We start from the raw sequence: 137,274 nt of genomic DNA, 5'->3' as shown, positions 1-137,274 counted from the left end.
AAAAAAGAAAAAAAAAAGAGGTTGAAAGAGAGCATCGAACCCCCGGAGCTGCAGTTACAGATGAAGGTGAGCTGCTGTGTGGATGCTGGGAGCTGAACCTGCGTCCTCAGGAATAGCAGCCAGGTTCTAAGCTGCAGAGCCGTCTCTCCAGCCCCGTCTCCCCTCTCTTATGCCTTGCCTGTCCCTGTTTTCGCTCTTCAGTAGCCAAGATGCAAGCTCACGGTGTGTGGTTATGAAGTCTCTCTGGAGAAAACGTGGTCAGAGTCTCTGCCATTCACGGTTTTTAATTCTTATTCCATAGCGAGCGTTTCTTTGTTTTTGTCTATGTAGCCCTGGCTGTCCTGGAACTCTTTGTAGACCAGGCTAGCCTTGAACTCACAGAGATCTGCCTGCCTCTGCCTCCAGAGTGCTAGGATTAAAGGCGTGAGCCACTGCACCCACTTTATACAGTGGGCGTGTTCTCTTGCTTTATACATTCTAGCTACGAGTCTCTCATGCTCTGTATGATTGCACTGACTTTCTCCTCTTCCTTGGATTGTATTTTTGCTTTCTGTTATTTGAAAAGCAACCCTAGTTATTCTGCTTAGTTTCTTTCTCTTTCTCTCCAACGGTGTCTCATGCATCGCAGGCTGGCCCTAAACCCACTAAGTAGTCCAGGATGACTCCAATCCCCTGATCCTCCTGCTTCTGCGTTTCAAGTGCTGGATTCCGTGGACACCCAGAGCCCAGCTCTTTTTCCCTCTCATTGCTTGTGTTTTTAGATTCATATGTAAGAACATATCTGATTCTGTTTGTTATAATGTAACCACTGAGCTATCTCTCCAGCCCCTCTCTCATCTTTGAAAGGCTTTGTCCTGCTTCCTTAGTGGTCCTGGTCCGGTAACCTTCCCTTCACAGATGCTCCTCAGCCATCTTCTTTGCCTGTGCTGGAACTCTTGACTTGAAGTGAGCAAGAAACAAAATCACATCCACAGGGGGCAGGAACTCTTCCTTTCCCTTCCTCTATCTCCCTAGTGTTCCCTCCTCCTCCTCTTCCTCCTCTTCCTCCTCTTATTCCTCTTTCTCCTCCTCCTCTTCCTCCTCTTCTTCCTCCTTCTCCTCCTCCTCCTCCTCTCCCTCCTCCTCCTCCTCCTTCTTTTTTGCTTTGTAAAAATATGCAACACTTCACGAATTTGCATGTCATCCTTTCGCAGGGGTCATGCTAATCTTCTCTGTATCGTTCCAATTTTAGTATTTGTGCTGCCGAAGCGAGCACTTCCCGTCTTCTTCTCTGCCTCAGCATGTACATAAAGTGAGAAAATACTTGGCCGTTTGTTGAAAGGAATGAAGTTAAACCACGTGCTACAACATGGACGAGTCTTGAAAACATCACAGGAAGTGACGTAGAGCAGCTACATAGCCAAGGCTTGTTTGATGGTGGTTTATGTGTGCTGCCTAGAGCAGGGAAGCGCATAGGTACAGAAAGTAGGGTGGACAGTGACAGCTGAGGAAGGGGCAGGGAGCTATCACTTTGTGTAAAGCTGCTGTTGTAGAACTTGTGGTGTGGTTACACAGCATTGTGGACATGGTATACTTATGTGAGCAGTACAATAAGATACTAAAAATGGCCACAGTGGTGCTAAGAGGTCGTGTGTGCTTAGATGCCTGAGGCCCTGGGGCTCAACACCCAGTATGGAAAAAAAAAGTTCAAGTCGTCTGATGGAGGGCTGGAGAGATGGCTCAGCAGTGAAAGGTACTGGCTGCTCTTCCAGAGGACCCAGGTTCAGTTCCCAGCACTCACAGGCTGGCTCATGACCATGTGTACCTCCAGTCCCAGGGCATCTGACACCTTCTTCTGGCCTCATTAGGTATGGCAAGCTCGTGGTACGCACATATACATATAGGCAAAACGTTTATGCACATACAATTTAAATTTAGGGGAGTGCCTTCCTGGCACTCGGGAGGCAGAGGCAGGCAGATCACCGAGTTCGAGGTTAGCCTGGTCTACAGAGCAAGTTCCAAGCAAGAAACCCTATTTCAGAACTGCAACACACACACACACACACACACACACACACACACACACACACACACACCCCAATTTAAATTTAAAAATTACAAAAAAAATCAGTATGTATATTTTACCACAATTAGCAGATGTAGATGTAGCTAGCTGGTAGAGTGTCTGGCATGAATGATCTGCAGACTGCATAAACGAGACATGGCATGCACCTGGCGTCTCAGCACTTTTGGGGGCAGGGGCAGCATTATCAGAGTTCAAGGCCAGCCTTTGCTACGATATACTCAGGCCAACCTGAGGCACACAAACTCCTTACCGTCACCTCCAAAAAAAATATGGGACTTTAACTTGGTTGCTTAGGCAAGTACTAGGCTGTAGGTTGGGTCCCCAGCACTCCTCCCCAAATAAATTAGGTTAGGCTATTCCTATTATACAGAACTTACAGAGTCCTTCCCAAAAAAAGCGGGGTTGGGGGAGCAGAGGGAGTTGAGGGTTTTCAGGAAATTGTGGTTTGCCATTAGAGTACCCCAGAGAAGAGTTGGCACACTGTAGACGCTCAATAAAAATAGATGTGCTGAGAGAACGGTAGAAAAAGGAGATTTGGAATTTAACACCACGATTCCTTATTGTATGGGAAATCCATCTTAAAGCTGGAAGCTGTACACTGGGGGACTCCCAGTACTTGGGAGCTAGGGACAGGAGACTGTGGTGTTCAAGGCTATCCTGAGACACTTGTGACCCTGCCTCAACCCCACCCCAGACCAAAAGAAAAACAAAGAGATCATCAGGTCACGGTGGGAAGCTCTGTTTCTGTCTTGTTTCTTTGAGACAGGGTCTTGACTATAGCCCATGCTTGTCTTTGAACTTCCTCTGTAGACAAGGCTGAGGCAGGATAGAAAGGGGGTCGTGAGGAAGGGGCCCTTCAGTTGGAATCCAACCAAATCCTCTCACTAGCGAGGAAACAAGAATTCTAGCACAATTACCAATGACTGAAGGCCTTGCACCCTCTCCAGCTCTAACCCAATTTTCTAGGAACCAGAAACCATTTCCCCTTCCTTTCTCTCTTTTGTTAAGTGAGGCCATCAGGTGGTCTTGAAGATACTCTGGACAGGGTTATAATCTGATAGTATGAGGCCAGGACTCACTCTGATTGCACAAAAGGTTTGCAGGATATGGTTTCTTACCAGAAATCCCCATTTACAGAAAAGGATGTGTAAAACGCCTTTTTTAAAAAATTTAATTAAAGGTTTATTTATTAGGTATGCAGTGTTCTGCCTGCATATAGGCCTGTACGCCAGAAGAGGGCGCCAAGATCACATCGCAGATGGTTGTGAGCTACTATATGGTTGCTGGGATTTGCTGGGATTTGAACTCAGGACCTCTGGAATAGCAGTCAGTGCTCTTAACCACTGAGCCATCTCTCCAGCCCACCTTTTTTCTTTTCTTTCTTTTTTTTTTTTTTTTTTGGAGCTGGGGACCGAATCCAGGGCCTTGCACTTGCTAGGCAAGCGCTCTACCACTGAGCTAAATCCCCAACCCCCAGCCCACCTTTTTGTTCTTTAAAAATATATATATAACAAAACAAAATCCCAAACATTTGATTTTATCAGTGAAGACTCAGCAGTCACAGTGGGGTGTAAGCCTTAAAGCTCAGAGAGGCAGAGAAAGCACCCTACTGATCTTCCCACTCCACTGATGTCCCAGAAGGAAAAAGCTCCTTCTCTTTCTCCACACTGTCTTTTTTCCCCCCCCACAGGTACTTATTATCACTTTTATTTATAACAAATTATTCCCGATTCTTCTGGCTCAAAAGTTCTTTGAGACAATTCCATCAGCCTTAGCCAATCGGAGAATAGAATCATCTGACTCGCCCATCCTGCGAATGGCCCCGCAGATGCCGTAGGTTTTAAACTGACCATTAAATCGGCCTGTACTCCTGTCAACCTCGGCCACATTCATCTGGATGGACGCGTGGTCCTTGGCAGCAATGATGCGGTTGCTCGCGGAGCATTTCCGCGGCACGTACAGGTCCACAAACTCGCCGGCGTCGTTCTGCATACCGAGGCCGTCCCTGCTCACGGGTCTACGGAGAACACAGAAAGGAAGTGGCTCGTTCTTCCACAGCACTAATGGGCAGGAGGGGCGGTTCGTCAGGCTCTCCACACTGTCTTAAAGAATCTTCGACTCCTTTCTACTTCCTGTGTTTTCTTATGTTCACTTCCTGTCAACTGATGCTTGCTCTGCCTCTTGACCTATGATTGACTTTATTTAACCCTGTTTACAGGGAGCTCTTGGTTAAAGGTGTGTGCTAGGGCTGAACCACACTACAAGAAGCAGTTTTTTCCAATTCACAATTTTGGGGTTCACAGTGTAATCATATATCCTCCAAACCTTTTGTGTAATCACAGTGAGTCCTGGCTTCATCCTATCAGATTATAATCCTGTCGGGAGCATCTTTAAGAACTCCTGATAGTCTCACTTACCAACACAGAGAGAGAAATAAGGGGGAAATTATTTGGAGAGATGGCTCAGCAGTTAAGAGCACTTGCTGTCCTTTAAAAACAACTAGATTTACTTACTTTGTTATGTGTTTTGTCTACATGAATTTATGTGCACAATATGCAAGTCACCAAGTGAGCACTGGGAATTGAATCTATGTCCTCTGCAAGAGCTACAAGTGTCCTAGCTGCTGAGCCATCCCTCTGGTCCCCAAACTTGCTGCTTTTGGGGCCCATATTCAATTCCCGGAACCCACATGGTTACTCACAGTCACCCATAAATCTAGTTGTAGGGGATCTGATGCCCATTATTCTGGCCTCCCAGGAACACAGGAGGTAGGTACACAGACATGCATGCAAGAGAACACCGGTACAGATAAAACAAGTTTTTAAAAAGAGAAAGAATTAATCTTTTAAGATATAACTTGAGAGATAGTAAAATGAAATATATGGCTAATTCTAAAACAGTTACTTTTGACTCTCCCTCGGGGGGCAGTGCATTCCCTTGGGTATGTCTGTCTGTCTTTCTTCCTTTCTTTCTTTCTTTTCTTTTCTTTTCTTTTTTTTTTTTTTTTTTTTTTTTTGTAGTTACTCTTTATTGCCAAGAGTCGACACTGCCCGGGACTCAGGGACATAAGTTAAAGCAACTGTGGCATCTGAAAGGTATTGCCGCGCTGGGGAGAGGACCAAACTGCAGAAGGAACAGATCCCTGGAAAGGGATGTGAGGAGGTGGTAATGTCCACGGAGAACATCTCTTTCCTTCCTTAGACCATAGAAATGTCTAATCCCTTCTTGTGTCCAAAGAGACAAAGTGAGGTCTGGGTCTTAGCTACCTAGGGCTAAGTGAAGGGCTAAAGGTAGAGGGAGTTCCTAGCATAATCACAAGGAAACAAAGGTTTAAACCCCAGAACCAAGCTTCCAAGAGTCGTTTTTAGTCACAGGATGACAGGGGGAGGCCGGCTGTTGGTGATCTTTTCTAAGGGTTCTCCATTGCTGGCTCTTCGGATAGCTTCCATGAGATCTTTCTCATAAGGAAAACCCCCATTCTCCAGCTTGGAGAACACCAGCTGCCCATTGATCTCAATCTCGAAGGCCCCTGCACACACACACACCCCCCACCAAGTCACGACTCAGTCTCAATGCCCGGATGCTCCTCCTTTACAACACTCGCCAGCTCCAGGTAGGTTGCCTCAAAGCCACAGGGTTTACACCAGGATGTGTACTCCACTACCTGCTTCCACCTCCCCAGGAGGGGGCACTACGGACACCTGCCCCGGCTCCCCACTTATTGCTGCCCGCTCTGCTGCAGGGCTGCTTCCGGGTATGACATGTCTTACTTTCTACAGCTAATATTTAAGCCCACATCCATGCCCTGTGTGGGGCTCACTTTTCTCAGTGCCTCTCTTTCTCCAAATCCTTGTCCTTAAGTCTGTGTTAGGGTGGTGGTTGTTGTTGTTTGAGACAGGGTTTCTCTGTGTAGTCCTGGCTGTCCTGGAACTTGCTCTGAAGATCAGGCTGTCCTTGAACACAGAGATCCATCTGCTTCTGCCTCCTGAGTGCTGGGATTAAAGGCATGCACCACCACTGCCTAGCATATTAAAATACCTTTAATGCAACTTCCAACTTGGCTTTGTTATTCTGGCCAATCCTGGTTATTCTCAATATGGAAGCCACGAATCCTGGTTTAGGTTGAGCTGAGGTCCCTAAAAGATTAGGGGAGGGCTGGAGAGATGGCTCACTGGTTAAGAGCACCGACTGCTCTTCCAAAGGTACTGAGTTCAAATCCCAGCAACCACATGGTGGCTCACAACCATCTGTAATGGGATCTGATGCCCTCTTCTGGTGTGTCTGAAGACAGAGACAGTGTGCTTAAATATAATAAGTAAATAAAATATTAAAAAAAAGATTAGGGGAACTTGTAGGGCTGCTGAGGGTGATGGTACAGAGTTTCACCTTTGTCTCCTCATTGCTAAAAAAAATGATGCTTAGAACTTGTAGCCATCCTCCTGCTTCTGCCCCATCACACTGGGTTTGCAGGCATGCTCTACACATCCAGCTGGGACTTTTTTTTCCTCTTTTTTTAGGGTTCACAGACTTTATTGGTTCAACAATGAACAGCAAAGAAAGCGTTAACTATCACTCTGGGGGTGTCATGTAGACGTGAAAGCCACCCTTTGTTTTCTTTTTTTTTTCTTTTTTTTTTTTTTTTTCTCGGAGCTGGGGATCGAATCCAGGGCCTTGCGCTTGCTAGGCAAGCACTGAAAGCCACCCTTTGAAAGCGGGACTTCTTTTTAAATGACTCATTTTACTAAATTTCAATTCGTAGACTCTAAAATGCAACTCTCACCTCAGGGAAAATTGAGAGTGTTTGTTTTGGGGTCATAGGAGTGACGGTGGCCCAGAACCCAGATTCGGGTTACCAGAATACATGTTCCAGGTGTGATAACAATTTCATAAAAATCTTTTTTTTTTCTTTTTTTTCGGAGCTGGGGACCGAACCCAGGGCCTTGCGGTTGCTAGGCAAGCGCTCTACCACTGAGCCAAATCCCCAACCCCTTTCATGAAAATCTTATGTGACTATCTTAGTCAGTGATGTGTTACTGTAAACAGACAGCATGACCACAGCAACTTTTATAAAAGAGAGCTTTTATATGTGCTTACTTATGGATTCAGTGGTTTAGTCCATTATCATCATGGCAGGGAGCATGGCATCATAGGGGGCAGACAGGCTGGAGAAGCAGTTGAAAGTTCTACATCTGGATCTGCAGGCAGCAGGAAGAGAGCCACTGGGACTGGCTTTGACTTTTGAAACCTCAAAGCTCACCCCCAATAACACTTCCTCCAACAAAGCCACACCCACCCCAACAAGGCCCACCCACTCCAGCAAGGCCACACCCACTTCAACAAAGGCCACACCCACTCCAACAAGACCACATCTACTCCAACAAGGCCGCACCTCCTAGGTCCTCTTAAGTAGTGCTACAGTTATAAACCGAGGCACTTTTCAAACCATTGGTGGAGACATCAGGCAGGTGAGTCACAGCAAAGCCGGGAAGTGTCATTTATGGCCCTTAAATGCTATCTGATGACATTCTAAGCCTTTTCATTGGTGAAAGCTGGCGTTTGGACATTCCAAAGGCTTTACCTAATAGTCACAAGTATCTTAGGTCACATACAGAGGTGGGCTCTTTAGAGGGTCAAGAAAGCTCAAAATCAATTCGGCTCCCAAGCTGCGATATTGTAGCTTTTCACAAGCGATCAACCTCTTAGAAGGATTAGGAAGTGTGTCCTTGTTGGAAGAGCTGTGATAGTGGGAAGTGGTCTTTGAGTTTTCCAAAAGCCTATGCCAGGTCTGAGTCACTGTTGTCGTTTCCCCTTTCCCCTCCCCCACTCCACCCGCTGTGTGCTGTGGCCCTTCCACCCCGACCAGGATCATGATGTAAAGCTCTCAGCTGCATCTCCAGTATCACGCCTGACTGCTGCCATGCTCTCCCGCATGATAATGAACTAACCCTCTGAAACTGTAAGCAAGCCCCCAATTAAAAGATTTATAAGTGTTGCTGTGGTCATAGTGTCTCTTCACAGCAATAGAAGAGCGAGTAAGACACCCAGGAACTTTAGTTCACAACTTCAATTTGTACTCCTGTCGAGCTAAGCCACTGGGGCCTTGGGCACATAGTAGGTTATAAAAAGTTGTGGAGCGAGATTTCTCCAGAAGCCTCTGAGAACCTTCTGGGGTTAGCAGGGAGGAGGACATTCCGTTGAGGAGGGCTGGGGGAGGGAAAGGCTGCAGGGCTTCTCTCATATCAACCAGCCTGGTCTAGGGTATAGAGTTTGAACCATAACCAGGTTCCGGATTAGGCCCTGATCTGCACCTCAAGCTTCTCAGGCCCTGCAACACCAGGGATCAATCGCTTCACGTTCTGATCTGAGGCGCCCGGCAGAGGGCACTCGGGAGCGATCGGGGCCCGGAGCCTCTGATCTAGACAGGACCTGGTCATAGCGTCGCGTCACTTCCGGTCCTGAAGGGGCGGGGAAGAAGCCGGAAGTCCCGAGAGCTCCGGCGGTAGAGATGGAGGAGAGCGAGTACGAGTCTGTTCTCTGTGTCAAGCCAGAGGTCCATGTCTACCGCATCCCGCCGCGGGCCACCAACCGTGGTTACAGGTGACCGTTTCTGGCTTAACCTCCCCCCCCGCGTCCGGGCATGCGCTGCGGGAGTGTCGGGTTTAGGGGCGGAAAGGATGGATGGAGCCCTGTAGCTACTTCCTATCCGGGCTAGATTTAGGAGGGGTCGCTGGCCGTGAGCCGTCAGCAGGACACGGGCAACCTCATAGCCAGGCTCTGGGGACCCGAGAGGGCAGCGGGTTCCCTCGGCGGGATCTACGGGTCGTGTTACAGCGCTAACCGACAGTTCTGACGGGATCCCAGAAAACCCTGTCACCCGCGGAAATCTACACCGGGAGGGTACGGGAGGGAACCCGGCTCCATCTGGAGGACCCGTCCCACGAAGCTCAGGGACCCTGTACCTATCTCCGGCTCTCTTGACCCCAGTTTCGCCCCGATCACAACATACTGCCGCTGGGAGGACCCCGCCGCCCTCGTCTTGAGTAAGCGTCACCTGAGGCAAATAAACACAAATGCCTGTAAACACTAGGAGTGCCTCTGGAAGGGAACCCAGGACTCTATTCTAGGAGAGGAGATCCAAAGTTGGATACCTTCCCTAACCGAACAAGATGAAAAACACAGGATATGCCCTGTGCCCCACCGTGGGGTGTTGCTTCTTAGGAAGGGTGGCTCTTGAAGGCGACGTATGGCTGAGTTGTTTGGAAACAGTAGGTAGTCCGTACCACAGGTGTGTTGGAGGGCCAACTTCATTTGCCCTTTGCGCTGGGTAACACAGACTCAGCAAATTTTCCGGTATCTTATCGAACCCTTACTGTGTCGGTGCAGTAATTTTTAAAATGATATTAAAATAACAAGTATGGAGGTCAGCAAGCTGCAACTGCCTGTGCTTTTTTTGTGTGTGTGGGTATGATATGGGTGCAGGTGCGTGTGCCCACGTATGTGCATTCAGAAGCCACAGGAGGACCAGCAAGTGTCTTGCTTTCTCAACGTCCGTTATTCCCTTGAGGTAGCTCCTAACTGAACCTGGAGTTGGCTGTTTCTTCTAGACCAGGCATTCAGCAAGCCCAGTGATCCTGCTTTCTCTGTCCTGCCCCACACAGTCCTATGTGGTACCTAGAGCCAGACCTGGCTTTTAGGCTCCAGAGAGCCAAACTCAGGTCCTCAAACTTGCTCAGCACATGCTTGTCCCCACCGAGCCACCTCCCCAGCTGTCTCCCTTTCTGTTATTAAACCGGAGACTTGCTGTCTCCCCCTATCTGTTGGGTCTTCGTTCTGTACACTGGGGTTAGCTTCTCTTAGTCCTCCAGAGGGTGCGGTCACCAAGTATCCAGCCAGGCTGATACAGAAGAAACCGCCAGCCCTGCACTTAACCTTTAGGACTCCTTAGCCCGAATCTAAAGCCCGCGTCGCCAGTAAGAGGAACAGAAACTGAGCCTGCTGTCTTGTTAACTGAGGTCTTACATCCGTGTGGACCCGCCACAGCTGCTGGCTAGAGTTCTAGAGAGCTGACAGCTGCTTAAGAACTTCCCAGAAAAGCCTTCTGGAAGTACCCATGGCGCTTGCTGTTCAGGGGTTTTTTCTTTGCCGTTGCTGCAACTAAACTGGGGACACTATTGCCTTTTAAAGGAGCCGAAGAAGCCATTGATGAGGGTCCTTGATTTCTCCTACCCGGAACACATTCCAGAATATTCGTCCTAGCCACTCTTTTCTCCCCTGTAAACACATGCTCTTTTAACCTCTTTCTACTGAAGATCATGTCCCTCTGTTCGTCCTCCGTGGTCTCAGGGTCCCAGCTGGTCGGTCTGGCCAGCTTGGCATCACAGTGGCTGACAGAAACAATAGGCCTCTAGCTGCTTTCTCCATGGAAAGGAAGCTGGAAAGGAAATCCCATTTGGGTGAAGGTCTGTGGTCTTCAGAATAGGGACCAGCAAGCAACAGCTGCCTGCAGTTTTGAATGACCACAAGCTAAGAGTAATGTTTTTTTTTTTTTTTTTTTACAACTTTAAATGACTGGAGATTTTGAGGACTATTTCATGATGTAAAAATTATGAGCTTCATTGGGGTTGGGGATTTAGCTCAGTGGTAGAGCGCTTGCCTAGCAAGTGCAAGTCCCTGGGTTCGGTCCTCAGCTCCAAAAAAAACAAACAAAAAAACAAAAAAAAAAAATTATGAGCTTCAGACTTTGTGTAGTTACTGAGGTACAGCCAAGCTCAGAAGATACTTGTCAAGAATTTATTTTTTATTTTTAAATTTATTTTTTGTATGGGCATGGATGCTTTGTCTGCCCAAACCACATTTGTGCCTGAGGAGATGAGAGGGAGCCTGTAGGACTCAAGTTACAGACCCTTGTTAGCTGCTGTGTGGATGCTGGGAATTGAAATTGGGTCATCAGAATAAGCCAGTGTTCTTAACTACTGAGCCATCTTTCCAGCCCCTGTAATAAGGATTTTTTTTTAGAGTTTATTTATTTATTTATTGTGTTTATCCGTATGGGCACATTCCTGTCACATCTATGGAGGTCAGAAGGCAATATGGGGGCATTGGATCTCCCATCTACCATGTGGGCCCCGTGATGGCATACACCTTTAATCCCAGCACTCGGGAAGCAGTGGCAGGTGGATCTCTGTGAGTTTAAAGTCAGTCTGGTCTACAGAGGGAGTTCCATGCTAACCTGGGCTACACCCTGAAACCCCCGTTTCAGAAAAGAACTGTTTTAATTATGTTTGTCCGTGTGTATCTGTGCACGTGTGTTGCCATGTGAAGGGCCGTCAGTGGGCAGTTTGTGGGAGTTGGTTCTCTGCTGCCCTGTGAAGTGTCAGGGGTCAAAAGCAGGTTGTCAGGCTTGGCAGTGGTCCTTTTTCCTGCTGAGCCATCTCACTAGCCCCTGTATGTGACACAACATCTACGTGTATACTTTTTTTTTTTTTTGCCGTGTCCCTGCTACGTCATCAGCGTAGTCCAGTTGCCCAGCAGAGGCTGTGTGACCTGGATGATGTTAGCTACCATCCTTGCTTTTACAGAAAGGTTTGCCAGCGTGTCCTTGAGCAAGGAGCCCTTCCCATTCTCTTTCCCGGCATGGAGCGGGAGGCTCAGTGTCTTTTGTCCTTGTAGGGCCTCAGAATGGCAACTGGACCAGCCATCCTGGAGTGGCCGGCTGCGGATCACTGCGAAAGGGAAGGTGGCCTACATCAAGCTGGAGGACAGGACCTCTGGTAAAGTCACAGCACCTCAGTTAGGCTAAGGTGCCTCAGCTTCCCCCTGCAGAAGAGAGAGACCGCTGAGAGCCACGGCAGAAGGCAGAACCGTGGCTGCAAGATAATGGGTTCATCTAAGTGTTGAAGGGCTAAACTGGGTGGGCTAAGCTGCTAAGAAGCTGCCGGCTCCAAGGCCATCCATTTTCATTCAGGTCATCGCTGGTGACCCAGCTACTTCTAAGACATGGGACTTAGCCAGTGCCTTGTGGTCATGCTTTTAATCCCAGAACATGGGAAGAGCCTTTCTCAGACAACAGAACAAGGGTATGTTGGATCGCTGAGGGCACTATTAGAGCGCCTCTGAGTGTGACCAGCATAAAAGCCCCTGGATCTGTGGGAACCCAGAATTCACAGGGTGATACTACACAAGGGTGCCTTTTCTTCCTTTTTCAGACAGTTTGATTAAGCTAGGCTGACCTGGAACTGCATAGCCAAAGCTCACCTTGAATCTCTGATTCTTCTGCTCTACCTAGCATGTACATTGATGATAGGTGTGCCCTCCTCCCAATGCCTTCTGGGAAACAAAGCCATGCATGCTTAGTGAGCACATAACCAACTGAGCTGCCTCAGCTCCAGCACAAGGGTGCAGCTTGAGCCTCTCATCTTCTCCGTCTAACTAAACTGAGCTAGTGAGTTTTAGACTCTCTGGTGGGACCGTGGCTGCTCTGCTTTCTCCAGGGCCTGCTGGCTCCTCTTACAACCCTCCTCTGTGACAGGCCTTTCTGAGGTGCGACACATCTGTGATGGGCCAATCACCCGCAGGCGTGGAGCTGTGTGGTAGATAAAGCTGCTGAGCTGGGTGGTGGCAGCCCTAGCCTAGCGTTACTGTGTGGGCACAGAGGTCCGGCACAGGTAGAAGTTTTAATCTTTAAGATAAGCAAAGGCTGGGCATGGCTTTAATCCCACCCGGAGGCAAAAGCAGGCAGATCTCTCTGGTCTAGGTAAGCAAGTTCTGGGACAGTCAGGGGTGCGTAGTGAGAACTTATACCCATCACATAATAATAATAATAATAATAATAATAATAATAATAATGCCCCAGACATGGGGGATATTTTAAAGTAGTCTGATTGGAAAGACTTGTCAATTAAGTAAAAACTGTTGACACTGTGGGCGTATGGCCTGTAAGCCTCTGTCATGGCTCTGCTCTTCCTTGTTTCATGCTGGCATTGTCCCTTGACAAGAGTAGATTTGATCAGATCCTGGAGAAGGCTTTGCCCGTCTGTCCAGCTCTCCTGGCATGGCTTGTAACAGGAAAGCCCTGGTAGCCCATAGCAGCAGGCTGGAGGGGGTGCCCCGGGCTCACCGCCCTCCCCCTGTACTTACAGGGGAGCTCTTTGCGCAGGCCCCAGTGGACCAGTTTCCCGGCACCGCTGTGGAGAGTGTGACAGACTCCAGCAGGTACTTCGTTATCCGAATTGAAGATGGAAACGGTACGCTTGGGTCTGCAGGGCTCTTGTGAGCAGAACCATTGCCTCCAGAAACGTGAGACTGACGGATGTCACCCCCACCCCCTAGGGCGACGTGCTTTTATTGGGATTGGCTTTGGGGACCGAGGGGACGCCTTTGACTTCAACGTGGCATTGCAGGACCATTTCAAGTGAGTGCTTCTTGGGGACATGTGTCATCATCTCCGCCTCCTCCCTTCTTCCCTAGGTGAACTGCTCTTCCTGGTTAAGATGTCCAGAGATGCTCTCTCTGCTAGCAGTCACTCAGTCCTCCTCCGGGTGGCCTTCTCTGCTCTGCTGTCCCCCAAGGCTGTGTGCTGCCTATGTCATCTGGCCTAGCCTTTTCAGTGTCCCTTCTTTTCCTCAGCAGCCCCTGAGCTGCCAGAGTCCTTGTCAGGCTCCTGTGGCTCTAAGGGTCTGCTCCTTTATAATGTCACAAGTGGGACTAACATTTCCAGGTCATCTTTTTTTTTTTTTTTTTTTTTGGTTCTTTTTTTTCGGAGCTGGGGACCGAACCCAGGGCCTTGCGCTTCCTAGGCAAGCGCTCTACCACTGAGCTAAATCCCCAACCCCATTTCCAGGTCATCTTGCAGATGCTTTTGTGTCCTTTGTGAAAGGACTGAGCATCCTCAGGGCTCTGCTTCTGCTGGTAGGTGGACAGTGCCTGGCCATTCATGTGGTCACCCCTGTCCCATTGGCTGCCAGTAGCATTGTAGGAAGGTAGTAAGCACTGTGCGGCCCTTGCTTTTAGGCACCTGTCCTGACTCAGCACATAGGAGTGTCCAGGTAGGAGCCAGAGGTGTGGACCACGCCAGGGGCTGCTCGCCCACCTGGGCCCATGTGCGAATGAGCTTATCTGGTTCTCAGTGTTTAGAACTTAGGATCTAAAGCAGTAGACCTCAACCTTCCTACTGCTGGGACCTTTTACTACAGTTCCTCATGCTGTGCTGACCCCCAGCCATAAAATTATTTTGTTGTTACTTCATAACTAATTTTGCTGCTGTTATCACAATGTAAATGTTTGTGTTTTCTGATGGTTTTAGACGACCACTCAGAAGGTCCCCCAGGTTGAGAACCTCTGGTCTAAACCATCATGCTGATGGGGGAGCTGATATCTATGCAGATGCTTTACAGTGCCAAAACGGGGGCCCAAACCGCTGGTTGGGAAGTTGGGCCTCAGCACAGGCTCCCTGGGGTGCTGGTGTAGCCGGTGAGTGCAGGGCAGTGCAGGCCAGTGCAGGGCAGTGCAGGGCAGTGCGGGGCTGCTGCTGTCCTGCCTCACCACTCTTCCCTGCTCCTCCCAGGTGGGTGAAGCAGCAGTGCGAGTTTGCAAAACAAGCTCAGAACCCAGATGAAGGCCCCAAGTTGGACCTGGGCTTCAAGGAGGGCCAGACCATCAAGATCAACATCGCAGTGAGTGCCGCCTTCATGAGGCTCTGTGGGTCACGGATTTATAATGTGGGCCATAGGTTGTAACTCTTTTTTTTTTTTTTTTGGAGCTCGGGACCGAACCCAGGGCCTTGTGCTTGCTAGGCAAGCGCTCTACCACTGAGCTAAATCCCCAACCCCCAGGTTGTAACTCTTGAAGCCACCCAGCCCAAATTTTCCCAATCCCCAAACCCTTCCTAGCTCAAGTCCATCCATGTAGCCAGAATTGATCCAGTAGCCTGATCTCATGGCAGGCTCGCCCCAGGGCACCAGGTCTCTGCTTCCATGGCACTCTGAGTGGAGTGGACCATACATAGATGTGATTGACCAGAACATGCCCTGGTACTACGGCCTCTGGGGGTGGGGGTTGGGGGGCACATGGCCCATGATGCAGGAAACCAAGGAAGACTTTCTGGAAGCAGTGATCTGAGGGCGGGCCTGAGGGAGCAGAGGGGCCACTTAGTACCAGCACTGGTGTTTCCACCCTGGTTGGAGTGGGTCGGGAGAATCTGTGCTTTTCTCAAGCGATTTTGGCCTCATGCCTGAGTAAGGAAGGTTGGGAGCACTCTCGGGTAGAAGGCAACAAGGAGGATGCTGGGAGTCTGGGGCAGCTTTTGCTGGTGCTTTTGTCCTGGCTTCTCAAGTCTTTTCCTGTGTGGCTATGCATAGAGCCTCCCCTGCCAGCTCTGTCAAATAGAAGCAGATTAGGGTGACTGGGTACCGGACGTGCTCTTTTCTTGGCTGCTGGAGAGGAGGGGGCAGTGGAGTTGGGAGGCATTTGGGGGAAGCACGGACCAAATGGATCTGTATGGAGAAAGTGTGTGACTCTGAAATAATGCTTTTCCTCTTTACTTACCATTTCTTTCTCTCTCCTGCTTCATGCTGGTGATGCTTTGGGACCTTGAAGTTGGCCAGCTGGCCCTTGAGAGAAAATGCAAGTCCAATCCAGTGGACTGGTGGCACTGTGATTCTTTCTCTTGCTTGGAAGAAACTAACATTTACTGAGCGTCAGCTGTGGGCCAGGTAGTGTTTCTCAGGTGACCTCCTATGACTGCAGCATTTCTTTCCCTTTGTAAGAGATGAGAGAGTGAGGCACAGGCAGGAGGGGACTTGGCCAGGAGGAGAACTGGAAATAACTGGCCCAACCGGGTGCATGTGGAGGATGCTGGGACTTCCACCCCTGCTGCTTCTGTGGTTACAAGCAGGGACTGCTGTGTCCATCAGTGTGGCTTATGCTGGTTTCTGGCTTGCTGCTTCGTTAGGTTGTACTGAGGTGTTGTATACAGAAAAGCACCAGGAGGGTAAATGCACAACAACACAGTGAAGTTTTCAAATCCCAGCGTAAGGGCTGGGAAGATGATGACTGTCAGTAAAATGCTTGCCTTGCGAGTGTAAGAACCTGGATACAAGTCCCCAGACTGACATAAGCATGCCGGTGTCAGCAGCACGTCTTATAATCCCAGCCCTAGGGGACAGACAGGAGGGTTCCGGTGCTCATGGTCAGCCATCCTCACTACCTGCTGAGGTCCAGGTCAGTGAGAGAAGCAGACTCAAAGAGGTGGGCGATGTTTTTATAAATGACACTTAGGTGACCTGTGGCCAACACACTCACATGCACCCTCATCCCCATGTATGAACACATACACATCCTACAGGCCGTGAAAGCATGAGGTTTTCCTAGGTCAGGAAGTAGAAGACTGATCCCTTTGGGAACGCCTTTCCTGCCCTGACTCCAGTGCCCTGGATTGGGTCTGTGCCTCGTTTCTGTGAGTTGTGGGAGACTAACTCACTTTGACACACGATCCCCTTATTCACATCGTGCCGTAAGAGTTACCCATGTTGCTTCCTGTGGTTGTTCACCCTCTGTGATGGCCCCTGCCATTATGCCTGTGCTCCCGGTTCATCTGTTTCACTGAGGATGGATGTTGGGGGTACTCCCTCTTGCGTCAGCTCCAGACACTGCTGCTGTGAATGGCCAAGCACATGTCTTTGTTGCTCACAGGATGGGGCTGCAGAATCCTGTGCTGCGCTGCACTGCGGATGTCCTTGGATGCTTTGGCAGAGCCCTCTGAGAGCTTCCCTTGCCTCACATGCATGATGCTCTGTCTACCCTGTCCTTGTCAGCACTCCCAGTCGGGTTGTGTGTGTGGGATGGAATGGAGTAGGGCTGCAATCTGGTGGCTACCTTCCTGGTGAGAAGTGAGATTAGGCGCTGGCTCTAACGCTGACCGTCTTGGTGCTAGATGGGAAATGGGGCGGCCTGGCTCTAGCCCATGCTGCTGCTGTTTGGGACCGTCATTTACTGTGCAGATGTTGGGGACTGGAGGTCCCCATGGGTTTCCAGTGCAGCTGACTCTGGCATGGTGGCTGACTTTCATTTTTCTCTTCCGTTTAGAACATGAGAAAGAAGGAAGGAGCAGCTGGGGCCCCAAGAACCAGGCCTGCCAGCGCAGGAGGGCTGAGCCTGCTGCCCCCTCCTCCAGGGGGCAAGATGTCTACACTCATCCCTCCCTCTGGAGAGCAGTTTTCTGGGGGCTCTCTGGTTCAGCCAGTTTCTGGTTCAGGTGAGTGCTGCAGTGACTGTCCAACCATACCTGGCAGCTTTGCTTCCGGTAGTGGTGTGGCTTCCTTCTCACACTTGCTTTGTACCTGCGTGTGACCAGATGGTGGCAGCAGAGAGCCTTGCACTCACTTGAGGTTCTTCTATCCCTTGGCCTTTCTCCTTTCCCTTCAGGGCACTTGTCCTGGTATGCAGTGACCATAAGGTCATCAGCATGTGGTGCCTGGGCCTCAGTGTGTTCTCAGTGGTCTCTGCTCACAGGTACACAGGCCAAAGGAATGGGCCCCTGATCATCCCTGTTTCAGGAACCCTCCAGAGGAGCTCAGACTGAAGGAAGGCCAGTGGCAGGGTTGGTAGCATTCTAGGGAGAAAGAAAAGTGTGAGCGAGGCTCACATTTTGGAAAGTCCTGTTCTTAGGTGGAAGCAGCTGTCAGCGTGCCATTGCGAGCTGTAGAAGCGAGGCAGGAGACCCAGTGTGGGCTCTTGGTCCACCACCAGGTGCTGGGAGGCTGAGAGGCCGCTTCCTGTGGGCTGGACTGATGGCCTCTTTCCACCCCCTCACCAGTCTGGGAGTGTCCGCAGTGGTTTTCCACAGCACCATCAGCAGGTTTGGGATGGATGCATCTAGGCAGGAAGCCTTCCTGTGCTCCTGGTTCTCAGAGTCTCTGACATTGGTGCCTCTCTCTGGAAATCAGGCTTCCAACCTCAATCCTGTGAGGTTGATCAAGAGAGCGCCAGAGTTGAAATTAGCCTCTGCTGGGGATTAGGAAATGGTTCTTCCAGCATTATGTTCAGAGCATGCTTGCTAGTTCACTGGCTTAGGCATCGTTAGGGACAGGAGCTTAGGTCTTTGTTTGTGTGTGTCTCAGCTTTCCCTGGTTCCTGGTCCTGCCTGAGTGCATGTGGAGGTTAGGCCCCGAAGACACCACAGGACTTAGAATGGACGGAGTAACATCCTGATAAACAGATGGGACATGCATTTGACTCCTTCATAGGCCATAACAAAGCTGAAACCCCAAATGTAGCACCGTCCCGTCAGGACCGTTTGCGCAGGTGGAGCCCTTGCTCTCTGCGGCTTCCGTCCCAGTGCTCGTGGCCTGCAGTGAGCATGCTCACAGGCTCACTGTGCAGTAGTCCTGTCAACTGCAGGAGAGAGAGGAGAAAAGCAAACTCAGACGACCCGCACAGCACACAGCTAATCCTGGCCTGACCTCCCTAGGGCTGTGCTGAGCTTCAAATGAGATAATGCACACTCAGCCCTCAGCAAACTCTCAAGTGCCCCATCAGGGAGCTTGGTTTTACCTGGTTTTCCAGCCTAGAGCAGAGGAAAAATGGCAGTGTGGCCAAGGGCAGCATGGGAAGGTACCAGGAAGCCAAAATTAGGCCCACCCCTATGGAGAGAGGTTCAAGGTCGGCTTCTGTGTGGCCTCAGTTGGAAGGCTGTCCTTGTAGTATGTGGCCTATAGCTCTAACCAGTTGGTCCACACAGTTCTGCAGCCTTCTAGAAGGAGCTCTGGGTTTGGGGGGGTGGGCATTCTTCACTCCAAAAGCCAGGGCAGGACACAAGGATGACTCACTCCCCCTGGCACCCTTCCCACCACCTTGTATGTGTCTCCTGTTTTCTCTCTAGGGGCCACCAAGAGCCTATGAAAAAGTTGGTGGCAACATGACCCTCTCTGGAGCTGTTTGCTCCTATAACATGTCTCTTTGTGTCACAGCTGCCTGGGGTCCTAAGATTGGCCATGTTTAATGAGTAGACCACCAGAAAGACGTCTCTGACTCTCTTTCTTTTCTCCCTCTCACTGGACTTGGGGACATCACTAGGAGGTGCCACAGAACTCTGGCCACAATCTAAGCCTGCTGCCGCTGCCACTGCTGATATCTGGGGCGACTTCACCAAGTCCACAGGGTGAGAAGGAGAGCTTTCTGAGCTGGGTGGGGCCAGAGCTGTTTCCCTGAGACCCCTGGAATTGCTGGCTGGACCTGCTCTGGTTAGACATTTCCATAGCAGCCATAGGGCAAAGCCCTGCCTTAGGTGGCATTGCCTTCCGCCTCTAAAGGCTTTTCCCTGTTCTGCACTGCCTAAGACCTCCAGCCCCAAACTTGTCCAGTTCTCACCAAGTGTTGTCCTGGGTCAAGAATCAAGACTCAGATTTTAGGCCAGGACCATCTTCGTGGAACCTTTGAGGCAAGACATCTTCTGAGCTTTAAGGCTGTCCTTGGGGTCAGTGTGGGAAGATGCCAGGTTCCTGTTATCGGTATATGGGAGGCTCTGGAGCTGTCAGCACAGGTCTGTTTTCTGTAAAGAAAAGACAGCTGAATTCCACACACAGGCCATCTGAGGACTGCCTGCTCAGAGCTCCTGCCCCAAAAGATGCCCACTCTGTCTGCTCTGCAACAGCTGGATACTGCCACCCTCCCTGTCTTTTTCACAGGTCCCCCTCCAGCCAGTCTCAGCCAGGCACTGGCTGGGTCCAGTTTTGACCTACGTAACCTTTTCCTCAGCCGACTTCTGGGAAGGAGCTGCGTCACCCTGGCCCACGGAAGGAGGCAGATAGTCCTTCCTGGCTGGCCCCAGGCTCCTTGCCTGGCTGTCTTGACAGCCTGAGCATAAGAAGCAGTAAGTTGGCACTGTGCCACACTGTTGCTGGGGCTCGAGTGCTGCTCAGGCAGAAAACAGGAGCAAACACTCCAGGGCCCCCAAGCTCATCACCCTCCCCACTGGAGACAACCAGACCTGCCTTCTTCCATCCAGTGATCCTTATTAAACACAGCCCCCAAAGCCCAGAATGGATTGAATTTATGGCCTGGGTTCAGCTCTGCCTCTCGGGTTGGCAGGTGTCCCAGCTTTGCTGTTGGGCAGGGACTTCTGCACTCCGTCCACAGTAGCCTTTGTCAGGTACCTCCCAGAGGAGGCCTTCCTGATTGCTAGCAAGTCTTTGAGCTGCAGCTCGAATGGGCCGTCGGGGGACCCTGGAAGGATTAAGCAGCTTTTTTGAAAATGTTAATACATTACTCTGCTAATATGCTGACCTGCACTAATGTACCCTTGTGAGGACCCTCCGGGGCGAGGCCTCTGACACACCCTTCTCCCTGCCCTGAGCCCTGGAGGCAGCAGTGGGAGGGCAGCCTGCATACCTGGTTTTATGACTTTCAACCTCAGGTGAGGCAGGCTCTGGAAGCCAACTGCACAGTGTTGTGGGAAGTTGAAGCATTACAGACTGGGCCAGGCTGCCTGTCCTCTGGTTCTGCTCTGGGCTCACAGGTTCATGGTGTAGCTGGCCCACTTGTCTTTCCCGGATGGCTTCTGGAGGAACATACCTGTAGATGCTTCCTTCCTTTCCTTCAGAGACTGTGACAGAGAGAGTTTGTCAGCCAGAAGTGGCCACCAGGAGTAGTGGTTTATAAGAAATTACTGTCTCTTCAGTGAACTTCCTAGTTTCTTTATAGACTTAACCTTCCCTTCAGTTAAAAGGTTTCTTTTATGAAGGGTCAAGACTGCTGACCTTGTGGGACCAGAGTTCTAAAGATGGAAAAAAAAATAAATGTTTTTACTTCTGTACTACATCTCAGATGGCTATGTTTTTGGCAGCATGGCTGCTCAGCTCTTGGACATCCCGTCACCTAGAGGAGAACCTGAACCTTCCACTCTAAGAATAGCACGTCTCTCACTGTGTCTATAGAAGTGACTAGTGGAGAGTGAGTGTGTACAGAACCTCAGTACACAGAGCTATGGAGAACCGTGTCTCCGCAGACCTATCACACAGGCCCAAGTGTGAAAGGTACAGAGGCCAGGCAGAAAAACATTTTAAAATGTTGATGCCTGAAGGTTCTAGACAAGAGGCAGCTTTATGGTCACAGTGTCTGCTTACCAGCACAGGGGGGAAAGGAGCAGGGTTGCAGGATCCTGCCCACTGAGAACACGAGGGCTGGGCCCGTCTGAGCGAGTGCCCTCTGTGTGCACGGAGGGTGAGAACTGGAATTTGCAGACCTTCCCATAGGGTCCCTGTAACTAAAGTCCGCCAGGTGTGGCAGTGCCCACCTGCAGTTCAGCATCAGGAAGTGGAGGTGGGAAGATGGTGAACTCCAGACCAGCCCGCACCACATCACGAGACTGGGTATCAGGAGCGCTGCGGAGCTGGAGAGATGGCTCAGCCTTTAAGAGGGTGCACGGCTCTTGCAAAGGTACCCAGCCAGCAGGTCACAGCTGCCTTTAACTCCAACTCCCACGGATCCAGTGCCTCCGGCCTCCCTGAGCACCTGCACCTGTGCACACCGACACAGAACATGTCCATGTATTTCTGTATGTGTGGGTATTGGCCTGAATATATAGGCTTGTACACCCCATGTGCCTGGTCACCATGGAGGAGGACACAGAGAGCATCAGATCCCACAAGACTAGAATTACAGTTGGGAGCCATCAAGTGGGTGACAGAAACTGAACCAGGGTCCTCTGAAAAAGCTACTAATGCTCAACCACCGAGCCATCGCTCCAACCCCACTTAATTTTTAAAACTATTCTGAGGTCAGTGCTCGGCTTCTGGAACCAGGCCTGGGTTCTGGATCTAGGATGTCTCCTTGTTGGAGGTATGGCCACTGCACTTTTTTTTTCTGTGTCAGGTGTTTTCCTCAGTTTGCCCTCCATTTTATTTTATAATTTTGTTTTTGCCTGTGAGCAGCACATGTGCCTTGTACCCACAGAGGCCAGCAGAGGGCGTCAGAGCCTTTTTGAGACCTCACTTGGCTGAGCAAAGAGCACCAGCTACCTCCCAGCTTTGTCTGGAAGTACAGTTCTCTAGAGTTGGGTGACCTGAGCTGCTGACCATGGTGATGAAGCAGCTTGAGGTGAGGCGGGGATGAAGTCAATTAGGAATGTTGTCGATGCCCACACCGACACGGCACTGAGAACCGGGCGTAAGCCTGCAGGATTAAAAAACACACTCGGGTTATTCGTATTAAGAAAGAGGGCTGGAGAGATGGCTCAGTGGTTAAGAGCTCCCGACTGCTCTTCCAGAGGTCATGAGTTCAATTCCCAGCAACCACATGGTGGCTCACAACCATCTATAAAGAGATCTGATGCCCTCTTCTGGTGTATCTGAAGACAGCTACAGTGTACTTATATATAGTAAATGAATAAATCTTTAAAAAAAAAAAAAAAAAAGAAAGAATACCCATTTTGTAGCTTTATTTACTGAATATATACCCCAAGTTGACCAGGTGGAAAAGTCTGGGAAGCACCGTGGGCTTCAGTAACAAAAGACTGAATACATGCCCCAAATTTACTAGGTAGAAATCCAGGAAGACCAGCCTAAATCCCAGGAACAAAAGACTGGGAAAAAACAAAAGGCAGGAACGAATTGACCATCAATCACCCTGGTGTGTCTACCCGGGCCTGGCTGTTTCTTTGTTAGGAACAAAAGGCTTCCACGTGTATTCCCCCCACCCCCCGGGCTCAGCAGGGGTCAAACCCTGCAAGGGACCCAGAAGGGTCTGACAAGGGGGGTGAAACACTGCAGGGGACTCAGGAGGCTGTGACAGAATGTAACCTGAGGAGCACTACCTTGAGGGATTTGGTGGAGTAGAGAGCAGTTTGGTGTTCATTATTACCAAATGGAATCCCTACTTCGAACCAATAGAACACCGAGGTCATTGTTATGTGATTTTATTTCGTGATATTGAAGCATCCCATGTGGGACTGGTGGCAGAACCCTGGAAGGGATCCCTGAGTTTGAGGCCAACCTGATCTACATAGCTCCAGGACAGCCAGAGCTACACACACACACACACACACACACACACACACACACACACACACACATTTGGCAACCTCTTGCTGAGAAATTTTAAATTCTTTTGTTGAACTTGAAGAAGCATGTCTTAGAGTGGCAGGAACTGGCCAGTGACAGTCAGGGAGAAACCAAGTATGGTCCAGTAGCATCCTGTAAGACTCTGGGTGTCAACAGCCACAAAACTTGGTCCTTCCCAGTTAAAACTTTGGAGAGAGGGGGTTGGGGATTTAGCTCAGTGGTAGAGAGCCTTGCCTAGAAAGCGCAAGGCCCTGGGTTTGGTCCCCAGCTCCAAAAAAAAGAAAAAAGAAAAAAAAAAAAAAAAAAAAAAACTTTGGAGAGAGGCCCCAGGCCTGGCCAACCCTGTAACCTTACAGAGGGTCCAGAAAGCTGGGCCTGCATTGACCTGTCAAAGTGAAACTGAGCTTTTGTCTCTGACCTGGGGTTCTAGCTGCTGCTCTACAAAAGAGGCGGGCAGAAGAGGGGTGTGGTTCACTTGGGAGAGTGCTCTCCTAGCATCTGTCATGCATAAATTCCTGAGTTTGATCCTTAGCACATACAACTGCCACAACGGCCCAGCCAGTCATCCTAGCATCTGGGAGGCAGAGGCAGGAAGATCAGAAACTCAAGGCATTTTCAGCTCTGTAAGGAGTTGGGAACTAGCCTAGGCTACATGAGACACTTAAGCAATAACAGGTGAGATACCCACTTTTAATCCCAGCACTTGGAAGGCAGAGAGACAGGAGGACCACTTAAGTTTGAGGCCATTCTGAGTTACACAGGGATTCTAGGTCAGCCAGTGCTACAATAGACCTTGTTGTAACTTTAATTTTTCCAATCCTATTTTAATGATGGTTCTTAAACACTTTTTTAAAAAAGATTTATGGGGTTGGGGATTTAGCTCAGTGGTAGAGCGCTTGCCTAGCAAGCGCAAGGCCCTGGGTTCGGTCCCCAGCTCCGAAAAAAAAGAGAAAAGAATAAAAAAGATTTATTTATTTATTTTATGTATGTGAGTACATTGTAGCTGTCTTCAGACACACCAGAAGAGGGCATCGGATCAGATTACAGATGGTTCTAAGCCACCATGTGGTTGCCGGGAATTGAACTCAGGACCTCTGGAAGAGCAGTCAATGCTCTTAACCGCTGAGCCATCTCTCCAGCCCGGTCCTTAAACACTTTAACCTCTTTTGTAGCCCACCACCCACCAGAAGTAGTGAAAAAGAAAGGATTTATGGAAAGTGGACCTGTTTAGAAAGGTTATTTAGAGCATCTCCAATCTGTGTTGTCTGGAAATCAGTTCAGTTCACAGGTCAGCAGGCAGTGGCAGCTTGATCCAGTCATAAACACCTCACCGATACACCAGCAGTCCAGTTTGGTAGAGTCAGATCAGCAAACAGGAATCAGCAGCAGTGGCCCTACCTAGCAGAGACAGCCAGCTCCCAGCCTTAGAACCTGAGGGTGAGTAGGAGAAGTTCTCAGCTGTGTTCTCAGGGAAGTAAAGATCAGCGAAGACAAGAAACCCACAAGTGTTGCACAGCTAGCTGTACCAGCAAGCCAAGCTCTGTCACTCTGTGGAGTCCTATTTATACCCTCCAAACATCATGTGTCCTCCACGTGCCTTGCCTCAGACTGGCATCTAATTAGCCAGAGTCCGAGGAAGCAGCAAGAAACTGCAGCACATCACCAGAAGTTTTTTGTGTCTCTATGGAGTCTGCAGTTCGACTATGAAGTGTAAGTCAGAACAATACATGGGTGTTGTTAGCAGAGAATCCATCACGTGCCCTTTCACATGCTGTCCTGTGTCTGCTTCAGCGAAACGTTCCTTCACTGACTTTCCAAAGAACCCTTAAGTTTCCACTTCGCCTCAAGAACAACAGCAGAAAGTTTGCCCTTCTATCCTTACAAGAAACCTAGGCCTGCCTCAAAGGCCAGAATCCTTTCTGTGTCCAGCTTCTGGTGGCCCCAATGGTTTGTGACCGTACAATGCTATTCTCTGCCTCTCTTTTTCGTGGTTTTCTCTGCGTCTCTGCATACCCTCTTGTTGATATGCCCACCATTGGATTTAGTCACCCTTACAAGTCTGAGATGCCACCTTGAAATCTTTGATTAAATTGCAGTTGCAAAAGGACCCTATTTCTTTTCTTTTCTTTTTTCTTTTTTCTTTTTTTCCGGAGCTGGGGACCGAACCCAGGGCCTTGCGCTTGCTAGGCAAGCGCTCTACCACTGAGCTAAATCCCCAACCCCATGGACCCTATTTCTAAACAAGTTCACCTATGCAAGTACTGGGGATTCGGACTGGAATATACATTTTGAGGAGGACAGGGTTCAATATTTTATGTCTGGTGACTACAGTGTCTGCTGAGAGGTTAACTAAATAAGTGTATAACCAGTAGTTTACCAGATCCCTGGGGAGAATGGGTAAAAGTGTTCTATGTATCGATCACTAAACTGTATCAAGGGCAGGCAGCTAGGAAAAAGTGTATGGTCCTGGATGGAGCTCAGTACGGAGTGCCAGGCTAGCCTGTGCAAAGGCGTGGGCGAGCCCCGGCACTGACAAAACCCACAGCACATACATAATATATGGAAAATAGGTCCATTTTTCTCTAAAGAGACCTAGGAAACCATACTTCACAGGTTGCCTTCAGGGTTACAAGTGGTTAGAGACAGAGGTAGCTAGACATAAGCTGAGCAAGGTGAGGCAGAGGCTAGGTTGAGGTCAACCTGGGCTACATAATTCCAGGCTAGCCTGGACTACAGTGTGAGACCTTGTCTCAAATGTAAAACAAACAAACAAACAAAAAAAACCCCACTTTATTTCAATTTTGAAGCCAGTATATATGTCATCTTTTCAGCAAAATAAGCTCTGCACTTTGGAGACAGACTGACACACCGGTACCTAATGATAAAGCAGTTACTATTTTTAAAAAACACTTTAAAAAGATCTGTGTGTGCCTCTGTGTGCATGGTCGTAGGCCAGAAGAATCAGGAGTTCGCAGTGTGTGCTGGCAGCAGGCTTGTGTGGGTGCTGAGATTCAAACCCCCGTACTCATGACTGTACAGCAGGGGCTCCTAATCCTTGAGCCATCTCCAGCTCAAGTTAGCATGTTAGAGTCATCTTTTTTCTGTGTGACAGGGTCTCATGTAGCCCAGGTTGGCCTCAAACTCACTAATGTGGCCAAGGATGACTTTAAGCTTTGGGTCCCACCTCTGGGCTCCTAGGTGCTGGGATTTGGTTGCGCTCAACTGGGCCCAGTTTTTTGAAACGCTGGCTTGTCTTCCTATATAAATTTTCTTTAGTTTTTTGTTTGTTTTGTTTTTTTTGAGACCTGGTCTTTTCTACATAGCCCTTGATGTTATTCCATGTAGAAGAATCAGACAGACGAGCTTGCAGGATGATAACAATCGGGGTACCACCATCTTTAAAAAATTAGATTTTATTATTTTATGGTCTGTGTTTTGCCTGCAGGTATGTGGGGGCTGGGAATCAATCTAGGTCCTCTGCACTAAGTGCTCTTAACCCCTTAAGGCAACTCCTTAAGGGAGGGACCTCTTGTCTGCACCACCATTTTACAAGTGAACAAATCAAGGGCAGAGTGGTCAGCAGTAGGGCTCCACCATCAGGAAAGCAGTCTTCCTTGGGTTAGATTTTAAAGCCTCGAGCAGTGCTTCTGTGACTGAGGGCGGGCAGGAGATAGCCACCACCTGGGTCGCTCCTGTCTTTGGCCAGAACGCAGAGGCTTAGCGCCCATAAGGCAGTAAGCCACTGCAGCTGGAACGCTTCCTGCCCTAGGGAAGGGTCAGATGATCCCACTCTTGGGCGGTCCAGAGCAATAAAGGCGGGCATCAGGAAGAAGGAGCAAAAGGAGCACAACCCGCCAGACTTCCTCGCGCCTTGCCGGAGAGCCTTCCTGTGCTCCGCCCGGCTCGCTCCGCCTTGGCCCCGCCCCTGGTTGAGCCACACCCCATGACCACGTCCACGCCCCTTAGTGCCTTCTTCCACCCCGCGGGCGCTTTGCTTGGCCGCGGACACGCCCCTTCAAGGAGCCACGCCCCTGGTTGCGCCACGCCCCTTTGGTGGAGGGTTTCCCCCCTTCCTTTTCACCGTGAAGCGCATGCTCCGTTTTAGCCGCCTTTCTCCACAGGAGACGCTCACTCCGCCTCGGTCCCGCCCTCGCCCGTTGGAGCGGTCTCCTTAGCCTCCGCCTCCAACCCCGCGCTGCCGAGGCCTTTCTCTTTGGTCGAGCCCTCCCTCCATTCTAACTCCACCTTCTACGTCGCCACGCCTTTGACACCGCCCCCTGAGCGCACGCCCCCGCCCCCGGGCAGTGCAATCTCGGTCTTGGCGGCGGACCGTGAAGGTAGGAGGCCGCGGCGCGCGTGCGCGGGGCGGGGACAGGGCGGGTGCGCGAAGGCAAGGAGGCGTTCTGGAGTGGTGTGGGTGTCCTGGGGGTTCCTAGAGCCCCGACGATCCCCTTCGGATTTGGTTTGGCTAGGTCTAGGCGGGAAGGGGACGCACCAGCGGTATGTTCCCATTGGAGTCTCCTCGTCTGGGGTCCGGGGCCTGCGGCCCAGCATCCTCTCACAGGGGTTCCCTGGCTCCCCTGCACGTAGCTCTTGGGGAGGACGATCACTGGCAGACGCGAGCCACTGCCGGTGGCCTCCTGATTGCTAGGCCGGGCCCTGTGTCCCTCGGTGGGATGCTCTTCCCCTTCCTTTTAGCGGATCTTGGGGGGAAATGCTCTCCATAGTTCAAACCAGCAAACTCCAGTTCAGCGCGATCACTGATCACTAATCCTTCCAGAATGGCGAGGCCACTGGAGCCTATGCAGAGATTTGCGCCTCCACCTAGGGGTTTTCAGGATGAGTTCAGCCAGCTGCTCTGGAACAGGCATTTGGAGAGCCCTCCCAGGCTTTTGGCAAACCCAAGTCAGAAGGGATGTACGTTCCCCCAACCCTGATCTGCACAGCCCCCTGCGTACTGGACTTGTCCTGAAACTTGGGACTCTGAGGTGTTGTCTACTTCAGATTTTCTACTTCCCTGTTGAGTTCACAAGTAGCTCTAAGTCCTGCAGGTTGAGTGGACCTTCTGAGCATAGGCACCCCTAACCCTTCTTGGGAGCACTAGCTGCTCTGGATCCCTGGCTGTGTGGCGTGGCTGAGATTTATGCAACCCACAGTCAAGGGGATTATTTTTTCTGCCTCTCGTTTAATTTCCTGTTCAGGTTAAGTATCCCAGAAGTTCTTCATTTAAAACAAATTTTAGATTTGGGGGAATCAAATCAAAACAAAATGCACCCTCGAATCTTACTTCACTCAGTCACACAGCCTACGATAGCTTTACACATCTTTGGTGTACTGTGGACTGTCACAGAAAGTTAAATATGGGACACTTGTGGCATTGACTTGGAAGTGTTAGGTTTTCAGATTAGAGATGGTCGGCCTGTATTGTGCCTCTCCTTGGTGTTCATTCGTTCATTCATTCATTCATTCATTCATTCAGCAACTGTGTGTAGAGCTGCAGGCCCTAGGCACCACAAAGGTGGTAATGCACAAAGATGACTTGCTTCCAGCTCTCCATAGAGATAGTGATGTAAGCAAGGACCACTTAAACTGGGAGGTCCAAGAAGGTGGTGTTTTGAGCCAGCTCCGATCTCCAGGTAGCTCTTACTTCATCTTGTACAAGAGGAAGAGAGAGAAAGAGAGAGAGGGTCTTAGGCATCGAGGATGACAGGGGCAAAGGTGTGTGGTGGGAACATGGCTGGGGGGCCAGTGTGACGGAGGAAGAGAAGGAATTGAGGTGGGACAGGTAGGCGGGGGCCAGGCTCAGGCTGGGACAGGGGGGGAGCTTTGAGCAGAGATGGACGGGATCTCACTGTGTGGAGCGGAATAGGTTGGGAGACCATAGAGGAAACAGGAGACATCTGGGGGTGGGGGGACATTAGGCACCAGGATGTGCCTGGCAGGCAGCAAGGACTGCATATTTTCAGTTGTTGCTGTTACTGTTTAAAACTTTGGAATAGAGGGGTTGGGGATGTAGCTTGCCTGATACACACAAAGCCCCGAGTTCAAGTCCCAGCACTGAAAGAACCGGGTATAGTGGTATACACCTATTATCCCAGCCCTCAGATGGTGGAGGTAGGATGGGGTCCTGGGATACTTAAGACCCTGTCTTGAAAAACCAAAGTAAAAACAAAACTAACTCTGAGACCAGGCTGACCTCTCAGCTGTGGCTTCAACTCCTCAGAGTTGATGAGTGTGAGCAAATTATTTACCTTCACCGAGCCGTAAGTCACCAACTGTGAAGTGCGTAACGGTGGCTTCTGATGAAGTTTGGTTGGGTTGGTTCGATATCTTTGTTATAATTTCTAGTCTGAAAAAAAATTTTTTTCTAGTCTGCGACCAGGGAAGATGAGGGGTAAGTGGTAGGGAAAACTGGTGTTTGGGACTCGTAACTGCTGAGGGACTTTTTTTTTTTTGGTAAGCCATGGCGAATAGGTTTGGAGCTCCAGCAAGAGGGGGTAAGGGAATGAGCTCAAAGGATCTCCTTGTCCCTGCAGACAGTGGCTGAGAGTCAGGAAGTGAGGCGTGAAGTCTAGTCACCGGAAGACCCAGAGACTACCAAGGATGGGATGACTGCTGTAGCAGCAGCAACAGGCAGCACCTGTCCCTGTGAACTGCACGAGGACTGAAGGTAACGCTAGCTTGTGGAGTCCTGTGACCCTTGGACCTCAGAGGCTAACACAGGCAGGGTTACAAATGAATTCCCGCTGGGTGTTTGGCAGGTGGCTTTCTATGGGTGAGCCTAGGGCCCAAAGCCTTCCATCTTGTGGCCTCCTCTGGGACCCTGGAGCTATGTCCTTCCAGTTGGCAGACTGGGATGGACAGGGACAGTATCCCCCGGCCCCCGCAGAGTTTACCAGTCATTCCAAAGTGACACATTCTGTTGGGTAGAACTTGACCACGTGGCCATATCTGGACACGCTCTCTGGCTGGTGGATCCAGAGGCACAGTTTATTTTCATCCTCCCGACAGGAACAGGCACCATTAGCACCCCATCCTACAGAGAAGAAAACAGACTCGGGGCGAAGAGGGGTGAATCACATATATAAGATAGCAAAGCCCAGGAGGAAGCTTGGCTAAGATTAGAGTCAAGCCAGTCAGTCACTTGGTGTCTGAGTTCATTTTTGATGCTGTGCAGAATTCATAAGACCGGAGAGTTGTCTTTTCTTTTTTTTTTTTTTCTTTTTTTTTTGGTTCTTTTTTTCGGAGCTGGGGACTGAACCCAGGGCCTTGCGCTTCCTAGGCAAGCGCTCTACTACTGAGCTAAATCCCCAACCCCTTGTCTTTTTATATTTTATTTTACGTGTATGAGTGTTTGCCTGCATATATGTATTAAATGTGGGCCTGGGACCTATGAAGGCCAGCAGAGGGCGTCAGATTCTCTGGAACTAGAGTGTCCGTGTAGGGGCTGGAATCAGAGCCCAGCTCCCCTGCAAGAGCAGCAAGCACTCTGAACCACTGAGCCGCGTCTCCAGCCCTAAGATTAGGTAATTTTTTTTTTCTTTTCTTTTTTTTCGGAGCTGGGGATCGAACCCAGCTTGTGCTTGCTAGGCAAGCGCTCTACCACTGAGCTAAACCCCCAACCCCCGATTAGGTAATTTATAAAAGAAAAAGTTCATTCATTCATGATGCTGAAGGGTAGGAGCTCAGTGGGTGGCCATAATGCTGTGGGAAGACAGAAGCCAAGCCAGCAAGAGGGCAGAGGGCTGGGCTCAACCTTCAACAGACACCTTACATTGTTATTTACATGTGCATCTGTCTGTCTGTGCAGTACATACATGTGTGCATGTGTATTCACATCTGTGTGGGTGTACATAAGTGTGCACCAGAGGTTGATGTCAGATGTCTTCCTCAGTCGCTTTCCTTTTAGCATACTGAGACATGGTCTCCCACTGAACCATGGTCAGGGATTCCGCTGGTCTAGTGATCCAGTTTGATTTGAGGAGCCCCTGTCTCTGCCTCCTGAGTGCTGGGATTAGAGGGTGGGCAGACATAACCACTGTCTTAGTTATAGCTACTGTTGCTGTGATAAACACCACACCCAAAGCAAATGGAAGGAAAGGGTTAATCTGACTCACACTTCCACATCACTGTTCATCACTGTAGGGAGTCAGGACGGGAACTCAAGCAGGGCAGAAACATGGAGGCAGGGGCTGATACAGAGGCCATGGAGGGGTGTTGCTTACTGGCTTGCTCCTCATGGCTTGCCCAGCCTGCTTTCTTATAGAACCCAGGATCACCAACCCCGGGATGGCACCACCCACAATGGGCTGGGCCCTCCCCCATCAATCACTAAGTTAAAAAAAATGCCCTACAGACAGATCTTCTGGAGCCATATTCTCAACTGAAGTTCCCTCCTTTCAGTTAACTCTAGCTTGTGTCAAGTTGACATAAAACCATCCAGCCCGAGTTGGGGATTTAGCTCAGTGGTAGGGCGCTTGCCTAGCAAGCGCAAGGCCCTGGGTTCGGTCCCCAGCTCCAAAAAAAAAAAAAAAGAAACAAAACCATCCAGCCCAGTCTGTTTTACATAGGTGCCAGGGATCAGAACACCAGGCCTCATGCTTTTGTGGTAAGTGCTTTGTCTGCGGAAGCACCCCACCTTTAGATCATTTTATGTGTATAAATGTTGTTTGCATACATGTCTGCAAACCATATGCATGCCTGGTGCCTGCAGAGACCAGAAGAAGCCATTGGATCCCTAGGAACTGTTGTTAGCTAGGTCTGGGAACTGAGCCCAGGTCCTCTGCAAAAGCAGCCAGGTTCTTAACAGCTGCACCATCACTCTCTCTTAATGCATCTAGGATTGGCCTCAAACACAAGAGTCTTCTGCCTTTACTTCCAAAGTGCTGCAGTTATAGACCTGAGCCACCGTGCCTGCTTCAATCCACACGTGTGATATAAGTAAACTACAGTGTTGAGAAAGGCATTAGTTCCTCTGACCCAATTCCCTCTTAAAGGTCCCATCACCTCTCAACTCTTACCTTGGGAACCACATTTCACAAAGAGTTTTGGAAGGGACAAATGAATCGTGTTCTCCTGATCTAATTGTCTCTGAGGCTCACTGCCTCCGTCTGCTAACCTGAGCCTAGTCCCAGAAGCTTCCAGCCTCCCTACAATCTTATCTGGGCCTAGAATGTTTTCAGCCTCTGGAACTTAGTGCTGAGTAAGCTCACTCTTTCTAGCACTTTCTGAACTCTGGCTGGTTGGTCAACTGTTCTGACTCAAAATCTGTCTCCACACTGACTGGTTCAAACTGGCGGCTTTCAGCTTCTGACTGAATTGCTCTGCCTGGCCTCATCCTCACTCTGGCAATCTGTTCTGATCTTGTGGCTCCTTCTCATTCTGTCTTCACCTATGTCTAGCTTGTTCTTTCTCTGCAAATCTCTGTACAACTCTCCTGGTAAGACGTCCTCTCCTCCGCTCTCTCTGCACTGCTCTCTCCTCAGTAGCCTCCACAGCAGCTTGGTGGCATCTGCCTTCTTGGCCACTCTTTCCACTCGCAGTACCAATCCCTTAGTTGGGAAGGAGAGATCCAGTCTGGACTGAAGTTATGTAGGCAGCACCTACCGCATCCTTGGGTCTGACTTGGATACGGCAGCAGGGCTTGAAGATCAAGGAGCTTGGCTTTGCCATGTAGGCATTTTGGGGGACATCTGCTTGACTTAAGGGGGATGAGCTTCAGGCTTACACTGCTCCATAGCATGTCACCTTGAATAGGTGAGACCTCCACCCCTCTGAGCCTCGTTTTGCTCATCCGGAAATGGTAACCTAGAACCTAGGGACCTGGAGAGTAGAAGCCAGCGGGTAGTGCTAAAGTGAGCGACTGTGAGATCAAGCTTGCCTTGTGTGCTTCTGAACCCCTTCTTCCCCACATCCAGCACGTTTTCATTCCCACAAAGACCCTATTCTTGTCTACAAATAAGGAAACTGAGGCCAGGAGAGGAAATTTATCCAGGGCTATACTGCTAACACAGGTCAGGCCAGCAACTCCAGGTCTTTACCACTGTGCCACACAGCCTCCTTGCTGCTGTGAGGGAAACTGCTCTCAGATTTGGGGACTCGGGGACTGTGCACTTGTGTTTTCTAATGCATGAAGACAATATTTACCTAGCGTGCCCTGGGTGAACTGTTGTGTCTCTCCCCCCCACCCCACCCCCTTGTGTGCTGTTGTTGACCGGCAGATGCTTTGCTCCCAGGAGCTCAGTGGGAGCACCAATAGTACCAGCTCTTACACAGGATGCTGGGATACAGCCAGGGGCGGGGCTTGGAGGGGATCAGTTCCCAGTCTTGTCTGAGCTCCTGCTTTCTTTGCTTCCAACCTGTAGTGCACAAGCATCTCTCTGCCTAGCAACAGGCTGCAAATGAGTTCTGAGCAGACCATGTGAGCCCGTTCCGGGTCAGGGGAGATGTACCATAAACTAGGGACTCTGGCCTTCCCCGCCTCAGGCAGCTGGGCTTGTAAGCCTGCTGGACCCACAGCCGGGGGAGGGGGGATACTGTCCCTTCCGTTCACATTCTCCTGCTCCTTGCTCTCTCCGCTCTGGAGTGCTGGTTGGGCCTCTTCTGCACCTCTGCTTCTGCTGCTCTTCCCCTCCTCTCCCATCTGAATCTCTCCCCACCCCCTGCACGGTCACGTGGGGGCACCGACGGATTTAAGCTTAATCTGCTGGGCTGCTCAGCCTAGCATCCTGGCGTTGGTGTGTTAGTGCCTTGGTGCGTGTCGCTGAGGTGACCTTCGACCTTCGTACTGTGAGGAGGGGGGCTGTGGAGTACCCACAGACCCCCCCTCCATGAGCCTGGGGCTGGCAGAATCCCTGCAGGCCCAGCTGGCACTGGAGATTGTGATCCAGGTGGGTCCTAAACTGTGTCTGTGCTGTCCAGGGCGGGGTGGGGTGGGGTGGGGCAGAATAACTGACCTGATTGGGTGGTGAGGCGTGGAGGGAAGTGTGCAGGGGTCGCAGTTTGCAGCTCGGGGTTGCACAGATCAGTGCTGGGACTCCTTAATCCCAGTGTACAATGGTGGGGGAAGGGCCCCACATGGACTTTAGGGATTACCGGCCGCTGGCACAACAAGATCCTCCCTACCTTCTCTGCCCTTCAGGTCCTGCCTGGAGCACAAGCTAGGAGAGTTCCCTCGCAGGAGCTCTGTGCAGTTCACCCTTGCTTCCTATGTTCTCAAGGACGTGGGCCACAGGATTTGCCCAACTTTCAGGCCAGGAAGTTAGGGGTCCAGAGTCCCTGAACACTCTCTCTTCTCACAGACACTGGAGAGTTGTGTCCTGGAACCAGACCAAGAGAAGAGCCTGAGTGTACAGAACCCAGCCCAGGATTTCCAGGGAGCCAGCCTACCTGTCTGTGTTAGGGAGATCATCACCAGCAACCTCTCCCAGCCTGAGACCCCAGGTACCACCTCCCTGCCCTGTCCTCTCCCAGCCTGAGACCCCAGTACCACCTCCCTGCCCTGTCCAGGTCCTTCTCCCTTCTCAGCAGCAATGACATAGATGGTGCTGTGTAGGGCAGTGCTGTGTGTATGAGTGTGCGAGTGGTGTGTGTGTCCACTATTCTCTTACCTCAGGCTCTCACACCGCCTGGAGCTGGTTTTCCTGGCTCGCTCTGGAGTAGCTTTTGGGTTACAGGTGCCCAAAGGGCCATGCCAAGCTTTTTACATGGGTGCTGGGATTTGAACTTAGACACCCATGTTTGTGTACGTAGCAGTGCCCTTATGCACTGATCCATGTTCTTCACCCTGGCGCCCTACTCCTTGAATCCACACAGGGAGACAGGCACAGCTCTGTGATGGAGGGATTTACTTTACAGAGGAGCAAACAGAGGCTGAGATGCAATAAACTTATTTTATTTATTCCCCATGTGGCACAGCTAGAGGAGAGACAGGACTAACTAACCCTTTCCACTCACGGTTTCAGATTTGAACGTCAGATACTGAATTTCCTACGGGGATGGTATGAGCTGTCTGAGGCTAAGATCCGGGTCGGGGCGGAGGGAAGCTCAGATCAGGCTCTCATAGAGGCCTAATGACTTGGGCACAAAAGCTGATGGCCGCAGGCCCTCCTGCGGTGCACCATGCATAACTTGGTTATGCAGCCTGAGTGCCTGGACATAAGGTGGTCAGCTGGTTCGTTAGTGCGTGAGTGCTGGCTGCTGCATGGCTGCTGCAATCGGGTTCAGACTGCGCTGTCTCTTTGAGTGGACCAGGGATGCTGTGATTCCCCAGAGCAGGGGAGGCTTAATGACCCGCCCCCCAGCCCCCAAGGCTAGGAGGCCTGCAATGTGTGTCCATGTTTTTCAGGGTAAAAGTTACAAGCTAGCTGCCACTGACTTACACTGTAGTTCTTGAGGGTTCTGAGATAACTGGGTGTGATGGTACGTGACTAAAATCTCAGCATTTGAGGGGTGGGGAGGGGATCATGAGTTTCATGACAGCCCAGGCTCCACAGGGAGACCTTACCTCGAAAAATAGGAAACAAAGCAAAGGTGTGAGAACCCCACCTTTGAATGAGAACCCTGCCTTTGAATAAAGCTTTACCACGTTCCTGTTGTGGTCTAATTACTATTCTACCTATTTAATAGATGAGTAAAATTGAGAGCTGAATAGTCCTCAGAAAAGGAGGGAGCAGGAATTCAGAGCTTTGTGTCTCTAGGATGGGTGGGTACAGAAAGACAGTCTCCTGACTCCTAGCTAGAGCCTCCCCCTGTATGTTTTAGGGATGTGGCCACAGGGCTGTAGTTGTTTCTACACAGATCTAGCTCTTGGCCTCTCTTGCCAGCCTTCCTGTTCCTTAGCTTTCTTGGCCCCAGGTGCTGCAACCACACACACCCGGGCTCCTCCCAGGGTCCCCGTCCACCCTCTTGTCTCAGAAGTGAGTAGAATACCTGTGGGGGCTGGTGCCCCTCCATGATAGCCAGAAGTCAACCTCAGCCCCTGTCCTTTGTCAGCCCCACTCCAGGTCCCAGAGATGGCCTCACTGCTGTCCCTGCAGGAGGAAAACCAGCTGCTGCAGCAGGAGCTGTCCCGGGTGGAGGACCTGCTGGCCCAGAGCCGTGCAGAGCGTGATGAACTTGCCATCAAATACAATGCCATCAATGAGAGGGTGGGTGCTGCGACCCGGCTAGGGTTGGGTAGGGAGGTGTCCTGACCAGGCGCACGGGCCTCGGAAGGATGGACGTCTGGTTGAGACTGAAGCTCTGCCAACTAGAATGGCCTTGAGTGTGTGGCGAGCAGGGAGTTGATGGCAGTTGAAAGTTGATAGAGGTGGGTGAAGAGGACTGTGTGTGCTGACGGGTGGGACAACGGTTCTAATAGTAGTGCCTATTTATGGAATGCCTCTGAGGTGCCAGAAATGTACTCAGTTCTTTATACTTACTGTACCTAAGTTGACACCCATTGAACCAAGGAGAAAATAGGGGGTTGGGGGAGAGACAGAGACAGAACCATGACTGGTGTCACAGCCAGTTAAGACAAGAATCCTGGCTCCCAGGCCAAGACTGTATATTGCCTTTGTTTGGGGGGTGGCAGAGAGCCTTCTGGCTGCTGTAGGGTCCAGTGTGTGTGTGTCCAGTGTGTGTGTGCAGGCGGAAGGCCCTGTCTGTATGGAAGCCTGTGTATGTCTCTGTACACCCTCTGGTGGTGGGGTGTGCCCATGTTCTAGTCCGCTTGCTCAAACAAGCCTCTGACTTGTTGGGGCTTGCTAAGGAGCAGATTGGGGGCCCCAAGATCGTCCCCTAGCTTCAAGGACACTACAGAATTCATTTCTTGGAGTCCACAGGGGGTGAGGGACAGGGTGGGAGGAGTACTGGGTTGGTACCGCTGACGGGCCAGAACCAGCCTCTAGACCTTTCTTGACCCAGGACACAGTGCCCGTCCCCTGGAGACTGCCTTTTAGATGTCAATTCAGCAACTGGCACTCACATTGGCCCTGGTTAACAAGGGAGGGAAGGATAAGTAGGTGGTCCCTTCTCTTCTATGTGGTCTACAGTGGGGGTGGGGGCTGTTCCATTCAGCTCTTCCCCTCAGATGTTGGTGCACACAGCCTGCGTATTTCATTGTTGTATGCCTGAGACCTGGAGGTAGAGGTCGGGTGAAAAGGATCTTTGAAGCTTTCCTGGAGGGGGAGGGTCCACACAGGGCATGGGAACCCAGTGGTTACAGATGGACAAACTGAGGCCCAGGGTCAGTGGTGGAGCTGGGTAGACAGCACTGGTCCAGGGCTGTGGTTGTATGGCTCATTCCCTGATATGTCAACCTGTGCCTGATGACAACAGGTGCCCTGTGGCCACTCTAGCCTGGCAGACCAGGTTGGGGGCAATCAGTGAGGTTGTTTTCATCCTTCAAACCCCATATCTCCCTGGGACAGAGAGTGGAACGCGAGCCAGGATTCATGCTCTGTTCACTGCATATCCTGTGGAGAAACTGAAGCTGGACTCCTAGAGACCACCTCCCAGGTCCTCAGAGTCCCCAAGAAACAGGTGTATGAGACATGTGGGGAAGAGATAGTGAGTGGCCTTATCCCTTGGCGCTGGAGAACAGATTCCCTGGGTCCATCCCTCCCCCACCTCACCCCCGTGTCCATGGCAACCTGGGTTTAGTGAGTTAATGGGGCAGGAGAACAGCGGTTGCTAAGGGAGACAGTAAACTACTTTCATCCATTCTTGGGGCAGCTCTTTTGGAATTGCAAGTCAGAGGGAAAGGCTGTTTTGTAAAGGGCAAAGTTTGTGGAGAGAGGTGAGGTCTGGCCTGCAGTAGCCTGGCACTGAGCCCTGGGGAAGTGGCTGGAGTCCCTAGTATTTGGCCAGAACCCCTCCATACCACAGGAACCAATAGCACCAGCGTCACACCGATGTGCAGAGCACACACAATGCAGGCCACAACAAAAGTCCACCTAGAACACAACATGTAGAAGCAAACCACCGTGCTAGAAGGTGGTGGTGTATGCCTTTAGCACTCCGGAGGCAGAGGCAAGAGGATCTTTTGAGTTCAGGCCAGCCAGGGCTCAGATACCCTCAGACTACATGTTGCTAGAGAACACACAGACCTGCTTTGGCACAGCAACACTTAGGTGAACAATCACAGCATCACCACAGCCGTGAGCAACGCACAGCACATCTTGCACGTCCCCTTGCTGCACACGGACACCGAGTGAACAGAAGCCAGCATGAGCACTCACACACGCACAAGGGCAGTCACTGCCACCACCTGTCCTCCCAGGTCCCTCTGGCATACACTGATACACAAGCCCATGTCCTGGTGCATACAGATGGACACAGTGCCTGTACCAACCCGACAGACCTTGTCCTGGAGCATGAGAAGGCCCAGATACCAAATGTCTGCACACACCCAGCTCATTCAAGGCATGCAGGGTCCCATGTGTGAGGCATACTCACTGACACGTTGCACACACCTTCCAGGGCTCTGCGGCAGACACGGGCACTGCCCACTTCTTGGCTTGCTTGGGCTTTGTGTAGACATTCGCCATAGACAGAGGAAGCTTCTGTTGCTACCCCCCTTAGCAGCTTCAGTGCAGCCCCCGTGGACTGTGCTCAACCCCCACCCCCGTCGGTGTCATCCCAGAGGATACAGTCACCCTGACCAGCATCGATGTGCATGGTTCTCAGCATCTACCACGTGTACTGACCTAGCCCGGGCCTCTGGTTAGTGTGGGTAAGAAAGGCCTCCCCTCCTGCTGGCCTCCCTTTGACTGGTAGCCCTAACTAGTGTGTGTGTGTGTGTGTGTGTGTGTGTGTGTGTGTGTGTGTGTGTGTGTATGCGTGTGTGTGTGCATGCGTGTGTGTACATGCGTGTGTGTGTGTATGCGTGTGTGTGCATGCGTGTGTGTGTACATGCGTGTGTGTGTGTGTGTGTGTGTGTGTGTGTGTGTGTGTGTGTGTGTGTGGTGTGTGTGTCAGCCAGGGTGCTTGGGAGATGATGGTAAGTCTAGGTTAGTGTCGGTCATCTGGGTTAGGGGTCAGTCCCCTGTGGGTGTTCATGACCCTAAGTGTGCTCATCTTCAGCCTCTCCCCCTTCTGTGACACCTAGAAGCTGGGGGACCCCAGAAAGAGCAGCCAGGACCATGAAAAGAGTTGAGAGTGCTAGTGGACAGGCCTCTGTGGGCCCATGGGTTCCAGGGATGACACACCGCACAGTAGCTGGAGTGGAGGAAGTTAGGGGAGAGTCCTGTGAGGTGAGAGAGAGGTAGGGGTGAGAGGGGGCAAAGCAGGTGGTAGGTAGGGCACATACAGATCTTAAGCTGTGTTGTGGTGCTTATTGGGGCTCCTCTGTGTCATCCTGGGGTGTTTGAGACTGCCTGTGTTTGCTACAGGTGCTCTGTAAGCTCCGATCTTCTGTGTGTCAACACCTCTGCTCTGAGTAGACTCACATGCACTTACATTGTTAGTTCAGTGGTCTCAAACAGCCCCTGGGTGTGAGCCACCCCACCCCACAGCCAATGTCTTAAGTACTGAATCCAGTGGGGAACAAAAATCCAGGCTTTCCTGGGCTTGCCCTGGGGAAGGAAGAGGGTCAGGAGACATGGCCGCAGTCTGAGGTAGAAATCATAGTGGGACAGACTCTGTTCTGAAGGAGCAGCAGAGTGCATGGAGGGGGTGGGCACCTCTACCGTCTGCTTCCAGTTCTGTATGTGTGCAGGCATGTGGTGGCAGGTCTACCTGCACACACGCATGCTTGTCTCTTGTGTGTACTATGCTTGGCCTGTCCATGTGCCCATACCTGTTCGGTCTGTGTGCCCCACCTACGAGCCCACAGCCAGCCTTCCTTACCATTCCTTCTTCATCAGTGTGTGTCCATGTTCACCCCACATATGTTCTCATGTCTGCATTGTGTGCCTGTGCCTGTTCTGTGTATCTAAGCATGTCCTATCTGTGTGCCCATGTCTGCCCTGAGTGCCCAAGCATGTGCTATCTGTGTGCCCATGTCTGTGCTGTGTGCCCAAACATGTCCTATCTGTGTGCCCATGTCTGCGTCATGTGCCCATGTCTGCCCTGTGTGCTCATGTGTGCTCTGTGTGCCCAAGCATGTGCTATCTGTGTGCCATGCTCCGTATACCGCTGTATGCATTGCCTTGTCTGTGTGTGCATGGCTGCTCCATCTGAATGCTCATGTGCATGGCATCCTGGGCCTACCTGCCTGTAACTGCTTCTTGGAGTGCATGGCTATCAGGTTGCAAGGCATTGTGGGTCTGGGCCCAGCCTGGTGTGTCCTGGAGACACCTGGACCTGCATCCCAGGAGGCACAGGACTCTCACCCAGGGCCCTTCCCTGCAGCTGGAGCAGGCTGTGCGGCTGGAGACTGGGGAGCTGGAGGCACAGGAGCCCCGGGGTCTGGTGCGGCAGAGCGTGGAGCTGAGGAGGCAGCTGCAGGAGGAGCAGGCCTCCTACCGGCGCAAGCTACAGGCCTACCAGGAGGGCCAGCAGCGGCAGGCCCAGCTAGTGCAGCGGCTGCAGGCCAAGGTCAGGGCTGCCCACCCCACCCCTGCCCTCACTCCGCCTCACTCGGCTCTCACCTTTGGGCTCACACTGCTTCCTACACATTGCCAGATCCTGCAGTACAAGAAGCAGTGCTCAGAGATGGAGAAGCAGCTGCTGGAAAGGTCCACCGAGCTGGAGCAGCAGCGACTGAGGGTGGGTACAAGAAGGGGTAGGCATAGACCTTTCCGTCTCCTACTCGCCCTGACTCCCCTCCTCCTCACCTAGGACACAGAGCACAGCCAGGACCTGGACAGAGCTCTTCTGCGCCTAGAGAAAGAGCAGCAGAGGTGAGGGTGTGGGCTAGCCTGTGGGCACCCTCAGGACAAGTGAGCAAGCGTCCACTGAACAACCCCCCCCCCACCTCTCCCAGAAGTGCCAGCTTGGCCCAGGTGAACGACATGCTGAGAGAGCAGCTAGACCAGGCAAACCTGGCCAACCAGACTCTGAGCGAGGACATTTGCAAGGTGACCAGTGACTGGACCCGAAGCTGTAAGGAGCTGGAACAGAGGGAGGCAACATGGAGGCGTGAGGAGGAGGTGAGTTGGGGCAGTTGGAGGGGGAGCATGGCCGTGGGGTCCTTGCAGAGGGTCAAACCAAGTCTGGAGAGGGGCAGGGAGAGCACGGTGGTTCCGGCCCTCTTGGGAGAGCTGGCCTTGGTAACACATGCCCTGGGCCAGTCTGACCGGCTTTTCCTTGTAAAGAGTAGTCACTGTCACATGTAGAGCGTTAATGCCCAGCCCTTGGTTGTGTCATACCCTGGTGGCTGGGAGGTCTCTCTAGGCCCCGGGTGCTCATCTCTGAGAGACACAGATCCTGTCCTAGATCATGCTGTCGGAGCCCTGGGGCAGGCATGCAGCAGTGACCCTGGCGTCTCTCTCCCTAGTCCTTCAACGCCTACTTCAGCAGCGAGCACAGCCGCCTGCTGCTCCTCTGGAGGCAGGTCATGGGGCTCCGAAGGATGGCCAGCGAGGTGAAGATGGGCACCGAGAGGTGAGGCCTGGCTGCTCAGGAGGATGGGGTGAATCGTGCCCCGGGCCACCTCTGGGCCTGCAGAGGAGGCTGGTGGGAAGAGGCCGTCAGCATTGCTGGGGCTCAGCTGGACTGCGCTCTTCCTATGGCCTTCAGTGCTGCTCTGAGGCAGGAACTCTCCTACACCCCATTTCACACTGAAGATCAGAGAACTTGAGTGACCGTCTCCCATCACACAGCAGAGGGTAGCTGAGTTCAGATTTGAAGCCTTTGTGTATTCCAGGCTGTCTAGAAACTCACTATACAGATCTCGATGACCTTACACTTCTGACCTTCCTGTTTCCACTCGAGTGCTAGCATGCCAGGACTATGTATTGCTGGGGAAGAGACCTAGTGAAGCAAGCACTCTACCAACTCAGCTATGCCCCAGCCGCATGCTTGAACTTTTTTCTTCCAAGTGTTGGGGTTACAGGTGTGTCTGTGTCATCCACCATACCTGGCTAAAGGTTTTCTTTTGGTCTCTTAAGTCTCTTATTCAGGAAGCGGCTGGCTGTCCTCAGGGATTCCTATAGTCTAGCTTCTGCTGCCCTGTGTTTATGTGAGCTTGCCACAGATCTGTGGCTACATCACAGACTGCTGTTTTCTTGGCAGGACTCAGACCCCCAGCAGTGCAGTGTTCCCCCCCCAACAGAAGCATATGTTTATGTACTGCGCTTGACTTACTGCATGCTAACTAGAATTCTGTGTGGCACTCCTGCGCCCCCTGCTGTTGGAAGCTTGGCACTGCAGTTCATGCAGAGTGAGCCCACATTGGGGCTTTAAAGTGGGCCTTGTGTTTTATCCGCATGGAAACCTTTATTTTTTTAGACAGGATCTCATTATGTAGCTCTGGCTGACCTGGAGCCTGGCATGTAGTTCGGGCTGGTTTCAAACTCACAGAGAACCCTCCTGTCTTGGCCTCCGCCCAATTTTACTCTTGACTAGGGCACATATTTAAGGTTCCCATTTCAAAACGATGCTGGTGAAAAGTCAGCCCTCCCTCTGATGTGACTTCCTCCCCTTCTTTTTTTTTTTTTTTTTTTTTTTGGTTCTTTTTTTCGGAGCTGGGGACCGAACCCAGGGCCTTGCACTTCCTAGGTAAGCGCTCTACCACTGAGCTAAATCCCCAGCCCCCACTTCCTCCCCTTCTTAAGGCAAGTGAGGACCCCCAGTTCCTTATGTGGCCTTCCCGGGTTACTTTATAAGCAAATAAAGCAGCTTTCTCCTACTCCACTCCTGTCTGTCTGTCTGTCTGTCTGTCTGTCTGTCTTCACACAGCCCTTTTGTCTTTTGGCATATATACTCTGTAGAATATCCTCATTGCTTCTCCAGTTTGTCTTTATTGTATGTGCGAGTGCATGCATGCGTGCGTGTGTGTGTGTGATGGCCAAGAACGACTTCTGTGAGTGGTCAGTTCTCTCCTTCCACCATATAGGTCTCCAGGCCCAAACCTAGGTCATGAGGCTTGGCAGCGGGCACCTTTACACATAGGGCATCTCACTGCCCCCACCCATTTTTGGAGATGGGTGGTCCTCACTCTGTAGTCCAGGCTAGCCTGTAGTGCTACCGTCCTGTTCTACCTCCTGAGAACTTTAATGGCAAGCTTGTGCTTCCTTCCAGCTCAGCTGTATGCTTCTCGAAGAGGCCTTCCTCATCTGTTTGTTTTCCTGGGAGGCGCACCCATCATGAGTAGCCTCCTTGTTGGTCTTTCTCGGCTGTAGTAGGATCCGCTGACTGGATCCTACTTGTTGGATAGTGATCTCCCTTTTGATGGATGTTTGGTGTCATCAGGATTGCCACTCCTGCTACGCCACATGAACCATCTGTCATCGCTTCATGCTGGGCCTATGGAAGATGTGTCATAGATGCAAAGGGCTTTTCCTAGTTGCCTTCCTCTGGGGCCCCACCTACTTACCCTCCCATCAGCTATGTAGGCACAGGCCGACTTCCCCACAGCCTCGCTCACACTGGACATTATGTGACTTTGCTTCCCTACTCTGATAATGACAGATATGTCACAGGTAGTTTTGATTTGTACATAGGGGTCACCCTCATACCCCCTTGTTTTGCTCTTCTTCAGGGACCTACTACAGCTAGGAGGAGAACTAGTCCGGACATCCCGGGCTGTCCAGGAGGTGGGCCTAGGACTGAGTGCCAGCCTGCAGCGGGCTGAGAGCAGGGCTGAGGCGGCTCTGGAGAAGCAAAAGCTGCTGCAGGCCCAACTGGAGGAGCAGCTACGGGCCAAGCTGCTCCGGGAGAAGGACCTGGCCCAGCTTCAGGTGCAGAGTGACCTGGACAAGGCTGATCTCAGTGCCAGGTGGGTGGTAGCAGACCTGTCCACTGCTGACTCCCCTGTAGGGCCTCAGAGGGGAGCGTGTTCACCAGGGCTGGGCCCTTCCCTGGGGATCCCGAATGAGCTCTGATGACATGTGTGACCCCCTCCCCCCACTCCTGCCTCCTAGGTGAGCCCCCACAGCTCTCTCGTGAGAGACAGCGGTAACCCCATTCCCATTTTCAGCTAAGAATTCAGAGGTCCCCAGGCAAGAAGCAACTTACTCCAGGTCGGGTACCTGGGGAAGTGGATCCTAGGGTCCTCGTTGAGTTTCAGGAAACACAGGCATATGCTGGTGAACTTGAGAGGCAGCGGCAGATCCCCCATTCACCTCTTCTGCTCTTCCCTCCAGAGTGACAGAGCTGGCCTTGTCTGTGGAACACCTTCAGAACCAGAACACAGAGAAGGACCAGGTCAACAGGACCCTCTCTGACAAGTTGGAGGCCCTGGTGAGATGTGGCGCCAGCCAAATCCATGGCAGCTGGCTGAGGGCCAGGCTGCTTGGGCTACGGTGGATTATCCCATCCAGACTGGGTGCTGTTGTCACAGTGCACGCCAGGCTTAGCACAGTGACATTCACCTCTGTGCCCTTCCACCGTCCCTGCAACAAGCCATTACACAATGGAGGAAACCAAAGCCCGAGGGTCTCTCCAGTGCAGTGTGTGTGGAGCCAGGACTCCCTCTTGGGTTCCCAGGGGAAGGCTGCTGTATCTCCAGCAGATACATACCCCCAGGGCACTGCCTGGGCCCCACACATGCTGTGTGGGGCAGTTTGGGCTCTTCTTCACTAGGCCAAAGGCTTAGGACAGGGTACTGTGTGTCTCTGGGCCTCATCCATTCCGTGATGGTGTGGTATGACCTTAACTGCTACCTGAGGGGACCAGGAAGGAACAACTTCATGCTTTGGCATATCTGTGACCAGTCTTTCTTGTCACCAGGAGTCTCTGCGGCTCCAGGAGCAGACAACCCTGGACACTGAGGATGGAGAGGGGCTGCAGCAGACCTTGAGAGACCTGGCACAGGTATGGTGACAGCCTACACAGGGCTGACTAGACACTACTGAGCCCCCCAGCCACATGCCCTGGGGCCTTGGGATGAACTGGAAGTGGGTGGGGCCTGTTCACCTCTGCTGGCCCACTCAGCCTTGCTGCAGTTATCCCTGTGAGAACTGTGAGGGTTCTGAAGGGCAGTGAGCAAGAGGGTCTTGCTTAGCAGGCTGCTCACAGGTAGATATGGACTCCAGAAGGCTTCTTGGAGAACGGGGCTTGTGGCAAGTGTCACGTTGCCTCGTCCATGCTGGTAACCACCTAACTAACCCTACTCCTCTTTCCTCCCTGCCCCAAGGCTGCCCTCTCTGATACTGAGAGTGGTGTCCAGCTCAGCAACTCAGAGCGCACTGCGGATACCTCAGACGGCAGCTTCCGCGGCCTCTTTGGCCAGCGGACTCCAACTCCACCGCGGCACTCCTCCCCGGGTCGAGGTCGTTCTCCACGCCGAGGTCTGTCCCCAGCCTGCTCTGACTCCTCCACACTCACGCTGATCCACTCTGCCCTGCACAAGCGCCAGCTACAGGTCCAGGTAGCCAGAGACCCAGGGGGCGGGGCCTGGGCCGGGGTCAGAGCCCTGAGAAATAGCTGCTAATAGAGAGTTCTAGAAAGGACCGGAGTCCGGAGTGCCTGCATGGCTGGGAATGCCTCAGAAAAGGGGCTAGAGCCCAAGAAAAGGAGATAAAACTTGGGGGCTTAAGACCCTTTGACAAGTCTGAGAGGAGGAATTAGAAACTAGAGGCAGGATCTCAGGGAGGCCACAAGGGGGCGGGGCCTGGGCCTTTGTGGGTGGAGTCAGTATCTGGGGCCGGTGTTCTTGGGCGGTTTGCCAGACCTGGGGACGTAGGGAGGTGGGGCACAGGAGTGGGGAGAGGTGCAGTCTGCTGCCCCAGGCTCGCCCAGTACTATGGAGTTGTTAAGAGAGAGTGAGTGGGCTTCTCCAGACCCCACCACTCCCATATTCCAGGACATGCGTGGGCGCTATGAAGCCAGCCAAGATCTGTTGGGTTCCGTGCGCAAGCAACTTAGTGACAGTGAGGGTGAGCGGCGTGGCCTGGAGGAGCAGCTACAGCGCCTCCGGGACCAGACAGCAACCTCAGTCCAGGCCCAAGAGGATGCGCAGCGTGAGGCCCAGCGCCTACGCAGTGCCAACGAGATCCTGAGCAGGTGCGATGAGGCCTAGGGGCCAGCAGGGGGTGCTGGGCCTAGCCAGTCAGGCCTTTCAGCCCGAGGGTTCCTATCAGCCAGGCGGCAAAATTTAGTTTTCAAGGAAGTAAAAGTTCATTTGTTGCCCTAGCTACATTTCAGATACCCCTGTAGATACATGGGGCTATAGACCATTCTAGAATTCTGCTCTTAGTGCTGTTCTGAACTGTTTCCTGTTGGTTGCCTCTTGCTGGGAATGCATCCCAAGGCCTGGTATCTGCCAGGGGAAAACACTACCCCCAGCTACAGCCCAGTTGCAGCCCTGTCACCCTAGAGACAATTTTAAAAAATGTATCGGTCTACTTATTTATCAATGCAGGGTTTCTCTGTGTAGCCCTGAGTGCCCTGGAACTCACTCTGTAGACTAACCAGGCAGATCTCAAACTCAGAGATCTGCCTGGCCCGGCCTGGTAAGTGCTGGGACTACAGGTATACACCACTATGCCTCTCTCAGATAGAGAATTTTTGATTTTGTTTTAATTGTATGCATGTGGGCATGTGCACTCCAAAACGCCAGAGCTGTCAGCTGGATGTCTATGGGTCTGGAGTTAAGGTGACCATGAGCTACCCAGGGTGGCTGCTGAGAGCAAAGTGCCCTTCCGCAAGGGCAGCGTGCACTCAGAGAACTGAATCACCAGTGTTAGCTCCTGATCGCCACTCGTGCCGTGTCACATGTGCCCCAGCACACACAAATAAATAATTCACATGTAATAGAATTGCTTTTGTTAGTATCGAATAGAGTTTATTCAGGGCATGGGGAGGGGAGTTGAGGGTATTAAGGTAAAAAGAGAGAGAGTAGAGAAGCAGAGGAGTAGAGGCCGGCCATGAGCCTGTGGAGAGAGAGGCGTGAAGGGAATGGGGAGAGAGCGGGAATAAGAAGGCGAGAGCAAGAGAGTGAAATTTCTTTTGGTGAGACACTATTCTGTTTTCCCCTTTGCTAAGAAAAGCAGACTCGTAGCTCGTATTTGTAACCCAGCATTTAGGGCAGTGAGACAGGAGGATTGTTTCAAGTTGGAGTTCAGCCCAGGCTGTATAGCAGTTCCCATCAAGCCAGGGCTATATAGTAAGGCCAGCTTGGTCTGCAAAGTGAGTGATAGTTTTTAAATTTTTTTTAAAATTTTTTAAATCTGCTTTTCCTAAATAAACAGGAAAGCTGGTGTGGCAGTCCATGCCTTCAGTCCCAGCACTTGGGAAGCAGAGGTGGGCAGATCTCTGTGAGTTCAAGGCCAGCCTAGTCTACAGAGGGAACTCTAGGCCAGTCAGCCTATGTAACATAGTGAGACCTTGTCTCAAACAAACAAACAAACAAACAAACAAGTCTCTAAGAAAAGCAGACTCGTAGCTCGTATTTGTAACCCAGCATTTAGGGCACTGAGACAGGAGGATCGTTTCAAGTTTGAGTTCAGCCCAGGCTGTATAACAGTTCCCATCAAGCCAGGGCTATATAGTAAGGCCAGCTTGGTCTGCAAAGTGAGTTCCAGGGCAACATAGGGAAACAACAACAACAACAACAACAACAACAACAAAACAGAGAGAGAGAGAAGCTTTCAGTGCATGGTGTAAGTGAGATGAATCAGTTGTGAAAAGCATCAGGGAAGGCTTCCTGGAGGCAGTGGCCCGGAGGACAGAAGATGTAGTCAGAGTAGTCAATCAGTCCAGCCACCACCCCTGGGGGAGAGTAGCCTCAGAAGCTCCCTCTCCTCTGCCTGCTTGTCCTGTAGGGAGAAGGGCAACCTGAGCCACAGCCTGCAGGTGGCCCAGCAGCAAGCTGAGGATCTGCGCCAGGAGCTGGAAAAGCTGCAGGCCGCCCAGGAGGAGCTGAGGCGGCAGCACACCCAGCTGGAGGACCAGCAGGAGGACACGGTGCAGGAGGGTGCCCGGGCCCGCCGCGAGCTAGAGCGCAGGTGGGCTGCTCACCTTCCTACCAGGGTCCTTCCAGTGCAGTCCCGGGAGAACACTGAGGCTTAGGAAGAGCAGTCACTGGGTCCAGGAGGGAGGTGCTTGGGTGATAAGAATATTAAAGATTAATGATTCTCATTTAAGAAACTTAAAGCACCGGGCATGGTTGTGCCCACCTTTAATCCCAGCACTCAGAGGTAGAGGCAGGAGGATCTCTGTGAGTTCCAGGGTAGACAGGGATGTGTAGAGAGACCTTGTCTCAGAAAACAAGAACAAAAGGTGGCAATGACTGTCACTATACAGTATACAGTAGCAGTAACAAGAAGGGCCAGCGACCACTTAAGCCCATGGAGTCCTTTGTTGAGCCCTCCACGTAACTCCATGATTTAGAGAGTTGTCTCTGTTTGTGGGTGCTGTCTTTTTATGTCACTTTCTTTTTTAATGCGTATGAGTGTTTTGCCTGCATATCCCTTGCATGCCTAGTGCCCATGGAGGCCAGAAGAGAGTGTCAAATCCCCTGGAACTGGAGTTACAGATGGTTGTGAGCCCTCTCGTAGGTATTAGGAATCCAGCTGAAGTCCTCTGAAACAATCCCCAGTGATCTTAACGCTGAGTCATCTCTGCAGCCCCATTTTATGCATTGGAAAACTGAGGCACTGGGTGTGGGGTCATGAGACTTGCCCCAGAGCACATTGTTTGGTAGGAGCCAGGATTTCACGCTGCACTGTTTGTGTCTCTGCGGCACAGACAGTGCTAATGCTTAGGGCACTGTAGTGGGTGTGAAGTTGTTCCTGAAGCCTTGGAGGCAGCAGGTGCCATTTGAACTACGTCCTGCGTGGCACTGTTCGGACGTGACAGTGTCTCAGAGTCACAGCTGAGGCTGTGGGTTAGGTCATTCTTGTGGAAGAGGCTCTTGTGCTCAGGATTCTACCTGTGCCCCGCTCACCTGGGCTCGTGTCCTGTATGGGGTACAGAGCAGCGAAGTGACAGAAGTCTGTCCCACAGCCATCGGCAGCTGGAGCAGCTGGAAGTGAAGCGCTCGGGGCTGACCAAGGAGCTGGTGGAGGTGCGGGAGGCACTGAGCTGCGCTGTACTGCAGAGGGATGTGCTGCAGACAGAAAAGGCAGAGGTGGCTGAGGCGCTGACCAAGGTGAGTCATGTCAGCCACTGACCAGACCAACCCTATGTCAGGCTGCAGACTGAGCATGCCCTTGACCCCTACTTCTGGGTAGACACTGACTTTTTATTCTTACCTATTTGTTACGGTGCTTCAAATCTCCCCTTCTCCCTCTACCTCTCTCTCTGCCTGTAAGCATGCATGCACTGGTACACTGGTGTTTGTATGGAAGTCAGGACAGCCTTGGGGTCCCTTCGTCGTCCCCTGCTGTGTGTCCTACCCTAGTTGGATCTTGAGTTGCTGTGGACCCTCCTGTCTCCCTCTCCCATGCTGTAGGAACACTGGGATTACACTTGTTAACTTGTGCACATAGCTGGTATATGAAGTCATGTCCTTATGCTTAAGTGACCAGCGGTTTACCCACTGAGCTGGCTCCCACAGATCCCTGCTACTGCAGGGGCTCCTGAGCCTGAAGCTCAGGGTCACCCGATCCATTCTGTGGAAATACATCCAGAGACTGAGGAAGTTGGGGGTCATGGTCCTGAGAGTGCTTGGAAGGTACCTGTCCCACTTCTGGTGGCCCAGGCTCTACATGATGGCGCCCTAGGGTGCAACTGGAGTCTCTTCTGACCCTTGGCTCTGCCTTTTGATCCTTTAGGTATGAGGTGTCTTCCAAACAGCCTTCTAAAGTGTGGCCTTCTTTGATGGGGATTGCCTGACTGGTCAACCCTTTCTCCTCGGCCCCAACCCAGTCTGTGAGGGTCTGCTTCTCTGGATCTCTCCCACTGCAGGCTGAGGCAGGCCGTGCGCAGCTGGAGCTCTCTGTGACCAAGCTGAGGGCAGAGGAGGCTTCCCTGCGAGATTCCTTGTCCAAGATGAGTGCCCTCAACGAGAGTCTCGCCCAGGACAAGCTGGAATTAAACCGCCTCATCGCCCAGGTATGCTGTGTATCAGCCCCATGTCCCCTCCACCAGGGAGACGCTGCAGAGGCATGCCGGGGCTCCACCCCTACCCTGTCTGTCCTATCAGTCTTTCATCCTGTCTGCCTTTCTGTGTCTCTGTCCTATGCATCATAGAAGGATGCTCGGGGGCCCTGCTCTGTTCTGGTGTTTGGTTCTCGACACCACGGACACCTTCCTTCACCCTAGAGTGCCTCCACCGACTGCCTGTGGTCACTGGTGGGATGGAGGGCATCTTGGTCCTGGAGAGTCCCTTTGCTCCTTCGGATCTCTGTCCATACAGCTAGAGGAAGAAAAGGCGGCGCTCCTGGGCCGCCAGCAGCAGGCGGAGCACGCCACTTCGCTGGCTGTGGAGAAGCAGGAACGGTTGGAGCAGCTGAGACTGGAGCAGGAGGTGGAGAGGCAGGGCCTGGAGGGCTCCCTGTGTGTGGCTGAGCAGGCCCGGGAGGCGCTGGGGCAGCAGATCCTTGTATTGCGCAGCGAACGCAGCCATCTGCAGGAGCAGGTGGCCCAGGTGGGCGAGCCCCCATGCACATATGTGATCGGGGCTCCTGGCCACTCACGTGCTATTCTGGGATGAGCCAGAGGCTCAGGCACTTCCCTCTAGGTTCATACATATCTCACTTCGACTGGCTAAGGGCCTTGAGCAAGCTATTATTCCTCACATGCTGAGGCCACTTGACTATCTGAGACTAAGATTCTGTCACTTAGAGGACGTGCTGGCTCTGGGCCAGCCTTGGTGAAGATCTGTCCATCTTATGAAGAAAGTAGGGACTTGCAAAACTGGAACCACACAGCCAGAAGGTGGTTCTGGGTCCTAGGAGTTCAGGCTCCAGGCCCTGTAGTGCAGCCTCTGTCCCGGGGTCCAGGGCTCCTGGGAGGAAGGGGTAGCTCCTCCCTTCAGTCTGGACAGCTGTTCTCCTTACCATTTGCTGTGTTCAGCTTCTTAGAATGTTTTGGGCACAGGGCAGAGTGAGTGACTGGGGGCCATTTTTACACGTGTGCATTTGTGGGTATAGAAAAGGCTAGGGTTTGCCTAGGCACACCAGTGCGGAACCTGTGCTCAAACCCCAGCCTCCCCCTACGAGGCCAGGGCTGGACCTGACCCCCACATTAGAGTGCTGCGTGGTAAACTAGCCAAGGCTTCTGCTCATAGTCTCTGGGTCTGCCAGCTCTCCCGGCAGCTGAATGGACGGGACCAGGAGTTGGATCAGGCCCTGCGGGAGTCCCAGCGGCAGGTGGAGGCCCTGGAGCGCGCTGCCCGGGAGAAGGAGGCGATGGCCAAGGAACGGGCTGGCCTGGCTGTGCAGCTGGCAGCAGCCGAGCGTGAGGGCCGGACCCTGTCAGAGGAGACCATTCGCCTGCGGTAAGTAAGATGTGGGCTTTGCCCAGCTTCCTGCAGCGGGTGTGTGGGTCCAGCCCCGCCCTGGGGTTAACCCAGAGGAGCAGTTACTTAGGAGCCAGGCTTCCAATGCAGCCTCGCTCAGGTGCAGTCTTCCCTGGGGAGCCCACGTGTAGCTGGGCAGGTAGGCTGGCATTTGGCCCATACTGGCCGCACCCTAAAACCCACAATTTCCTGGGGTTGGGGAAGCCGAGTCCCAAGGCCTCAGGGATTATGTGCTACAGCTTGGAGAAGGAGGCCCTGGAGAGCAGCCTGTTTGACGTGCAGAGGCAGCTGGCTCAGCTCGAGGCCCGCCGGGAGCAGCTAGAAGCGGACAGTCAAGCCCTGCTGCTGGCCAAGGAAACTCTGACTGGTACAAGGGTCTGGGTCCTGGGCTTTGTGCTAGACTTCGGCTGCGGATACTGGAGTCTAGCAGAGGTTAGGAAACCTAGGTGAGGTGCGTGGCTATGGCTGACCTGGTTCCTATCCAGAGCTGTCACATGGCCCCCTCAACAGGCCCTTCCCTCTTCGAGCTTAGGTTACTTTGGCTCCAGAGGTAGGGGAATGGCCCCTACCTAGCCTGTTGCCAGGATGAGGTGAAGTAGCTTGTGAAGGCCTTGGCAAAGTGCCTGCTGTGACTGCTGTCTCTTCGTCATCAGGGAGGCTGGAGGGTTCTGAGGTCCCTAGAGAACTCTCATAACCATCAGCTGCTGCCGTGAATCTCAGCCCCATGGTCCCAGCCCACGATTCCCACACACTCCCCACGCTCTATCTCTATTCAGTCCTTCCAGCTCAGCAAAGGCGCTCAGGCCCTGCTGGGGTCATGGAAATGGACTCTCCTGAGTCCCAGGGAGGGCATTGCTGTTGGGTTCATGCCTTACTGGTCCAGGTGGGACACAACTTCTGTTTTGCCCCTCAGTGAGGGGTGCTGTCCCTAATGGAGACACCCCATGAGGTGTGGATTGGTTACTGGTCTTGGAGCATCGTCTTTGACGAGGATGAAGTTAAACTAACCAGAGATATCATTCAAAACTGTGATGTGCGAGGATTGTATTGGCCCAGCAAACATGTCAGTAGCAGGGTCCCTGTATTTTTGAAATCCTCCTCTATGGTTCCCTTCCCATCAACCACCGTGCCCCTTGTACATGAGGAGAAAAGAGCCAGTGAGCCCATGAGGCAGGTGGGAAACTGCTATCCAGAGGGGATGAGCCACTTCCTCAAGGACAGCATAGTTGCCACGAAGCTCCCTTACCTCTGACTTTGCCCGTGTGGCTCAAACAACCCAAGTCTGCTGGCCCAGAGGGAGATTGTGACTCAGCGCTGCTTTCCTGCTATCCATCCCTCCTGTGCAGGGGAGCTGGCAGGCCTGCGGCAGCAGGTAACAGCCACTGAAGAGAAAGCGGCCTTGGACAAGGAGCTGATGACCCAGAAGCTAGTGCAAGCAGAGCGGGAGACTCAGGCCTCTCTGCGGGAACAGCGGGCAGCCCATGAGGAGGATCTGCAGAGACTCCAGCGGGAGAAGGTTCGGTCAGCTGGGGAGGGGTGGGCAGGGCTCTGCGGCTCCCTGTCTCTGCTTACTGTCTTGCCCTGCCTCGGTTTCCACATATGTGAAGCAGATGCGAGACATAGAGTCTCTGGGGTGGCTGAGAAGGTGTGTGGGAGTGGTTGTGCTTATCAGATATGTAGAGTTCCGGGCCCCAAATCAGGTCCAAACCTGATGGAGACCCGAAGTCATGTGGGAGCAAGGCCAGTGTAGGTTCCACAGAGAGCAGGCTGGGCATGGTGGTGCACACCTTTAATCCTAGCACTCACAAAGCAGAGGCTGGCAGATCTCAGAGTTCAAGGCCAGCCTGGTCTCTGTAGTTCCAGAATAGCCAGGGCTATGTGAGGAGGCCTTGTCTCAAAACAAACAAGTGTGCAGCTCCATGTTTCCACTTCGTCCGCCAAGGTTCACAACCGCAGGGCAGGCATGCCAGGGAAGTCCCTTGCACACCGAGTCTGCTTGCACTTCTTGAGTTTGTGTCTGATCTTGTCTCACTCCATTGATGCTATGTAAGGTTTTTGTGCCTGCGTTTTTCTTTCCCTAGAAACAGGGATGGATTGTTGTGGGGTGGGTCCTGTGAAGGGCTTTACATAGCCCCCGGTGCTTAGTAAATGTCCTGTCAGTTCCTGCGCCTTGAGGATCCCCTATACAGAGTGATCCCTAGAATAGGGGCCTCTAGAAACAGGGAGGCCTCCAACGGTTTCCTTTTCCCCCTGCAAGATTCATAAAGTGGGAAGAGAGATACACCCACCCATGGATTCCGGTGGAAATTACCACATGTGGCCAGTAGGTGGCAGGGCAGCTCCTGAAGGAAGGCCTCTCCTACCACCCTTTGGGAAGTTCTAGGGTACAGGCAATGTTCTCACCCCAAGAAAGCTGTCCTTGCCGTGGCTCTGTCATGTTCCCAGTGAGCCATGCGCTATGACCCCTGGCCCTACCTTTCTTGACCTGGTCAGTGCCCACAAGTCTGTATTCTCTTCAGCTTCTTCCAGTCTGGGTCCCAGAGTTCTTTGCAGCCAGCCCCGTTTCCCTCTACACAACCCTCTAGCTGCCAGAACAGAGCCGGAGAGATGGCCCAGCATTAAGAGCACTGGCTGCAGCACCCACACGATGGCTCACAACCATCTGTAACTTTAGTTCCAGGGAATCCAATCCCATCTTCTAACTGCCAGAGGCATCAGGCATGCACATGGGGCATAGACACACATGCAGACAAACACATAAATAAATCTAAAAGCTTAAAAAGTAAAATTCAGGTTGTCTATCACCTGGGTTGGGGCGTCCCCATTGTCCCCTTAGCCTCACTCAGTACCTTAGTTCACCTGGTCAGGCTAGTGACTGCATCTGTGACTTTGGACCCCTGTTACCGCATCCCACCGCTCCATGAGGTTCCAGCCTGCTCTTCCCTCAGGGCCTCCAGGCTACGCTGTGACCTAGACCTCTCCCTTCTGCCTGAGTGGCTGCTGGCCATCCCCCAAGGGCCATTCCTGTTCCCAGCCAGGCGCTGGGTTTCACGTTGTCATCACAGACCTGAGGTGACCTCAGCAAAGCTCCCACTGCCCTGCCCTACAGTGACCTGGGCACCCACTGTGTCTCTTAGCTGTGGGGTATTTGGGTCTTTTCCTGACCCATGTCTGCAAGGGACTCTTTGGGCCCCTCCCAGTGTGTCACACAGCCCTGCCCTGGCCCTCAGGAGGCTGCATGGCAGGAGCTTCAGGCAGAGCGGGCCCAGCTGCAGGGCCAGTTACAGCAGGAGCGAGAGGAGCTGCTGGCCCGGATGGAGGCTGAGAAGGAGGAGCTGAGTGAGGAGATCGCCGCACTGCAGCAGGAGCGGGACGAGGGCCTGCTCCTGGCGGAGAGTGAGAAGCAGCAGGTCTGTGGTCCTGGGCGACCTCTGGGGCTCTCCTACCTCTGCCCAGCACACCCCGACCCAGCAGGAGTGCAGGAAGCAGCCAGTGCCTTCCTGTAAGGACAGGAGAGCTGGAGCCTAGCACACAGTGGCAGTGACAGGTGACACAAGGCAAACCATCTCACATTCTCTTGTCTCCTTGCTTGCTGCAGGCTGGGTGCCTCTGGCTGTGCCCACAGGCACTTGTTGGCTCTTCTGAATAGTTCATTCTTGGTTTTCTGTGAGGTATGGAGCAGGACAGACTGTAGGCTTTGTCACCCTGGGCAATTCACACCCCCCTAGGCTACAGCTATCCTATCTGTAACAGGAGAGTGATGGAAGTCTTTGCCCTGGGGAAGTTGAGGCATTAGTTAGATCTGTAGATCATGCCCACATCCAGGCCCCTACTGCTGCTCCCGAACTCTTAGTGGAGGACTACAGTGAACAGGCACCTCTGCCCTGGGTCTAACCAGTGTTCTCAGTGAGCACCAGGGGAAGGCGAGGAGAAAGGACCAGCCACACCCTAAGTCCTGTCATCCTTGCCTCTGCCTAGGCCTTGTCCTTGAAGGAGTCTGAGAAGACGGCACTGTCAGAGAAGTTGATGGGAACCCGGCACAGTCTGGCTGCCATCTCTCTGGAGATGGAACGGCAGAAGCGAGATGCCCAGAGCCGGCAGGAACAGGACCGGGTAGGTAGGCAGCCCAGCTGGGCCTGAGTTCATGGGAAACCAGCATGGCTTGAAGGGACTTGTTAGAGTGGAAGCCCTGGAAATGCTTCCAGGTTGTGTGGAAGGTCCAGCCCTTCCTTCAGGACTCCCAACTGAAGGAAGTGACCGCTAGATCCACCCTGGTGAGACCACTGGTTTGGAGAGGTCAGCTTCAAGGCACTGAGGTGTGGTAGGCCCCTGGGAGAAGTAGTCCCAGGGGTAGGGCGTGCAGCGGGGTGTGTGTTGGGGGCCACATCAGGACTAAGTGTGAGCAACCTGGCCACTTCAGAACACAGTGAACGCCCTAACATCTGAACTTCGAGACCTCCGGGCTCAGCTGGAAGAAGCCACAGCAGCCCATGCACAGCAGGTGAAAGAACTCCAGGAGCAGACGGGGAACCTGGGTCGGCAGCGGGAGGCCTGCATGAGGGAGGTGAGCTGACACTGCTGTCCTGGCACCACTCACAGTGCCGCTGCGTGTGTGTGTGTGTGTGTGTGTGTGTGTGTGTGTGTGTGTGTGTGTCTGTGTCTGTGTCTGTGTCTGTGTCTGTGTGTCTGTGTGTGTCTGTGTGTGTCTGTGTCTGTGTATCTGTGTGTGTGTGTGTCTCTGTGTGTGTGTGTGTGTGTCTGTGTATCTGTGTATCTGTGTGTCTCTGTGTGTGTGTGTGTGTGTGTGTGTGTGTGTGTGTGTGTGTGTGCGCGCGTGCATGTGTGCGTGCATGTGTGTGCTGGGGCTGGTCCTGGGAGTCCTTCTGCATGAGGGCAGACAATGGTCGCCTCAAGTAGAAACAGTAAACAGTCATTAGGCACCTGATGTTTGCAAGGGAGGTTTGGGGAACTCATTGGGAATTGTTTCTGGTTTGTGCACCGCTGAGTCCAGTGTACCTCGTCCCATACCATAACTGAGGTCAGCCACTCACCATAGATAAATGGGGCAGTGTTGGGACCACGGCGTCCCCTAGTCGGGAAGGGAGGTGGCATACAAACCCGTCTGCCATGGTCACCCTGACCCCATTCTGGGTCCACAGGCAGAAGAGCTGAGGACTCAGCTGCGCTTGTTGGAGGATACCCGTGATGGGCTGCGGCGGGAGCTGCTGGAGGCTCAGCGCAAGGTCCGGGACAGCCAGGACAGCTCCGAGGCCCATCGCCAGGAGGCTAGTGAGCTGCGGCGCAGTCTGAGTGAGGGCACCAAGGAGCGTGAGGCCCTGCGGCGTTCCAACGAGGAGCTGAGGACCGCTGTGAAGAAGGCAGAGAGCGAGCGGATCAGGTGAGAGCTGCAGGGCACTGCCCGGCTCCACTCTAACTCAGTGGATCCCAGCCTTCCTAAGGCTTTGACCCTTTAGTACACATCTTCATGCTGTGGTGACCCCAACTATAAAACTATCTTCATCACTACTTTATAACTGAAATTTTGCTACTGTTACGAATGGTAATGTAGATATCTACAGATATCTGTATAGGCAGATGGTATCTGACCTCTGTCAAGGGTCCTTCATCCCCCAAAGGAGTCGTGACCCGCAGGTAGAGAACTAGCGCTCTAACTGAACCTTGGCCTGGACCTCACTTCCCTGTGGTTTAGGGAACCATGTAGATAGCTAGCTTGCTTTTACGCACATCCTAGCATAGGGTCAGTTTGGTGGCTTGCCTACCACAAAGAATGGACAGGTGGCAGCAGAGGAGTTGGGTCACACTCAGGCCTCCCCTATGTCAGTCACCCTGAAAGTTGAGTCCCTTCTCTCTCCCTCCTTAGACCTTCCCCCAGCCACACTATGGCAGTGCAAGGACAGCCATGTGGGTGGTGCTTGGGCTGCCGTGGGGCAGGGTGGGGCCAGATCCACTCAGACTTAGGGAGGGCAGGCCTTGAGCACAGAGCTACTTGAGAACAGCCTCTACCTTGTAGCCTGAAGCTTGCCAATGAGGACAAGGAGCAGAAGCTGGCCCTCCTGGAAGAGGCTCGAATGTCTGTCGCCAAGGAGGCTGGAGAGCTTCGGGCCTCACTGCAGGAAGTGGAGCGATCCCGGCTGGAGGCTCGACGTGAGCTGCAGGAGCTTAGGCGACAGGTATGTCCCTGGCTTCTGCCCTTCACAGGCTCTGGTCAGCAGCACCCCTCATAGGAGGCAGATTCTACCATAGGTAAAAGCAAGGTCTTTTGCCTGACCTTGGCCTTCATGCATGGGCTCGTGAGATTGACTTTCTCTGGGGAGATGCAATAGCCTGGCCCCACATAGACCAGCTCACCCCAGAAGGGAACCCACAGCAAACCAAGGTAATGGTTGCTCTAATAGTCCAACTTGATGAAGCAACCAGCGAGTTTCACTGGGGTCACTGCAGGCTTTGAGGGGTTGTCCACTTGGAAACCTCTGTGAAACTGACTCACGTCACATTCAGACTTGAGTGTCCCTAGAGGGAGGCCCAGCATTTTGTGTAGTTTTAAAGAAGCCTGAGAGGTAAGGGAGTAGCTCTGGGAGCTGGGTCAGACAGGCAAACTGAACCTAGAGCTAAGTGCTTCCACTGTACAGGCCAAGGGCTGTCTCCATCTCTACCTACCTCACTGGTGTAAAGTCCCCGGGCATGGTGGCCATAATCCCAGCTGTGGAGACCGAGGCCAGAGGGTCATAGGGTCAAGGCCTGCCTGGGTCCTGAGACTTGTCCAAGAGCAGTCTCCTCTTACCAAGACCCTGCTCAGAAGGAGTGAGTGCCCACGGACTCAGCAGGAGGCCTGCCTGAAGCCCCGCATTTGCGCATTTGCTCCCCAGAACGGCCAAGGAATGACAGTAGGGGCTGGAGAGGTGGCTCAGTGGTTAAGAGAGCTCGCTGTCCTTTCAGGAGACCCGAGTTCGATTCCCAGCACCTGCATGTCTGTAACTGCAGTCCTAGGGCATCCAGTGCCCTCTTCCGGCCTCCACAGGCACATGTGTACACAAATGAGCGTGCAGGCAAAGCACGCATGTCTGCGAGAGTAACAGGACAGTTTGAAAGGACATTGTGCATGCGAACCTGGCAGGGTGCTGCCCCGCCCTCTCAGAGCTTGCGTTTGATTCCCAGCACGAGGTGGGAGACGCGCATGTGCACACATGGAACATGAGTACATGGGGTGTGCTCTAGTCACACTCTGTAAACACAGACTTGAACTTCACGTAAGCATTGTGTGTCAGGAAATACTGTGTTTCTCTCTGGTTTTGCTTGAGCCATTTTCTACCGTTGGAAAACGGAGAGCCGTCCTTGCCTCAGCAGAAGGAGATGGCTGAACTTGTCTGCAGGCTGTGCAGAGCTGACCTCTGACTTGTCACCAGCAAGGCCCAATCAAGCGCTTGCTATGTACTGGGCACTGCTCATACACTGGAAGGTTCAGGCTTCCTCACTGTAGAAGGCCTCAGGAACAGGAGCAGTCTTGTGGGCCTCAGTGGAGGCTGCATGTGATAGCCAGAGACTGATGCTCTGAGATGCATGGTACTCCGGAAATAAGGCCTTCCCACCCAGGCCGCTCACCCAGGCCTCCAGCGACTACCTGTGCTCGGCTCTCGTTGGGGGCCTGTGTGAAGGCTACTTGATTGATCTGCCCAGCTATAGTTCTGTGGGTGCGTGGACCCTGCCCCACCCGCTCCTAGGAGGAAACAGACTTAGAATAGACCCTCATGTTCCCCTTGCCTGGGATCAGACCCGTCTGCTGCTTGCGGGCGGTGTAGTAGGCAACTCATCCAACATGGCCTGTTCTCTCTTCTACTAAATGAGGGTTAACCTCACCGGGATAGGTGAAGGCTAATTCAGTTGGTGTCCGTGTGTAGAGCAGCTAGGCACATGAGCACCCTGTAGCTACCTCTGTAGCAGTGAACACAGACCCTGGGAGTTGTGGTTTCTGCTGTAGTGGCTAAATCAGTTGTATGTCAACCTCTTTGCTGCTGTTGCCCCTCCCCGGCCCACCCATTGAGAGGCCATAGGGGCCAGGTGTCTAGTGTGACCCAAGCTCAGGGAGTTCACCAGGGCAGGCTCCCATGGGTGGGAAATTAAGGTGATGCCTCTGTCCAGAGAGCTTCCTGGGCAGGGACTGGGCAGAACTTTAACGGCCTGGGCAGAACTTTAAGGGCCCAGCCAGCCTACTTGCCTGTTCCGGTTTGCAGATGAAGACTCTGGACAGTGACAATGGCCGACTGGGCCGTGAGCTGGCAGACCTGCAGAGCCGCTTGGCCCTGGGCGAGCGGACAGAGAAGGAGAGCCGGCGAGAGGTCCTGGGCCTGCGGCAGAAGGTGCTGAAAGGCGAGAGCAGCCTGGAGGCCTTGAAGCAGGAGGTAACTGAGGAGGTTGGGTGTGCCAGCCAGAGGAGGGTGGGCTACCGCGTGCCTGCCTTCCCTCCAGAGGAACGTGCTGAGCCCACTGCTCCTAAAACTCTCTCAGTTGTATTCCTACTAACAACCGAAAGAACTGTAGGCCTAATGTGTGCAGATCCCAAAAGGGCATTCTGGGGTGGTGGTGAAGACAGCCTTGCTTGATTCTCCCATAGCCTGCCTACAAGGTGGGAAATGTTAGCCCCATTTACCAGGACAACCCGACAGGCTCAGAAAGGTCAAGGCATCTACCCAATGTTACACAGCCACCAGGTCTGCTGGTGTTCACCCATTCTCTGCTTCTGAACACTTATGTAGCAGTGGGAGATGTGGTGAGAGGAGGGGTGCTGATGCTCACTAGAGGGGCTTTCCCATGGAACCAGTGATTGAGAGGCAGCTCCTCACCAGAGGACAGCATTCTGTGCGTCCCAAGTCTGTAATGGATGGCCTTTACCTGTGTGGCCTTGGACAAATCACTTAACTTCTCTGTGCTGTCTCCTCAGTAGTGAAAAGACCATGACTCAGGCCTGTCTCCTCCTCTCATCAATAGTGAGAGAATCACTATTTACTGCCTGGGAGTGTGTGGATGTTACAGTCACTAACTACAGTTAGATGTAAACAAGGACAGATAAGAAGTAAAATCAAAAGACCCCTCCCTACCGGATGGCCTCTCCCCTCCTCCAGAGTGGTTGGGACAAGGGCAGTCTTGTGACTCCCAACTTTACCCCCACCCCAGCTCCAGGGTTCCCAGAGGAAGCTGCAGGAGCAAGAGGCTGAGTTCCGTGCACGCGAACGAGGCCTGTTGGGCTCCCTGGAGGAGGCGCGTGGTGCCGAGAAGAAGCTTCTGGACTCTGCTCGCAGCCTGGAGCTAAGACTGGAGGGTGTGCGGGCAGAGACCTCAGAGCTGGGGCTGCGGCTGAGTGCAGCTGAGGGCCGGGCCCAGGGCCTGGAGGTCGAGCTTGCCCGCGTGGAGGCGCAGCGCCGGGTAGCCGAGGCCCAGCTGGGTGGCCTGCGCTCCGCCCTGCGCCGGGGCCTGGGCCTGGGCCGAGTGTCCAGCTCCCCGGCTCGAGAGGCCCCTGCAGGAGGTGAGTCCACTTAGGGCACAGTGGACCGCTCTCTGAGTCCACACCCTCAGAGGGCCATGCCCCTCACTGTCCAGACTCCTCCATGCAACCTTGTCAGGGAGGGATTCTTCCTGTTCCTTTGCCTTTTCTGAATCTAAGCCTCATCTTTACCTGTTTGTGTGAGCGCCCTGCATATATGTTTGTACACATGTGCATAACTGATGCTGGAAGAGCCCAGAAGAGGGCACTAGATCTCCTGAAATTAGAGTTACCAAAGATAGTTGTGAGCTGTCATATGGGTGCTAGGATCAAACCCAGGTCTTCAGTTAGAGTGGCTGGTGTGGTGGGTCAGTAGTGGCTCACACCCGATCTCTGAGTTCAAGGATAGCCTGGCCTACAGAGAGTTCCAGGACAGCCAGGGTTGCACAGTTAGAAACCCTGCCTTGAAAAACAACAGCGACAACAAAGGCAGCCAGTGCTCCTGACTCCTCTGAGCATCTCTCCAGACTGGAGCCCCATCTTCTTAATGGATCTCCAGCCTGGCATCTCGGCTTTACACCCCCACACCAGGCCTGGGATCCCCAAATCGCCCTCTTTCGAGGCACAGCCAGGTCTGACCTTCCAGAAGAGCATAGAACCATTCACACATTCAGTCCTCACCAAGCACCTAGTGTGTGCACAGCACGCCACTGGAATAGAGCAGGAAACGGGCTGACAGACAGGTCTCTTAGGACCTTAGAGTCTAGATGTGGGAAGAGCTTATGGAGGAATAGAGGATGCGTTGGCCTGTGGTCCGGCTACAGCAGGCAGGCAAAAGTGAAGGACAGACTGCAGATCACGGAAGCCTCTGTGGAGAAGAGCTTGCAGTTCCTCAAAGCATAGAAGTAGACTCGTCAGCGACAGGAAGCCCCACATCCCCACTGCCCGATGTACGGCTAAAAAGAACTGCGAACAGGAGTGTGCTGGTCACGCCTACAGCAGAGTCTCGTGCAGATTGTTCCCAATAGCCAAGGGCAGTAGCATCCCAGCAGCCATCAGCAGGGACACAGCAAGAATCCAGCCTGCGGAGTAGTATTCAGCATTAAGAGGAATGACGTTCTTAGGCCACAGTGCAGATCAGCCCTGAGACATTGCCTCACTGAGTAAGGCTGTCAGAGGACAGGCTGAGTCCCAGCACAGACCAGTCAGTCCTTTGACAGAGCAGGCAGGCTCACGGTACCGAGATCAGGGAGGAGGCAGTGAGAGCTGCTGCCTCAGAAGTCGGTTTCTGTCTGTTGTCTTGGTTGGCTGTTCTGTCAAGGCACTGTGGTCCTTAGTACCATGACATACAGACTCCCTGTCTCCCCAAATCCAGCGATGCTCACGGCCTTGTGGAATTGCAGGATTTTGTAACCAGCACGCATCTCCTAGATACCACAAGGCTCTGAAGCACTGTACCAGGGAAAGCACAGTGAACACACAGCTAAAACGTGTGAATCATCTCTCTGGAGAGTACTGATGGGTAGAGTCTGTGACACAGTATGGGCTTAGTGTTCACATTGCTTTGTCTTAGTTTTGGAAACAGGGTCTCAGTCCAGGCTCTCCTGGAACTGTAGACCAAGCTGGCCTTGAATTGGGAAGTCCTCCTGTCTCAGTATCCCAAATGCTAGGAACACAGGCATGTGCCACATGCATGGCTGTCTAGAAGTACTGTATGCATTTGATGGGTCTGGTAGATTCCTTAGGGACAGTGGCCCAGCTGTCACACAGTTGGCAACTTAGCAAGCAGAGTCACCTGTTTGACTGTCTTGAGGGCGAGGGCCACAGCCCCTCTGAAGGTGCTGGTGGACTGTGTCCGTGGTAACACAACTCTAGTGCTCACATGGCATCGGGGCCTTCCCTTTTTATAAGGACAGCAATAGTGGGGTTAGGGGCCCACCACTCCCATGTGACTGTACTGTACCTGCCATCTACATCTGTTTCCAGTGAAGTCATGTTCAGCATGGGGAGTCTGGGGACACGCAAGCGTTGAGTGATGAAAGATAAGAAGGACAGGTGCACGGTGACACGGACACTCTGGATACTCCAGCCAGATCATACCTTATGGTATGGTTAAGGTGGGCAGATGCAGCTCAGTCCACGTGGCGCCTGCTTGATTCATTCAGGGGCCTGGGCTTGATCCTAATACTGCATAAAATTGAACATGGCGGTGCATACCTGCAATCTTCATGCTCAGAAAACCGAGACGGGAGGACTCTAAGTCAGGTCCAGCCTGTGCTCCATAATAAGACCCACCCCCATCTAAAAAAGGGAGAGGGGCTTGTGGATCTCAGTGGCAGGGTGCTTACCTAGCATGCCCAAGACCCTGGGCTCAGCCATAATACCCTCAGAGCAAAAAGCAAACAGAGATTAAAGTGACACATTTTAAATCATATATGTTTTTTCAAAAACAAAAATGCAAGACATAAATGTGAGGGAGGTAGCGCTGCTGTTCAGACCAGCACCCTGCACATGTGCAGACCAGCACCCTGCACATGTGCAGACCAGCACCCTGCACATGTGCAGACCAGGATCCTGCACAGGTCTTGTGGAGCAGGGGAAAGGTGTGCAGAGGACCTGGATTCATTTCCAGCACTCACATGGCTGCTCACAACTATTCTTTTTTTTTTTTTTTTCTTTTTTTCGGAGCTGGGACCGAACCCAGGGCCTTCCGTTTGCTAGGCAAGCGCTCTACCACTGAGCTAAATCCCCAACTGCTCACAACTATTCTTAACTCCAGTTCCACAGCATACTTGTGGCACACACACATATACGCAGCCAAAACACCCATGTACATACAATACACAGACGCTGGGTTTGATGGTACGTGCCTTAACCCTAGCAGTGGGGAGGCAGTGGTAAGGAGATCTCTGGGAGTTTGAAGCCAGCTTGGTCTGCAGAGTGAGTTCTGGGACAGCCAGGGCTGCACAACAGAGAGGTTCTGATTCAGAAACAAACAAACAAACAAAAAACAGAAGGTAAATACAAAGAGCTACTTTATTTTAAAAAATAAAGAGGTTGGTCTTGAGTTGAGTGGTGTTGGTGCACACCTTTAATCCCAGCACTAAGGGGCAAAGGTAGGCCGATCTCTGAGTTTGAGCCCAGCCTGGTTTACAGAGTAAGTTCCAGGATAGCCAGGGTTAGACAGGAAGAGGACGGGGCTCACTCTGTGCTGGGGAAGCCTGTGTGCACCACAATATAGGAGGTGTCTTGAGAGCCTGTATCTAGTGCCTGCTGTGTTCCTGACTCTGTATTCCCTCCCAGGAAGTGGGGACGGACTCAGCAGCCCCAGTCCTTTGGAATATAGCCCTCGGTCCCAGCCCCCGTCTCCAGGGCCTGTTGCCTCCCCGGCACCTCCAGACTTGGACCCAGAAGCTGTGCGTGACGCCCTCCGAGATTTTCTGCAAGAGCTGCGGAGTGCCCAGCGGGAGCGGGTGAGGCTGGTGAAGGTGGCTGGGTGGGGAGACCAGGGCCTAGGGAGAAAGGAACCGGGTTGGTCTGAGCAGAGGTCATCCCCTGCCTCTGTTGGGGATGCAGGATGAACTTAAAGTCCAGACTAGCACCCTGAGTCAACAGCTGGCTGAGATGGAGGCCGAGAGAGACCATGCAGCCTCAAGGGCCAAGCAGCTGCAGAAGGCAGTAGCTGAGAGCGAGGAAGGTAAGTCTTCCCTCAGGGCCCCTCTGCCCTCCTGCCTCCTATCAGCTGAGGTGGGAGGCTGGGGAATTGGTGTCAGTGGCTCTTGTGTCCATCTCTGTCTATGACCTGACTCAGGGCTGGTTCCTCCAGGACACCTTACCCAGGCAGCCCCACGGGGCCCAAACCTACAGCCCTTCTATGGTCCAGGCAGAGCTTGGAGAGGGTGGGGTACAGATTGGTCTTCCTGGCCTGGTCCAGAGATTGGGCCTGATGGAACGGGTGGTGGCCACAGCCTGGCGCAGTGCAGACAGGCGGCTGAGCGGGGCCCAGGCCGAGCTGGCACTGCAGGAAGAGAGTGTGCGACGTAGCAGGCGGGAGTGCAGGGCCACGCTGGACCAGATGGCAGTGCTGGAGAGGAGCCTGCAGGCCACCGAGAGCGAGCTCCGGGCCAGCCAGGTGGGCAGGAGGGAAGGGCCCATGGGAGCAGACCCCAGGGGTCGCTGTGGTCCTCTGCCCGAGTCACAGCCTCTAGGGACAACCTGTGGCTCTTCCCTGGAGCAGATTCTAGTCCTACTTTGAATTCGTGTGCTTCAGGGAGAAGGTCTTGGGCCTGAGTCAGACAGAGGGGTTCACATTTGGCCTGGAATGCTCTCCAACTGTCACCCTTTGGGTGGGGGTCACCTGTCATTGCTACAGAAGCAGTACTCATAAGCTTTTGGCCAGGGCCTGGATCTCTGAAAGCCTGCACAAATGGCGGAGCATTGTTTGATGTGTAGGTTTCTTCACGTCCCTGTCTGGGGCAGGAAGCCCGGGCCTTGTGTGATGACAGTCCAACCTCACAGATGAAGCCCCTGCCCTCTCCCAGCCATCCCTACCCCCCGCCTCTGGCTGGGACCACGCTGGAACTGGATTGTTGTGTCTGCAGCTTCAGCTCTGGCTTTGGGCCCAGCAGCCCCTGGGGCCTGGGAGGAGGCCAGGAACCAGTCTGGGTGGGAGCCAGAATGGGGCCCCTTCCTACAGGCCAGCCAGGGCAGGGAGGGGCTTGCAGAAGCACGAAGCAGGAAGGCCTTAGTGACACCCAGGGGTACCCAGTGAGTCTCTGGGGTACTCGTGTGGATTGAATGGTCCCAAGTCCTTCTTGCCCGTGTCCACTCTGAAGCTCCCTGCACTGTCCTGAGCAGGGGAATGGGGTCACCCATTAGAACTCCTCAGCAGCTGCTGCCAGGTTCAGCTCGGGTTTCAGATGTGTTCCTGCCATGTCTGCAGAGCCTTTTGGAGAGCAGGGAACAGTCCGTTCTGCAACTCCCTCCCCAGGGACTTTATGAGTCCCCATGTAGTGTGGACCTACCCCCCAGTACAGACATACTGTAATCACATAACACCTTAGCCTCTGCTTAAAGAAAACACCTCTGGGGCCCTTGAATCTGTTTGGCCTGAGACAAATGGGGAAACTGAGGACCCAGCAGTGACGGGCTGGGCCCAGGTCACACAGTCCTTGAGGCTAACCCTGCTTTGTCCCCGTGGTGCAAAGGAGTGTGGGGAGGCGTGGGCAGCCACTGGGCCTGAACCCTGCTACCTACAGGAGAAGGTCAACAAGATGAAGGCCACTGAGGTGAAGCTGGAGAGCGACAAGCGGCGACTGAAGGAGGTGCTGGATGCGTCTGAGAGCCGCTCCATCAAACTGGAGCTGCAGCGGCGCGCTCTCGAGGGCGAGCTGCAGCGCAGCCGCCTAGGCCTGGGGGACCGTGAGGCCCACGCTCAGGCCCTCCAGGATCGGGTGGACTCCCTGCAGAGACAGGTGGGCCTCCCTCCTCATCACACCTACATGGCCCCTGCCAGGCTCTGGTGAGGAAGTCCCTGAGGAAGTTTTTCCCCATCGAGTTTCAGAGGGGGACAGGTGGAGTTTCAGAGTGGTGATGGCCTTGGCTGGGTTAGCGCTCCTGACTGTCCTCTGCCTTCCTTCCCCACAGGTGGCAGACAGTGAGGTGAAGGCAGGGACCTTACAGCTAACAGTGGAGCGGCTCAGTGGGGCACTGGCCAAGGTGGAGGAGAGCGAGGGGACCCTGCGGAGCAAGGTGCAGAGCCTGACAGATGCCCTGGCCCAGAGCAGTGCCAGTCTCACCAGCAGTCAGGACAAGAATCTGTACCTACAGAAGGCCTTGAGTACCTGCGAACATGACCGCCAAGTGCTGCAGGTCTGGGGCCTGTGGTCTGGTATCTCTCTCTTTCCAGTGAGAATCCAGTGAGAGAATTAGCCAATAAAGGCAGATGTGGAGGGACCCGATAGTTGGCTAATGGGCTGTCAGTCAGGAATTCTGGTCTTGAGGTAGGAACTGGTCAATGGAACTAGCCAATCATGTAGCTTAGAGGGGGTGCAGCATGGCGAGTGAAGAAACCGGCTCATAGGGATATGAGTGGCTTCGCACAGGTCAGTGAACGTGACTGGCAGCAGGCTAGATCAGTTGGGTGCTTTGCCCTGCAGAGAAGTAGCCTCTGAACCTACAGAGAACCGTAGAGTAGAGGAAAGCCTTTTGCTCAGGCTGGCAGGCTGGCTTGGCACCATCAGCCCCTGTCTCCCAGGAACGGCTGGACGCTGCCAGACAGGCACTGTCTGAAGCTCGAAGGCAAAGCAGCTCCCTGGGTGAGCAGGTGCAGACTCTGCGGGGTGAGCTGGCCAACCTGGAGCTGCAGCGGGGCGATGCTGAAGGCCAGCTGCAGCAGCTGCAGCAGGTGAGGTCAGAGGGCCTCTCTCTATAGGGTGCCCTGTGTGACCCTTGGCATAGGGTGGGGAGCCCATTTCAACTTCACTGCGAACCTTGACCTATGAAGGACCATGACTCATCTGACACTCCCATACACTCCAGAGAGCCATCTGACCTCAGTGCTTCACTTACATGAGCCTTGCAGTTACCTACTACATGAGTGGGCACCATGGGCCAGCATCTGTGTCCCCGCATTGAGGACCCTGAGGTGCCATGGGATGAAGGACTGCCTGCTTGTGCTGCAGGTGCTGCGGCAGCGGCAGGAAGGGGAGGCCGTGGCTCTGCGCTCCGTCCAGAAGCTACAGGAGGAGCGGCGCCTGTTGCAGGAGCGCCTGGGCAGTCTGCAGCGAGCCCTGGCCCAGCTGGAAGCTGAGAAACGTGAGCTGGAGCGGTCGGCACTGCAGCTGGACAAGGACCGTGTGGCACTCAGGAAGACACTGGACAAGGTGCCTGCTCTGCAGGGAAGACATTCCTAGGTTTCCGTGTCTCCTGCTGTCCCATTATCCTACAGAGCTCCTGTGAGCCCCCTCTATATTTCTACCTAGGTGGAGCGGGAGAAGCTTCGAAGCCACGAGGACACACTGCGCTTGAATGCAGAGAGGGGCCGCCTGGACCGCACACTCACAGGAGCTGAGCTGGACCTGGCTGAAGCCCAACAGCAGATCCAACATTTAGAGGTCATCCCCAGTGCCATTCCCATGCAGAGTGAAAGAAGTCCTGGGCAGGGAAGGGGGCAGGCAGCAGGGCTCTCCCCATGGTGAAAAGAGAGCATTGAGTCTCCTAAGCAGTCACACCTGTGGTTCTGTGTGCTGTGGATGTGTGGACGCCCGAGTGACCATAGAAGCTTGCTTATGGGTACAGCATGAGCCACATGTGGTCTGTGCCCATGTTTTCACACATGCAGCTGCCAGGCTACTGTGCCCTTGTACCTGTATGTGAGTCTGTGTGAACGTGCTTGCTTCCGTTCTGTCTGTATGTAGGCCGGGCACTGCCTGCTTGAGTGAGCTTCACTGGGGGCCCTGACCCAGGGTTGGAACGTGCACTGTCAGAGGCAGTGAGATAAGGGATGAGCCTGTGCCACCATGCACGCTGGGTCTGAGCCCTGACTTGCAGCCCGTGTCTGTAGGCACAGGTGGTGGAAGTCCTGGAGCGGAACCACAGTCCTGTCCAGGTGGAGGCAGATGAGCAGCACCTGGAGCTGCAACAGGAGGTTGAGCGCCTGCGCAGTGCCCAGGTACGGACAGAGCGCACACTGGAGGCACGGGAGCGGGCCCACCGCCAGCGCGTGTCGGGGCTGGAGGAGCAGGTACAAGGGCCTTTCCTGAGAGAAGGAGCTGGGATGGAATTGTGGGGCTGGAGGGAGGACTGGTCATGCCCTCTACAACTTGAAAAGGGCCAAACAGATTGATGCTGGTGCCAGCTATGACTGGAGTGATGCTACCTCACCTCAGGATCTCCTGGCCTAGAGCTCATTCTCTGGCTCCGAGCCATCGGACCATCTCCCTCCATGGCATGGTTCCCTTAGCAGCTCCAGCTCCAGGCTCTCGGAGGAACCTGGGATTCCGGGGCAAGAGCCCGAGAGATGACTCCTCCTGGCCAGTGAGGTCACTTCTGGCTGGCCTAGTGCACGGCTTAGCTGCTTGGATAGGCCCAGCTTGGTCACTGACACTCCTGCAAGAGTCTGGCCCAGCCAGATCTTCCCTGCCTCTGGTCCTCCTTAGCTCAGGGTCCTCTTCTGGACAGGAATGTGACAGCTTGGGAACAGGGCAGGGTTGGGAGTGGACACAGCTCTTGCTCTGCGGAGTGATGCCAGGCAGAGCTGTTTCAGAGGCCAAGCCTCTGAAGGGATAAGGATGTCAAAGCCTGCAGACACCTAGCTGTCGTGAGGAGCAAGTAAGAAGCTGATGCTTTCTGGCCCTCAGGGGACAGGTGACATGCCACTCCTCCCCAACCCCCCACCCCTGCCCCTTCTTAGAAGTCAGATGGGGCCTGGCCCACTGGGCCCTTCTCTTCTCCAGGTATCCACACTGAAGGCACAGCTGCATCAGGAGCGTCACCGGAGCTCAGCATCCATGTCCCCACCCTCTGGCACCCCAGAGAAATGAGTCCCTTCCAGCCCATATCCTGAGCAGTCCCTGGGCAGGAGAGAGGCCCTCTGTAGCATAGTCTGCCCAGGGCCTGGTCATCAGAGTGCTGGGTGAGGGAGCTGGGGTGGCAGAGATGATGGCTGTGGTGACACCCACAGTGGCTTCTCAGAGTGACTGCAGCACCTGTACTACCCTGGCCTCTCAAGAAGAGTCTCTTGATGGTCCAAGGCTCTCCTGCTTGGCGGAGCCAGCCAGGCATCAGGGAGGGAGAGCACTTGTTTCCGCCCGCCAGCAGCAGAGCAAAGGTTCCCCAGACAGGGTACCTGAGCCAGAGCACCCGGCTTCTCCTTAGCATCCTCGTCAGAGTCGGAAGCTCCCTCGTGAGCTTAGAGCCCTTGTATTTTTGTATCTTTTTATAATGTTCACTGTGGAGAACATGTGCTTTTTGTAACATGACCTGTTTTCTAGAATTGGCTGCACAATCACATGCTTCCTCTGGGGGGTGCTTGGGAGAGCCAGGGCAGGGGCTTAGGGTACTGAGCTCTGCAACCTCACAGGGAGGGCATGATGAACCTCTCTCTTCTAGCTTTCAGCAGCCGGTGCTGTGCCTGCCCCATGAGCTCGGGTCTCCCTCTGGATAGTGCCAGGATCCCAGACAGCTCCGTGTGTCTTAAGGCGGCAGGGCAGGGCTGGGTGTGGACAGTCTTGCCCTGGCTCTGTTGAGTGATGCTGGGCAGAACTGCCCCATGTGGCAGTCTGTGTGTGCTCTGATGTGGGAACCTATGTCATGGTGTGATGACAGCAAGGCTCACAGAGCACCTGCTGTGAGCCTCTGGGGGTCATGTAGCAGTGTCATCTGGGGACAGAGATTTCATTCATTCCATAGACCATCAGGAGGGCTCCCTGGGACAGCACGGGAAACACTGCACAGTGATCCCTGCTGCTCACAGGAGGAACCGAAACGACTTATGTGTTTCTACATGCAGTGAAGAGTTGCACCTTGGGAGGGTGTGTCAGGTCCCTTCATCTAGGTCACAGATGAAGCTGGGTGGTATGGGGACACAGAAGTGGGGCCACCTGACATTTTTCTAAGGAGCTGGGCAGCCTTGTATTGGGGGCCAGCAGTATTGGTGGCAATCAGGCTGTCCCTGGACACAAAAGTGACTGTGGGTCTTTTGTAAAAACTTTATTATTTTGTATAAAACAGGTGATCCATGCCTGGGGGCGTGGGAAATCCAAGCAGACCAGCTGGGTAAGGGGCACAGCCTACCTGAGGAGACTGAGGAGGACTGCCCCCAGGCACTGAGAAGGCACAGTGAGAACCCCAGGCCTCACAAAGAGGCCTTGGATGAACCCCATTAAGGGGTGGAGACTGGACAGTCAGGAGCCCCCACTTAGGGATGGCCACAGGCTGGGAAGGGGCCCAAGGCAGCTATGCCCACACTCCCCAGGGCAGCAGCCCACTGATGTCCGGGATGAAAGGGAGGGCAAGATGGGAGAGAAAGCACCAGGTCAGGCAGGGCCTGAGGTGGATCCGAGCTGGGTCCAGGGCTCGAATCTCGCACCAGCTCCACCCTAGCAGCCCCCACAGCTCCTGGCACAGGAGGCAGCCACAGACTGGCACAGGCCACTGTTGGCTATCACACCACACTTGGAGAACTTGTCTCGGCACAGGTCAGCTGTTGGAAGGAGGGGAAGTCAGGGTGGGAACTCACTACCCCATGCTAATGAGAATGGAGGAGGGGAGCCTGTACCAGCCTGCTAGTGGGTCTGGGCATCATTCTGTGCCTGACAGTTCAGGTAGAAGATGGCCAGGCAACTAAGTGGGTAGTGGGTGCTGTGGGACAAGGGATGGAGGCTTTCCTACCTCGGAGAAGTTCCTCATGGGCACAGACTGTGCGGACACATATTTCCTTGTTGACCACATATACTCTTCGGAGGCTAGGAGATGAACCAGGGATATTCTCAGCCACACCTGCACCTACAGCCACTGGGGGAGCCCAGGCCCAGACCCACCCTCAGTTAAGCTCCGCCTGAGGATTCAGCACCTGTCCCAGTTCACACTCCCACCCACTGCCCCAGAGCCACCTAGAGTCCCCCCCTCAGAACCCTCACCTGTAGAAGCAGACCTCATTGAGACACTGTTTACAAGGCTTGTGGATGGAGTAGAGGCGGGTACACGGGTACTGTTCTTCACGGCAGTCTGGGGACAGGCGGGTCAGACTGGAGGCTCATAAGGTCTGGGTCCCTATGCACCCTCAGGCCCTGCCAGCATCCGGTTAGCATAGGACTGCCCAGCTCTATACCTCACACAAAGTCACAACCCAATTGGAAGCAGAAATTGGAACACAAACTGCCAGCTACCCCACTTGGCCACTGCAACAGCACCCTTGTTCACAGGCTGCTCTATACCTCGCTATGCAACCAACTCAACACACAGTCTTCAGGCGCCTCCTCTCAGGCCTTCATCTGGACGGCACTCAGTTGGGCTTATTGGTCCTTTCTCACCTGCCCACTGACACCACAGAGTCCAGGCTGTGGCACCAACACAGTGCTGGCCCCTTCCACAGGCGCTAGTGAGGATGCAGGGTGGGAGAGCCCAAAGCTGCCTAGGGGCAGGTCTGCCAGCTTCCCCATGTAGCATCCCACTGTGGCAAATCCCTGCAAATCCCACAAGGCCCTCCCCTTTCTGGAGCCATTCTGACTTTCTTCAGCTTCTGGGGGTCGAGGAGCTCTTACCAAGAGGGCCAGGCTCCGTGGGCTCGGTGTCCTGGTCCCCTGCAGCTGGCAGTTCTGGTGTAGGTGTGGGAGATAGGCAGGGGTTACTGGGAGGGGTCTATCCAGGGCACCTGTCTCAGGCTGGCCCAGCCTCATGATCTTGAGGCACACGAGGAGCTAGGCTTGGGGAGACAGCATTACCTGGGGTAGGAGCTGGGATAACTTCCTGTGGTACTTGCTGCTGGGACTGGAACTGTTCCTCAGGGGGCCGAGAACTCACTTCTGCAGCAGGGAGGGTGTAACAAGACTTCTGCCCACTTTCCCCTGTAGGGTCCCCACCAGGTGGCCAGCCCCACCCATCCTACCCCAGACTTTTACCTTGGTAGTCATAGTAGTCTGCGTTCTCTGAAAGTAAAATAGAGACAAAATGGGTGGGATCAGGCTAGCCCATGGGGTCAGGCTAGCCCATGGCCCCAGGAGAGTAGGGCAAAGATGTCACAAATGAGCCAGGGACCTGCCCCTGGGATCCTACCACCGCACCAAAGTGGGTGCCTGGCTGATCCATGTGTACAGGGTGGGTGGCAGGTAGGTGACATGGCAGCATTAGGGACACTGAAAGGGTTGTCTCTTACCTATCTGGTCGCCATAGTGGTTGTACTGGACATGGTCCGGGAACGGCGGGAGAGGATCCAGGTCGTATTGGCCCTGAGCCAGCAGGCCTGCCGAGGGGAGGGGTCACATGTAGGCACCCCACATTGGAAGGACAAAGAGGAAGTAGGTGATGGTTCTAACCCTACAGTCTGACAAACCCACAGAATCCAAACCCTGAGTCCTGGGTCAATTCCCTGTCCTTGCCTAGCTCCTCTGTCCTGTGTGGCTTCCTGGCTGTTCAAGGAGCTCTTACCTAACATTTCAGCTCTGCTGGGCTATCTCTGACCCACCTTCCCTGCTGTGTGTTTCTTTTTCTTTTTAAAAATAATTTATTGGGGGGTTGGGGATTTAGCTCAGTAGTAGAGCGCTTGCCTAGTGAGCGCAAGGCCCTGGGTTCGGTCCCCGGCTCCGGAAAAAAAAGAAAAAAAATAATTTATTGGGGTTGGGGATTTAGCTCAGTGGTAGAGCGCTTACCTAGGAAGCGCAAGGCCCTGGGTTCGGTCCCCAGCTCCAAAAAAAAAGAAAAAAAAAAAAAAAAAGAGTGGCAGATCCCCTGGAACAGAAGTTACAGACAGTTGTGAGCTGCCAGGTGGGTGCTGGGAATTGAACCTGGGTCCTCCGGAAGAGCAGCCAGTGTTCTTAACCACTGAGCCATCTCTCCAACTCCATCATAGCATTCAACACAGTAAGAAATTTACCAGGTCGGCTTGCCTTAGCCTGGCCACGTGATGGGCATGGGGCGTGCCTGCCTAATTCACAGCTGTATCTTCAGTACGTGGCTCACAGGAGGAAGTCAGCATAGACATGTTCAGTGAGTGGATGAGGTCAACGAAGATGTGTTCAGTGAGTGGCTCCTAGGTCTGGCAGAGCCTTTGCCTTAGGTGATGGCTAAGAGCTCCTCAAAGGCCAAGACCGTACAGACTGGTAGAGCCCTACCTGGGTCTAGCACCCAGTGCCTGGACTCCCTTCCTTGAAGCTCCTCCCCTGTGTGGTGCTGGCTGGAGCAGGGCTAGGGAAAGAGCTGGGCAGCAGCAGAGTTCTGTCCGTGAGGTAAGACTAGGTCTCAGCGTGAACCCTACCCACCATCTGCTTACCAGGCAAGAAGAGCAGGAAGAGGCAGGCAGCTCTCATGGCCATGAGGTGAGGAGGCAGTGGGGCGTTGAGGGCAGCTAGAGAGAGAGAGGAAAGGAGGGTTAGCTGCAGCCAGCCCAGCTGGCCCAGCAGGGTGGAACACACAGTTCTGTCCCTGACTCAGACTATGTGAGGGGCACTGAGAGCCAGGCATCTGGAGGCCAGGGAGGGACATCTGCAGCCCTCCTCGTGTGACGACCGACCGTGGAGGCTGTGAAGCAAGTTCCAGAGCTTTTTTCTTTCTTTCTTCTTTTTAAGACTGAGTCTTGCCTGGAGGTGTTGGTACACACCTTTAATCCCAACAGAGGCAGGCAGATTTCTGAGTTAAGGCCAGCCTGGTTTGGTCTATAGAACGAGTTCCAGAGCTGCCAGGGTTACACCAGAAACTGTGTCTCCAAAACCCTAAGATCAAAAACTCTTAGTAAATGACAGACTCTGTCCCGCTCACTGAGGAGACCTCCCTAATAGCCACTTACCCCACCCTGGCTGTATTGAGCACACTCCTGCCTACCTCTGGCCCATCACCTCCCTAGTTTCTGATGTACTACTCGAATTCCAATGACCTCAGGCACATCCTTAGGGTACCAGCCCTGCCCAGCCCACACCACAGTCAGCCACCAGCTCAGCAGCATTTGCCAGGCCTGCCACCTGCTCCCAATTAGCCCCTGGGTCCTGAGCATGCAGTTCAGCAAGAAACCACATGCATACAGGCCCCAGGAGCCCCCAGAGCAGCCAGGGCTGGGCAGGACTCCCAGCTCCGAGAAGACTCCTGCCAGGTCCGGGCCTCCCAAGACCTGGCTGTCTTCACTCCAGACACGAGCGAGCACGCAAGCACAAGACTGAGGCCTGTTTGTCTGCCGCGGCAGGAAGCATGAAGAGAAGTGCTGGAGGAGGTGAGGGTGCCTCTGGCCCCCAGCATGCTAGCTGGGAGAGGTGAAGTCACTTGGGCCAGGGGCTAAAAGCCTTTGATACAACAGTAGAGTATAGTTTTGGTGAGGGCACTGGTCCACAACTTGCATAGGGTAAGTCCTGGACAAGCCCAGCCTTCAGAGCCCAGCCTACAGAGGCTATGCCTGCCCTAGTCAGTGGATGGTGACTTCCAGACACTGCCCACAGGCTCATTCATCCAGAGGACTTCCTACCCCACTATGGGAAGTTCTACCATATAGCTCGAACCCCAATCCTAATGTAGGGTCCTCCCCCCACCCCAGAATCCAGAGAGAGCAGAAGGAAGGCAGAAACAAGGTATGTAACCTCAGTTTCCTGAGATTCCCTGAGATTTCTTGATACCGGTCCCCTGGTGGGGGCTAGAGGTCCTTGGCGTCTTAGACCCTTTCCCACAGGGACCACTGCTCCTCACTCCCACTCTTTGAACTCTGGGGAGCTTCGTGGTGGCGGGGGCCACCAGCTCCATCCTGACCGGAGGTTGACAACAGTCCCTGTTGTGCATGGGAGGCCCCGATTGGCTGCCAAAGTGTGTCAGCCTTCCTCCCACACTCACACCGGCTCAGGCTAAGGGCAGGGAATGGGGCTCATTGGCTAACCCCCCACCCTCCGCATGAAAAAGAGAATAATGAATCGCTCCCAAGGGCCCTAGACAAACTCTAAAACTTGAGTTTGGGAGGCCTTAAGTTGGCCCGGGGCAGTCAGGATGGCTGATCCACCCCCACTTCTGGCCCATTCCACAACTTTGGCCTTATCCCAGCCCCTTGGCTCCTCTGTAGTTCTAGGGGAGGACCGGGAGCCCCCTTATGGCTCAGACCGAGGGGGGCCCACAAGATGCTGCAAAGCCCTGCTGTACAGCTGGGAACAATCAGCCTGCGGAAGCTTGTTGAGGCGCTCACTGCCTCTCCATCTCGGGTCTCTCTTTGTCTCCGTGTCCGACCCCTGCCCCGCCCTCCACATCCCAAACGCTGGGGGTGAGGGGTGGAGGAGGTGGGGAGTGGGCAAAAAACTGTTCTATCCTCCAGCACCCCCATCTCTAGTGACCCCTAAGCTCCAGCTCCTTGCCTGTCCTATCTTACACCCCCTCCCCAACTTGCCAGATGCCCCCTCAGCATCCGCTCCTTATCCTGGGGCTAGGGTCCCCGAAGTCTCCCCAGCTCCGGGATCGGAGTGCGGAGCATGGTGCCCAGACACCCCTGGGCACTCCGGACCCGCGCCTACCTGTTGGGGCCTCTGCGCTGTGCTCTAGTGCAGCTGAGAGTGCCGCCGGCAGCCAGAGCCCCCCTATGGCCCCCAAGGCCCACGCCCGCCCCTAGCCCGGAGTCGCTGGGTCCTAGAGAGCGCCGCCGCCACGAAGCACCCTCGAGGCTCCAGCCCCTCCCCAACGTCGCTGGGTCTGGGCCTGGTACTAGTAGAACCATCGACTGGTCACTCCCTTACACAGAGGGATCCCAACCTCTCCACACAGAGTCCAGAGGTCACGGGGCTGGAAATGAAACCTTGCTTGCTTCCTCCCATCTCTCTCTCCTTCCTTCCCTTTCTCTCCTTCCTTCCTTCCTTCCTTCCTTTCCTCCTGGCACAACACTTAGGAAAGCTCGAGTTAAGTAAACACCCAAGTGCAATTTCTTTCTTTCTTCTTTTAAAGATTTATTTACACTGTAGCTGCTTTCAGATACACCAGAAGAGGACACCAGATTTGAACTCAGGACCTCTGGAAGAGCAGTCGGTACTCTTAACTGCTGAGCCATCTCTCCAGCCCCAAGTCCAATTTCAACAATCCCTCAACACTCTGATTTGACCCTGGGAGTTGACCTCAATCCAGGAACAGTCCCACTATTCTTAGCTTCCTCCTGTCCTCAGTGTCCCACTCCAGACACTAATTCTTATCTGGGGTCCAAGTTCTGTGATCATGGGACTAAATCCATGCTGAATATTTCTGTCTGTCTTTCTTTTCTCAAGATTTATTTCATGTACATGAGTACACTGTCGCTATCTTCAGACAAAGCAGAAGAGGGCATCAGATCCCATTACAGATGGTTGTGAGCCACCATGTGGTTGCTGGGATTTGAACTCAGGGCCTCTGGAAGAGCAGTCGGTGCTCTAACCACTGAGCCACCATCCAGCCCCCGCTGTGTATTTCTTGACTCTGGTTTACTGATGACCTGCACTGCCCTGCTCCATGCATCTATTGCAGGGACTTTGTCAGCCGAGGAGCAGGGGACTCGGGTCGGCCAGCTGTCCCTTGCTGTCAGGCCTACTTTAGTAGCAAAGGAGCTCACCTAGAAGCAATGCTCCCTTCTATACTTGACAAAAGCGGGGAGACTGAGGCCCAGCAGCCACCAACTCCGAGTACTGGCCAGGATCTGCGGCTGCTCCTGCCCACTCCCCTGGCCCCGAGGATCCAGGCTCTGCCCCTGGATGATTCTCCGTATGCCAGCAGCCTCACCCAGGGTGGAAGCTGCATGGGGGCTGGACTGACTTCTCTCTCTGCTTTGACCTTTAGACACATGCCTGCCCAATGGACCCGGGGAGCATCACCAAAAATCCACCCCATTTTGCCATCCTGACTGTGGTGGTTTGAATGAAAATGGCCTCCATGCCATGGGGAGCAGCACTATTAAATGGGGTGACCTTATGGGAGGAAGTGTGTCACAGGGGCAGGGGCTTGGAGCTTAGGATGGGCTTTGAAGTTTCAGAAGCTGGAGCCAGGCCCACTGTCTCTTCTGCTACCTGCAGATCCAGATATAGAGCTCTCAGCTCCTTCTCCAGCACCATGTCTGACTGCACGCCTCCTGCCATGATGACATCGGACTGAACCTCTGAACTGTAAGCCAGCTCCAAGTAAATGCTGTCCTTTATAAGAGTTGCTGTGGTCACGCTGGGTGGTGGGGGACATGCTTTTAATCTAGCACTTGGGAGGCAGAACAGGCGAATCTTTGGTGAAATCTTTCTGGGTTCGAGCCTGTGTGGTCTACAAAGTGAGTTCCAGGACAGCCAGGACTACACGGAGAAATCCTGTGTCTTCACAGCAATGGAACACTGACTAAGACACTGACGTTTCCACCATCACAGCACAGGGCCCCGCTGCACCTAGGTACCAGGGTGTGCCTTCCGTCCCAGACTGACCCAACATTCCCTGGGCTTTGAGTGGCCTGTGAACGACATCAGGCTTCCAGAACAAGGCTGGAGGAGGCCTAGGAAGAGGAGATAGCCCTGCTTTCCTGTCCTCCCTACCCAGGAGCCAAGCCAACTGGCATCCCCAGAGCACAGGAACCTGGCCAGCAGCCACTAATGGGATGAGGTCAGATGCACCCACCCTTCCCAGGGGACAGGGCTTGTGGTTCTGCCACAGAGACCTGGGCTGACAGCCTGGCTTTATCTGAGGAAGCAGACCACAAACACATCCCAGGATGAGGGAGTGGCGGGCAGAGGACAGGCCCCCAGTGAGGTAGCTCTCAGGCTCTACAAAGCCACAGCTAGAGGCAAGCCTGTGGCTCCTCTCTCCTGCACGGCTAGGAATAGAGAACTTGAGGTCAGACCCAGTGCAGCCATTCTTGTGACCTCGAGCCTCAGTTTAGCTGTGGCCACCTATAAAATGGGGTTGGGGTCTCCAGTTGTAGGGCACAAGATAGCATGAATAAAAAGGCTAGGCTGTGTGCAACATGTACCCCACTCAGGCTGGGAAGGAAGCGTACTGTCAGATGAAAAGAGCAGTCGGGTCAGAGACGGTATCCAGGACGGGTATCCAGTGAGCATGGAACTCGGGCAGTGGGACACACCACCAGTGCTGCCAAGACAGGAAAGCCGGCACTTTATTTGCTCCATGACAGCTGCTCCGGATGGAGTTGGTAGCTGCTGTCTCTACACAGTGAGGCAACAATCAACGCCTCCCCAGGCGAGTGTGTCCCCAGGAGTGTGACAGCCAACCTCAGGGCTGTGGGAGGTGACTGGTACTGTCTCTAGGGAGAGTTCCGGTCATGGCTCAGGGGCAGGGAGATCCAGTGTCCAGCATGCCCTCCAAGGCCTGCACTACCTCATGGAGCCAACGGGCAGAGTGGGCCATGGACGTTCAGCAAGCTCCCGTTGTAGCTGCTTGAATTGCTTCTTGGAGGCCCGTTTAGGCCGCAGCCACTGCAGGCAGGCTGGGAGACACTGGTCCAGCACGCTCTGCAGAGGGCAGTGGAACGGTGTGGAGGGACAGCTGGGCCTGGGTCCTCCACGTCCCTCCCACAGCCTCCATCAGTGTGGGCCCTACCTCCAGCATGAAGGCGCCCACAAAGTTGAAGGCGACCAGACCCAGCAGCAGCAACTTGAAAGAGCTGTCCGCAATGTTCCTCAGTCCTAGTGGCCCCTGCAGGAGGCCGGGGACCAGGATGAGGCCCACCAGGACAGAGCCCAAGAGCGCCAGGGCCACCAGGAAGGGCACTGGGGGTGGGGGAGTCTGTCAGCAATGGCGCTGCGCCCTGGGACGCATGCACACGCACACAACCACACACAAACGCACACTCTACTCAGGGTCCCTTCTCCATTCTAGCTGCCACCCCTCAGCCCACCCCCAGCCCCCCACGCGGCAGCACCGTTGGTGTAGAGCGGCTGGCGGAAGGGTGCCCCCTTAGACACCGCTGCGGCCAGGATGAGGTACTGGAAGCCAGACAGAGAGAAGATCACTGTGTTCTCGTAGTTGGGCAGGTTGTCAGGTGCGGGTACAGTTCTGTTCAGAGGCACAAACCTGGGGACCGTGGTGGTAGGGTTAGGGAATGAGCGACGATGTCAGGCAGGGGTAGTGCTCATGCCAGGAACTCCTGCTACTTACCAGGGCTGAGCTATGACCAAAAAGTAGCCCCCAAGCTGGATGCCGGCCACCAAGGCCACCTGCAGCAGCAAACTGCCAAGTACAGGCACGCTCAGCAGCGCCCCTGGTGGCCGTGCTCGCACCAAGGTCAGTGCAGGGCCGGTGCGGCTCATGAGCACGGCAACCGTGGTGGTGATGAACAGGTCGATGGCCAAGAACTGTAGGTCTCCCAGGTTGGTGTTGATCTGTGGCAGGAAAGGCCAGAGAAGCTGAGGACCAGCTCCTGCAGAGCTCTAGCCCTCATGGAGCCTGTAGAAGAATCCTTCCTGCCCTGGCTGACCCAGCATCCTTAGGAGGCATGTCCCCGTGATCTGTCCTGGCCCCTAGATGAAAGTTCCTGCAGCAGAGCGCTTTACATACAGCCAAACCCGAGGGGCTGCCCTCCGGGCCACACTTGTCTCTGCTCTAGAGAAGCTCTGATGGAGGTGGATCTGGCTCAGGACACTCCTCCATGGGTGGAGACAAACAGGGCATGCTCTGAGCAGGGGAAGGGAGGGCCCGCAGGGCAGGGTCTTGGCTCTGTCACTGCCTCGGCCCCTGGGGTGCATGCACACGCACACAGACACACAGACTGGAAGCTTCAGGAATTAGAGAGAGTTGACAGTGCAAGTCAGCGGCCCCACTTCTCAGGACCCACGTCCAAAGGTTTAGAACCATATGAGCTTCACGGCCTTGAGTCAGTCACACAGCTTAGAAGGCACTGAGCTCCTCTTAGCCATGCTGCCCTGACTTCTCCCTCCCTGGTGGGACACTGCTGGGCGTGCGGGCTTGGGGTCTGGGGTTTACGGGATGCTCACTGTGTAGAGAATGAGGACAGAGATGAACTGGGTCAGGCTGTATAGGGCCATATACTTGAAGACGCTGAATGAAGTGTCCAGAGAGCAGCGGCCTTCCCTAGGGGCAAAGACGGACGGACATCAGTGGCTCCAGCTGCTAACAGCCCCTACCTCCTGACAGGCATCCCCTTACCCTCACCCACCGGCCCCGCCTGCCTTACCTGATGACAGTGGGCACACATTCAATACTGGCCATGCTGGAGGTGAACGGAGAGACCACTGAGGCCTCTGCCTGGGACAGTGAGATGCCCACGTCAGCCGCCTTCAGGGCCCCACAGTCATTGGCTCCATCCCCGCACATGCCCACGCAGTACCTGACAGGAAGAGAGTAGGTATCGCCTGAGCCTCCACAGGCTATCGGGAGAGTCCGGCCTAAAGACCAAGAGGTGCTGCTAAACAGATGACATTGTCTTTGGCATGACAGACACAGGAGAGCCTGCCTGGATACCTCTATGGTTTACTGTGCTCCACACGGATCCCAAGGTCTCTTAAACGCTACCACATTTCCAGCCCAACCTAGGTGTTTATCTGCTTGTGACTGAGACAGGCCCTTGCTGGTTACTCCTGCTGGCCTGGAACACAGTAAGTGACATCCTCAGCCCTGGTTTTTTTGCTTGCTTGTTTGAGTCAGTCTCCCTACATTGTCCACAAAGGCCTTGAACTAGCAGCAATCCTCCTGCCTCTGCTTTCCAAGTGCTAGGATTATAGCATATGCTAGCATGTCCAGTTCCGGGGCACTTCTGAAAGGTGAAGGGTCACTAATTCCTGAAGAGGGAGGTAAGTGGACAGACGGACACACTCATGGTCATCCCTCACCCTTTAGTGCTCCCACCCACACAGAACTCACTGAAGTCTCTGAAGTTCACACACTAGCTGTGTCTTCTGCTCCGGGGCCATGCGGGCAAAGACGGTGGCCTGCACCAGGACCTGGGGTGTGAGAGGGGAGGGCTGAAACATCACCTGGCACACAGAGACGGGCAGTGCAGAGCCCCTCCCTGGGCAACTCTACCTTGGGCAGCAGCTTGGGGAAGTGCTTCTGAAGGACAGCAAACGTGGACCCACTGAGGGCCAGGTGACGGGACTGGGACTCCGGCTCCACGGGGTAGTCCGTGGCCTGCACAGGATCCTAGGGATGAGGAAACTCAGCTCAGTAACCTTTTCCCTCCCTGGAGACTGTCCTGGGTCAGGTGATGGGGAAGGGTGTCACTGAGTGGGCACGGCCTGCACTGGTGCATCTTACCTTTGCCCCATTCATGGCCGCAGAGGGCTCAGTTGGCAGGAACTCAAGGGCAGCAGGCTGGCCCTGCTCAGGGTGGGTGGCATGGATGATAGCCAGGTGCTCCTGGGTGCCCACCATGCCACACGCTTTGGCCACCGTGACTGCTGTCTGCAGGTTGTCCCCTAGGTATGTGAGGCAGGGTCAGAGTCTAACACTGTCCAGGGCCGTGTCACCCTGACCCCACCCTGACCCTTACAGGTAGACCATCCACTAGAACTCTCAACCATGGCTGAGCAGAGTGAACTAGCCAACGAGCCATGCTCCTAGACAGTTGTCCTCAGTGGTAAACCGAGCCACCAGAGAGTCGGAGGAGCAACTGGAGGCTGGACTTGAGCTCTGCACTTTCCACGAAACCTCAGGACTGGGGCACAGCACATGTGTGCTCGTGAGTGAGCACAGGGCTGTGGTGTGTCAGACAGACAGACTGCCCACTAAGGCCCCTTTGCTCCAGTGGGAATCCTTGCTTTATGAGCTTGTCACACCTTCTAGCCTGACACCATTATCCCATCCGGAGGAGGGACCTGGAACCCATCAGTGGCCTTCTGGTGACCCGACAGGTAAATGGCTGGGTGGACACTCACCTCACTCTTAGGGACTCATGCCACTCTGAGCCCCAGAGCTCCGAGCTCATGTCAGATGTAGGTGACAGTGACACATGTGATGGAAAGATGGGGAAGGGTCTGGCTTCACAAAGATGCTGCAGCAGGGGATGCTGGGAAGCCACCCTTTCGCCAGGACAGGGCAGGTGTGCCCTCCTCACAGAGACCCAGGCTGTAATACCTGTCACCATAACAGTACGGATGCCCGTCTTCCTCAGGGTCTGTATAACTGGGGTCGTCTGTGGCTTCAGCAGGTTCCGCATGACCAGCAGCCCCAGGAGGCTCAGCTCCTGCTCCACAGTGTCCCTAGAAGGTTGACATCTCCAGGTAAGAGGTCAGACAGGCACCAATGCCATTCCTAGTCCACGCAGGGGCAACTGCCTAGGCTTAGCACCTCCCTCCAGATACCCTGGGACTGGGTTCACCTTGTCAGCTGCTGAGCGGCCTCAAGGCTGGGCGCAGTGGGCAGTGGCTTGCCAGCCAGGGCCACAACTCGGTAGCCAGCAGCTGTGTAGCTCTGCAGTACCTGAGGAAAGTCTCTGGGCACTGTGGGGAGAGAGCGTGTCATCAGGGCTTGTAGGGATGTGTGTGTCACAGACCGCAACCCACCCCCACTCTACGCTCACACCCACTAGTGGACTCTGGGCCTGCCACCTTCACCTGTCTCGGGGCTGCAGAGGCTGGCCACAAGCTCTGGGGAGCCTTTGACGTAGGCCTCAGGCTGGGTGGCCCCTGGCCATGTCACCACCACGTCCATCCGCTGCAGGGCAGAGGAGAAGGGGAAGCGGCGGAGGACACTGACTGGCTCTGGTGACTCTTCCTGTGGGGGGAGGAAAGCGGAGGGGCTCACTGCGGGGCCCACTCCCAAGGCCCCAAGCCCCAGTCACTCTGCAGCTTACCTGTTGCTGAGGCCCCCTGGGTGGGGGTCGCATTACCACCAAGACCTGGGTCCCAGGTGCTGAGCCTGCAGCCGAACCCTCCTCTAAGACCTGGTTAGGGGCAAAAATGGGGGTTGGGACCCGGGGCCTTGACAAACAGAGGGCCAGCCGGACTAGACTCATGGAAGACTTCCTGACCGAAGGGGTAAGACCCAAATGGACACTCTGGCTGTCCCACTGGTAAGTTGTACATTATTAAAATCTCTGTGAAGAAGCAGGTTTCGAGCTTAGGCTAGGGCCATGGTGTAGTGACTGAGAAAAGGTAAGGTACACGGTGGGACACCAGCAGATGGCAGACACTTGACAAGCAAGGCTCTGCTGTGACTAAGAGTGACTACAGGCGGGACAGAGACCACTGGGGAGATACAAGGTAGAATTCCTTAGGCCTAGCTGCCCTGAGGCAGGGGTCTGGCCTGCTTGGCCTCCTCACCCAGCCTGTAGACTCCACCATCTTGAGATCCATGGGGTCGCCCACCAAGGTATCATGTAGCTGGCTGAGGGCATGACAGGTGACCAGTGCTCGGAGGAGGGGCCCTGGGGGCAGGTGGCAGGGCTCTGGGACCAGTGGCAGCAACATCTGCCCCTTTAGGGGCACCACCCCCATTATGTCCAATCCGTCCTCCGTGAGGGTGCCTGTCTGCAAGGGGACAGTGCCAAGTCCTTGGTTGAGTCGGGCCTTGCTGAGCTGGTCCCCACACCCAAGCTAGGCAAGTCCCACAGGAACCGGAGCAAGGGCCAGAGGAGACCCGTTCTGGACCCTGTGTCCCTGCTGGAGTCACCTCCACAGTTATCTGAGTCTGACAGCCTTCCCTCTCGCCCCTCAGATCACCGCCCTGAGGGACCATCAGCTGGTGTTTCCCTTCTGACACCATAGCTCGGTGTTCTTAAAAAACTGCACATCTTTGCTCTTCACCACCAGGTCTGCCCGTGCTCACCACAGGAGAGCTCAGTGGGGGAAACTGGCCATGCTCTCATGGTGGCTCTGTCCTCAGTGTGCCGCTGGTGCGCTCACTCACTAGGGGCACACACATGTGCACACACACACAGACGCATGCATACAGAGACACAGAGATATACACACATAGACACAGACACGCACAGGCACACACTCCACACACAGACAGGCTCACACACAGATACACACACACACACACACGCAGAGACAGGGACACAGACACAGACAAACACATGCACACACACATGCATACACACAGACACACGGACACACACACCACGCTGGCCCTCCAACCCCCCACCGCCACCCGTGCTGGTTCCTATTGGATTCCAGGGCTGTGAACTCCAGTGCCCAGCATAGCAGCCCCACGTGGTTCAACAATTAAATAAAGGATTCCAGGCATTTTATCTGCCAGGCGTGAGACAGAGTGGGTAGGAGCTGGCTGTGAAGGGTAGCTTCTGAGTGGTCCCCACTTGGATGACGTCTGTGTCTAGCAAGTCAAGTGCCCAGTCCCCCGAGCCCTGCCAGCCAGGTCCCACCTTGTCGAAGCACACGAGGCGCAGCTTGCCCCCCAAGTTGATGCGCAGCGGGTGGATACAGAAGATGCCCTGTGTACGCAGCCGGCTCTGGGAGTAGAGTGTGCACACGGTCATGGCGGCCGGCAGGGCGGGTGGTACCACCACCGTCACCAGGTCCAGAGCTCGGATCACGATCTCCTTCACGGGCACCTGGGAGGAGGCACTGTGAGCCCAGAGGTGGGCTGGGTAGGCCCTGCACGCTGGCAGCCCCACCTGGCCTCTGGCTTACCCGGTTTCGGTAGAGAATGATGATGCTGTAGATGGTACCGAGCAGAGCTGCGGAGACAGCAAGCGGTGAGCGGGGCCGAGACCCACCCGGGCTGGGGCTGCCGGCAGAGTGAGGTATGCGGCCTACTCACCCAGGACGGACAGCGCTGCCACAAACTTCATGCTGTGTCTGTAGAACTTGAAGCTGATGGGCCGTGGGTGTAGGATGGAGCTCACCAGGCCCCCTTTGGCTGTGCAGAACCCTGGGGGCGGACAGAAGCCAAGGCAGGGACAGGGGTTAGAGCAAGCTCCATCCACCGTTCACCCACTGCCTGCACCCTGGGCCATGACATTCTCAGGGCCAGCCATCAGCACTAGGGTCCACAGAGGACAACTCCCAAGGCTTGCCCAACCCCTACAGTTTTTTTTTTTTTCTCTCTCAATTATTATTTTCTTTCTGTGGTTCAAGGATTGAACCCTTATCCAACTAGGCAAGCGCCCTGCGGAGAACCCTTGCACTTTCCTGAAGCCCTCTTTTTATTCTGACTTGGGGGGAGTCTCACTAAATTGCCCAGGCTGGACCTTAACTTTTGACCCCTCAGCCTCCACCTCTCAAGCACTTGGGATTATAAGCGCACAACTGCCGTAGAATTTTATTTTAGACAGGCTCTCACTATGTAGCCCCTGTTGCCTAGAACCTGCTCTGTAGACCAGGCTGGCCTCAAACTTAAGAGATCTACCTGCCTCTGCCTTCTCAGTACTGGGATTAAAGGCATAAGCTACCAGCTGCTGCCACTGGGCAGGGTCCCCCATAAGCGACATTAACAGACAGCCTCTTAAATGGGTGGTTTTATTTACATGGAGAGGGCTAAGCCTCTGCCGTCTCCCACAAACATGGAAAAGCTTACAGTCTGCCTGACTTCTGCTAAGATGAGGACATGAGGGCTGGAGAGACGGCCCAGGGGTTAAGAGCAATTGTTGATCTTCCAGAGGACATGAGCTCATTTTCCAGCACCCACACGGCAGCTCACAACCATCCCCAACTCCAGTTCCAAGGGATCCAATGCCCTCTTCTGGATTCTGCAGGCACCAGGGAGGCCCACGCACAGACAAACGTACAGCAAAACACCAGCACACATTAAAAAAAAGTTGGGACCTAGAGGCTCAACTGGGTGTGAGCAGAAGAAGCTCACAGTGGCAGAGACGGTGGTGGGGCCATGCTCGAGGGTCTGTCCTGCCCTGTGTCAGCACTCCTCCCCACCTCCAGAAATGTACCTGTCCGAGTTACCACGGCTAGGACACGGGGTCCCAGGTAGGCCCGGGCCTGCAGAACGAGGGTGCCACAGAAGAGAGTGTGCCGCCGGTGGGTCTCTGGGCAGTAGGGCTGGGGCCCCTCTGGCAGGGCTGTCTTCAACACTGGGATGCTTTCTCCTAGGAGGGACATGGGGTAAGGTCTGTAAGAGGCTTTCAGGGTTCTCCCTCCCACCAACAGAGCTAAGAGCTGCCCACGGCTCTTCTAAAGCCACACTTAACTCTGTGACTGGGTGGACAAGGAGAGGGAAATAAGGCAGAACGGGCAAAGGGCTTGAGACCGTGAGGTGGTCCTGAGGGAAGGCACTTGCTCCTAGGAACCTGCTTAGGGTAGTTTGCCCAGCTAGTGAAAGCCTACTGGGAGCCAATGTTTGGGGAGCCCTTCTCCCGGAGTTAGTTCACCACAAACACATCATTTTTGTGGACTTCAGACCGGTCTTGCTCTGTAACAAGGCTGGTCTCGAACTTGTGATCTCCCTGACTTAGCTTGTAGAGTCCTGGAATTCCTGGTGTGAGCCACCACACTTGGCCACATCTTGCTTTTTGTGTTGTTTTCATTTAAGACAAGGTCTCATTACGTAGACCAGGCTAGCCTCAAACTCACAGAGATCCACCTGCCTCTGCTTCCTGAGGGCTGGCATTAAGGATGTGTGCCAGTACTTCACGTCTAACTAATGAGGATATCTGCAGGGGGCAGGGGTCACTCCTACAAAGCCCTGGGCAGCAGGCTTGGCAAGCAGAATCCCTTATGCCATTCCTGTGAGGACAGGCTTATTGGGCATGTATAATATGCATATTTTGGGGGAACTTAGCCTGTCTGCATCCCTAAGATTAGGTAAGTGTGAGATAGTCCATGAGAATCAGAGGCCAGAGGTTTTTTTTTTTTTTCGTTTTAATATAGCCCAGGCTAGCCTTAAACTTACTATGTAGTCAATGACCTTGAACTCCTGATCCCTCCTGCTTCAACCTCCCAGTACTGGGATTGTCAGTGTGTTACCACACTAGTCCTCTGGCTCTTTTTTTGTTTTGTGTTTTGAGGGTTTTGCTGTTAGTCTTTCGAGTTAGTCTCATTGTGTTGTCTAGGCTAGACCTGAACTTGAGTAACATTGCTTCTGTGTGCTGAGTGCTGGGGTTATGACCATGTTTGCTTTCATTAACTTATTACACAGGTAAAAACCCAAAGATGGGTCTGGCAGAGAGCCTGTAATCTTAGCTTTTCAGGACACTGAGGCAGGAGGATTACAAGTTTGAAGTCTGCTGGGACTACAGAGTAAATTCAAAGGCAGCCTGGACAAAGTACTGGGAGCTTAGCTCAGTGGGAGGGTCCAGCCTACCCTGTGGTAGTTGAATGAGAATGGCCCCATAAGCTCATGTTGGACACTTAGCCTCAGCCTCCTGAGTGCTGGGATCCCAGGTGCGAGCCCCTGTGACAGTCTAGTGCACTGAGACAGACAGGTGTGGCCACTCATGGCGGCTCCATCCGCACAAGAGGAGACTCAGGAGTACATCAGTCCTGGCCCACCAGGGCCTCCTAGACAGCGTGTGGAGTGCTACATATACACGATGTGAGAAACAGATAAACGGGACCACAAGCCACCACACAGCCGAAAGAGCTGCAGGAGCAGTGTATACACACGTGTGGAAGAAACTCAGGACACAAGCAGGGACCGTGGTTCACGCACCACAACCTCCTGCATGGCGCAGAGTCTCAGAAGTTTGGTTTGCTGATAAGAGACTTTATGCGTGCTCCACCCCAGAGTACTGGCAACCACATTTTACAGGTGGGGAAACTGAGGTACAGAGTGTTTTTTTTTTTTTTTTTTTTTTTTTTTTTTCTTTTTTTCAGAGCTAGGAACTGAACCCAGGGCAAGTGCTCTACCACTGAGCTAAATCCCCAACCCGGTACAGAGTGTTTAAAGGCATATGGCTGGCGAGTGCTGGGGCCACAACTATTACTTGAAAGAAAATCTCAGTGGAAGCTTCTAGCAAAAGGCAGAGGGTTAGATGGCAAGGAGCAGGCTCTGGGCCTCGTGCCGAGCCGGGCTTACCTGTCAGGGAGCTCTCATTGACCACACACTCCCCGGCCACCAGAGCAGCATCACACGGCATCATTCCGCCCTCCTGGGGCAGCACCAGGCAGTCTCCGGGCACCAGCTCACTGGAGTCCACCCACTCTTCCTCTGTGGTCACGTGGGGTTCAGTCAGGTCAGCCGCCCCGCTGCCCCTCCTCTCAGCCTCCCCCTGCCTGCTCCTCACCTCCTCCGGGTCGGCACACCTGCACCCGCACGGACAACTTGACCATGTCCCTCAGAGTCATGCTTTGCTGTGGGAGAGGGGCGAGAGGAGCGGAGTGGGTGGCAGCCTCTCGGGGACACCCTGCCCAGCCCTGCCAGGCCATCTGCCCTCACCTTCCTGGTCTTGTAGAGAGACAGGCAGATGGAGATGGCCGAGATGAGGAAGATGCAGACAGCATACCAGTAGTAGTGGTCAGCCAGCCACAGGGCGATGCTGAAGGCCTGGAATCCGTAGTAGGGGTTCAGTGCCTGGCGGAGGGGGGAGAGGCAGCATCAATCATATCCCTGGGCTGCCTGGATACTGGAGACAGAGCTGGTGGCTGCCGAGAGCCAAGCCAAGTCAGCTGCCTGCCTAAGCCCAATCCCCTTTCTGCCTGACATTCCCCAAGCCACAGCTAGGCGAACACAGGCATTTGTCCCCAGACGATCTGTCGATCTGTCGGACCCCTGCCACACTTCCTAAGTGTCACACAGTGGTGAGGCACCATGGGAGAAGACTGAGCACAGGAGGGTTAAGTCACAGTGCTTGTCCTGTGTTTGCAGAAGGCTGAGTTGTGATTTTCAAGTAGAAATGATCCCTTTGACTAGGTGTGACCTTGGCAGTATCTTGTTCTGCCCTGAGGCATGGGTTCCTCCGGGGCGAACAGACTGTACAGTTCTGATTCTTATCCACAGGCTGACATCTGGAAGCAACAGCACTGAGCAGACTGGGCTCTGCAGCAGGACCAGCTCTAACGCAAGCCTCCTAGCCTAACCTAAGGCTGTGCTGGACTCTCGGGTCTGCCTCAGCACTGCACTGCTGCAGGCTTGGTGCAAGCTCTGCATGGACGTTCCTTATCCTCAGCCTGGTCTCTCAGGCTGAGGACACTGACCCCACTCGGATAAGCGGCCGTGGGTGGCAGACACCAGGTGCTTTACCTCATCCACCAGTAGCTGCAGGTAGGACTTGACGGGAATACCAATCACGTTGGGGCCGTAAATGGTCTTCCTGTAAGAAAGGAGGCCACTGAGCTGTCCCAGGGTCCAGAGACCCCACGTCCCATCAAAGAAACCAAGGTCCTGAGAAGGCACCCTCTGCAAGACAGGCATGTGGGAAGGAAACGCAAGATGGGGGCCCCCGGCCGGGACAGCAAATACCTCACAGCCTGGTCCTGGAGGCTGAGGCCAGAACTGGAGCAATGGATGTCATCGCAGGCACGACCGTGGTCCAGCAGGCTGAGGTGGAGAGGGGACACTGTCTGGGTGACAGAACCTGAGCTCCACACCCCATTCTCAGGCTGAGAACTTGGGGCTCCAGAGATGTGAGGCCCCCCTCAGTCACACTAAACCCTGAGAGGAGAACTCAGTTTATCCATTCCTGTGACCAGGTCACAAACTACCTCACTAAGGGGCGAAAGCAGTGGGGGATGGGTGTGCTGTGGTCCGTGACAAAACATTGTCCACACCAATGACACCTTAGGCAAAGCAGTTAACCTTGCTGTGCCTCTGTTTTCCCCACTGCAAAATGGGAACAGTAGACACATCCATCTCATCGAGCTGTGGGTTGCTGAGGTAAAGTCAACTTTAAGTGACAAGCACGCTGGCGAGCTTTGTTCCTGTCACTACCACGAAGCAAAGGCTGGTGGAGCCCTTCTTTCCCCCCGAAAACACCCTAATTTACCAGAGGACTGTCCTGGTTGAGTGAGCATAAAGTGTATGAGAGGCAAAAAGACCCAAATGTGGCCGAATCCATCTCCCCAGGAGCTTCACCAGTGGGAGCCGAGGAGTCACATCTACATGCTGGTCAAGGGGCTCCTGACATTCTTGGTAGTAGCAAGGCCTGGCACCTTCCACTGTCACCTCCCAGTACTGTTCTGGGTCTCATGTCTCCTTTACCCTCATCTAGGACCCTGCTTCTGAGGGACTCAAGCACACCTAGTAGGTGTACCTTAAATGACCCTGGGAGGGGAGAAGTGCCGCCATCCCCCATTTACAGGAAGCAGCTCCCAGCTGAGAGACGCTTCATGAACTGCCCAAGGTTTCAGTGCAGCCAAGGGTAGCTTGGGTTAGGCCAGCCCCATTATGCTTTCGTACCGTAACCCGCCCTGTTAGAGATGGTGTGGCCAAGACTGGGGGCTCTACCTGACTTGGCAGAAGGCTTGCTGGGTCTCCATCCAGACATAGCGTTGGCCCTGGAGGATGTAATAGCGCAGTACCTGCTTCTGGGTGAGAGAGGAGAGGCCATGGGAGGTGGCCTGGTGACGAGGAACATCCACACTCACAAGGTGGGGAAGGGAGGGGACAGAGACAGCATCACAGGGAAGAGAAGCTTGGGAGTTCGAGAGCCAGAGAGACACAGAATTGTGAGCCCAGTCCTCCCTCACAGAGTGTAACCTGGATGCCCAGAGAAGGGCAAGGCCAGGTCTAGAGCCCAGCTGGCCACTCACTGCCTCTTTCTGCCTGTGGAGCTGCGTAGTGTCCTGCCACATGCTCTCCGGTGCCACTCCCACGGCCGCCAGGCTCCGGCCATCCTCTGCCTTGGCCTGTGAGGGCAGCTCCAGGCTGGGGAGGGTTTGGGAGTTACTCAGTCACTCAGGGGGTAGCCCACCCTCCCATTCCTCCCTGGGAAGGGACATTCATTGTCTTACCTGCCGTCGACAACAGCCTCAGTCTGCACCTGGACAGTGAAGAGCTGTCTGGAGCTACCCTGGAACACAGAGGTGTGACCTCAGCCTTTCCAAAGAGCCTCCATCCTCCCAGGCCAGGCCCTTAGCCAGGTGGCCTTGGGGGACAGCAAAGACACAGGGCTATCCATTTAGACAGCACACTACACCCAATAGTCTTTATGCATGTGACTACCTTTATGTGTGTGTGTGTGTGTGTGTGTGTGTGTGTGTGTGTATGTCAGTGCACCTGCATGTGCACACATACTCCAGGGTAGGATAGATACCGGGTGTCTTGCTCGATCCATCTCTGCCTTACTTCCTTGAAAGAGGGTCACCCCTTGACCCTGGTGGTAGGTTGGAGGTCAGAAGACCCAGAGAGACTGCTGTCCTTGCTCTCCCTCCCCAGTGCTAGGGATTATGGGCAACCATGCCCAACTTTTTACATGAGGGCTGGAGATTTGAACTCAGGTCCTCCCGTGTTATGTGGCAAGCACCCTTAACCCAGTTTTTTTTTGTTTGTTTGTTTGTTTTTTTTTGTTTTTTTTTTTTTTTTTTGGGTCAATGTGACATAAGCTAGAGTCGTTTGAGAAGCGGGAATCTTGACGATTCCATGGGAGGGCCCCACCCACAGTGAGCAGTGCCACCCTGGGCCTGTGGTCCTGGATGGTGTAATAGAGCAGACTGAGCTGGGCTCGCCACAGGGAGGAAGCCAGTAGTAAACAGGACTCCTTCATGGCTCCCTCATCAGTTCCGCCTCCAGGTTCCTGACTTGAGTTCTTGTCAGGATTTCCTCATGGGCTGTGCTGTGGACCTGCGACTGAGATAAACCTTCTCTTTTTGGTCATGGCATTTATCACGGCAACAGAAGCCCTCATGAAAGCTCCTGTTTAGAGCCATCTCCAGGTAACGTCTTATTTATGTGGCTCTGATTATGAAAACTAATAAGGGGCTAAAGAGATGGCCCTGCGGTTAAGAGCACTGACTGCTCTTCCAGAGGTCCTGAGTTCAATTCCCAGCAACCACATGGTAGCTCACAACCATCTGTAATGGGATCCGATGCCCTCTCCTGGTGTGTCTGAAGACAGCTACAATGTACTCATTTAAAAATGAAAACTAATAAAGTATTTTCTAAAGGGGAAAAAAAAAAGCTACTGAAATATAAGGGAGCCCGGTGGGCCACACCTTGCTGCCTCTGTTCACTGCTCAGACTGGGGTGCTGAGGTACAAACAGAAAGATGAAGGCTTGCCTGCTGCCCACCTGCGCAGGCCCAGAGGTGGTGGCACGGAGCACCCGCTGTCCCACGTCTCAAGCCCAGCTGGCCTCACTCACCTCTTTGTCTCTTATTTCTATAACGAGTGTTTCGGCGCGGGCCAGGCTGCATGGCCTCAGGCGCAGGCGCACGCCCCACAAGGGCTTCCAGCGGAATAGCAGCCAAGGGATCCCGGCCAGCATCCAGACCGCGGCGTGATAGCCGATGGCCCTCCATGGACTGCCACAGTAGCCGCTGAGCCTCTGGAGATGCAGGAGACAGAGCTGATGAAACTGGGGGCAGACAGGGACTGAACAGACGTCAGGAGGGTGCTGGGGCAGGCCGAGTGCCATTCCGCCCACTGCCACCTACCACGGATGAAACTGAGGAGCTGAGGGGATCGATTGATGTCCCTGTCATCAGGGTCCCATAGCTGGGGGGCGTGCTGCCCAGGAGCGGGCTGCTGTCTGTGGACAGGATGGAGACATGTCAAGAAAGGGAAGGCATAGAGCGCTTGCCTAGGAAGCGCAAGGCCCTGGGTTCGGTCCCCAGCTCCGAAAAAAAGAAAAAAAGAAAAGAAAGGGAAGGCAGGGGGTTGGGGATTTAGCTCAGTGGTAGAGCGCTTGCCTAGGAAGCGCAAGGCCCTGGGTTCGGTCCCCAGCTCCGAAAAAAAGAACCAAAAAAAAAAGAAAGGGAAGGCAGGGGCCCAGGTCCTTACAGTGCTAGTCCAGCACCAGGCCACAAGCCCAGGCCTCCCCTGCCTCATCACTCTGTCCTCAGGCCTTCTGAGCCTGTGAACTGAATGGCCCATTAGTCAGTTCTCAGGAGTGTGCTCTCTCGACAGAGCTGGAGAGAGGCACGGAGCTGCCTAAACACCTGTGTCTTGCTTCTGCCTGCGTGGGGCACTGCATTTCACCCATGTTCCCCTTCTACACAGCCACCCACGGGCAGGGGCCGGACTGTTCTCATTTAAACTGGGTGCCCAGTGTCTTATAAAGTCAAATCCACAGTGATCCTGTCAGCATCAGGGACTAGCACCAGGCTGCTGCGGAGGAACCTCCCTTCCTCCCACCTACCCATCTGCAGGGCTGTGGTCCCAACAGGGCAGGAGTCTTTCTAGAAGTTTCTACCCAGCAAGCCCAACTTTTCCTCTGACGGCTGCTGTAGAGCATCCCTAGTCTCCGGACTACACAGTCCCTAGAGGCTGAGCCTCCTGCAGTTTCTCCCAGACCATTAGAGTCCTGACCAGCTGGGTGGGGCTTGGGGGTCAGAGGTAAGTGGCAAGCCTCCCACGACTGAGGCTTCTGTTCCCAGCCCGTTTTACATGGCTCTCATAATAATTCTGCCAGGTATCTCTCCATTTTTGTTTTCATTATTTTGTGTGTAGGTGTGTTTTGCGTGTGCACGTACGGGCTCAAGTGTACACATGTGTGTGTATATATAGACACACACAGATACACATACACATACACACACACACACACACACACACACACACACACACACACACACCCCATGCCAGAAGTTGACATTAGGAATCTTTCTCTGTCCTCCTCCTTACCTCATTTGAGACAGGGTCTCTCCCGGAATCTAGAGCTCACCAGTTCGTCTAGGCTGGCTAGAGAGTGTCCCCAGGACCCCCTGTCTTTGTCCTCACAGCGAGGGAATTTCAGGTGTGTGCTGTAGTATCAGCTCTTTTTATGTTGGTGCTGGGGATCCCAACTCAGGACCTCATGCTTGCACAGAAGCCCTTTCTTTACCCACAAGCCTCCTCTTTTAAAGAAAAGGGAGCGGCTAAATAACTCGGCCAAGATCACACAGCAAGGATATGGGAGCTCGGGGAGTCAAGCCCAGGCAGGCTGCTTTCAGATTGGCTTGGCTTATTATTTTCATAATTAAACAATGGATTTATTGGTCTTATACAAAGACAAATCTAGGCTGGGAGGTGGTGGTGCACAACTTTAGTCCCAGCGCTCAGGAGGCAGAAGCACTTGATCTTAAGGCCAGCTTGAGTTCAAGGCCAGCTTGGTCTACAGATCTGGTTCCAGGACAGTCAGAGAGACCCTATCTTGAAAAACAAAACAAAACAGACACAAATCTGGGTGTGGCAACCAGGACTGAAGGAAGCGCATACTTCCCATGTGCCTGAAGTGGTTCTTAATCCTAGGATGGGCGCCCATTCACAGGGACCTGGGTTTAGGGCACTAAGGCCTGCAGGGCCAGGAAGCCAGCATCCTGGGCTCTCACACCTACAAGGAACAGCCGGGAACGAAGGGTGGGGGCCAGCCAGAAAGAACATTTCTTTTTCTTGGCCCCAAGGAGTAGCCCGGCTTTCACGGAGGGGACCTGAATTCAAGACAGGAGGTTGAGGAAGAAGTTCTCAGGTCCTTCGCCACCAGTAGTGCTTTGTGCTAGAGCCCTTCATCTGCCTACAATGTCAGGGGGAGCTCACCCACCCTCAGGGAGGTCAGGCAACAGCACCTCAGGGTTTCAAAGGGCTGATCCAGGCTGCGCAGCAATCACCTGCCTTCTCCTCCACACAACCCTACGGAACAGGTACCACTTCTGTCTCTATTTTATGGCTGGGAAACAGGTGTGGGAGGTACGCTGCCCAAGATCCACATTTAATATCTCCGTCATCGGGCTGGAGAGATGGCTCAGCGGTAAGAGCACCCGACTGCTCTTCCAGAGGTCATGAGTTCAATTCCCAGCAACCACATGGTGGCTCACAACCATCTGTAAAGAGATCTGATACCCTCTTCTGGTGTATCTGAAGACAGCTACAGTGTATTTATATATAATAAATAAATAAATCTTTAAAAAAAAAAATATCTCCGTCATCAACTGCACTCTCTGCCAAACTGTGATTCACAAAGCAGGTGCCCCAGCCTCTCTGGGCCTCCATTTCTAATCTCTAAAATGAGAGTGTGTGCAGCGAGCCGGGGCAGACATGGTGGAAGAGGGGAATGTGCACCAGCCGGAGCCAGAGAGGACGTCTGAGGCTGTGCCAGCTGTGTGGCTTCTCACCAGGGCGTGGCAGCCTCTCTTTTCTCATCACCCAGACCGAAACCTGCAGGGGTGCTGGCCTGCAGCCAGCCCTGAATATCAGCTCCTTCCTGTAGCTAGTGGCCCGTGGGGCACCAGCTAGATAGGGTTCAGGCTGATAAAGAAGTCACAGGGCCAACCCTGAGCGGATCACCTGACCCGATTCCACACCGGACAAGGAGCCTCTTACTGTGATTATGAATGGAAGTGCTGAGCCTTCTACGGCCACTCTGCCAGGGGCCAGAGACTGGAAATGGGCCTGCCTTCTTCAAAGCCCCCACTCTCCCCACTCTCACCCTCGCCCGTTGCTTCCTGAACTACTCACAGCTGGCACTGGATGAATGAACTCACACCCAAGCACTGCGGAGCAGGGAGAGCATGGGTCAGGAGCACCCTTGCTCCTGCTCGCCCGCCCACACACCCACCCATGTCTCTAGCCTCTCCCTTACTCTCAGCCCCTGGGGTCGAATCTGGAAAGTTCCTTCCTAGTGTCCAACATTCACCCCATTATTTCACAAGGATGTTCACAGCCAGCCTCGGGATGGAGGGCAAAGGATCTTGCCAAAGGAGGAAGTCATATCTAAGGAAACCTCTAGAGCGTCCCTAAGGGCCACGCCCAGGGGTGCACTGACTGGCAGGGACACAGGACATCTTCAAAGCACTTGGACAGGCTTAGCCACACATCACCTGTCAAGGGAAGGCGATCCAGGACTCACCACTAAGGCAACCTCAAGCTGGCTCACACAGGCTGTGGGCTTTGGGGGATGAAAACGCTAAGCTCTTCCAGCCTCTCCTGTGTTACAGCCAAGGCCCCCTGAGGGACTTTCCCTCAGCAGAAGTTTACCTCAGCTTTCTGAGGGAGGAAATGCTGAAACCGTAGACCGGGAAACTGAGGAACCAGGCTGTGAATCCTATGACCTCAAATGGGGAAGCTGGCATGCCTGGCTGCATGTTCAGGGCCTTTAATTCACCCTCACGGCCAGCTGCCCCGAGAAAAGCATAGAGTAAGATTCTCATTTAAAATGGGGGAGGGCTGGTGGCTGCACGGTTCAGCAGGCCAAGGCCCTGGCTATACCAGTCTCATGACCTGGGTTCCATACCTGAAGTCATGGTGGAAAAGTCCTCTGAGCGACACACACAGGCTGTAGCAAAGGTGTGTGCATGCGTGTGTGTGTGTGTGTGCGCACACAAAATAATAATAATGATGATCAAATATTTAAAATGAGAGCTAGGTTTAGTGACCTACCCATGACTGTAATACCAGCACTAGATAGAAGCAGAAAGATTAGTTCAAGGTCATCCTGGACTACATATTGGATTCGAGGCCAGCCTGGGCTACATGAGACCCCAATCTTCAAACCTAAAAATAATAGAGGCTGGAGAGATAGCTTAGCGGTTAAGAGTATAGTCAGCTCTTCCAGAGGGTCTGAGTTTTCTCCTCATCATTCACGTTAGGTACTCCCAACCTTCTGTAACCCCCCTGCACCCCCACACTATTAAAATTTAAAAACGAATCTTTAAAAAAGATAAAAAATAAATAAATAAGATAATGCAAAGATTGCAATGTAACGGGACTAGAGCAAAAGATTCAGGTTTGATACCCTTCTCAGCACCCAGCCAGAAACCCAAACCCAAAGCCCAAGAAAAGGCAGGCCAAGAGAGAAAGACCAACATACGGGGCTTCCACGACAGAGACAAGGCTTCAGCCCAGTTCACGGCCCTGGGGCAGCCGCACCAGCACTGTTGAGCAGATCTGGAGTCAAAGCCATTTGGGAACCTCTTATTTCCTGCGGAAGACCCAGCTTCCTGCTGCTAATCTGTCAGTGGCCCGGGGCACCAGCATCTACTTCTGGTGGCTCCCCCATGGCCATGAGCCTTCATCAAGCTGGTGCGCCTGGGAGGTCTTTAGCTAGGTTCTAGATGCTAGACGCTAGAGATTTTGCCCAAGTGCAGATCCAGGGTCTGATGCATAAGGGGAGGACCTTGTTCTTATCACAAGCTGTGTTCTCGCCCCCTATTCTTTTCCCTCCCTCACCTAAGGTACAGTAGGATGGAAGTTGTGGACGGGGCCAGAGATATGGTGAGAGACTAAGGGCTGGGCATGTAAGCACCGGGAGGTTAGCAAGCCATCTGCATCTGGTGGGGTTTGGTGGGCCGTGCAGGATGTGGTCCTTGGATTTGGCCACTGACAAGCCTTCTGTAGGGGTCTGAGGCTGGGGTCAGGAGTGCATTTGTGCCTCAGGTCTCCCATCCAGGCCCTGTAGAGAGCTTCCCTAACCCCTGTTCGTGCAACACACATGGGTGCTGCTCGGAAGCCCCACAGCGGTGCATCGCGTCCGTCACCGGGACCTGTCTCTCAGGCTCGAAGGCATTCAGAGGGGATGGGGAGGGCAGAAACCCCCGGCTCTAGGGATCCTCTGGCCCAGAGTGTGCGCAGTAGCATCCTAAATCTGTCTCTGGGTGCCTGGGGACGAGACCCGAAGGGTGGGCCGGGCCGCCGCTCACCTGCGCTCATTTCGACTCCTCGCGCTCATCGCCGGCCGCTGTGGCCCGCGGCCTGGGCTCGGCGTGCGAGGCCCCGGGGCACGGTCGGGGACACCGACTGAGGCGAGCTTCGGAGGGGCCGGGCTGGGCGGCACCTGCACGACGCGACCGTGACTGGAACGATGCCGCAGTCGGTCTGCGGCCGTCAAGCCCCGCCCCTCCGCGGCGCCTACGTACGCCGCTGCCACATGGGCTGCCGGGACTTGTAGTTCCCAGACTGGCTTCTGTCGGGAGCTCGCTGAGAGCTCCAGATACTGGGGGCAGCGTAGGTGGAGGCAGGAGTCGGGGGATAGGGAGAAAGGGGAAGAGATAGGAAGCAGGGGCGTGTGGAGGGGACAGTCCCAAGACAGAACAGATAGACGGAAAAGGACAGGCTGCTAGACAGGTAGCCAGACATAACAGGCAGACAGAGGGCGACGCTGGGAAGACACAAGTGGGACGGCTCCTGCACAGAAAAAAACAAAAACAGCATAGGCTGGAAGACCAGGCAGACAACAGACAAAGAAGCAGAGCGGTGACAGACAAGCAGACAGAAGGGAACGCTGGGACACCCAATTGGGACAGCTCCCACATAGAACAACCATACAGAAAACAGGCAGACAGACAAACATTAGATAGGCAAGCAGAGTGGCAGGGAGAGGTTGGGAGACACAGGCAGCAGGGTCTCCAGACAAAACAGAAAACCAATATGCTGGGAGACAGAACAGACAAAAAGACAGGCAGGCAGATGGGCTGCTGGGAGACACAGGTGGGACGTCCTGAGACAGAGCAGACAAATGGAAAATGGGACAAGCAGAACATAAGAAAGTGTTCACGAACACAGCCTCAGGTGCACACCTCGCTCATTAAGCCAGTTAGCCTCCCTGAGTCTTCTTTTCTTTTCTTCAAAACAAAACACTACGATTCATAGTGTGTGCATGTGCGCCCGTGTGTGAGGGAGGGCATGTGTGCACCACAGCACACCAGAGACCAGTTTTCAGAAGTCAGTCGGTCATCTTCTTCCACCCTGTGGGTCTTGGGAATTGGACTTAAGCCCTCAGGCTTGGCAGCAAATGCCTTTACCCCCCTCCCCTTCCCCCTCCCCCCCAGCCATCTCTCTGGGTTTGGACCTCTTTTTGTTGTTGTTGTTGTTGTTTTACTTGTATTTATTTTCATTTCACCTGCATTGGTGTTTGACTGCATGCATGTCTGTGTGAAGGTGTTGGATTCTCTGGAACCGGAGTTACAGACAGTTATGAGCTGCCATGTGGGTGCTGGGATTTGAACACAGGACCTCTGGAAGAGCAGCCAGGGTTCCTAACCACTGAGCCATCCCCCCAGCGTGGGACTTCTATTTCTGACCTGTGCCATGACAATTAGCAGCAATGCTTGCTGTGTAAGTGCTGCCTGAGAACACTCACCCAGAGCCTGATACTACGGGGTAAATGTCAGGAGAGGAAGGTCACGTTTCCCATAGACTCCCATGGTCAGATACGGCCAGAAAGGTGCTTCATACACATTGCTGTTTGTCATGATACACAGGAGGCCGAAGGGAGGGTAGGGCCCAGCCCAGAAACCCAGAAGCATGGCCCACATGCACCCCTGCACAGGTAAGACAAATGAAGACCCCCAAAAGCCTAGGAGACTTGTCTACAGCGTTTACTACACTGTCCCATAGTGACTGACACAGCCAGGGTGTCCCCTAGCCCTGGGGTCAGGGTCAATGGCCTCTGAACAGAGGTAGAAGGTGTATCAGAGACCTGGGGTAAGCCAGGGAAAATTGTGGCCAGAATAGTCCTGGGCCCACAGCATCAGTCACGTATCCCTGTGAACTCAGGGACACTCAGGCAGAGTTCTAGAAGCTGGAACACCAGGCCCTGTCCAGTGGAGACTACTGGAAAGCAACACCAGGACGCCCAAGCAAAACAACTGCCTGTAGAAAGTGCTAGAAGTGTGCAGAGCTACGACGGAGGAGCTCCCTTTCTGACGTCAGTCAGGTGCCTTCACAGCATTACCTCCAGAGCTGTTGGCCCTGTGCACAGGACTTGCTGACCAGATATGTGGGTGTGAAAATGTGAGGCTCAGACATGCCCAGAGGTTTGCTTTCAGCCGCTGGGGAACAGTGGAGCCATTTACAGAGCCGGGGCAGGCTGCTGGTGGAGCAGGTTGGGGGGCATTCCTATTGGCCACGTGAGAGCTGGAATAGGCTTCGCTAGGCCAGGTGGGACTTCATTAGCAGCAGCTGACACTGTCAGTAGGGACTGGTTGTCTCTTCCCCGGTAGGTAGGTGTGTGGCAGAGCCCAGACACACATTCACGAGCTCCTCAAGCTGGGTTAGAAGCCTTGAAGTTTCAAAGGGATGTGGGGTCGGACTGCCGCCTAAGGTTGTGTGCCACATTATCTGGGCCATGAAAAGCCATTCATTACACGGCCACCATCCCAGGCTAACTGGGGGAAAAGCTGAGCTGAGGGCAGCTCAGCTCTTCTCGATGGGACAGAGTGCCAGGAAACGCATTCTCCTAAACCACAGAGGATGGAGGAGGCCCTGCCCACTGGCCACAGGCACCTGTAGGGAAGTGGCTGTCACTGTGTGGCCTCCCAGGGCGATCTGTGGGCAGGGCTCTCCTCCCGGTAACCACAGCAGTCACAAGGGTTAGGCCTGATTTAACAGCTTCCCTCTGGGGCTACTGCTGTTCAGGGGCTCTCATGGGGGATGTCCCATGCCTGGCTCACATTGCAGAAGGCTGAGAAGATGTTGACGCTGCCAGTCTACCCGAGAGCACAGACTTACTTCTCGATTTCTTTAGTTTCGATGGGTTTTTGCAACAAGGCAGTGCTTTCTCAACGAGTGACATCCCATAAATGAGACCATGGTTGCCTAAACACCCAGAAGAGTGGCCTTTCTACAGCTGGTCTTACAGGGAGTGGCCTGGGGGGGATCTGAACAAAGGAGTCCCTGACCTGGCAGCCTGGGAGAGGGGCAAACTTAGCTGTCGGGAATTTGAAGCCAGGCCACGGTTCCTCATGTTTAGTAAATTCTAGTTCCAGAGGTTGAGGTGGGAGAATTGAGCCCAGCCTGGGCTACATAGCAAGATTCTGTTGCAAAAAACTGGGTTGGAGATAAAGCCAAGTTGGTACTGTGCTGGACGAGCGTGCACGTGCATGAAGCAGGTAGTCTGACCTTCAGGACAGCAGAAACCACGTGTGGTGGTACATGCCTGGCACCTGAGAGGCAGAGGCAAGAGGGTCAGAGTTCAGGTTCATTCTTGAGTCTGACATCAGCTTGAGATATATGAGTCCTGTCTCAAACAAAATAAAAGGTAAAAGTCCGGGGTGATTGATCCTAGGAATTTGGCTGACTGTCCATCACAGACTGTAAGAATGTAAAAGGCCGGGGTTGGGGATTTAGCTCAGTGGTAGAGCTCTTGCCTAGCAAGCGCAAGGTCCTGGGTTCGGTCCCCAGCTCCAAAAAAAAGGAAAAAAAAAAAAAAGAATGTAAAAGGCCTTGGCTGAATTCACAAGGTCCCATAGATGGTTCATACCTTGGATCTTTCAGTCATGTCAGCTACATGGAGTTTATGGTATTTGCACTACCACAAAGTATGATGCCTTACTGTTTATTCTTAGACAGCAGTCACATTCTGAATACCACTCATACCTGTTATAGGTAGTGCTAACAACTGGCCAAAGACCAGTTGACAAGAATTAGGTGGCCCAGTCTCAGAGAGACTTGAAGCCTTCCACAGCCTTGTTATGTAAATTCTATAGACACACACACACACACACACACACACACACACACACACACACACACACGCAAGCCAAAATCCTGCTCAGGACTTAATCAGGACTTAGTTTTATGGCTGGGCAAAATATTTGGAAAACTGAGACTGGGGGATTGTGAGTTTAAGGCCAGCCTGAGCGACAGAGGCAGACTCATCTCAAAATAGCAAAGAGAAAAGGACCTGGAAAGATGGCTTGGCATTTGCTGGTCTTGCAGAATACTGGAGTTTGGTTCCCAGCACCCACACTGGGCTGCACATAACCTCTTAGACTCTGGCTCCAGGGCTCTGGCTCCCTCTTCTGATCTCCCCAGGTACTGTGCATGTGCGTGCACAGACACAAACACACTAGTCTTAAGTCACCTTGACACAGTGGAATTATCTAAGAAGGGAGTCTCAGTTGAGGAAATGCCTCCGTAAGATCCGGCGTTGGGCATTTTCTTAATTAGTGATTGATGGGGAGGGCCCAGCCCACTGTGGGTGGTTCAGTCCCTGGGCTGGTGGTTCTGGGGTCTGTAAGAAGGCAGGCTGAGGGGCTGGGGATTTAGCTCAGTGGTAGAGCGCTTGCCTAGGAAGCGCAAGGCCCTGGGTTCGGTCCCCAGCTCCGAAAAAAAGAACCAAAAAAAAAAAAAAAAAAAAAGAAGGCAGGCTGAGCAAGTCACAGGGAGCGAGGCAGTAAGCAGCACCCCTCCATGGCCCCTCGTCAGCTTCTGCCTCTAGGTCCCCGCCCTGTTTGGAGCTCCTGTCCTGACTTCCTCCAATGATGAACAACAATAAACCCTTTCCTCCCCAACTTGCCTTTTGGTCATGGTGGTTCACTTCAGCAATAGAACCCCTACGCCTGACACGGTGGAGTAAGCTTGCAATCCCGTGTCTGGGGAGGCAAAGGCAGGAGGCTACAGAGTGGGTTCCAGGTCAGTGTGAAGTGCAAAGCCCAAGGCCCTGGCTCAAACCACCACTAGCAGCAGCAGGACCCCCAGTTCAAAGCCCTTATGATTAACCCCCCCCCAGTGGCAGATGAAGCACTATTTATTCAAGCACCTTTACATTCTTACCCAGCCCACGCTGAAAACGCGGCTCCTAGCAGTTCATCTTCATGTGCCACTTAGCTAGCCATGAGAACAACCCACCATGCCCTGCAGATCCAGGTACCAGACATAAAGTCTACTTACCCCAGAAGCTAAGGAACGCGACTTTCCCAGGTCTGACAGGGTCATTAGAATTGAACTGGCCTCTGTCCACAGACAGGGCCTGGAGGTTTATCCTGCCACCTTTCAAGTGCTGGCCTCGGAATGGCCTCACATTTCAGTTGTCACTGGGGGTTAAGTGTCACTAAGTGTTAAGCCCGTCTATGTCCAGGAGTCAGGGACTCAGATGCTGGGGGGACAGACTTCCTTCTCTATTTTTTTTTCCTTTGGTAGCACTATTGATCACATTGGGCCTTTGCGCATGCTCTAAGTGTCTAATCATCCAGAAGAATTTGTGACCTTGGTGTCGGGGTGGCCAGAAGCAAACATGCACCTCACCTTACCTCCCATCTATCTGGCGATGCTAACACGTGCTCAATAACTCTCTCCCCTTCTCACTGTGGAGCTGCAACTAGCTGTGAACTAAGTAGTCCTCAGCCTCCTGAGTGTCCACTAAGCCTGGTTAACATTGTACCTCGACCCCATTTTGTAGGGATTTCATCCTGCCTTTTTGTTGTTGGTGGTGTTTTAGCCCTGGATGGCCTAGAACTTGATCTGCGTTTTTATCTTTTTTTTTTTTAAACGGGGTCTCCAGTTGCTCAGGCTATTCTAAAATTATGTAGCCCAGGCTAGTACAGAACTCACAATCTTCCACCTCCCGCCTCCCCAGGACCATAACAGATGCACACTCCAGACCCAGCTCAGAAATGCTTTAAGGTTCATTCTCTGGGGCATCAGACATTTCCTTAGGTACTTGTCTCATGATCTAAAAAAAAAAGCCTTTGTCTCTGTGATGGTCTGAGTCTCCAGCTGCAGTTTACGATGTAGCTTTGGGGTGTCTTTTCCCTATATCGTGTTAAAGTGGGACCCAGAGGCTATGTAAGCTGGGCAAGTGTATCACCACTGAGCTGCACTCCAAACCTTTATTTGCATTTTGGGTCAGGGTCTCACCCAGGCTAGACCTCAGGATCCCTCTGCCTCTTCCTCCTCTGAGCGGATGTCGTGCCTGGCACCTTTTAGATTCTAGAGGCGAGCAGTGGTTCACTCCATAAATATAGTAACGCACCAAGGGGCTGAGCAGGGGCTCCTTTTGGAGTGCGCAGTCAATTTTGGAGTTAAATACTCCTCTCTGTCTCTGTTGGATCATTTCAAACTTACTGCTCTTGTAGGGTGACCAGGACACAGAATGATGGACAGTGGCTGCCTGGCAAACATCAGTTGATCACTGTGTCAGGACTGTTTTCTCTCTGGCCTAGTCAGGTCAGGGAACCATCTGGTGGTGTGTAGAACTTTGACACGAGTGACTCCATTTTGAACTCTAGACTGGTCTGCCAAGTGAGAGTGGTGCCCGCAAGTTTTTTTTTTTTTTAAAGATTTATTCATTTATTATATACAAGTACACTGTAGCTGTCTTCAGATACACCAGAAGAGGGCATCGGATCTCTTTACAGATGTTTGTGAGCCATCATGTGGTTGCTGGGATTTGAACTCAGGACCTCTGGAAGAGCAGTCAGTGCTCTTAACCGCTGAGCCATCTCTCCAGCCCAAGCCCGCAAGTTTTAACGCTGGAATAGTTACATCTGTTACTCTGTGGCTGCGAAGGCAAGGGTGGAGGGTAATGCCACAGACTCCTGCTCACCTACACACTGGGTGGCATCCACTACTGTCACATCTGGCTTGAAGGGAACTTTAGGTAGGTCAAACATTCAGGAAACAAATGCAGAATGCAGGACAAAAGGCCTTTCATTTTTCCTTCTTATTTTTTCCTTAGACCTGATTTCACTATGTAGCCCAGGCTGGCCTGAAACTTACTATGTAGCCCAGGCTGGCCTCAACTCCCTCTGCCTCAGCTGGTATACTTCCCATTGCATGCTGTTGGCCCAGCATTACCTGTGTAACCACAGGTAATGAAGAGAGGTCAGGGCAGCTGTGGTGGGGAATGCAGCTTTGCCTTTTGAGGTCTCGAGAGATTCTCTGTAGAGCCTACCAGCCTGTAGCTGGTCAGGGTCACCGCTGTGTGCTGGAATAATTTCAAATCTTGCTTCCACGGTGTGGAGAGGCTGACCAGTATATAGTCCTGATGACTCCAAATGGCTCTGCACATGGCTGCTAGCTAATCCTGTGGGGGCTGGGACTATGTGGGACTACGTGGCAGGTGAGCATGGTGCTGGGGACACACTCCAGCGCTGGTTGTCCGCAATCCTCATCAGGGCTCAGGTCTGGAGCCATGTCCACCTCATCAAGGACAAGGATTCCCTGGTGCCTTCAGTCCTTGGCAGCAAGGACTTGGTTGAGACTGTCTTTAGTAATAACAGAGAGTGACACCTATTTATCTCCTAAATGTTTATTACATAGGCTGTACTCAGAGACACTCCGGGGGCTTGAAGGGACTCACGCCAGAGCTGACAGCCACACTCAGCATGGACAGGGTTAAGCCAATGCCCGCTTCTCCTTGTAGGTCGCCATCATCTTCTTGATTTCTGCAATTGCTTTTCCTGGATTCAGACCCTGGAGGGAAGGGAAGAGCTTCAGTACCAGGTATGATGGGAGGGAACAGAGAGGCAGCCAAGCCCCTTCCCAGGAGAGCGGTGTGCAGATCCAGCTCCTCAAAAGTCAGTGAGGGTGGAAAGGCAGCCCTGCTCCAGGATGGTCCTACGCTGACTACAAGGCGGGGGGCAGCATCTGACTGTTCAAGACACCCAAGGTGGAGTTTCCTTAGGACCACAGGCCAGGGTTAAGATTTGCCAGACACCATTACTGCTGTGAGTGAGTCAGCGACGGCAGAGACTACGTACTCTCAAAAGAGCTGTAAGAAACAAGCTTGGGACCGCTTCATCTCTTGCGTCTGACTGGCCAATACCAGCAGCCCTGGCTACAGCAGGGCCCCACAGCAGCTGTGACTTGTTTGCAGGACCAAGATACATATCCTAGTCAGGGCCAGCCTTGCCAAAGTAGGGAGGGAAATGGCAGGTACGTGGCAGCCCTGACTTATCTGAGGTTGGGGGAGGGCCTCCCAATTTAGGAGAGTAACTCAGAAACTAAAGTATTAAAGAGAAAATGACCCAAGACAGGCCAGGCTCTTCACAAATCAACACAGAGCGATTGATTGATCTCCAAGGTCCGTACACAAGGTAAGGTCCAGAGGGTGTGGCACAGGAAAGGCAGGGCAGACGGTGCACTGTGGGCTGCACAGCTGGCTTCACAGGGCAGCGCCGCATTCTCCTGTGCCTCAGCCTGTCCTCACATAGGACTTGAAGACTTGCCGGAGTTGGGCCCTTCTAGCAAAGTCTCCCAGATGTCTCCACCCTGCCAAGTGGCTACTCTATAGCTTCCTATCCTGCTGCCCGGTTCGCGCCTGAAGGGCAGTCAGGGTCCCTCCTCAGTTCTTCTTGCCCAGTGGCCAAGGCTGACATGTCCACAGTTGGCACCCGATCAGAAGGCACCCACAGATGACAAGAGGTCCCTCTCAGGAATGGGAGCTGGGTGGGGGTGGTGCATGCCTTTAGTCCCAGCACTCAGGAGGCCGAGGCAGGCTGGATTCAAGGCCAGCCTGGTCTACAGAGAGAGTGAGTTCCAGGACAGCCATGGCTATGTGGAGACATTCTGCCTCAAACAGGACAACATAACAAAAGAGATGAGGAGAGGCGGGGACATGGAGGCTGAAGCAGATGGGTAGCAGAGCTGTGGCACAGGCTGAGGGACCCTGCCTCCCACAGTGTTGGCACCTGGCTCCTGTACTCAGGCTGACCGCAGCTTCCTACCTGTGGGCCCTGGAGACATTCTTCCCCTTCCATCCCTGTGGACCTACAAGGAAGGCCTGGCCTTCTTGGGACCTGGTGGAGTCTGCGACTGAGAGCCATTCCAAGCCCCACCCGAGACAACAGGCATCCACCTCAAGCGGCCCGGCCACGGCTGCCATACCTTGGGGCAGGTCTGTGTACAGTTCATGATGGTGTGGCAGCGGTAGAGAGAGAAGGGGTCCTGCAGCTTGGCCAGGCGCTCCTCTGTGAATTCATCTCTGGAGTCGATCATCCAGCGATAAGCCTGGGAAAGCAGGGCATGGTAGCTGGCGTGAGGGGCCGGCCTGAACAGGCTCCGCAGGGCAGAAGCCTGCCATCGCCCCACAGTTCTTGCCTTGCAGGAAGGCTCCTCACTCTCTCCTAACCCTGTGTGTCCACTCGCCACAAGCCTTTGATCCACCCCGGGCTTCGCACCTCGGTGCTCAATGATATGGTCCTGGGCACCAGCTCTTCATGTTGTCCCAGGTTGTAATTAGGGAGGGTGGGCTGTGCCAAATGCTTTTTCTCTTGTCACAGCACCTGCCTGTGCTAGAAGCTGCCACTGAATAAATGCATGCTTTAGACAGGGTCTCACTGTAGCCCTAGCTGACCTGGAACTCAGAGATCTGCCTCCCCCCGAGTCCAGGGCTGAACTTACAGGGACACAGCACCACCAGGCCTGGCTTCTTTTTTTTTTTTCCGGAGTTGGGGACCGAACCCAGGGCCTTGAGCTTGCTAGGCAAGTGCTCTACCACTGAGCTAAATCCCCAACCCCCAGGCCTGGCTTCTTTGTTATTCTAAGGCTAGGTCTGTAGCCAGGCCTGGCCCTGAACTCATAATCTTCCCAAGTGCACGGGATTACATGCATAATGAGCTATGGTACCGTCATAGACAATTTGACTACTTTCTGTCAATCAACACATGCCCTGAGAGCAGCAAACTCACAATGGTTTACCGCAGGCCCCGGACTGCTCCCAGCTGGGTTTCTGAGACCTGTGTGGTTTCCAACAACTCAGATCCCGTGAGCCCACCCGCCTGCCCATGGCAAGGTCAACACTACTGTGTGCTCACACAGCCAGTAACTTCCTTTTTACTGGAAAATGGGAAACATGAAGTTATCTTGAGTTGCCTAACACTCTCTGAAAAGCAATGACCACAAATCTGAATCCCAGCTTCCTGGAAATGGACACTTTCTTTGCACTGAGCTATACACATGTGACAGGTAAGGACAAAACTCTTTCTTTCTAAGCAGCCCCCAGTCCAGCTTCCTGCCTTCCGATGAGCAGCTGCCCCTCAAGACACCTCCCCCAACCACACAGCCCACATTTCAGGGATCCGGCTCACACTGGGTCCCTCCCTTTGGGGTGGCCCTCTCCACTACACAGGCACAGCAAGGTGAAGCTTCAGCTCTGTTGAGAGCTACATGAGCCCAGTGAGCTGGCTTCCCCTCTGTACTGCAGGGCACTAGACAGCATCCTTCTGCAGGCAGCTACCTCCTGCAGGCCATTGTCCTCTAGGGCTTGGGGCTGTCTGAGACAGGGACACCCACCTGCATGAGAACTGCAGGCCCCAGGTACTTGTCTCCGTTCCACCAGTAACTGGGACAGCTGGTGCTGCAGCAGGCACACAGGATGCACTCATACAATCCGTCCTGTGTGGAGAGAAAGGAAGTCAGACACTGGGCGCAGCACACAGCAGAGGGCCAGCCTACCTGTGTGCTTTTTTGGTGAAATGCAAAGGGTGGTTTGTGGCAGTGTAATAGATTCATAAAAAAAAGATATTGTAATGAAATGCAAACCTCTTGTGGATCAGAGACCAGGGCCTTAAGTCCAACAACAATGCATGTAGACTGGGGAATCATTAACCACCCCCACTGACCTACAAGAGCCATGAACGAGGAGTTGTTCCCAACCAGAGTGCAGTCTGCAGTGAGGGGCACTGAAGCTCTTTGGCAGTCTGTCCAGTGTCTGTCAAGCTGGGCAGTCCTCAAGTTTTTCATGGGAGCACCCTAAGCTGCCCTCCATGTCTCACACACTGACCCTTGAACTCCAGGGGGGAAGGAGGGGTCAACTAGGATGCCTGAGCCCCACATGCCGCTGGCATCCTGGTCATACGCTTGCCACATGGCCTCAAGCCCTCTCTGTGCCTCCTAAGTTGGATTCTCTGATTCTGGCAACAAGCAGCAACCCAGAGGGGTCTGCTCACACAGGGGTGGTGGTGGTGGTGTTGGTCTGCTTGCATGGGTCAGCGACGGAGACAGGATGCCCAACACTGCAGCTGAAGACCTGATGGAGGAAGACAACTGGCTGCCTAGACTGGATGTGTGGTGAGAAGCCAGCCACACTGTCATTATGCCACAGTAGCAGGAGAGCTGCATAGCACATGTGGGTCAACAGCAAACTCATCCTTTGCAAGTCTGAGAGTGTACACACACACACACACACACACACACACACACACACACACACACACACACACAGAGGAATGCAAAAAATTAAAAGTAGTTCACAGTACATTCAATTATTTGTTCCATGTAGCCTATTAAGAAACCAAAAAGAAGCTACACAAATGTCTGTCACTTGTGGCCATGCTTCACGTGGTGCTGGGGACAGAGCCCTGGGCCTGTGCAAGCTAGGCAAGACCTCCACCACCAGGGTACAGCTCTGGCTTCATGTTGGGGTGGGGTGGGGTGTGTGTGTATTTATTTTGAGACTCTGTAGCCTGGGCTGGCCTGGAACTCATGAGACTCCTCCTGGCTCAGACTCCCAAGTGCTAGCATTATAGGCATGAATCACCTAATAAAGCCACCTCAAAGCGATGCTCCCTCGTTGTGCCCAGCCTGGATTGGAAGTGCAAGAATGGGAGGTAGAAGTGGTGAAAGGCAGTGATGTCCTCACGAAGGCGCTCATTGGCCTTCTAGCGTCACTAACTGGCCGTTCCTGTGAGGATGGACCAGCACGTGTTCTCTGACTTGAATGACAAGAGAATCCGCTAGGCACTCATGCACTGACACTGGTAAAATGTCCATGGCCAGAGTCCAGGGGTTCAGAAAGGAAGGAGGTGACTAAAGTGGGCTCGGTCCACTAGCCGAGTCAGCATGCTTGCCCATCAGTGGGCACTTCTCAGGCAGGAAGGCAGGGGAAAGCTGGACTCTAAATCCTCCACTCAAGGTGTCATAGCCCAGGACTGGGGCCAGGCTCAGTCGGCAGTCTTATTGGACAAACACACGGCCCTGGGATGGGTCCCCAGCAGCGCAGAAACCAGATGTGGCATGTGGGATGGGGAGGCACTTGGGTCAGCCTGTGACACAGCCCTTTCCTCAACAGAAACACTGTGCCCTGACTCAAGGGCAGTAACTCCAGAAGGCCAGGACCAACCAGTCCAGTCAGACCCGGCTCGCTTAGAGACAGACAGCAAGGCTCTACTTCCAGTCTGCCCTCCCCACCACCACACTGCCACAGACACCCCCTCCACTACCACACCGCCACAGAGACTGAATGGGCAGCATGTGTGCATGTTATTTTTTTTTTTTTTTTTTTGTTTGTTCTTTTTTTCGGAGCTGGGGACCGAACCCAGGGCCTTGCGCTTCCTAGGTAAGCGCTCTACCACTGAGCTAAATCCCCAGCCCCATGTGTGCATGTTATTAACCTCCCCTCCCCCGAGAGAGAACAGCTTGGTTTTGGCCATCAGCCTCTACAAAGCAAGCCTCTTAGATACTGCTCTCTTCTGCCACATGTAATCCCCTGCCCTGACACCCGCCCTCAGCTGTGCCCGCTCTTTGGTCCACTCTGGGCCTTCACAGGTATGCGCTGACCCCGATGCTGAGGCAGGGGCCCACCCTTGGGTTAGCTGCTCTTTCCTTGGCTCTCCAGCACTAGGGATGGATTCAGGGCCTTGAGCACACTAGCTAAGTGTTCTGCCACAGCCTAGCAACTTACTCCCCTCAGGTCAGAGAGCCACCAATTTCCTTCAGAGCACACTAAGTGTTCTGCATCACCCTACCGCTCCCCAACATCCAGGAAGCACCATGACAATAGATTTAAGTAATGACCAGCTTCTCCCGGTCCTCGATGGATTGCAGATACTGTTGCTTGCCCTCCTGGGACTCATCCTTCTTCTTCAGATAGGGCTCAATGGATTTGTATTGTGCATAGAAGTTACTCAAGTCCTGAGGAAAAGGAGGGAAAGGAGAGGGATCAGATCCTGCAGGGCCTTCAGCGGCTGGCTTCTTCCGACAGCTCACATACACCACACACTTTCCCACCATGACGCACAGAAACCAAACTCTGCAGAGGCAGTGACCACAGAGCTGGGAAATGTCTTCCCCACCAGCTGAAGTCACAGTACCTGGAGTCTTTTCTCCTGCTGCCTCAAGTCAGGGAAGGTGCCCGAGGTAGCAGAGGGAGGGACTGAGAGCAAAGTCAAGCCTCTCTGTTTCCCACTGAGATTCCACACAAATACTTTGCGGCTATGGTCAAATCCTTCCTTTCTCGGGCAGTTCCAACTCTGAAATTCTAAGCCCTTATTCCCAAACACACAAACCATCTGAGCTTCAGGATGTTCAGGCACATCACCTGTCACGGTCACACATGCCAGCCACACTGGTGTGGCTCTGGGAAGGGGGATTCCTAATGCCTCTGGGGATACTGTGGATCCCATAAACACAGGGAGTATCTGGTTGTTCTATCACTCGCACCAAAGAAGCTGTGAACACTGGACCTAGCTGCTCCAAACACCACAGCAGGACCCCACCCCCTGCCACAGAGGGAGAGCCGCACACTCACAGGGACTAGATCCTTGATCACATACATATGCGGAAGAGGGTATATTTTCGAGACTTTGCCAAGGTCTGTGTCGATCCTGCGCGTGCATGCCAGCGTGTTGCCTCCGTTGATGTTCATGGCACAAGAGCCACAGATCCCTGAGGGAGACACCAGGTGATCACGTCAGTAATTGCACTAATGTGCGTTTCTCCCTTCCCTCCTGCCTAGACCTCACCTTGAACCAGGCACACAGTTACCCTCTAAGCTACATCCTCAGTCCCCCGAAGGCCTAGCTGGCTCCTTCCATCTTTGTTTAATCCCAGGTTTCCAAGGTTAGGGGCGGCCGCTGAGCAGACATGGAGACGGCCTCTGTTCCTAACTTCTGGTTTCCAGCTCAATACATGTCCTTGTGGAGTCCTGTGACTCAGCAGGTTCACTCCCCACATAACAGGTCTACATAGTCACCTACCTACCTAACATTAAGATACACAACAGCGTTTGCCTAGCAAGCACAAGGCCCTGGGTTCGGTGCCCAGCTCTGAAAAAAAAAAAAAAAAAAAAAAAAAGAGACACACAACAGCTTGTCTGACAGACAGGCTCCTTGGCCACAGAGCCAGCTGGGCTTCAGGGCCTTTTAAGCTTTTTTAAAAAAAATCATTATTACTAAATTAATTTGATTTTTACTCGAAATCCTATTATTAAAGTATATTATCTTTGTTGTATTATCACTAGCAATTATTTTTCTTCTCTCTCTCTCTCTCTCTCCCTCTCTCTCTCTCTCCCCCTCTCTCTCTCTCCCTCTCTCTCTCTCTGTGTCTCTGACTCTGTGTGTGTGTCTCTCTCTCTGTTTTTGAGACAGGATTTCTGTGTAGCCCTGGCTGTCCTGGAACTCCCTCTGTAGACCAGGCTGGCTTCAAGCTCAGAGATCCACCTTCCTCTGCAAAAGCGTAAAAGCGTGCACCACACTGCCTGGCTTTTCTTTTTTTTTTTTTTCCGGTCTCGCTGCATAGTCCAGAACTGAGTTGCCAGCCACCCCAGCGCTCCACACTCGCTCTGCACTCTCAGACACACAGGCTAAGTGCACAGCATTAGAGGAGGAAGCTGTCTTCTCACATCTCAGCAGCACAGCACAAGTACATCACCCCGTGACAAGGACACTGGATAGGCCTCAGCCAGAAACTCCCACCTCCCACTAACAAAGAGCTCACGCGGCAAATGCCAGCTAGTCTGTCCTCACTGGTGCTGCTGGGACACAGGAAGCTCGAGACAGAGCTCCCCAGGGAAATCAGAACCTGCACCACAGTTCACACTTTGGAAGCTGAATCCCATGAAAAAGAAGGTGACATACAAAAAAAAAAAAAAAAGAAAAAAAAAAAAAAAAAGAAGGTGACATACAGCAAGCAGGGTGTGGGGATTAGAAGGGTCCTGAGTGGGTGTGTGTTGTGACAGGGGCCTGGTCATGTGAAGCCTGTGGAAATGACAAGGTCTTCCTCCAGGCGAGGCGCAGAATGACGGCCCAGCTCCCTTTGGTCTAAGCGTGAGTGTTTATGAGTGACTGACCAGTGCAGCAGCCATCGCTTCTTTTCTCAGAGGACTACTGTCTGAGACTGCACCCCTCCAGAGCCCTCCTACCTACACTGGCTAACCTCATCCTATGCTGTGGGTAACAAACACCCTGAGGTTCTGGCTTATGTAGCTGCTTGCCTACCTGGTCTAAGCTTCCTCCATATCTGGGTGTCCACCCTTCCTTCATTCCCTTACTGCCCCATCAGGGCACTCCCTAACGCTGTACTGGTCTCAGAAGCAAGGTCACCTTGCAGGGCTGTAGCTCTCCAGGGTGCTGCCGTCTGTGGGGGGCCACACCTCATGGTAGTCAAAAGCAGGCCGAGGTCTAGTGATAATGAAACCACTCACCTTCTCTGCATGATCTTCGGAAGGTCAAAGTAGAATCGATTTCATTCTTAATCTTGATTAGAGCATCCAGCACCATCGGTCCACACCTGATGAAGAAAAGAGCTCAGTTCTGCTATGGCCAGCATCTGACTTCACTACTGCAGACACCGGACACAGGGCACACTGAACCCATCAGCGGCAGAGTTTAACTACTGCACACTTGTATGTGTTTATTCCTTTTGTGCTGTGCTCTTTTCTTCTTCTTCTTTTTCCGGATATGCTTTTTTTTTTCCTTTTCTTTTCTTTTTTTTGGACCTGGGGACCGAACCCAGGGCCTTGCGCTCGCTAGGCAAGTGCTCTACCACTGAGCTAAATCCCCAACCCCCCGGATATGCTTTTTCTATGTAAAAGCCCTGGTTGTCCTGAAACTCACTCTGTACACCAGGCTGGTCTCGAATTCAAGAGATTCTCCTGCCTCTGCCTCTTGAGTGCTGAGATTAAAAGGTGTGCAACCCCCCCACCGTGTGTGTGTGTGTGTGTGTGTGTGTGTGTGTGTATGTGTGTGTGTAGTGCATGCCTATGTATATGCAGGTGCACATATGTAGGGAGTGGTTCCCAATTGGTTCTTTGAACTATCAATAAAGATGCCAAGGGCCAATTGCTGGGCGTAAGGAAAGAGGCGGGACTTCCGGGTCCTCACAGGAGTAGGCGAGGAGCCACAGAGAGGGAAAGGGATTTTCACCATGCTTCTGAGTAACCAGCCACTTATGGTGGATTGGGCCCAACTGGGGCCCACTAGAGCTGAGGTAGCAACTAAAGCTGAGGTCAGATTTAGTGTGCTGAGCTAAGAGTATTGGGAAGGGCACCCTAGCCGTGGGAGATTAGAAGCGTCCAGCAACTGAGCCAAAGCAGTTATATAAAATAAGCAGTTAAAGAAAATAAGTTAATGTGCATGTGTTTTATCCTCAGATCGGAGGGAACCTGGGTGGGGCTGGAAGTGTGGTCTGCCAGGAACTTAAAGTGACCTTACAGTGGGGTAGCAAAAACTACATGCTACACACATACAGGCGGGTGCGTGGAAGCCGGAGGGGGATGTCTAGAGTCTTCCTGTATCGCTCAGTCTTAGTCCCTTGAGACAGGGTCTTTCACTGAACCCGGAGCTGCTGTTTTTCAGCTAGGTTGATAGGCAGCCCCCGATCTGGATCCTCCTGTGTCTGCTCCTCTACTCTAGAGCCAATTACAGGAGCAAGGAGCACTGCCTGGCTTCTTTCATGAATGCTGGCTCCAAACTTAGGCCCTCATGCTTGCGAAGCTCACACTTTACCCACTCAGCCACTTCCTCAGCCTGTCTGTCTGTCTGTTCTTGTTTGTTTTGTTGAGATGGTGTCTTACTATGTAGTCCAGGCTGGCCTTGAACTTGGTTGCTCCTGATATGAGCGTTACATGATTGTAACAGGAAATACGGTAAGGATGATAAAAGAGAATAAACTGGACTTGAGGATGGCTCAGCAGTGAAGAGCACAAGAGCCCACGCTGTACTTGCAGAGGACCTGAGTTCAGTTCCCAGCCCTGACGCTGGGCAGCTTGTAACCGCCTGTAACCAGCTCTAGAGAAGCTGCAGTCCCTGGCTCTGCAGCACTTACACACAAGCTGGCATGCATGCACCTACATAGTAATAGTTCAGAGGGCCGCAGTCCAGATGTGACAAGTGTCCTGGGGCTGGCAAGCATCTTACATGAGCCACAGTGAGTTGTAGTTTTGTTTTGTTTTGTTTTTTAAAAGATCTATTTCTTTTATTTATGTGAGCACACAGTTGCTGTCCTCAGACAGATCAGAAGAGGGGGACATCAGATCTCATTACAGATGGTTGTGAGCCACCATGCGGTTGCTGGGACTTGAACTCAGGACCTCTGGAAGAGCAGCCAGTGCTCTTAACCGCTCTCCAGCAGCCCCTAGTTGTAGTTTTTAAGGATTTAGTTCACTTCATCACAATTGCTGAAGCTGAATGTCTCGGCACAGTCATTACCAATAATCTTACAAGGTCTGGAGTGACACCCTCTGCTTGGTAGTGGGATTTTTTATCTGGCTGTTTTATTGGAGTGCTAGAACTAAGAGCCAAGGGTTCATGTGTGCTAAGTAAGCCCCCAACACGGAGCCTCAGCCCAGCTCCCACTCAATTTCTTTTCTTCCGAGACAGGGTCTGATGACAGTTTAGGCTGGCTTTGAACTTGCTGTTATGCAGGATGATTTCTTTTTTTTTTTTTTGGTTCTTTTTTTCGGAGCTGGGGACCGAACCCAGGGCCTTGTGCTTCCTAGGCAAGCGCTCTACCCCAACCCCGCAGGCTGATTTCTTAAATCCTAGGGCTGAAGCCATCCCCTACTGTGCTAAGTATTTTTTTTTTTAAGATTTTATTTATTTATTGAATATAAGTACACTGTAGCTGTCTTCAGACACACCAGAAGAGGGCATCAGATCTCATTACAGATGGTTGTGAGCCACCATGTGGTTGCTGGGAATTGAACTCAGGACCTCTGGAAGAGCAGTCAGTGCTCTTAACTACTGAGCCATCTCTCCAGCCCTCTGTGCTAAGTATTCTTATTTCTGGCCTTTTCTGTTAATTTTATTTTTATGTTTTGTTTGGATTTGCTTTGCTATTCTTTTCCTCTTTTTTTTTTTTTTTAATACTGGGGCTTGAACACAGGGCCTTACACAAGGCTGGCCAACTGTTACTATTGTGCTATTGTGCTATATCCTCAGACTCATTAATGTCATTTAAACGGCCTCATGCACTGCTATGCTGGCCTCGCACTTGTATGCTCTACCTTGGAATCAGTAGCTGGGATGGCAGAAGCACAAAGCCGTGCCTGGCCCCGCCTTCATACTGTTTCTGTGGCACTGGGGGCCTCCTGCATGTTAAGTACACCTGGGCTGTACCTCCAACCTCCTTTCCTACCTTCTAAGGTAAAGTCTTAGATGACTGGTTTTTTTTTTTTTTTGGTTCTTTTTTTCGGAGCTGGGGACCGAACCCAGGGCCTTGAGCGTCCTAGGCAAGCACTCTACCACTGAGCTAAATCCCCAACCCCTAGATGACTGGTTTTAAGCCTTTTCATGTTCCAGGGTAATCTCAAACTGGAGAGCCTCCTGTCTCAAGCTCATGAGAAGACATTAGAAAAAAAAAGCCCGGGGTTGGGGATTTAGCTCAGTGGTAGAGTGCTTGCCTAGCAAGCGCAAGGCCCTGGGTTCGGTCCCCAGCTCCGGAAAAAAAAAAAAAAAAAAGCCCTTAAACCCTAATCACCGATCTGTGAACCTCCTTGGCAGGAGCTCAGAGCACGGCTGGCTCTTACTTAACTCTGCAAGGCTGTGGTTTCCTGCACTGACCTGTTATTTACTTCTCTGTGACTCTTTAAATTCATTCATTCTTTTCTGTTGTTGTTGTTTGTTCTGTCCAGGACAAGGTTTCTCTGTGTGCCTGACTGTCCTGGAACTTGATTTGTAGACCAGGCAGACCTCAAACTCTCTGAGGTCCACCTGCCTCTGTCCCGAGTGTGCCACCAAATTTTCTACTGTGGTCAGAGTAGACCTTGAGAGTGTGACCTCTGAAATGTACTGGCTTTTATTGTGACCAACTTCTTGGTAAGCATACCATATGCACTTGAAACCAAGTTGCATTTTGCCACTGGTTGGTGTGGAATATCCCCCCACAACTGTTTTACTTACAAATCTGCGTCATGACTTTTCTTTTCTGTTTATGTGTGTGCGTGTGTGTGTGTGTGTGTGTGTGTGTGTATGCATGTGTGTGCGTGTGTGTATGAAGTGCTCACAGAGGTCAGAGGAGGGTATCAGATCCCCTGGAGGGGAAGTTGCAGACTACTGTGAGCTCCCTGGCATGGGTAGAGGGAGCTCAGTTACAATCCCCTGCCAGACTAAGTGCTCTTAACTGCAGAACCATCTCTGCATCCCCTTGAAAAGAATGTGTGTGTGCACGTTCAGGTGCATGCGTGTATGCGTGGAACCAAGGTCACCCTCAGGTATTGATCCTCAGACACGGCCTCCCACGGGAACTAAGGGTATCAGAGGCCAGGCTGCCTGGCAGCCAGGACCTGGCTGTCTCTGCTTCCACAGTGCTGGGATAGGACATATATGCTAACCATGCCCCACAGTTTGCATGTGTTCTGGGGACCAAACTTAGGTTTTCTAAGGCCCACAAGTACTTTACCAGCTGAGCCAGCTCCGTTCATTTGTTTGAGGTGAGGTCTCATACAGTCCTGGCCGGCCTAGCTGAGGATGAACTTGGAATTCTTGTCCTTATATTTCTAAGGCCCAAGTGATGGGATCCTTGGGTCGCCATGCCTAGCCAGTCTGCCTCCTTCCCAGTGTCTCTGTGTAACCAGCAGTCCTGGATCCCACCAAGCTTTCCTGAGGACTGTCCACACTTCACGGTTTTTAGATGGTAATCAACATGGCAGATTCAAGCACTAGGAAGAGGTTCAAATGGAGCTTGTATTCCTCCTTGAGTCTTTCCAGGGTTCCCATATTCTCTGCTTCCCAGAGTTTTAGTCTGTGAGGTTAGGGCTCGTTCAGTCCCTGTGCTCAAGGCCAGTCTCTCTCTAGTGCCTTTAGTCATTCCTTTTTTTTTTTTTAGGATTTATTTATTTTATGTACATGAGCACACTGTAGCTGTCTTCAGACACAACAGAAGAGAGCATCAGATCTCATTACAGATGGTTGTGAGCCACCATGTGGTTGCTGGGACTTGAACTCAGGACCTCTGGAAGAGCAGTCAGTGCTCTTAACCGCTGAGCCATCTCTCCAGCCCCGCCTCCAGTCATTCCTATGCTCCCTGGGTTTGTCTGAGGAAAGCCTACTCAACCATTGCTGAAAGGGAGCTGGGGAAAGCTACTGCAGTACTGTACAAAGTTCACCCTTGTATTATTTAAATGAGGATTCCTAAGCCCTCCTACCTTGTTCAATCCTGACATGGCCCTGTAGTGCTTAAACTACAAGAATCTCCTGTCTCAGGTCTGCGTAAACAGTTTTACCATTTATTCTCCACCTGATCACCCAATGGCAGTCAAAATAGAGAATTAGGGCGAGACTCCTGCCAGTCAGAGGAAGGGTCTGGTAGAGGGAGAGGGGGAGAATGGAGGATTTGGAGCCAGAAGGAAGAGGTTCGGAGAGATCCTGAAAACACAAATACCCCTGGAGCCCGAAGAGCCAGGTCAATAATAATATGCAAGTACCGTGGGACAGGGCTGGGGGGACAGGGCTGGGGGGACAGGGCTGGGAGGACAGGGCTGGGGGGACAGGGCTGGGGGGACAGGGCTTGAGGGACAGGGCTGGGGGGACAGGGCTGGGAGGACAGGGCTGGGGGGACAGGGCTGGGAGGACAGGGCTGGGAGGACAGGGCTGGAGGACAGGGCTGGGGGGACAGGGCTGGGAGGACAGGGCTGGGGGGACAGGGCTGGGGGGACAGGGCTGGGGGGACAGGTCTGGGAGGACAGGGCTGGGAGGACAGGGCTGGGAGGGCAGGGCTGGGGGGACAGGGCTGGGGGGACAGGGCTGGGAGGTAGCCAGATTAGCTTAGGGGTTAAGGTTGATCATTTAACTGCTCAGCTATTGAGTGTAGCTTGAAATCTTTGTTTCTCTGTGTGGTTATTGGGACTAGCATAAGGTAAAGAAATATAACTGTCAGATTAATTCACTATTTACATTTATATTAAAGCTAATTCTTTAATGGTATTATATATTTTTAAAATTTTATAATTTTAGCCTCATATTACTGAGGTGGGTTTGTGTTCTTGTTTTGTTTTTTAAGAGGTTTCATTGTGTGACCATGGCTGTTCTGGAGCTCATGCAGACCAGGCTGGCTCAAACTCACAGAGATCTGCCTGCCTGCCAGCCTCCCAAAACTCTGGGTTTAAAGGTTTGTGCCACCATCACCTGTCTTACTGAGTTTTGAGTTGCAAAATTTTTTTGTCTTCTAAGTATCTGGCAATATTTTTACTTTTTCCTTAATAAAACAGTTGGCTAGTACTTACACAGAGTGCATGAAGCTACAGGCTCAACCCCGGCACCTCGTACCCCAGGTATGGTAGCCCACACGACCCATGCCCGTAACCCCAGAAGTGGGGAGGTATAGGGAGGAAGATTAGAAATTCAAGGCCTTCCTTCCTCAGCTAAGTAATGAGTTCAAGATGAACCTGAACTACAAAGAGAGGGAGGGAGGGAGAGAGGTAGGGAGGGAGCGAGAGGGCACACGCGAGAGAGCAACTTATCTGACCCTAAAGACGGATATCTGATTCTCTGTAACATTAAGGGAATCAGATTTTTGTGTCTCCCAAGACCCAAAGGGCATGACTCTACAAGCTCTGTCCATAGCACCACAAGTAACAGCAGAAACCAGACGTAACTGAGTCCAGTGAGCCCTTCCACCCTCCCAGACACTCACTTATTCAGATCCACCTTGTATGTCTGCATTCGAGGTTTATCTCCAGCCTTGTCCGGGTCCCATCGGTAAATGGCGAAGGTTTTGATTCTGGGAGCTGCAGCAGCAGCTGTCTGTGCCTCTCGGCAGGCCTGAAACTTGAAAAAGCCAAAAAGAGGAAAGAGAAAAACATTAAAGACTGCAAGACACTTCTCCACTTACTGGTGTGATAACTATATTCCTGGCACAGACGGGCCGGGTACCCCACTTCCTTGGAAGGCACACTCACCAACATCCAACAGACCTTAATCCCCATGAGAAGCCAGCTATGGGCCCAGGGCCAGGGACACAGCACTTAGCTTTACTTCTGACACAGACAGAACCTTCCCTTCCATTGAACTTATCTGTGGTGACCTACAGTGAAGTGGAAGCTACATGACGATGTACACGGAGGGATCCTGAGGAGGTGAAGCCAGCCTCCCAAGAGAGGGCGGAGGTCACGGGCTGCACTGACTAGGGTTTAACTGGAGCCAGAAGAGCAGTGTTAGGAGGCAGGGGGAACAGCAGGTGTGAGGATGTGTGCGGTGACGTGGGGGCATGATCACACTGAGGTGAGTTCGTTTTTGTCCTGAGAACCACAGAACACAGTGACACTTCAGTTGAGACAGGGTCCCATGCAGTCCAGGCTGGATTCCAACTTCAATCTTCCTGCCTTGGCCTTCTAAATGCTGAGACTACAGGTGAGTGCCACACGACCGGCCTGTACAACTTCTAACCTGGGTGGTGACAAGACTGTGCTGTGCACGTATGTGAGATAATGACACTTAGAAGGGAGACTTATTACATGAGATCCGAACAAACCAGTCAGAAAGCTACTTCTGTTTTTAAAACAAGACACTGTGGCCAGCAAGAGGGTCCAAGTACTTGCGATGGCAGCCTAAAAACTTGAGTTCATTCCCAGAAGTCATGTAAAGATGGAAAAAACTGACTATCTACACAGTGGCACGTGCCGTTCCCTCATCATACAACAGAATAATAATATAAAAACAATTTTTTTTTTGGGCTGGAGAGATGGCTCAGTGGTTAAGAGGTTCTGAGTTCAGTTCCCAGCAGCCACACGGTGGCTCACAACCATCTGTAATGGGACCTGATGTCCCCCTCTTCTGGTGTGTCTGAAGACAGCTACAGTGTACTCATATACATAAAATAAATAAATATATCTTTAAAAAATATTTTTTAACCCCAACATGACAGCTGGGGTGGTGGTGTATCCCTTTAATCCCAGCACTTGGAGGGCAGGTGGATCTCTGACTTTGAGGCCAGCCTGGTCTACAGAGTGAGTTCCAGGACAGCCAGGGCTACACAGAGAAATCTGTCTCCAAAAAAAACGAACCAAACCAAAAACCCAATATGGTAACATTTTTAAAACAGGCACAGATCTGCGGATGATGCCACAGGGCTGTTCCAACACTTGGGAGGTGAAGGCAGGATCATGCAGTTGAGGCCAGAAAAGGCAGAGACTATGCTTTTAAAAAGAAAGCAGGGGTTGAGGATTTAGCTCAGTGGTAGAGTGCTTGCCTAGCAAGTGCAAGGCCCTGGGTTTGGTCCTCAGCTCCGGGAAAAAAAAAAAAAGAAAAAAAAAAAAAAAAGAAAGAAAAAAGAAATTTGTTTAAAAAGAAAGCACTCCTCCCAAACCCAGTGAAAACTCATGATGAAGACTATCTGAGCACCAATTAGGGAACAAACAAGTTCTGCTCTGTTCTGCTGCATCTCAGCAACACAAAATCTCTGTCATGTGAGTCAGACAGCCAGGAACAATAACCCTGAGATGATGACCCTGAACCTGGACCTTCCTGCCTCTGCTCCCCCGTGCTACGTCAGCAGGGACGCCCCACAATGCCTGGTTTATGCGGGTACCGGGACGATACAAACATGCATCCTACGCCCTCTTCTGGACTCTTGAGATAATTTTAGATCACATATATCTGTAATAGTATTGAGATTCTTCCTGGATGAAAACATCTTACTATGCAGTTCAGGCTGGCCTTGAACATGCGGCAAATCTCTGATTTCTGCTCCTGAGTACCAAGACAATACTACATACCCAATTATGGCCCCATAGTATGGAAGACCAATTCAGCAGTACCCTCTGAGGGCAGGAAGAGCTCAGTTGACTCCTAGGCCTGCTGAAATGACAGGTTACCTGCAAAGGAGCTTCATCGTCTTTCTCCTATTTAAACATTTGTTTCTATAGAGACATTTGATCAGGCACACTTTTCAAAAGGGACTAGGGTCAGATTGAAATCAATCAAGGATATTTATTTACTTTGAGATGAGGCTCACATAGCCCAGGCTGGCCTCAAATTTATTATGTAGCCAAGAATTACCTTAAACAGCCAATTCTGCATCCACCTTCCATGGCTAGGAATCAGCTAGTCCTGTTGTTTTGAGACAAGGTCTTATATCCAGCCCTGGCTATCCTGGAACTTGCTAGTAGAGCAGACTGGCATCAAACTTACAGAGGTCTGATTACATGGCCTTATGAGTGCTGGAATTAAAGGTGTATACCACCACACCAGCCTATTTTTATTCTCGTGTATGCCGTGTGTGTGTGTGTGTGTGTGTGTGTGTGTGTGTGTGTGTGTCTGAGTATATGCCATGTGTGCAGGTGCCTGAGGTAGCCAGAAGATGGCACTGGATCTGCCAAAGTTGCAATTACAGCTGGCTGTGAGTGACGGGACATGGGAGCTGGGAACTGAACTCAGCAAGTGTTCTTGAGAGCTGAGCCATCTCTCCAAGCCTAGATTTGTGATTTTCAGAAAGATGGCAGGAATCACAGCATGCTTGTGTACCTTGCATAACCATGAGGGCAGAGAACAGCTATGAATCGGTGAGGGGACAATTAGCAGAGGGCCTTGGTGAACAAATGAGGAAAGACAGGATGGACATCAGGACACGTGGTATGCTGGCCCAAGGAGTCCTGTTAGCCTGCCCTGAACCCTGGTATTAGGAAGGAGAATGAGCAACCTCCTCTTGAGAAACCTGTGTACATTCATGGTCTTTCCCTCTCCCCTAATGTCTGTGCTTAAATCTATATTAAAACTTTTTTTTAAACAAAAATGCATTTGGATTGTGTGCATGGTGTCGGTGGCGAGGATGTGCTCATGTGGAGGGCAGAGGAACACTCTGAAGTAGGTTCCCTCCTTCTGCCTTCATGTGGGTTCTAGGGACAGGGCTCTGGTCATTAGATCTGACCAACACGCCTTTTCAGCCACCAAGCCATCTCCTCGGCTCTCAGAGCTTTTCCTAATAAACCCTTTGCTTTTAAAAAAAGGCCGCTCAGACAGGGAGATGGGCTGTAGTGTGAGACTTCCTTCCTCTCTCTCCCTCCCTGTCCAGCAACTTATATGCCAGGTTCCCCATGGGAGTGGAGACTGTGAACACATCTGGCCCTCGATCTATGACTCTAGTGGTGTGCCACGAAGGAAGAACGTCTCTAGATAATCCTGGAGAAGATGAACTTCCTCTATCTTCCGCAGGGGCAGGCCTGAAGCTAGACATATGACACGGCCACCAGGAAGGAAGGTGGGCAAAGGTAAGAAGGCAAAGCCAACCCTACAGACTCAAGGAAGGGGCAGGCTTGTATCTGAAGTGTGTTAGTGGGATCCAGCCCTGTTACCTTCAAGCTGCGAGTTCTTTAGAGAATCTCTTAACCAGTCTGATCCCACTTCCTCCAGTCTAATCTCACTTCCCCCTTTGCGAAGGGGAGGGTGGTATGGATACCCACTTCACAAGGAGCAGGCCAAACTACTGGCACAGCTCAGGAAATGATCTGTTCCCATGAGTTCACAGCAATCACAGGAGACTTGGAACCAGAACGGAAAGTCCACAGCAAGCTCAGGACGGGGCTTTTTGAGCACAAATATACCTTCCCACAGGGAGGAGGCCTCTCTTACTCTCACTACCCTAGAAAGGTGGGTAAGGGCCTCTCCTGAAATCCTAATGCTGACCTTTGAAACCAGTCTCTTCTTCACTTCGTTCTAGAATGCCCCGCCTGAGCCTGAGAACTCACTCCTTACAGTGAGGCTCTCATAACCTCACTGCTGCCTCTGCAATGTAGAAAGAGGACAGTAAACAAGGTCACCCGGAATTATTAACTGGATAACCTATCAGGAGGCTCCTCCCTCAAGAAAACTGATACACCCCCTTTGTGCGGTCACTGATTGCTGTAGCTTTTAAATTAGGGGTGGGGCCTGGTGAAATTTCTCCCATTCATGCTTGCATGAACTGGTGTCATTAGGATCCCATGTTCTCAGCCCTAAACACTTTATGCATAAGGAACACTAAATGCACTTAAAGAGATTGTGTACGTATATATTTAGCCATGCTAATTAAAGAAGTCATGAGTTTGAAAGGGAGGGAGCATGGGAGGAGAGAGGGGATTGGAAAAAATTTAAATACAGTAGTCATGCATGAAATTCTCAACAACCAAAACAGGATCATTAACTGAATACTTGGGACATCAGCCTGAGGCTCTGGTAGGCACTGTCTGTTTTTGTTGTTGAGACAGGGTCCCAAGTAGCCCAGGTTGGCCTTGCACTCCATATGGGGCTGAGGATGTCCTTACACTCCTGATCTCGCTGCCTCAGCCTCCCGAGTGCTGCTATGATAGGTGTGTATGCAGAGATGCACAGGTCCACACCTTTCATCTCAGCATTTACTCCCATGTGCTGAAGGAGGAGGATCTCTGAGTTCCAGGACAGCCAGGGTTGCATAAAGACACTGTCCAAAAAGCCAAAACCTAAGCAAAACAATAACACTGTCACAGGCTGGAGATTTGTCCTAGCAGTTTGGAAGGAGCAGAGTTCAGTTCTCTGCACTCGCATGGCGGCTGATAACCACCTGTAACTCCAGTTCCAGGAAATACGGCTCCCTCTTCTCCACAGGCACACGCATGGTGCCTATACATAACTCCTACGTACAAATGGAAACATCTAAACAAAACAAAACAAAACAAAAAACAACCCACAAAAGAACCTGCCCACGATCTACAGTTTACAAGAAAGGGGGGGGGGGGCGCTCAGGTTTTAAGTCACTAAGAAAGTCTCTCTCGGAGTTCCTGTTGTCCACCTGTGAAGGACTGTCCAGGAGCCCAGAAGAGGACTGAATGGTATTTGTAAATCTTTAAGGAGAGGCAGTTTCTCTCGCCTTTCTAAGTGCTTCCACTGTGTACAGCTCCCGAGGATAGGGCGTGTGGGGAGACCTATGACAGAGCCACTACAGTAGTATTAACAAAAGCAGCTCCAGGCTCTGTCTGTCATCCCATGCCATCCGTATGAGATCAGTGCCGCTACACACCCTTGAATAAACACACTTCAGGGAACCGGGTCTTGCTTGCAAACTTCTACAGTCCGCATCTTTCAGGGGTTGGGTCGTTTTCTTCTATGTCTTCCTTTCCCTGCGGGTCAAGTGCATTGTCCTCCAGAGTTCAGCGGTCTCCGACATTACCGATGCAGAACAGCCTAATCTGGAGTTGCGACCTGGTCTCCCGGGACCCGTCCCAGACAACCCGCAGGCCTCCCTTTTACACAAGGTTGGTCGAGTGCAAATATCAGGATTTGATTCTGGGTTCCAACAACAGGTCGCCCATCATATGACCTTGACCAATTCGCTTGTCCTCCCTGACCTCTGCCTTTCCGTTATCTTTTCCAACCTCCTCCCGGCCGCGACTCTCCAGCTTGGGAGAAGCGCGGGTTGGCTATCTGAAAGGATGCTCAGGGGCAGGGAGCTGGTAAGTCCTCTCCTGAGGCCTGGACCCGGGCTCTTTCCGCTTCTCCGCGGACTCTCCACCCAGGCAGCCTCGGTGACCGGCACGGTTCCCCACTGAACTACGGCTCCGGGGCTCACCTGCAGGCCGACTCTGCCGAGAGCCGTAGCCGAAAAGCCGCGCTTCAAGGAGACCCCGACCACCGCCGCCATTTTGGCTCCTGACGTCAGCCCCACCCCTTACCCTCCGGCATCCCGTCGAACACCGCGGTGGGAAGCCGGCCTCTCCCCTTGAGGTCCGCTAGCAGCCTAAGAGCCAACGAGTGGAAGGCAGCTTCCGGTATCCCGAGTAAACGGACAGGAAGTGCGAGTGTGCCGTAGCGGCCAGTAGGGCGCATGCCCACTGGGCTTCCTATGTTCCTAAGGTGACCTCTGGAGTCGGAGCAGCGGGAAAGAGGGAAGGTAGCCTGGAGGGGTGGGGCAAAGGCCAGGAGGGGCGGGTCTTTCCTAGTTTGCTGAAGGCTGTGATTTTAATCCCTCTCTACTTGCAGTCGTGTCTGTCAATCACCTGTGACTCTTGTCTGATCAGTTTTGTGCTAGAGGACCCGTCAGTCCCTCTCTGAGCGAGACAGTTGGCGAGCGATTGAGGCGGTCACAAAAATGAATGTCAAAGGTGTCGCTCATTCATTTATTCATAAATATGTACGTAAGTTGCATGCCTGGAATCCCAGAAATTGGCATGTGGAGGCAGTAGGAGAATCAAGCTCATCCTTGGCTACTTAGTGAGGTGGAGGCTATCTGGGATACTTGAGGCTCTGTCTTAAAACACACAAAAACAAAACCAAAGCAATCAAAAAGGGCACCTGCTGTGTGGCTGGCGCCAGGCTCTGGGGTGCTGTGGTAAGTGAGTTAATGGCTCACATAATTCCTTTCTAACCTTGAGGAAGATGACAATAGGACAGAGGAGTAATGCAGCTTAGGCTGGACACCAAGGAGACAGAGGCTGTCCACTGTCTTGAACTTCAGATCTTCCCGTAGGTAAAGAACTGCCGAGAGCTGGGATTATAGCTGTGTGTCACCACGCCTGGTAGTACGTGCTGGACAACAAGCACTCTACCAACCCAGCTGTGTCCTCAGATTTTGCTTTGTCAGTTTTCTTAGTCACCTGAGCTGCTTAAAGAAGAAAAAAGGGGTTGGGGATTTAGCTCAGTGGTAGAGCGCTTGCCTAGGAAGCACAAGGCCCTGGGTTTGGTCCCCAGCTCCGAAAAAAAGAACCAAAAAAAAGAAAAAAAAAGAAGAAGAAAAAAAGTCTTGTTCATTATATGAATATACTGTAGCTGCCTTCAGACACATCAGAACAGGGCCTGTTATAGATGGTTATGAGACACCATGTCGTTGCTGGGAACTGAACTCAGGACCTCTGGAAGAACAGTCAGTTCTCTTAACCAATGAGCCATCTCTCCAGTCCACCTGAGCTGCTTTTTTCTGGCACTTTTAATGGGTTCTCTCAGAGCCCTTCTGACTGGGGATTTGACCACTTTGGGCAGGTGTGATCTTGCTATCCCAAGTCACTTGATCTCTTGAGGTACCCAGTGACTTTGCTGGTCCCAATTACCAGAGGAATGAGTTTATTACTTTCCGCTCACCTTTGGCAGAGGGAGGGCACTGTTTATAGTCTTGGGTTTCCTCACTCCCATCATTTAGAAGCCACTGGAGAAATTACCATGACAGGAGGAATGGTTAGATGAGGCCAAGTTTCTGAGAACTCACCCTGATTCTGATTTCCCTGCCAGGTGGCCTCATTAAAAAGGGTGTGGGGAGTCCTGAACCCTTGGGGTTACCTAGATTGCTCCCCTCAAGGCCATGTGACCTTTGACAACTCTTTCATCACTTCTGACTTATGGTGTCCTTGCCTGAATCAGTAGGAGTTGTGCCAGCTGATTATGATTAGCATGGTTGTCTTGTGCAACAGATGGCAAGGTTACCTTGGCTTCTTAGGGGGCCTGGCTCAGGGCTGGGATAGTTTCTTCTAGGCTACCCAAGGGACCATTGGGGCCACCCAAGTGGGCCAAGGTTGTAGGAAGACTGTCATTTCTTTGTAACTCCTCCAGGCAGTATTTCTAGAGAACTGGTCTCTTTAGCCATTTTTTTAGCCACCATGTCAAAGGCAGACACCACCCCTACGCGAATGGCCACCCTTTTTTTTCCAGGTCACCTTGGAAAAAGCAGTCAGCAGCCAGCAAAAGTGAGACTTTGATTTACAGAGGGGCTCCTGGTGCCAGTAGGCCCACACACCCTGCCGTCACATCATTCCTGGGCTTCATGGGGATTTGGGAAGCTCAACGTTATGGAAGGATAATAAATTCCTGGGCTGCTCTACCTCCGCCCTAAGCTTTGGGGTGCCAGAAAGGCACAGAGGCCATAGGATTTAAAGGTCTGCATGGCCTCTTCTGGACTTAGATTGCCAAGGTGTCCGTGCCGTGAGACCGCAGGGTTGGGGTTGGTTTGTTGCCATCTGTGTAGACAGTGATCTATTGCTTTCATCAGACATGCCACTGGGCGCCCTGCGTTTATGGAGAGCCTCACCTCATCGTCCACAAATGTGTTGGCATCAACAGTCTCCCCTGGTCCTCCCAACAACCCTGATGGGTCGGAATAACTGTCCCCACTTGCAGACAGTCTTTGAGAACTGGGAAATCTGGGCAACCAGGGTGGGAATCCTGCTCGAGGAACTTTCTACTCCCCCAGGCCTAGGCACAGAGTCTGGGAGCAAAGACCAATACCAAGCTGGGCCCGACAGCTCAGATTGCCTTGGAAATACCCAACAGAGTTGTTAGTTACAGCGCAACCTCTGCGGTATAGTGAGAACCCCTCTCCCAGTCCTCCAAAGAGAAAACGGGGGGCCAAGAGGCGGTGGTGGCAGCACACTTTCAATCCCAGAACTTGGGAGGCAGAGGCAGGTGGATCTCAGATTTGAGGCTAGCCTGGTCTAAAGAGTGAGTTCCAGGGCAGCTAGGGTTATACAGAGAAACTCAGTCTTGAAAAGCCAAAAAAAAGTGTGTGTGTGTGTGTGTGTGTGTGTGTGTGTGTGTGTGTGTGATCCCAGATACAGATATATTCTCTCTCTCTCTCTCCCCACCTCTCTCTAAGGTTCTAATTCCCCTTGGAAGTAGAGCAGGCTTGTCCCACCAGCAGCCTGAGATGTTCATATTTCTACTCCTACCACCACCACTACCATCCATCAAAGTCCATGGCCACTCTAGCCTCCACTTAAATCTGTCCATCTTCTTCTCTGTCCACCCTCTTCTCTGTCCACCCCTCTTCTCTGTGCAGTTCCATAACTTGGACCTGCAATGTCCTAGCTTCCTATACCTATTTATCTATTGACAAGGGCTCTTCATGTAGCCCAGGCTGGCCCAGAATTCTTAATCCTCCCACGTGCTGGGGTTGTAGGTGTGGGCCACCTACCCGCTTTTTCCTCCTCTACAGCCCTTTGCAAAAATTCAGATCCAACTTTCTCCCTTTCTAGAAAACAACCACTCTCAACAAAATATCCTCTGCTCGGGTCATCAGTACAACTTAGACTTGGTTTGAGGATATCCTGCTTTCCTGTCTTTAGGCCCAACTGGGGACATTTCAATAGAGCGGGGCATCCTCACTGAATTTATTGTTGTCTGCAAATCTGTTTTGAATTCATTCTTTCTATCTGTTTGGTTTTGTTGGGGGTGGGGGTGGTTTTCTGAATTCTTCACAGCTGTGTTGATTGCAGGGAACTTCTGGGCCAAGGTGAAGATTTGTCTCTTGTTCAGGGTCATATCCAGAGCCTGCTCAGGGGCCTGCAGCACAGCAGGTGGCTAAGAAACACTCAGCAGGCGAACAAAGTGCCTGGCTTAGGATGCAGCACACAGTAGGTACACAGTCAGGTGGGTCAGCCGGATGGAGGGATGGGGAGTAAGGAAGGTGAGCTGGTTTCTTGTCGCAGCGAGAGGAGAGATTGGGGGGGGGGGGTTTGGAGCCGTGTAGAGACTCAGGCGGGCACCGTGGTGACTACTCGAGGACCAGGACAAAGAGTGTTTTTAAAGCTCATATCGAAGGGGCTGGAGAGACCACTCAGCAGTTCCCAGCACTTACCTGGTGGCTCACAACAATCTATAATTCCAAGTCTAGGGGGCCTGATGCCTCCTCCTGATCTCCCAGGGAAGCAGGCACACATGCAGGACATATATATATATATATATATATATATATATATATATATATATATATATGCACAACATTCACACAGGAGAGTAAAGTAAATCTAAAAAATATTCACAAAAAGATCATAAAATAGGAATGTTTTGAGTAACCATTCTCTACTAGTGCTAGGAACTGAACAGAGGCATGTGTGCCTCGCTGGTGATCTGCCAGTGAGCCACATCCCCAAGCCTGTCCCTTTGCGTTTTAGCCCCATCAGCCCTTGTTGGCTTCCCTGGAGTCAGCATGAAAGACTTTCATGGTATATCAGGGCATCGGGTGATTCTTCAGGAAACAGAATAGAGAGACAGGGATAGAGAAAAAGCAAGGCAAGTCAGTGTGATCAGCCAACCAGCATCCAAACGTCCACGGGCTCAGTGTATCCTCCATAAAGCAAGTACCGTTGCATAGGCTGGGCCGGAGTCCCCCCTCCCCCCCCTGCCCGGGAGCCTCCCCTCTGGCTACTGCAGGCGTTGCCCCTTCTGTATAGCTCAATCATCCAAGCATGGCTGTGGCTTCCAAGTTTGACAAGAGGCAGACTTCTCCAGGAACATCTCCACTCTCTGGCTGGGGTATTTACTTCTAGGGTACACTTGTTCCGTATCACGAGACGCTAGAGAGACACCGGGGTAAAAGCTGGCAATTCCAGAATCAGAGCTGACACAGTTGGCAGAGCAGATGTCAGCCTCTCCACCTCCTGTCCCCTTCCCTTCCCTACTTTGCCTGGTTCTCGGAGAAGCCCTTTCCCAACTCCTAGGTCATTGAATGACATCCTCCTGACATCCCCCGTCAAGTTCATGCTGTTAATGCTGTATCTGCTGACAGCATCCACCCTTGAAGACTTTCTTGGAAGTTGGGGTGAAAGGAACCCTTTGGCTGCATTTATTCCATAGTCACTACAGCAAACCGACTAGGTGGGAATTATGGGTTTTCATTTGCTGTTGAAGCCACAGAGGGTCAAGTACTTAAAACCCTGGTCCCACAGCTGGATGGACTCTGGGCTCTGTGACTGAAAGTGCTGGCTGCAGTTACTTGCCCCTACCTCCAGGCGGCGCTCCCGGCTCGCAGCGCTGCCCAGCCCTCTCTAACAGCTGTCGCCAGTTCGCCCTTAGAAAAGGCTTATCTAAACCCCTTTCTTTCATCCTGTACAAACCCCACCATATAATTAGACCTCTCAAAATATGCTCTCTGAGTGGGAGTGAGGCAACGGGGCCACAAGGCTTCTCCCATTTCATGAACAGTCGCTTTGGAATTAACTCCTGGAGTAGAGTCACGAGCCATCCCTGCTCCAGCTGGACCAGCGTCTCACACGCTTAGGTCAGCTCAGCTGCTAGGACTTAGCAAGTGACCCAGGGCCTTCTAGGGGGACTGTGACCCACCCAGCGTCTCCAGCATACTCTCAGATTAGCAGTTCTGTGTGGGCTTCCAGATAAGCACGGACGTCGATTCACACCGCGGACACTGCGCTGCGTTGCACATGCCTTCTTCCATTTGAACCTGAATTTTCGAATGTTTTAAAAATCAGTCCTGCAAATGAAATGTAAACTGGAACCATGGTAAATATTCATTCGGTTCCTGGTGGCTGGAAGTCAGAAGCAAAACACATCAGAAAGTCAAAGGCAGGGGTTGCCTTTGTGCGGGGCCATTGAGAGTATGTAGGTTTGTTTGGGAGTGCAAGCTGTTCTGTCAACCTTGGACTCCGTGACCTTGAGTAAGTGACTAAACGTCTCTGTGTATTAGTAAAATGAATGGGGGTAATCAGTCCCCTGCCAAGGAGGATTATCCCCCTCAGAGTTCTCCATTTGAAGGGCCTGTGGGAAAGAAACCCAGCTGAGGGGAGGGAAAGGGAAACCACAAGTCCTTAGGAGAGATGGCTGAGGTGGCTCACACCTTTAATCCCAGCACCTGGGAGGCAGAGGCAGGCGGGTCTCTGTGTTCCGGACTAGCCTGGTCCACAGAGTTAGTTCCAGGACAGTCATGGCTACACAGAGAAACACTGTCTCTCACCCCACCTCCCCTCAAGAAAAGGGGGGTACACATGACAGGCAGGGGGGCATGGTAATGTGTCTGCTGTGCAGTTCAGCTCCCCAGCAGCCAGGCCCGGCCAAGGTCACTCACCTATAACCCCAGCTCGGGGCTGGGGTGGGCTCTGAGACCTGGAGGATTCACTGTGCGGCCAGTCTAGCAGCTGCAGCTGTCACAGACCAGCCTGACTGTGTTTAGCCATCAAAGGAGGGGATGTGGGGTCAGCAATGATGTAAGCAGACACACATTCATACACACCTGGTGGATGAAGCAAGCGCCAAAGAGATCCAAGCAATTCACATATATACACATATGTGTGTATGTGCGCACACACACAGACGCGAGTGTGCGCGCGCGCATACACACACACACACACACACACACACACACACACACACACATTTGGCAGATGGAGCAAAGCTCCAACTATTTTATTTTTGTTTCCCTACCTTATATGTCCCAGAAAAATCTTTCAAGCAGTACACTGTGGTTACATTCTGTTTCTCTTTGAATGACTACACTGAGTATATGTAAAAAAAAAAAAAAAAAGAAAGAAAGAAAAAAAAAGTTTCCCAAATAGTTTACTTATTATGGGTTTAAAAAAATGTTATTCCCGGGTTGGAGAATTAGCTCAGTGGTAGAGCGCTTGCCTAGCAAGCCCAAGGCCCTGGGTTCAGTCCTTAGCTCCGGGGGGAAAAAAAATTAAAAGAAAAAAAAAACCAAAACATTAGTCCTAAAAACCTGTTTGTAAGTTGCATTTGTAACTGAGCAACTTGTTACAGAGTAACAAAGTGTTAGCCAGCAAGGTAATTTTCTCAGCCAGTTTCTCTTACTGGCAGGCTGCAATGTGCAGTTACAAAGAAAGTTCAATTGGTTTTTATTATTTATCTTAAACAGTAATCGCATGAAAATTTTTTTAAAAAATCACAAATCTGGGCTGGAGAGATGGCTCAGCGGTTAAGAGCACCCGACTGCTCTTCCAGAGGTCATGAGTTCAATTCCCAGCAACCACATGGTGACTCACAACCATCTGTAAAGAGATCCGATGCCCTCTTCTGGTGTATCTGAAGACAGCTACAGTGTACTTATATATAATAAATGAATAAATCTTTAAAAAAAATCACAAATCTAAACTTTTATGTAAAAAAAAGGTTCAGCCATTTATACTTTAAATCACCAGGTTGCATATCTACTCATTAACGATTTTTTATTAAATCATATCAGGAAGTAGCACAAATGGGGACAAGAAATTAATCATCGCCTTGCTCGCCAGCCCGGCTTTAGCGAGAGAGGCAGGTCAGTGAGTTCTGGTCGGGCTGACACTGTTCTTGTTCACCAAAAAATCCCTTATGCAATTATTGAAAGTTTTTTTTTTTCTGAATTTTAAATTGTTCCCTAAGAGTTTCTACATCAAAACTGAAAAAAAAAATCTTACCCTAACTTAACTAATAAGCTACGCCTCCAAATTCTTCCTGAGGGTGGTGGTCCTTGCTAACAATCTCTAAGTTCTTTCCAAGGGTGGTGGTTGAATCATTCTGCTCAAGCAGCAATGTTTAAAAAAGATCAGGCGTTGTTATTGTGTCAAGGACACTGCCCACTGAGGGGGTCGGACAACCCCTTGGAGTTTCCAGAGGGCTCACAGGATAGGAGGGACTCAGGGCAACAAACAGTAATATTCCCCGACACCATGAACCTGGGGTTGGGAAAGTGGCAAGCAGGCACGAAGTCTAGGGTTCAGTTCTCAGCATTGCAGAAAAAGGACATGGTGGTCCACGCCTGTGATTTCAGTTCTGGGAAGGTTGGAGGCAGAGGGTCAGAAGCTCAAGATCAGTTTTGGTTGCTTAAGGCTGTCCTGGGCTAGAGATCCTATCTCGGAAGCAAAAAAGAAAGAAAGAGAGGGAGAGAGAGAAAGAGAGAGAGAGAGAGAGAGAGAGAGAGAGAGAGAGAGCGCTCGAGCAAGCAAGCTGAGCCGTGGTGGTGTACACCTTTGATCTCAACACTCAGGGGCTAGCCTGGTCTACAGAGTAAGCCCAGCATAGCCAAGACTACACAGAAAAAAAAAAAACCCTGTCTTGAAAACAAAACAAAACAATAACAACAACAACAAAAAAAAAACCAAAACAAAAAAGAAAGGGAAGTTGGAGAAAAGGGATATCACTTAGTGGTAGAACGGGTGTCTAGAATGTGTGAGACCTTTGGCTCAGTCTTCAATATCCAAACAGAAAAGATTTCTCATTCAGAACCTCTCCCCCTCTGAGGAGTTCTTTCTCACTTTTCCTTAATATATCTGTGTTTGGTCTGTAAATCATGTATAAAGTAAAAAGACAGAAAATAAGCTAGAAGCCAGCCCACCTCCGTCTCAGACTTAGAAGCCGTCGTCAAGACACACTGGGCTCATTCCCGCGTACAACTAAACCTTTGTTTCTCACGGATTGGCCTATGCCCCACCTATAACCTTAACTACAGATAGTGCTGGACGATCTGTCCCAGGAAATGACAACTATGCCTTTGTTTCAGAGAGTTGTAACAACATCTTGCAACCTCACCTTTGTTCAAACGGTTATCGTGACTACCTTGCGATCATGTCTTTGCTTCAAAAAGGTTGTTATGATCAACTTATTCTGCTTACGTCCTGCTCCTGTAACCCTACCCATTCCCCCCACCTCATTTGAAGACCCCTATGCCTGAGCTATAAAAGCCTTGTCTTCCTCACATCCAGTGCTGAACCCCACTTATTGGGAGGCATCCTGTGTACAGGAATGAAAAAACTTGCTTTAGTCAATTATTCGTTTCAGTTACTCTGGCCATGATGATGTGATGTGGGTCGGTGGTCTGCCTTTTACCTTGAATCGTCGGGGTTAACCTTAGGAAAGGAAGAGACAGACTGATCTTCCCTCTGATGATGGCATCTGAACAGGTGCTTCACTCAGAAATGGTCATATGTTGCGATGATTATTTAAAAATGTCATCTTAGGGGTTGGGGATTTAGCTCAGTGGTAGAGCGCTTGCCTAGCAAGCGCAAGGCCCTGGGTTCGGTCCCCAGCTCCGAAAAAAAGAAAAGAAAAAAAAAATGTCATCTTTTATACCGAGCTAGTGCCCGCACTGTAGGGCCACGTGGCATCTGCGGGGTACCTTCATCTCAGCGGTGGCCAGTTCCAGTATGGCACCACACTAAGTTACCTCTAGCTATCCGTTAGCTCCTGCTGTCTCTCAGCCCCCTTTGCTAGCCGCCCTCTCCTGGCTGTCTCTCTGCCGGCCGGGAACACTCTGGTCTCAGCTATCCAGTAAAATCAGGACACTAGAGGTCCAGCAGTGGCTGACCTATTGCGACTCCCTGCCGTGGACTCTGCACACACTCCCATCAACCGTCCCCTGGGTAGTTATAGTATAAACTCCCAGCAACCCGTTAAAACCATGACTCAACAAACTGTAATTTACCAATCAGGTTTATGTGTTAAATTCTCAATCCACAATACGTCCACACAGTAAACTCACAGCCAATTGATAAAGATCTAAACTGCCCACCTAGATAAGACAAACCGATCTATAGAAATCTATCCTTTAAGAAATATTCGTGGGGCTGGGGATTTAGCTCAGTGGTAGAGCGCTTACCTAGGAAGCGCAAGGCCCTGGGTTCGGTCCCCAGCTCCGAAAAAAAGAACCAAAAAAAAAAAAGAAATATTCGTAACTACCTATGGCCAATGTGGCCAATGAAGACCACACAGATCTGGGTCGTCCTTCTCTGCCTCCATCTTGGTTCTTCCCCCTTTTCTCTTCTCTCGCCTTACAAAAACTTTGTCCCTGCCTTCCTTTTACTGTTCAATCACGGGCCCTGACCCATCTTGTGCCAGCCCTCGCCTGCATAAAGACATCAACCATACATAGGAGACAGGAGGGCAAAAACTTCCTTCCGGAGCAGTAGCCTGGGGAAGAGGTCTTAGCATGTGAACCTGAGGCTACCGAGGATCACTTGGGTCATGAGCATGGCTGTAATAGAAACGGCAGAGAGATGGCTCAGCAGTTAAGAGCACTGACTGCTCTTCCAGAGGTCCTGAGTTCAAATCCCAGCACCCACAAGGCAACTCACAACCATCTGTAACTCCAGTTTTAGGGGGCCCAATGCCCTAGTTTTGTTTCTGCAGGCTTTGCAAGCATGTGATGCACAGACATTCATCATAGACCTATGGGTTAGGGTTAGTGATGAAGGAGGAAGAGAGGGAAGGGGGCGGGGCTGAGGACAAGGACTTCCTTTTCCCTACAAGACAACCTTTAACAGTAAAAGACAGAATCAAGTTATATCCTGGACCTACTAGGGGAAAAGGGGCACAGATAAGGGGTCATGTGTTTTTCTTTCCACAAGATTGAGGGGGTGTCATCCTGACAATGGGCAATGGTCACATAGCAAAGCCCCACCCCCACAAGCCCACCCCACGAATGGTGATGGCCATAGCTTAGGTGAGAGGACTTTCTGGAAGGAAAAGGGCTGATGTTCACTTCTACTTTCTGTGTTACAGAAATCAACTTTGGTGAGCTGTGGCATTCAGACAACTGGATTCTAGGTTTTTGTTGTTATTTTTTTCTTTTGAGACACGATTTCTCTGTATCATCTTGGATGTCCTGGAACTCACTCTGTAGACCAGGCTGGCCTTGAACTCACAGAGACTCTCCTGCCTCTGCCTCCTGAGTACTGGGATTAAAGGCGTGTGCCAACAACTCCTGGCATCTCTAGGGATTTAATGAAAGTGTCCCTCTCCATAATTGGTGCTAAACCTGGCAGAAAAGATTCTAGAACTATGCCAACCAATATGTGGACACTTGTAGCTACTGAGGACTTAAGTCTTGTGACTTTGTTCATTTAATTAATTAATTAGTTAATTAATTAATTGAGTAATTCATTTATTTTTGAGACAGAGGCCCCTGTTCAGCCTTGGTTGGTCTGGAACTAACTCTGTACCTAGACCTTGAACTCACAAGATTCATCTGTCTCTGCCTCCTGAGTGCTGGGATTAAAGGCATATGCCATCATGCCT

The 137,274-nt window shown here is 52.6% G+C and overlaps 5 protein-coding genes, 3 long non-coding RNA genes, 1 other non-coding gene and 2 pseudogenes across 52 annotated transcripts; 3 read left to right on the top strand and 8 right to left on the bottom strand.

Annotated features, from left to right (window-relative positions):
- Positions 1-1,148: 1,148 nt before the first annotated feature.
- LOC120103386 (U6 spliceosomal RNA) lies at positions 1,149-1,255 on the bottom strand. Its single transcript, XR_015621618.1, has one exon. It is a non-coding gene; the product is annotated as a U6 spliceosomal RNA (small nuclear RNA).
- On the bottom strand, positions 3,757-4,100 carry Rps21-ps1 (ribosomal protein S21, pseudogene 1; annotated as a pseudogene).
- Mien1-ps1 (migration and invasion enhancer 1, pseudogene 1) lies at positions 5,341-8,499 on the bottom strand (annotated as a pseudogene).
- Positions 8,500-8,516: 17 nt separating this feature from the next.
- Necap2 (NECAP endocytosis associated 2) lies at positions 8,517-20,878 on the top strand. Of its 9 annotated transcripts, none has more exon segments than NR_174159.1 (8): positions 8,517-8,662; positions 11,735-11,835; positions 13,204-13,276; positions 13,394-13,475; positions 14,628-14,736; positions 17,147-17,315; positions 19,136-19,220; positions 19,747-20,878. NR_174159.1 is itself a non-coding variant. In NM_199096.2 (8 exon segments), coding segments are annotated over 8 exon segments (726 nt in total). In that variant the 5' UTR covers positions 8,517-8,619; the 3' UTR covers positions 19,796-20,878.
- On the bottom strand, positions 11,737-19,877 carry LOC148006131 (uncharacterized). Of its 2 annotated transcripts, XR_015621295.1 has the most exons (3): positions 19,430-19,877; positions 15,608-18,454; positions 11,737-11,881 (listed from the first exon to the last, which is right to left on the bottom strand). It is a non-coding gene; the product is annotated as an uncharacterized LOC148006131 (long non-coding RNA). The 2 variants fall into 2 exon arrangements; XR_015621294.1 differs by lacking the exon at positions 11,737-11,881 and having other exon boundaries at positions 14,828-18,454.
- A 6,546-nt stretch (positions 20,879-27,424) lies between the features above and the next one.
- Crocc (ciliary rootlet coiled-coil, rootletin) lies at positions 27,425-70,101 on the top strand. 16 transcript variants are annotated; one of them, XM_087549450.1, is made up of 38 exons: positions 27,425-27,455; positions 29,655-29,788; positions 34,419-34,560; positions 36,112-36,266; positions 40,453-40,638; positions 40,726-40,809; positions 40,882-40,943; positions 41,027-41,192; positions 41,540-41,646; positions 43,745-43,981; positions 44,349-44,445; positions 44,935-45,018; positions 45,341-45,574; positions 46,010-46,209; positions 47,970-48,152; positions 49,153-49,297; positions 50,056-50,202; positions 50,507-50,737; positions 51,396-51,589; positions 51,850-51,977; positions 52,957-53,126; positions 54,841-55,020; positions 55,589-55,723; positions 56,031-56,174; positions 56,770-57,008; positions 57,642-57,801; positions 59,860-60,027; positions 60,800-61,148; positions 64,410-64,579; positions 64,683-64,803; positions 65,075-65,238; positions 66,365-66,580; positions 66,753-66,977; positions 67,363-67,512; positions 67,790-67,990; positions 68,090-68,221; positions 68,677-68,850; positions 69,563-70,101. In XM_087549450.1, exons 4-38 carry the CDS (start codon positions 36,132-36,134, stop codon positions 69,647-69,649), a joined length of 5,805 nt encoding a protein of 1,934 aa, XP_087405576.1. In that variant the 5' UTR covers positions 27,425-27,455; positions 29,655-29,788; positions 34,419-34,560; positions 36,112-36,131; the 3' UTR covers positions 69,650-70,101.
- Positions 46,962-54,577, bottom strand: LOC120103023 (uncharacterized). Of its 3 annotated transcripts, none has more exons than XR_015621290.1 (5): positions 54,460-54,577; positions 52,857-53,102; positions 49,094-49,255; positions 48,166-48,248; positions 46,969-47,963 (listed from the first exon to the last, which is right to left on the bottom strand). It is a non-coding gene; the product is annotated as an uncharacterized LOC120103023 (long non-coding RNA). The 3 variants fall into 3 exon arrangements; XR_015621292.1 differs by having other exon boundaries at positions 54,470-54,577; XR_015621291.1 differs by lacking the exon at positions 52,857-53,102 and having other exon boundaries at positions 46,962-47,963.
- Positions 70,102-70,796: 695 nt separating the features above from the next.
- Positions 70,797-76,338, bottom strand: Mfap2 (microfibril associated protein 2). Its single transcript, NM_001107989.2, is given in 9 exon segments — positions 70,797-71,310; positions 71,499-71,572; positions 71,747-71,834; positions 72,371-72,424; positions 72,551-72,631; positions 72,728-72,754; positions 72,982-73,068; positions 74,095-74,169; positions 76,298-76,338. Coding segments are annotated over 8 exon segments (552 nt in total). The 5' UTR covers positions 74,132-74,169; positions 76,298-76,338; the 3' UTR covers positions 70,797-71,206.
- On the top strand, positions 74,928-77,937 carry LOC148006130 (uncharacterized). Its single transcript, XR_015621296.1, has 2 exons — positions 74,928-75,024; positions 77,813-77,937. It is a non-coding gene; the product is annotated as an uncharacterized LOC148006130 (long non-coding RNA).
- A 924-nt stretch (positions 77,938-78,861) lies between these two features.
- Positions 78,862-98,549, bottom strand: Atp13a2 (ATPase cation transporting 13A2). 17 transcript variants are annotated; one of them, NM_001437155.1, is given in 29 exon segments: positions 78,862-79,243; positions 79,332-79,501; positions 79,654-79,805; positions 79,890-80,113; positions 80,726-80,822; positions 80,926-81,078; positions 81,612-81,691; positions 81,774-81,890; positions 82,005-82,165; positions 82,824-82,948; positions 83,068-83,188; positions 83,303-83,462; positions 83,542-83,631; positions 84,011-84,217; positions 85,075-85,263; positions 85,343-85,389; positions 85,473-85,583; positions 86,596-86,751; positions 88,680-88,811; positions 88,888-88,954; positions 89,040-89,174; positions 89,844-89,913; positions 90,063-90,140; positions 91,047-91,126; positions 91,352-91,466; positions 91,553-91,611; positions 92,901-93,083; positions 93,193-93,287; positions 98,371-98,547. In NM_001437155.1, coding segments are annotated over 29 exon segments (3,522 nt in total). In that variant the 5' UTR covers positions 98,381-98,547; the 3' UTR covers positions 78,862-79,105.
- Positions 98,550-105,685: 7,136 nt separating this feature from the next.
- On the bottom strand, positions 105,686-126,232 carry Sdhb (succinate dehydrogenase complex iron sulfur subunit B). 2 transcript variants are annotated; one of them, XR_015619566.1, is made up of 8 exons: positions 126,125-126,232; positions 120,242-120,375; positions 113,814-113,899; positions 111,921-112,057; positions 109,342-111,304; positions 108,686-108,787; positions 107,279-107,401; positions 105,686-105,865 (listed from the first exon to the last, which is right to left on the bottom strand). XR_015619566.1 is itself a non-coding variant. In NM_001100539.1 (8 exons), exons 1-8 carry the CDS (start codon positions 126,194-126,196, stop codon positions 105,788-105,790), a joined length of 849 nt encoding a protein of 282 aa, NP_001094009.1. In that variant the 5' UTR covers positions 126,197-126,216; the 3' UTR covers positions 105,686-105,787. The 2 variants fall into 2 exon arrangements, 1 of the variants encoding a protein (NP_001094009.1); NM_001100539.1 differs by having other exon boundaries at positions 111,188-111,304; positions 126,125-126,216.
- Positions 126,233-137,274: the final 11,042 nt, after the last annotated feature.

The sequence above is a fragment of the Rattus norvegicus genome, chromosome 5 (assembly GCF_021556685.1).
Source record: "Rattus norvegicus strain SHRSP/BbbUtx chromosome 5, alternate assembly SHRSP_T2T, whole genome shotgun sequence".
Taxonomy (NCBI): domain Eukaryota; kingdom Metazoa; phylum Chordata; class Mammalia; order Rodentia; family Muridae; genus Rattus; species Rattus norvegicus.
Note: the sequence above shows the minus strand (reverse complement) of the source record. Positions and strands in the feature narration are given on the sequence as shown.

What these genes read in the sequence shown, in the direction of transcription:
- Crocc (XM_087549440.1), top strand. Translation starts at nt 33,948, where the DNA reads ATGAGCCTGGGGCTGGCAGAATCCCTGCAGGCCCAGCTGGCACTGGAG. An exon ending in GTGAAGATGGGCACCGAGAG is followed by an intron (nt 41,647 to 43,744) that starts GTGAGGCCTGGC and finishes GCTCTTCTTCAG; the next exon opens with GGACCTACTACAGCTAGGAG. An exon ending in GCAGAGAGCGAGCGGATCAG is followed by an intron (nt 57,009 to 57,641) that starts GTGAGAGCTGCA and finishes TCTACCTTGTAG; the next exon opens with CCTGAAGCTTGCCAATGAGG.
- Atp13a2 (XM_087550125.1), bottom strand. An exon ending in CCGTACTGTTATGGTGACAG is followed by an intron (nt 82,166 to 82,823) that starts GTATTACAGCCT and finishes TCACATACCTAG; the next exon opens with GGGACAACCTGCAGACAGCA. An exon ending in TGTGAACTTCAGAGACTTCA is followed by an intron (nt 81,079 to 81,611) that starts GTGAGTTCTGTG and finishes TCTTCCTGTCAG; the next exon opens with GTACTGCGTGGGCATGTGCG.
- Sdhb (NM_001100539.1), bottom strand. Translation starts at nt 126,196, where the DNA reads ATGGCGGCGGTGGTCGGGGTCTCCTTGAAGCGCGGCTTTTCGGCTACG. An exon ending in CCGAAGATCATGCAGAGAAG is followed by an intron (nt 112,058 to 113,813) that starts GTGAGTGGTTTC and finishes TGTCTCCCTCAG; the next exon opens with GGATCTGTGGCTCTTGTGCC. An exon ending in GGCCTGCAGTTCTCATGCAG is followed by an intron (nt 107,402 to 108,685) that starts GTGGGTGTCCCT and finishes CTGCTTTCCCAG; the next exon opens with GCTTATCGCTGGATGATCGA.